Source organism: Salvia miltiorrhiza, chromosome 7, assembly GCF_028751815.1.
Source record: "Salvia miltiorrhiza cultivar Shanhuang (shh) chromosome 7, IMPLAD_Smil_shh, whole genome shotgun sequence".
Classification (NCBI taxonomy): domain Eukaryota; kingdom Viridiplantae; phylum Streptophyta; class Magnoliopsida; order Lamiales; family Lamiaceae; genus Salvia; species Salvia miltiorrhiza.
In genome coordinates, this window is record NC_080393.1 from 8,294,417 (window position 1) to 8,438,595 (window position 144,179).

At 36.0% G+C, this 144,179-nt stretch overlaps 6 protein-coding genes across 8 annotated transcripts; 2 read left to right on the plus strand and 4 right to left on the minus strand.

Annotated features, from left to right (window-relative positions):
- Window positions 1-34,788: 34,788 nt before the first annotated feature.
- On the minus strand, window positions 34,789-35,638 carry LOC130992293 (EPIDERMAL PATTERNING FACTOR-like protein 6). Its single transcript, XM_057916860.1, has 2 exons — window positions 35,311-35,638; window positions 34,789-35,203 (listed from the first exon to the last, which is right to left on the minus strand). The coding sequence occupies exons 1-2, from the start codon at window positions 35,393-35,395 to the stop codon at window positions 34,971-34,973; spliced, it is 318 nt and encodes a 105-aa protein (XP_057772843.1). The 5' UTR covers window positions 35,396-35,638; the 3' UTR covers window positions 34,789-34,970.
- Window positions 35,639-42,402: 6,764 nt separating this feature from the next.
- Window positions 42,403-45,243, minus strand: LOC130992294 (uncharacterized). Of its 2 annotated transcripts, none has more exons than XM_057916862.1 (6): window positions 44,982-45,243; window positions 44,749-44,853; window positions 43,659-43,892; window positions 43,072-43,162; window positions 42,733-42,823; window positions 42,403-42,654 (listed from the first exon to the last, which is right to left on the minus strand). In XM_057916862.1, the coding sequence occupies exons 3-6, from the start codon at window positions 43,774-43,776 to the stop codon at window positions 42,595-42,597; spliced, it is 360 nt and encodes a 119-aa protein (XP_057772845.1). In that variant the 5' UTR covers window positions 43,777-43,892; window positions 44,749-44,853; window positions 44,982-45,243; the 3' UTR covers window positions 42,403-42,594. The 2 variants fall into 2 exon arrangements, with proteins under 2 accessions (XP_057772845.1, XP_057772844.1); XM_057916861.1 differs by having other exon boundaries at window positions 42,733-42,844; window positions 44,982-45,160.
- Window positions 45,244-54,356: 9,113 nt separating this feature from the next.
- LOC130992296 (uncharacterized) lies at window positions 54,357-107,526 on the minus strand. The gene is made up of 3 exons (XM_057916865.1): window positions 107,523-107,526; window positions 54,813-54,997; window positions 54,357-54,728 (listed from the first exon to the last, which is right to left on the minus strand). Exons 2-3 carry the CDS (start codon window positions 54,985-54,987, stop codon window positions 54,508-54,510), a joined length of 396 nt encoding a protein of 131 aa, XP_057772848.1. The 5' UTR covers window positions 54,988-54,997; window positions 107,523-107,526; the 3' UTR covers window positions 54,357-54,507.
- On the minus strand, window positions 63,407-67,730 carry LOC130992295 (phospholipase D alpha 1). Of its 2 annotated transcripts, XM_057916864.1 has the most exons (4): window positions 67,569-67,730; window positions 67,292-67,394; window positions 64,194-66,093; window positions 63,407-64,097 (listed from the first exon to the last, which is right to left on the minus strand). In XM_057916864.1, the coding sequence occupies exons 2-4, from the start codon at window positions 67,382-67,384 to the stop codon at window positions 63,664-63,666; spliced, it is 2,427 nt and encodes an 808-aa protein (XP_057772847.1). In that variant the 5' UTR covers window positions 67,385-67,394; window positions 67,569-67,730; the 3' UTR covers window positions 63,407-63,663. The 2 variants fall into 2 exon arrangements, with proteins under 2 accessions (XP_057772847.1, XP_057772846.1); XM_057916863.1 differs by having other exon boundaries at window positions 63,407-66,093; window positions 67,569-67,725.
- On the plus strand, window positions 90,590-91,458 carry LOC130993778 (uncharacterized). The gene is made up of 2 exons (XM_057918816.1): window positions 90,590-91,204; window positions 91,345-91,458. Exons 1-2 carry the CDS (start codon window positions 90,590-90,592, stop codon window positions 91,456-91,458), a joined length of 729 nt encoding a protein of 242 aa, XP_057774799.1.
- A 34,184-nt stretch (window positions 107,527-141,710) lies between the features above and the next one.
- LOC130992297 (ethylene-responsive transcription factor WIN1) lies at window positions 141,711-143,076 on the plus strand. Its single transcript, XM_057916866.1, has 2 exons — window positions 141,711-141,918; window positions 142,079-143,076. The coding sequence occupies exons 1-2, from the start codon at window positions 141,839-141,841 to the stop codon at window positions 142,590-142,592; spliced, it is 594 nt and encodes a 197-aa protein (XP_057772849.1). The 5' UTR covers window positions 141,711-141,838; the 3' UTR covers window positions 142,593-143,076.
- The last annotated feature ends 1,103 nt before the right edge of the window (window positions 143,077-144,179 follow it).

Sequence of the window (144,179 nt, forward strand, 5' to 3'; positions counted from 1 at the left end):
ATAAAATTTTGAAAGCACAAGGACTGATTTACCATAATTAATAATTAAGATATATGTGAATTATTTCATATATTGGCTATAAGTTGAATTAACAGATCATAGTTAAAACCAAGACGCGGCAAAGTTCAACAAATAATCAGTATTGAAAGATAAAAAAATACATGTAACTATGTAAGTCAAACTATATCATCTGAACCAAGAATTTTTTTTTCTTTATTGATATTTTCTCATTGGTTTTCACCAAAAAAGTTTTAATAAATTAAGTTTGAGCAAAGGCCTACTTTCTAATTAATGGGCCTTGGTTAGGCCTTTCTAATTAATGAGCCTTGGTTTAGGTTTAGTTTTTAACCTGTAAATATAAGCTTTATGAACGTCCATAAGATATTCAACCTATAAATACAAGCTTTATAAGTTTGCCTTGGTTTAACTCGATTTTGTTGAGATTAAAATTCAACTCAACAGACACGATAACTATATTAAATATAATTCATTTCGCATTTTATAATATAATAATTTCGTGTCATATTCTTATTTATGTCGGATCGTGTTATGTTCTTATACCACAATAACATATATACATATGTATATATGTTATTAAATTTATTATTAATTTTTCTATTTATATTATATTATTGACGTGTTCTCTAATTAGAATTTTAAATTTATCGTATCATGTAAATACCAACAAAATCGTGTTACGTTTATGTTTGTACAAGCTGTGTCGTGTTCGTTTTGTGTTATGTCAAGCACATCCTTAATTATTATGCATGCATGTTTTCGTTTGGTATAATCACTCAAATCAGTATAATATTTTTGAAATTTTGATTTATGAAAGATCGTATATTTTGTATTATTTTTTATTAAATAAAATATTAAAATATTATAAATATATTATATACCCGTACCAAACGAGTCGGTACAATCTTACGTGAGTTTATCTCACAGGAGAGCATATAAAAATACTTGTATAGAAAGTAGAAAATATACTAATTCGTCGACTCACTTGATATATATTGAACCAAGAACCTTGAAGCCTCAACGCAATGGTGTTTCAGTTTCTTTCTTCTTCTTCTTCTTCTTCTTCTTTATTTTATTTTATTTTTAACAAATTTATGTTGGATACTGTGAATTAGCTTTGTTAACATCTGATTTTTTTACGGAACAATTTCGTTTACAAAACTCCCTAAGTATTTATTTTGACGAGCCATTTTGTACATACTAGAAGTAGATATCTTTAATGTTAGGAAAATTTAAAGGTAAATTTATTATATCTCACAAAAGTATTTCTAAATTTATATACATAAAAGTGGACTCATGTATACAGATCAAACTTCAAGACTATATTTTGTCGTCCAACTAGCTCTATTCTTTTAAATAACCATAACATTACTGAACAAAATCGTAACATAATACTCAAAATATTCTATGAACTCATCAAATTCTTTTTTCTTTTCTTTTTTTAAAAATTGTTTTGTCGAAGTCCATATTTATGGAGCCATAGGTAAAACTGAAGTATCATACATTTTCGAAAGTCCACTTCATCAACAATATCAAATCAATAATTAAGAAACAACATCGATCCCATATTCAACCTTTCGGAATCCTGCACATGATAACAGCGATTTCGATATAATTATCATCCACTCATATTCTTAAACTCGAAAATAGGATTAAAGAAAATATATAAAAGGTGACAAGACGCGAAGGAAATTAATACGTAAAAATCGATATTTTAGCGAAGAGGGGCTCCACCATCTGGGTTTTTTTTTTTTCTGGAAAAGAATTATAGTAAACATGAATTAATGTGAGCAAAGTGATGTAGATTATTGGAAGCGTGACAAAGACAAGCAGCTAACCACACTCCACTTCTGTAGATATGGCGACATAAGTAATTCACGGTCATGCCCATGCGGATGAGAAACATTCAAAAGGGGAAATTGGACGTGCCCTTTTCACTTAACCAAATAACCAAGTGCCACGCCTTCATCTCTCTCGATCAATATTTCATAGTCCACCAATGGGGCCGAGCCACGCCTCCAGCTAGTAGACTTGACCTAAACATGTTGCTGATAAGGTATGGACATCCTATCTCCTCAATAATTCTGCAATACAACAAACAGATAACCTCACTTAACTGCATTCTCTTTTTACTCACACCATCAATAAAGTGTAAAATTTAAGGCATGTGAGCGAACATGGCGGTTGTTGGGGTTTGGATATGGTTAGGGAGTTACTTCAATCTGATTATGAGACAGACAATCAGTTGGCTAGAGGTGATCTATTTCAATTTCAAGGATACAGATTAAGTGTTCGTTTGGTTCAAGTAGAGGAATGAAAAACGAATGGAATCAAATAAAGAAGTGAAATGGTAACAATATTACTTTTATTAACAATGGAAATGAATCACTAATAAGGAATTCTCTTTCTTTTGTTTCCCCTCTATTTTGAATTTTGATGAGTGACAAATTGGGTGATTGGATTACCCTCAAGTAAGGGTAATGGTTAACTCATTACTCAAATCAAACAACAAGTAATGGATTCAATTAATTGAATTTTTTTCCAACCTTCAAAAACACTCAACCAAACATGGGCTAAGCGCTAGAACGAGGCACAGTTTGACACTCGAACTTTAAAAAGTGAAAAAGTTTTGCATTTGCTGAAACCAAAAGAGAGTGATGCTGTTGATATTGAGGCCAGGAATTAATTCTATGCATAAGATCAGTTAAGAAAGCAAACAATTGTGGTGGCCTCAAATTCTACTTTCTAGAAAAAATATAATATACTGATGCTAATAATCGGAACGCCAAAATTATTTCCTAAATCGAGGTACAACTATATATTTCCCCCATCCCATATAGAAGACTAGAAGAAAATACTAGTAGAGATCTAAGGCTGATTAAAATAGAATAAGTGATGCCATTGAAGATTTCAGTGCAAAATTATATAATGGAGTAAGAGCACCCGCAGTGGTGATCCGATAGGAGGGACTCGAGTCACCCCGCCTATCGGATTGCCTATTGTAGCTAAGGAGGACTCGGTGTAGGCCTGATGGAACGGGCAGTCGCGATGGCGAAAATTTATGGCGCGTGTTTTACACGCGCCGTATTTAAAAAAAAAATTGGATTTTGAAAATTTTGATTTTAGCCGTTTGTTTCTCTCTCTCTCTTCCCAACGACTATTTTAGCCATTTTCTTACTCTTTTTTTTTCTCCTTTCTATAAGTACCTATCTATTCCTTCTTCAAACACACACACAAAAATTCTCTCTTCCACTCTTCATCTATTCCTCCTTCATTCACACACTAAAAAATGGAGCAATTCGATGATACTTCGTCATCTTCGTCTGACGGGATCATGGTAAAGATCATCAATGAGCTCCAGGAGCAGCAACAGTTGCTTGCTGCGATGTACTCCCAATCGGCGCCGAAACGTGTTATTCATCATCGTCAATACGTTCACCGTGATCGTGAGGGTGCCCATTTACGTCTTATGCAAAACTACTTCAACAACAATCCGACGTACAAGCCTACATTTTTCCGACGTCGTTTTCAGATGCAGAAGGAGTTGTTCTTCCAGATGAGTCATGATGCACGAGGTCGGGACTCTCTCACACCTTTGCAGAAATGCACGGCGGCTATCCGCCAATTAGCCATCGGCGTCAGTGCGGATACTTTCGACGAGTATCTCAAGGTTGCCGAGACGAAGGGGCGTCTATGCTGCAAGAAGTTCTGCACGGCTGTCATCCGGACTTTCGTAGCCTATTATCTTCGCCGTCCAACGCCGGCGGACATCCAACGCCTTACTCAGATGCACGAGGAATGGTGGACGTCGCAATACTATCAAGAATTAAGTGAGTATAATGATAAGCAAGGTCGAACCACAGAGAGCAGGTAAAATCATCCAATTCCCTAAAGACCTAATTTGGTGTAGCCACCACGCCTTAAATTTGAGAAAATAATTATATATCAACTAAAAAGCAAATTAAATCAAATAGAATACTCTAGAAAACAATCAATAAAAGGTAACTCAACTCGAATAAATCCACACTGGTGAGGAGCAATATATGCAGAGTAGGGAGAGAGTACAAATCAGAGGAACCACTCTCATCAGAGGAGCCGTATGGGTCAGAAGAACCATTTATACCAGAAGGATTTCATCCATCAGAGGAATGACTCTAGCCAGAGAAGTCATCCGCACCAGAGAAGTCATGCTTGACAGAGGAGCCCTCTCCTCCAGAGAAATCATCCGCGCCGGAAAAGTCACCATCGTCAGGGAGGTCATCGTCACCAGAAAAGTTAACTCCATCAGAGAAGTCACTACCGCCAGAGGAGACGCCCTTGCCAGAGAAGACGTGTTTACCAGAGAAGTCCCTCATGCCAGAGATGTCAATATCACCAGAGAAGACGCCTTCGCCAGAGAAGACATTTCCATCAGAGGAGCCAATAAACGCGCGGGAAGGTCTCCCGCGTATTATCGAAATTACCAACGTACCCTTCCACCACGCAGGACGCATGCACCGAAGATGTTTTTACTATTTTACCCCTCCGCTTGTAAATCTATAAATAGGGTCCGAGCTCGTGTATTATTTCTTACGCTATCTCATATTTTCGAATACTGCAGTTGTTTTCTCTCTTGAGCAAGGTTCCCGATCAACTCTTTTTACTCTTTCCAGCCTTCTCGACTAGGTAGAATTTTACATTTCCTTTCATAGATTTAGGTGTTGGTTCCGTAAACACCAACTGGCGCCGTCTGTGGGAAAAAATGGGCTAAGGCGTGAGAATTCCACCCCCTGCGTATGCAGATCCGGAATCGTCGCCGGATTTGCATGCGTAGGTCCCAATTACGCCATCATTCGGAGGTTTCAAGTTATTGTAGATCAGTTTTTATGTTTTCGTGCAAATTTACTTACAAGTTCGGGAGATCTACGTTCAATTGTGTTTTTGTGCATGGGGAAAAGGTGGCGACGGTTATAAATTATGAATTAGGGAAAATTTACGTTTCTTCACTGTAGATCGGGGTAATTATGAGCAAATGTGAGTTTCCTTTGGAGAATGGAGAGATTATTCGTAGATCTAACGGTTTTATCGGTGAATTATGGAATTTTAGCTCTGTTTTTGCTTAATGATTGGCTCTGTGTTGGGGATTTGTGGGTTTGCAGCGATAGAGTGTTAGTTAGCACTCCATTTTGGTTATGATTGGGCTTGTGTGGTTGATCTGTGAGTGTTTGTCGTTCGCGGATGGTGCTTATCAGTATTTTCCATGTTTTTATGGTTAATCCTCGTGTTTTATCGGTGGATCGGGGAATGGTGTTTTGTTTCCGTTATGATGAGGCTGATACTGTTAATTTACTGGTATTTTCATTTAAGAAGGATGTTTATCAGTGTTTCCATGGTTTCTATGGTTAGTCTTCGTTGTGCTTGGGCTCGTGTGGTTAAATCTGTGGGTCTTCTTCGTTTAAGGTTGATAATTACCGTTACTTCATTTGCCTGAATGACAAATCTTCGTTCTATACCGTTGGATCGGAGTTGCTGCCCTGTTTTTGTTATGTTGGCTTTGTGCTGGGGGTTTATAGATGCTTTTCGTTTAAGGGAGGGGGTTTATGGGCGTTTTCCATGATTTTCGTGGTTAATCTTCGATTTCGGTGATTGAATTGGGAGGTTATGCTTTGATCCTGATGTATTGGAGTTCTTTGTTGTGGATTTATGGGTTTTTGTGGTTAATCGTCGATGTCGAGAGTGTTTATTGTCGTTGACACAAGAGTTTTACCTCAATAATATGATGATTAAACACTTTGTCTTAATTATGGTGAGATCCATATTGTTGTTTTGTGAATGATCTTCACTTATGGGAAACGATTATTCATGCTTCTCCATGTTTTCCTTGACTAATCTTCGAAATTATTAGCTTCGTCTCTTACATAATTCCTTTTCTTATTATGTTTAATGCAATCGTGCTAACATATCTTCTGGTGGTAGCTCTGCTTGTATTTATCCCTGGGTATTTTGCGTCTGTGGAAGTTTTATTGAGGGCCCCGTTTTCTCAATCTATACTCTGGGTTTATTTCCCCGAGTGTAGAATTACTTGGAAGGGAATTTTTTAACGGTCTCTGCACCGGAAGCCGGGATTTCTTATTGGATTTCTTACATTGGGACTCCAATCGGTAAATAGGGGTTTATTCTTTCGTCGTTAGAATGGTTTCTCACTCTGTTTATGTGTAGGTACCATGGGATCATCAGATGCACACCGCAACCTAGAAAGGGAGTTCGACTCCGCTGCTCTCACCACTGAGATGCCACCTTCATTGTTCCCGGGCCTCCAGGGCAATGCTACCTTCACTGCCCCACCAGGGTTTCAGGCTATCCCCGCCACTCCGTTGACTGGGTTGAATGCAAGCCTCCAGAGATCTGCTCTGGTGACTCCAGGATCTGACATGCCATGCTTAACTCCCGCGTCTGGAGCGGGACAAATCACGTTTGGATCGATGGAACAGATGATGGCGCTGCTTCACTACTCCGCTGTGCGTCAGGCACTAGGAACTCCCATGTTGTCCGCTGTTCCCACTGTAGCTCCACTGGGGGGAGCGGCTACTCTGCAGGGCGTTGAGGCCCCACCTCCCGCTGCTCAGGAGGTAAACACTTTAGCAATCAACAAACAAGCTGCGATGCCTCTGGAAGTGCAAGGGGACCCTGCTGACAGGGAAGTGGAAAGAAGACCAGAGGGGAGTCGGGTCAGACTTAACAGTGTGGTGAGAAATGAGAGGGTTGACGAGTCTGATAGTCAATCCGTCTCTTTGGTGTTCGAGGAAGAGAGACCGAGGGAGAAAGCTCGGCTAAAAAACCAAGTGTCTCAGCTAAAACATCAACTCCAGGATCTGGAGGAATCACTGAGGGAGAAATCCCGAAGGGAGGACAGGGAACAAAGGTCAGGAAAATCGCACCGGATGGAGAAGTCCCATCGATCGGAAAAATCGCGCTACACAGAGAGATCAGAGGAAAGAGAGCCGGAGTATTCCTCTGGTAGACATGAATATAGAGTCCACAAGCGCCACGCTCATGAAGTACCCAGGGACAGAAGGGAACAGGGGAGGCATAAGGGGGACAAGAGAGCTAAGACATCGAGGTTCCACCCGATCCACAACCGCAGTCCTTTCTCGGACGATATTTTGGCAGATGCCTTACCTAGAAGCTACAAGCCCATCTCACTGGATTACGATGGTACTACCGATCCGGAGGTACACCTCAATCGGTTTGAAGGGTTGGTTACGTTGCACATGTACACGGAGGGCATCAAGTGCCGGATCTTCTCCACTACCCTTACTGGACCAGCCCAGTTATGGTTTGGGACGCTGCCCCCAAATTCCATTCACTCTTTCGAAGAATTACAGACTCGTTTTTTGCGTCAGTTCGCGAGCTCACGGAGGGTAGGGAAATCAGCCCTTTCGCTGATGGATATTAAGCAGGAGCAAGGAGAAACGCTTCGGGAGTACACAGCAAGGTTTAATCTTGCTGCTCTGGAGGTGCCAGAGGCAGAATCGCAAATTAAAAACTGCGCCTATGTCAGAGGACTCAGGCCAGGAATCTTTTTTGACGAATTACAAATTCGACCAGCAAGGGATTTTGATGACATCATGGCAAGGCTGCCGGGGTATCTACAGTTGGAGGATGCCAAAATGGCGAGGAAGGTGGAAAATGAGAAACACAGAGTCAAGAAAACTGAGGAAGCACCCGAACGACAAAGACAGCAGGATAGGGCCCCATTCAGAGGGTTGCCTCCTAGGGTACTCCCACCCCAGGGAGGAATGCCATCTAATCAACAGCGCACAGTGAATGAAGTAACACGGTTTACCGAATACACGCCCCTGATTAAACCACAAGAAGAAATTTTTCATCTAATAAAGGATCAGCCGTTCTTTAGGGCACCGGGGACTTACCGGACTGGGCCGCCGCAGGAAGGGCCTAACAATAAGTTGTGTGAATATCACAACTCCTTCGGGCATTACACGAAATATTGTGGACATCTTAAGCACCAATTGGAGTTATTGGTGCGCCAGGGATGTCTCGACCACTTCATTGACAGGGGAAACGAAGGTCAGAGGAGGACTGATCAGAGGGATCAGCGGGATCAGAGAGATCAGCGAGATCAGAGGGATCAAAGAAATAACCGGGATCAGCGACGAGAGCAAGGGAACAACAACAGAGATCGCAGGCCCGATGATAACCAGGATAATCGCAGAGAAGGGGCAGATAGACAAAATCTTCCTCCCCCCCCATATAGGAGGGAAGTTCACATGATTTGTGGGGAAAACGGGATGCCCACATCAAATAGGGCTAAAAAGCAAGTCGTCAGAGCAGTCAAAGCAGGGTATTATCCTAAAAGGGTCATGGAAGTCACCAGCGCGGCAGAGGAGCCGGCAATCACTTTTGGATCAGAGGATATACGCACATTAATGTATCCACATGATGATGCGTTGGTCATCACGGCAGACATTGCTGGTTGCATTATTCACCGTATTTTCGTGGATTCGGGCAGCGCTGTAAACATCTTGTACAAGGAATGTCTCCAAAATATGGGAATTAACGCTCATGTTGAGCCGACAAATGCTCCTCTGTTTGGGTTTGGAGGAGAGATGGTCATGCCCTTGGGGTATGTAGAGCTGCCGTTGATTCTTGGCAGTACAGCGGCGGGCAACAAAACAAGGATGGTACGTTTCTTAGTGGTGGATATGCCTAAACCTTCGTACAATGTCATACTCGGCCGGCCCGCCTTGACGGCGTTCAAGGCGGTTATCTCTTTGTTTCACCTAAAAATGAAGTTTCCAATCGAGGGTGGAAGAGTGGGAGAAGTTTGTGGCGATCAGACGACATCAAAAGCATGCCACGTGCAAATGCTCACACAGTCAGCGGGGCAGAAAAGGGAAAGATGGACAGAGGGGTCGAACGCCCGGAAGAGGGGGAAAGTGGGCGAGGTGCATGCCCCAGCAGAAGAACGCCAAGAGTTGGCGGATTTATTAAAAGACAGAGACTCCACAGAGAAAACCGCGCTGGTGTCCACTAGCGATGTTTGCAATATGATAGAGTTATTTCCAGGGAAAGAGGGCTTCCAGACTAAGATTGGATCGGCCATGAGTGATCAAGTCAGAGAAGAGCTCATTGGTTGTCTCCGGCGAAATGCGGATGTGTTCGCTTTCAGCACCGCAGATTTGAAGGGAATCGATAGAGGGTTGGCGGAGCATTGCCTCAACGTGGACCCTAAGGTCAAGCCAGTAAAACAACGGACAAGGAATTTTGGGGCTGAAAAGGACGCTGCCATCAGAGAGCAGGTCTATGAACTATTGAAAGCTGGGCATATTGTGGAAGTGCAATACCCAGAGTGGATCTCAAACGCAGTGATGGTACCCAAGAAAACAAACACCTGGAGGATGTGTGTGGACTTCCGAGATTTAAACGCTGCTTGTCCGAAGGACCACTATCCTCTGCCGAGGATTGACCAATTGGTGGACTCCACTTCAGGATGTGCCTTATTATCCATGATGGATGCGTACCAAGGGTATCATCAGGTAAAGATGAACAGGGGAGACATAGCCAAAACGGCCTTTGCCGTCTGTTGCGGAGTATATGGGTGGAAGAGTATGCCGTTCGGTCTGAAGAATGCAGGAGCCACATATCAGCGGATGATGGAGAAAATTTTCAAAGAACAGCTTGCTAAGAATATCTCAGTATACGTAGACGATATGCTCGTACGGAGTAACAGGGCAGAGGACCATGTGGCGGATCTGGAAGAAATCTTCACGGTAGTCAGAGATCACAGACTCATGTTGAACCCAGCCAAGTGCACTTTTGGGGTCACAACAGGGAAATTCTTGGGGTATAAAGTCACGCCAGCAGGGATTGAGGTCAACGCCGACAAGGTCAAAGCTATTTTAGAAATGACACCGCCTAGAGGAATCAAGGAGGTGCAGACTCTGAACGGGCGTGTCACTGCCCTAAGCAGGTTTATATCGAGATCGGCAGAACGGAGCATGCCGTTTTTTAAAGTGTTGAGGAAGGGAGCCAAGTTTTTGTGGACAGAGGAATGCCGCGCAGCATTTGAGGATCTTAAAGTATACCTAGCAAAACTCCCAACTCTGACCAAGCCAGTTCCGGGAGAAACGTTGTATTTATACATAGCTATGGGGGAGGAGTCAATCAGCTCTGTGCTAATCAGAGAGGAAGGAAGTCATCAGAGACCTATTTATTTTGTCAGCAGAATTATTCAGGGCCCTGAGCTCAACTACACAGAGATCGAGAAGGCGGCTCTGGCGGTCATGATCACGGCAAGAAAGCTGAGGCCTTATTTCCTTTCACATCGAGTGGTGGTACGCACGTCTTTACCTTTTAAACAAGTTTTGGGGCGCGCGGATTTGTCGGGAAGAATGGTCAAATGGGCTGTGGAACTAGGGGAATATGATGTAGAGTACGAGCCACGAACGGCGATCAAGGCGCAGGCATTGGCAGACTTCATACAAGAAACAACTCGTCGTCCCGTACCAGAGTTCTGGGTGGCTTATGTGGATGGGTCAGTGACAAAAGAGGGGTGCGGAATCGGGGTTTATATTACTTCGCCAGGTTATGGGACATACCAGTTCGCCATCAAATTCACCTGTCGGTTATCTAACAATGAGGCGGAGTATGAGGCCGTGGTCAGAGGGGCTCATATCCTATCAGAGCTTAAAGCTGAGTGCGTTATTATAAAGACAGACTCCCAGCTGGTTGCACAACAGTTTTCGGGAGGTTACAGTGTCAAGGATCAGAGGATGAAGGCGTACCATACCAAAATTAGCGAAATGAAAGAAAAATTCATGGAGTTCAAGCTCGAACAGATTTCTCGGGAAGAAAACACGAAGGCCGACCTACTGGCGCGCATGGCTAGCGCAGTTGAGCAAACTTGGAGCGACGAGATCATTCTACTTTGTGACACCAGAGAGATGGAAACTTCGCAGGTATTCTCGGTAGAGATCAGAGATGATTGGCGGGCTCCGATTATACACTTTCTGAAGACAGGGGAACGACTAAGCAGAGAGTCCAACCAGAGGGCTCGCTATGAAAATTACTGCCTAATCAATGATCAACTCTTCAAAAGATCTTTTACTCAACCTCTGCTAAAATGTTTATCGCCAGAGGAAGCTAACTTTGCTCTGAAAGAGATTCATGCAGGTTGCTGCGGCGGGCATACCGGATTTCGAGACCTTGTACGCAAGATAATTCGGGCAGGTTTTTATTGGCCTCACATCAACCAGGAAGCCAGAGAGTTTGTCCGCAAGTGTGAAGCTTGCCAGCGGCATGCCGGGAAAATCAACATACCAGGGGAGCCCATGGGTGTAATGTACGCTGCTTGTCCGTTCGATAAATGGGGCATTGATATAGTCGGGAAGCTACCTACAGCACCTGGAGGGAAATGCTTTCTCATTGTGGCAGTGGACTATTTTTCCAAATGGGTCGAAGCTGAGGCCGTGAACAAGATCGATGAAGTTACAGTGGAACGTTTTATCTGGAGGAATATCTGTTGCAGATTCGGAGTGCCACGCATTATCGTGTCTGATAACGGGACTCAGTTCACGGGGCAAAGGATCGCGGATTTCTGCGACCGAATGGATATCACACAGCGTTTTGTCTCGGTGGCTCATCCACAGGCAAATGGACAAGTAGAATTGGCTAATAGGACCATATGTGAGGGAATCAAGAAGAGGCTAACTCAGAGCAGAGGGAAGTGGGTAGAAGAGCTGGACACCGTCCTCTGGGCTCATCGAACCAGTCCAAAAACGGCGACAGGGGAGGCACCATTCACGCTGGTGTATGGATCCAATGCGGTGATACCAGCAGAGGCACGACTAGAATCATACCGGATTACCACGTATGACACTGAGCACAATGAGGAGCTCCGCCGAGCAGAGCTGGACTTGGTGGAAGCACAGAGGGAGGAAGCCCGTATCAGAGCGGCCAAGTACAAAGGCATCATCAAGGCGGGATATGACAAACGGGTCAGAGTGAGGAAATTGTCGAAGGGAGATTTGGTTCTCAAGCGAGCTGATGCATTAAAGGCGGTGGGTAAGTTCGAAGCCAATTGGGAAGGGCTATACATCGTCACAGAGGTTTTGGGAGGCGGTGCGTACATATTGTCGGATTCAGACGGCAGAGCTCTACCCAGACCATGGAATATAAACACACTCAAAAAGTTCTATGTATAACTGCTTCTTAGCAGGAGTAATCACTTGTAGACCGGATACTCTTTTTCCCCACAGGGGTTTTAACGAGGTCCGGGGCCATAATATCAATAAAACAGATATGTGGTTCTAGGGAATTCCCTGGTGTTGTGTTTGTTTATTTCAATTTTTGTTTTCTTACATTACATATGCTACCTAACATGTTCGTGCAGAGCACTGCACATGTCACCAGAGGGGGGAGTAGGGTGTATACCCATAATCCTCAATTTTTAAATTCAAAATGCAAACTGCTTCTTAGCAGGACAAGGGAGAAATAAATACAAAAACTGCTTCTTAGCAGGCCAAAGGGAAAACAAGCATCAGGGATGGACGTCTCTCTTTCCACGATCCAACACTACGAGTTCTTCTTCGTGGCTGGGACACGCTCACCTCTTAGATCTACTTCAACTTCACTTTGTGTCTGCAGAATACCAAGAAAAACAACAAGTCAGAATGCCAAAAAAAAAAAAGAAATACAGAAGAGGAACAAACCAAGGGTCAGATCTGAGGAACCAACGCTCAAATCTGAGGAATCAACGCTGAAATCAGGGAAGTCAACGTCTAGATCTGGGAAGCCTGGTTATAAAACACTCAAGCAAGGGAACTCCACTCGTTACAACCACGAAGTTAGAGATCTACACCAGAAGCACAGGGGAAAAGGCGGAGACTTCAGGGATGTGAGTGTTTAGAGGGGAAATTCCCTTACCTGAGTGCCTTACAACCGATCTAGGGAGGCAAAACACCAACAGAATCCAGGGTTGGAAGGATCGGAAGAGGATATATATAGAGGCGATACCGGGCTTAAGAAATGGGCTAAGGGGTAATGGGCCCGCATGAGCTTATGGGCCGGAGAAGGGAGTAAGAAATAATTGGGCCAACATGTTCATAACAGAGTATTGCACATGTCACCAGAGGGGGGAGTAGGGTGTATACCCGTAGGTCCCAATTTTTAAATTCAAAAATTGCTTCTCAGCAGGATTAGGGCAAACCAGAGGAATTACGCTCCACCAGAGCAGAGGGGTCATGCTCAACCAGAACAGAGGTTGCTGACAATCGTAAGCCGCGAAAGTTGGTTGTGCCGCCCGGGCCCTCCATGCTCCGCGCAGAGATAGCACTTAATCATAAGCCGCGAAAGTTGGTTGCACCCCCCGGGTTTTCCATGCTCCGCGCAGAGGTTGCTTTAACCGTAAGCCACGAAAGTTGGTGGCACCCCCCGGGTCCTCCATGCTCTGTGCAGGGTGTTCTTTCAATCGTAAGCCGCGAAAGTTGGTCGTGCCAACCGGGCCTTCCATGCTCCGCGCAGAGGTGGCACATAATCGTAAGCCGCGAAAGTTGGTTACACCCCCCGGGTCCTCCATGCTCCGCGCAGAGGTTGTCCTTAACCGTAAGTCACGAGAGGTGGTGTGCACCCCCCGGGTCTGCCAAGCCTCGTGCAGGGTGTCCACTTAACCGTAAGCCATGGAAGGTGGTGTGCATCCCCCGGGTCTGCCAAACTCCGTGCAGGGTGGACCTTTAACCGTAAGCCACGAAAGTTGGTCGCACCCTCCGGGTCTTCCATGCTCCGTGCAGGGGGTTACTATTCAATCGTAAGCCGCGAAAGTTGGTCGCGCCATCCGGGCCTTCCATGCTCCGCGCAGAGGTGGCACATAATCATAAGCCGCGAAAGTTGGTTACACCCCCCGGGTCCTCCATGCTCCGCGCAGAGGTTGTCCTTAACCGTAAGTCACGAGAGGTGGTGTGCACCCCCCGGGTCTGCCAAGCCTCGTGCAGGGTGTCCACTTAACCGTAAGCCATGGAAGGTGGTGTGCATCCCCCGGGTCTGCCAAACTCCGTGCAGGGTGGACCTTTAACCGTAAGCCACGAAAGTTGGTCGCACCCTCCGGGTCTTCCATGCTCCGTGCAGGGGGTTACTATTCAATCGTAAGCCGCGAAAGTTGGTCGCGCCATCCGGGCCTTCCATGCTCCGCGCAGAGGTGGCACATAATCATAAGCCGCGAAAGTTGGTTACACCCCCCGGGTCCTCCATGCTCCGCGCAGAGGTTGTCCTTAACCGTAAGTCACGAGAGGTGGTGTGCACCCCCCGGGTCTGCCAAGCCTCGTGCAGGGTGTTCATTTAATCGTAAGCCGTGAAAGTTGGTCGTGCCAGCCGGGCCTTCCATGCTCCACGCAGAGGGTTACTATTTAATCGTAAGCCGTGAAAGTTGGTCGTGCCAGCCGGGCCTTCCATGCTCCACGCAGAGGGTTACTATTTAATCGTAAGCCGTGAAAGTTGGTCGTGCCAGCCGGGCCTTCCATGCTCCACGCAGAGGGTTACTATTTAATCGTAAGCCGTGAAAGTTGGTCGTGCCAGCCGGGCCTTCCATGCTCCACGCAGAGGGTTACTATTTAATCGTAAGCCGTGAAAGTTGGTCGTGCCAGCCGGGCCTTCCATGCTCCACGCAGAGGGTTACTATTTAATCGTAAGCCGCGAAAGTTGGTTGCACCCTCCGGGTCTTCCATGCTCCGCGCAGAGTGTGCAAACTTGAATGGGAGGCAGCTTGGATGGGAAGCAGCGCGGATGGGAAGCAGCTTGGAAGGGAAGCACGAAATCGCCAGCAAAGAAATCAACCAAATCCTCGTCAGAGGAGGCGGTGAAATCCTTTTCAGAGAAGTCAACCAAATCCTCGTCAGAGGAGGCGGTGAAATCCTTTCCAGAGGAATCAACCAAATCCTCGTCAGAGGAGGCGGTGAAATCCTTCCTAGAAGAATTAACCAAATCCTCGCCAGAGGAGTCGTCACAATCCTCGCCAGAGGAGTCATCACAATCCTCGCCAAAGGAGTCATCTCAATCCTCGCCAGAGGAGTCATCTCAATCCTCGCCAGAGGAGTCGTCACAATCCTCGCCCGAGGAGTCATCTCAATCCTCGCCAGAGGAGTCATCTCAATCCTCGCCAGAGGAGTCGTCACAATCCTCGCCAGAGGAGTCATCACAATCCTCGCCAGAGGAGTCATCTCAATCCTCGCCAGAGGAGTCATCTCAATCCTCGCCAGAGGAGTCGTCACAATCCTCGCCCGAGGAGTCATCACAATCCTCGCCAGAGGAGTCATCTCAATCCGCAGAAAAGGAGTCATCACAAGAAATTAAAGCAATTCCAAGGGAGGGGATTAGAGAAGCATCAACAACAATCATAATAAACCAATTCAAATCAACGGGGGAAAGACGGAAATATAAGCCCCACCTCAACAGGCAGCGAAAACAACACAAATAACAGAGATAAAAGAAGCAAGGAGGGGAACGAAATTTCACTAAAGCACGCGCAAGAAGCAAAGCTGTACATCAAAAACCGGCGGTAAGTGTTTAATTGGTACAAATTAAAGAGTTACAAAATTCTCTTTTGGTAAAGTCAGGAGAGAAAGGGGAAACATCAAGAGGGAGGAACAGGGGCAGCTTGGGTAACAGCAGAGGAGACGGGAGCAGAGGCAGAGGGAGCCCTGGAAGGAACACCACTTGCAGAAGCATGACCCGAAATGATTTTCTCTGAGAACACGGGCAACAGGCCAGTCTCCTTCGCTTGGGGAAGACGAACTCCCAAATCCAACAACGGTGCAGCCTCCTGCACATACAGATCCTCATTCTGATACAGGTTGAACAGCTGTTCCACCGCGGCAGAGGAAGAGGCAGAGTCGATGAACGCAGAAGCCGCTAAGTCAGAGGGCAGGGGAGGCTCCAGGCCGAACTGAGAAAATGTTCGAGAACTCTCGCCAGAGGGATCCCGCAGCCGGTTCACAAAGCGCGCCAGGGTAGCAGAGAACGCAGGCGCATATATGGGAGCAGAAGGTAGCAGGTCAGATCCAATCCCAAGAGAAAAATAGGGAATGGCTTTCTCTAGCACCGGGTACCACCACTCTGGCTTCTCTGGAGAATGCTCAGGGATCCCCATCCGCTTATTTATCTCCTCATCCTGGAGATTATCCATCAGGGCTTTGAAATTCAAAGTGGCAAGTTGCTCCGGGGTGGCCCCCGCCATCTCCAATGCCTTGGAAGCTGTTTGCTCTATCACATAAGCAAAGAGGGGTCCAAAATCCGCCAAGTACTCGGGAGTCTTTTTGAAAGCCTCCAGAGTACCTTCCAGCATCAACCCCAGGAAGTGTTGACCCCGCGGAGACAAGAAATACTCCAGGCGTTGATCTCGAGCCCCCAGAACGAACGCGCGGTTCTGAGCTTCCACAAGTATCCTCTTCCAACCCCGCCTGGCTTCCCTGTAGTCTCTTTCATAACCAGCTTTGAACCTGGCTAAGCTTTCGTGGCTCTCCTTTGTGGCTCTCGACAACTCGGAGGCCAAGGACGCTCTCTCCACCTCCACCTGAGCTAATTTATCTTTCAAATCAGCGATCTCCGCTTCAGCTTTACTCAGACGCTCTACTACCCCGGCGACATCATCATCACGCTTGGCGATGTCCGCCTGTTCCTTCTCCCGTTCTTTCTCAGCCATCTCGTAGTCATGGAGGCACTTAATAGCCCCCCACATCCCCGACTCCACCTGCAAGAAGATAAAAGGGGTTCCGACAAAACCGTAAAAAGGTTAGTAATTTAAAAAAAATTCTTAATAAGGAGCATAAGATGCAGGATACCTGAAGAGCCAACCGGCAGAGCTGAGTAGCTAAAGCCGGTCGGGTCAGCTTCACCATTTTCTCTTGGTCCTTCGAGTGGACACGAGCTATCAAGGCGTCAATCAATTCCTGCCCCGATAAACTCGAAATCGGCCCAGGAACAAGATCCTCTGGTTCGTCAGTCGAGGGCACCACAGCTTTGCCCTTACCCTTTCCACCGGCAGAGGGGAGAGCCTTGGAACTACCAGCTGACTTCTTCGCTGGCCCTTTGCCTTTGTCCCCAGCAGGAGTGAGAATCTTCACACCACCAGCAGACCTCCTCGCTGGCTCTGAGGACTTGCCAGCCTTTTTTAGGCCCTCCTGTCTCTCCTTCTCACCCACAGAGATCAGGGAACCTCTCTTCCTCTTCTTCGTAAGATCAGCAAGGGTGGCATCGGGAGCCGAATCAGGTGAAGGAATCTCATCGGTGATATCCACGACTTGGACATCTTCTTCACGGGTGCCAGCGGCATCACCAGCACTGGAGTGCCTCCCCCTGTGAACAAGAGCACCCGCATCAACTTCCTCCGCATCAAAGGGGCGCGAGGCTTCCACATTCCCCTCTGGGATCTCAACTACAGGGGGAATAGGGATCAGTTCGGACCCAGCAGGTCGCTCTGAGGGACTTGTTCCGGAAGCAGAACCGCCCGAGCCATGTGCTCCGCGGCCAGCAAGAGAAGGGGTGTCAGGCAAATTGTCCCCACATTTCGATCTCCAAGACATATCTGCAAACCAAAATTTTACACCATTAAAAGCAGGGTAACAAGAGCTAATGTATTTTCTAATGTATATTTTTTACCTATTGATCTCTCTGGATACAGGGGAAACAGACCATTATATGCCAGAGAGGAATTGTTCTCGGCCAGGTACCTACAGTCTAGAGGGTGGGCCTTATTCATAGCATTAAGGTGAGCTATAATATTCTGGTCACGAGTAGAAGGGACTTCGGAAGAGGCTGGTTTATAAGTAGTGCGATTTGTATGCCATTCCAGCTCCGAAGCACCATAATCGCGCCAGTTGCCGAAAGGGGTGCGCACATAACAATAATATTTCAGGAAACCCTTATCGAAAGAATTCAGAGAGGAAAGGAAGGTGGTAGGATATTTCGGGTGAGCAGCAAAGCTATACAGGGGATTGCCCTGCATGCGGAGAGTCTGGGTCTGACAGAACAATTTAGCGGTGTCCCCAACACCGTGAGCTCGGCACAAAACGTGAAAGGCATATAATCTCCGAATGGCAGAAGGAGCGACTTGAAAAAAGGGGATGTGAAAATAGTTACAAACATCAACCAGCAGAATAGGAGGAGGGAGTCTCAAACCAGCATCTATTTGAGCTTTCCAAACAACTATCACCTTGGGATGACGAAGGCTTTCAGGAGGCGTTGAATCCTTACAAAAGGCCTCGAATTTTAAACCATCAGGACGCCTACATTTGCTTTTCAATTTTTCCACCTCCGCGACACTAAGGCGGGATGGAGGAATACGTTTGGGGGGTAGGCGGGGCTTTTTCCCTTTTCTCCTAGGTGGAGAAGGAGGAGGTGCAGTTTGAGATTCGTCAGAAGTAGAGGGGGAAGGAAGATTTTCAGGATCTGTCCGCGTCGGGGAGGAAGATGAAGGGTCTTGGGCAGAAGGAGAGGGCGAGCGAGAGGGTTGAGGGGCGGAGGTGCAGGCCATGATGGGAGATGCCAACCCTAGGGTTTCTAGCACGCTCAATCAGAGCACCAACAGTTGTACCACTACACTACGATTAAATACAAAATTGCAGTGAAGAGGATACGCGAGTTACCTAGACCGGAAAAAGATGGACGGTAAAACCTGGAGCAGAAGGGTCGTGGGAGAATGCCGGAACAGTGAGGAAATCGCCGAAAAATGCAGAAAATTCGCTCGGAAAACTTGGAGAAGAAGAATAGTGAAAAAAGGGGAGTTCGAATCGGCTAAGTAAGATTGTACGCGGGTAACCACCAGCACGCGGGATGAACGGCACGTGGCATAAGGAAGAAATCAACGGATGGGAATTTATACGGAAAGGCGAAAGGACGCAAAAGTTTAAAAAGTAACCTCGGGTACGGGGAAAATACTGTAGACTGGGCAGACATTTAATGCGGATGACGTCATCCACGCGGGCGAATCCTCTGACTAGTTGCACCTCTCCAGAGTGAACTAGCCAGACCAGGGAGCGGGAGTAACAAAAATGCCAGAGAACAATTTACAGGGTCTCTTTTTACTCTCATAATGTCAAAATGTCAAAATGCTTATGTCTTTATGATTTACAGGGGCCAAGGAAAATAACAAAGCTTTGATGCTGATAACACACCACTGGTTGAACGCGAAGAATACCCGGTTCAACCAGACTAGAGGGGGGAGTGGTTGGTGAGGAGCAATATATGCAGAGTAGGGAGAGAGTACAAATCAGAGGAACCACTCTCATCAGAGGAGCCGTATGGGTCAGAAGAACCATTTATACCAGAAGGATTTCATCCATCAGAGGAATGACTCTAGCCAGAGAAGTCATCCGCACCAGAGAAGTCATGCTTGACAGAGGAGCCCTCTCCTCCAGAGAAATCATCCGCGCCGGAAAAGTCACCATCGTCAGGGAGGTCATCGTCACCAGAAAAGTTAACTCCATCAGAGAAGTCACTACCGCCAGAGGAGACGCCCTTGCCAGAGAAGACGTGTTTACCAGAGAAGTCCCTCATGCCAGAGATGTCAATATCACCAGAGAAGACGCCTTCGCCAGAGAAGACATTTCCATCAGAGGAGCCAATAAACGCGCGGGAAGGTCTCCCGCGTATTATCGAAATTACCAACGTACCCTTCCACCACGCAGGACGCATGCACCGAAGATGTTTTTACTATTTTACCCCTCCGCTTGTAAATCTATAAATAGGGTCCGAGCTCGTGTATTATTTCTTACGCTATCTCATATTTTCGAATACTGCAGTTGTTTTCTCTCTTGAGCAAGGTTCCCGATCAACTCTTTTTACTCTTTCCAGCCTTCTCGACTAGGTAGAATTTTACATTTCCTTTCATAGATTTAGGTGTTGGTTCCGTAAACACCACACACTAACTCAATTATCTGATCATCGACGCAAAGATGAATTAATCCCTATCAACCAACCAGTTAAAGGATACTGTGATATGCACTGACATACCTCAATTCCTACTTACTGTGTCGATAAACAGCTGGAGACGCCAGACCTAGATTTAATATTCTAATAGCATTAAGAGAAAGGAACCCAGTTTAGACCAATTATCCTAGATACGCTAGTAATAATCAATCCACCAATATATTCCTACTACGAACACGGTAGTTTTATCACTAATCAGTCATATTCCAACAACTACGGATTGGAGGTGCTAATTGACTGTAATCCAATTAAACCTAAGTTAGTCAGACTTAAATAAAATTAGAATTATCGTGAAACACAAGGAATTAATCAGAATCAATAGGAACCAATTTTAAAACCAATTAGGTCCCACAGATTAATAAATTAGTGTTTCATTATTCTCGTCGAATTAAAAGGTTTAGCTACTCCTAATTAAACTAAGAACAATAAAATAAACAGAGATGAACATAAAAACAATAGAAATAAGTAAATAAAGGTCACCACTTTTGAATTAAAGAAAACTGTCTGTCTCAATTCTCCAATACAGTCGCAATCTCCAAGGTCAAGCAAGAATAATTAACCAAAATATCAAAAAATAATCTTGAAGGAAACGAAGCAATACTCTAAAAACTCCTTAATTGTCTTAAACAAAAGTCAACTTAAAATACCTAACACACTACTAACTTGCGGCTGTCCAAGTTCAAGAGAAAACAAAATTAAAACCTAACTCCAAAAGCAATAATCATCTCTCCTCATTAATCTCCTAATCCCCTATATACTAGGAATAAGTGACGGCTAGGAGAATTAAAAACTAAGGGAATCAATCCCTAAGGTGGCCGCACCCTCTCCTAATCATGGGCTTCGGCCCTTACAAAATAAGGACCAAAAGATTAAAGTAAGAGTTTTGGACTTAATTAAGTGTAAAATAATTAACTACAAGTCCTATCTCTAAACTCCTCCATCTTTTATGCAATTCTTCTTCAAAACCACGACTTCCACTATCTTCTTCCATCCACGAGTTTCCTCCGAACTTCATGCAATTTCTGTGTCAAAAGCCAACAATTTGGGTAATATCAAGGAAAAATCAACGGCAAACAACACGAAAATAGATAACTAAATCATACACATCAAGGAATACGTGCAAAGAGATGCAATTCTCCGAGATAGGCAGATGCATGCTGTGCTCCAACATGATTTGATGGAGCACGTTTGGGCACGTTTCGGACCTCTAGAGCCGGAATAGTTATTTTAGGATATGTCTTTAAATTTTTAAAATTTATGTAATTTTTAGGATTTTAAAATTAATGCAATTCAAATTTGAAGTAAATTGTGTTATTTAAATTTGTGCAATTAAAATTAAATAAAAAATACAAAAATCAAAACTAAAAAGATCAGGTCAGCTATCATGTTATCTCAGTACTGTAGCCTCCTTGACCCAATGTGGTCCCCCTCTATCAGGTCATCCCTACTGCTCATGCTCTAAGTGTGCTCAGAAATACATAGAGATATTGATAGATTTATTATCAGGTCATCCCTACCGCTCATGCTCTAAGTATTGGTCTAGTTTGCTTCATTTACTTCAAGTATAAGCAAGAGATAAGCTTCATTTATTATCTTTTTGTTTTGACATAATAAAAAAATTAGGCAAATCATATAAAATTTGGATAATGCATTTTCCTTTGGCAAGATATAATTTTATATACTCCTGTGTCTCATAAGAATGAATCGTTTTTTTCATTTCGGTCTATCCATAAAAATACACTTCATCCGTCTCATAAAAATATGAACATTTTACTATTTTGGGGCGTCTCACAAAAATATGGACATTTTTATTTTGGTAGATTATCCCATCACAATCGTTTTACTTTTCATCTATATTGTTCATAAAGCGAGACCCATTTTTCACTACAATACAATACTTTTATCTAATATTTCTTAAAATTCGTGTCTGATGAGGATAAAAATGTGTATTCCTTACTTGTAGGATGCTAGTAATTGAAACAGGCTTGATTTCGGTTTGAACAGGGTTGATTTGGTCCTTGCAGGGCTGATTCGACCTGAAAGGCAGAATTCAGCCCGGAACAGGCCTACTTACCCTGTAATCAGCCCTGATGCATAGAAATTACCTTATCCTATCGGAATATGAAGAAGATCTCAATCTGAGAAGACCTCAAGTTAGAGATAAGGATGATTATTACGCGGATAAGCATGAGGAAGTCTATCTCGAGTAGAATTAGGTCAAAGAATCCTTCTCCTATTAGATCTTCTATTGGTTTGCCTATAAATATGGATGTATCTTCTCCTATTAGATCATCTAGCAAACAATATTCTCTGTAAATCGTTATTTTCCTCGCATACATAGTGAAAACATCTCCCGAAAGCCCCGTGAACGTAGATCTTTACGATCGAACCACGTAAATCTCGCATTCTTTATTGTTTTCTGTTATAGATATTATTTTTTGGCACAATAGTACATTAATAAATGTTCATGTTTTTTTGAAATAGAGAGAATATCACTTTCATTTTAAGACATTACTCCATGCAACTCTTTACATTTAGAAAAAAGAAAAAAAGAAAAAAGGAATACCGATATGAAGAAGTTGCAGAAGGAAGATAACACAAGAAGAGGAAAAGCAACACAGGAATAAGAAAACAAAAATAATTAGGGCCCCACGATTTTGTCCTTTTATAATGTCTGTATAATTACTAATTAGAAAGAAGAAAGGAGTATTCTTTTTCTATTAATTTTTTATTAGTAATTTTTAGTTTCACTGTTCACTTGAATTATTGGTTTAAAATCTGTGCTTTTAGTTTTGGGCTAACTTTAACATTAATAAAATTTGAACTTTTTAGAGCTCAAAACTTCGAATAATAACTTTTTATTTTAATTATTTTAATTTTAAAATTTAAATGTAATAAAATTTTCATTTTTAAAATTTAATGTTTATTTGATTTAAAATTTAATTTTAAAAAATTGAATGAAAAAAATCATAAAACCTCTTGTGGATGGGGTGGCTTTATCTGCTCTCGACTCTTGAGTCTTCATTTAAATGGTTCCTAGTCTTTGGGCAAAAATAAAAGGGTTAATAGCCAAAAAATAAACGAAGTTTCACCAAATTTGCATTTTGCACATGACCTTCAAAAATAGCCCCAGAATACATGAGCTATTGATTTTGTTGTAATTTGCACACGGCGAGAACTCCGGCCATAATTAAAGTTGACCGGAAATGACGTGGACTATACGCGTGGCATTTTTATTGTATGTGGCAATACGCGTGGCAATTTAATTGATTTGGCAATACACATGTCATTTTTATTAAAAAAAATTAAAAAAAAAAAAACAAAAATTCATCTCTCTCTCTCTCAAATCACAGCGTCGTTCCTCTCCTTCCTCAAGCTTTCCACCACCGCTGGCCAGCTCTTCCACCAAAATCAGGCCCTCGACCTCCTAGATCCCCAAATCGCAGCCCTCGGCCTTCATCCTCTCCAACAACGCCGCCGCCTTCATCCTCCTCGCGAGTCTTTCCACCGCCAATACCAAACCCCCTCCGACCCACACACACCACGCAACAACAAACACCAAACCCCAGCTCCTCTTCTTCCTCGCCGCAGCCGCCGCCAGATCTGGGGATTTCCCCCTTTTTACCCCACCGCCACCTATAACTTTCTCCGACCTACACACACCACACAAAGAGAGGGAAGAACGGCGCCGGAAGGCAGGACGATGACTTCTCCCACGAACAGAGCGTCTCCCTTCGCCTCATGCGAACCACGGCGAGGACCAGAGCAACGGCGGCGACCAGCGAGTTTCCCACTCGCGAACGAAGATGAAGACAGACTCAGTAGAGCGGAGACCTCTGGCCAAGAAAGGCGAGGCGGCCTTGAACCAGGGCATCGATTTCACCAGAGCCGAGAGGGCTAGGGCTCGACTCATGCCTCAAAGTGTGAGTGGCGTCGGAGGCGAGGCGCAACCTCACCGGGATTGCGGTGGTTGATTTTGGTTTGCACAGATCTAGGGTTTTGTTGGGCTGATTTTCGTTTGAATTCCTTGTCTTTTTGGGTTGTGCGTGTGTTACAGAGGGAGGGTGAGAGGCGAGAGAAGGGAGAGGCGACGACGCCGGTGAGGAAGAAGGAGAGTGGCATCTCTGTGTGGAGAGAGAGAGAGAGAGAGCAGAAAGGAGGCGGGGCGCAGCAACGTTTTTTTTTCTTTTTATTTTTATTTTTATTTTTTTTTATTTAGAAAAACTTGATAAAACGACGTCGTTTTACATGCCCGGCGGTTAGTCCACGTCTGCAATTTCCGGCTGCCATGTCAACAACGTTTAAGATGATGGTCAACGCATGTGCAAATTACAATTAAATCGAAAGGTGGTGTATTCTGGGACTAATATTAAAGATCGTGTGCAATTTGCAAATTTGATGATAGTTCATGTATTTTTTTGCTATTAACCCAAAATAAAATATTATGTTCACATATGAAGATATATATGCATAATAATATAAAAACTCGTGTCTCTCTTGCTAGTATGAATGGATAAAATCATAGAAGTATTTCAAACAGTGTAAATTGTCTAAAGTATTGAGTTTCTAGATTCGTTGCCTACATAATTATATGATCGTGTTTGTGTACGGTAATCAAATCAATGGTCATATCGAGTCCACTCATGATCATCATATCATATCAATAGGCTAAAATAGCGTGGAGCCACTCTTCTGAATTGATAAATAAAAGTAAATGGAAAAGTATCACTCTTCATTTCTCTCATTTTTTTTTAGGATACTCTTCATTTCTCTCATTAAAACTATATTTATCAATTAGTACAAATTTAAAATGCTCACTTCCTTATCTTTTTTTGTAAAAATGTTCTCTTTTATTATACAAAACATTTTATGCCATATTCTTTAAATACCCTTTGATTTGATGGGTTAGCTTGATTTTCTTAGAGTAAAAATTTAAAATGCCCACTTCCTTATCTTTTTTTGTAAAAATGCCCTCTCGTATTATACAAAGCATTCTATGTCATATTCTTTAAATATCATTTGATTTGATGGGTTTGCTTGGTTTTCTGTGAAAGTCTTACACATTTGACCGATTTGACAACTATCAATCATAAAAGTCAATGATTTGACAACTATCAGTCAAGAATACATAAGAACGATGGATGGCTAGATCATGTGTCCGTCCGAGCGAACACATAATTTCACCGGGCGGACACATTATTTTATCGGTCGGACACATGATCTGGATGGTAGATCATGTGTCCGACCGATAAAATAATGTGTCCGCCCGGTAAAATCATGTGTCCGGCCAGGCGAACACATGATCTAGCCACCCACCGGTCATATGTACTCTTGATTGATAGCTATCAAATCGTTGACTTTTATGACTGATAGCTGTCAAATCGATCAAATGTGTAAGACTTTCACAAAAAACCAAACACACCCATCAACATCAAAGGATAAAATAGGTACTTCACATAATTAGGCATAAAATGCTTTGTATGATAACTTAGGGCATTTTTACAAAAAAAACTTAAGGAAGTGGACATTTTTGCCTATTAACACTTTATCAATTAACTATATCAACACAACTTATTAATAAAAAATTATTTTTCTTTCTTCCACATACACAAATTATAATTCTATAACTTTTATACTTTATCATATGACCCACTCCAACCTAAACATATACTCCATCCATCTCGCTATTAACGGCACGTTTCTTTTCAGCACGGGTATTCAGGAGCTTTGTATTAGGAGAAAAGTTGTAGGGATCACATGTTTAATGTTATTGTTAATTAATTTTAAATATTGTTAATAAAATAACTCTCTTCTTCATCAACACCGGCGAGGCCGCCGCCGCCGCTACCTTCCCTTCGCCTTGTCAGATCTCAACCCAAGCCTCGCCGGCATTCTACTAGGTGTGGCTGACACAGAGAAGCCCACACCAACCCTCCCCTTTACAGAACTCCGGCGACACAAACCCAAACCAAACCCTTCCTCCGTCGAAAACCCAAATCCCACCTTTCCTCCGTCGACCGCCACCGCCACCTACCATCCAAACCATCTCCCACCGCTTGTACAAACTCAACACAAATAATAGGAAACCCAAATCGCTCCACGCAAGCCGACTCAACACAAACAATAGGAAATCCAAATTCCTCCACCGGAACCGAATCTCCAAGAATCAGCGAGGATTTAAACCCCTCCCCCCTAAAATGTCATCTTTGGGTGCAGAGAAAGAAAATGGTGGGTGGAGAATAGAGGCGGTGTGCAGATCTCACAACCGATCACGGAGGAGGTGGGAGCGCGGAGGCGGCACACCAGTGGAAGAGAGAGGGAGCAGAGGCGGCGGTGACCGCTGGCTCTGCATGCGCCGCTGCAGCTCGCAGCGGCCGCCGCGAACAATAGAGAAAATGAGATCGAGAGTGAGCGCCGAGAGAGGGCAGTGGAGGAGGGTGGGCTGACACGGAAGCGCCTCGCCGTCGCCGTGGAGGAGGAGAGATGGCAAGGGTGTAGCAGCTGTGAGAGATAGAGAGAGAGAGAGAGAGAGAGAGAGTAATTATCAGGACGTAGGGAGGGAGTAGTTATTAAAATTAGGCTTTTAATTAGGGATTTTAATTAACGTTAGTCACTCCCTTATTTTTTCTAAAATAGGAAACGTGCCATCAATAGCGGGACGACCCAAAAAGGAAAATATGCTATTATTAATAGGACGGAGGGAGTATATTTTTCATTAATTATTATTATATTTTTTAATAGGAAAATGCCAAGTTTCACTTTTTTATTTGATATATGTGGTTGTGAAATGGGTTGGTCTGCACCCTATTTTAATAACCGGTTATTTCAATCAAATCATTTCATCTATTTTTTATTATTTAATTTTTTTTTATCTTATATGATGACCACATATAACCGATTGTTTGGGTCATGGATAAAAGTGGTCTAAGAGCATGTCGAGGGAGAAGAAGCGCATAAAGAGGTACTATACGGTAATTCTTATCACAACGGCTTCCATCTTTAATGCATCGACTTTATAAAAAAGTGTTGTAATCATCATTTTCATTTTATCCTATTTTTACTCTTCTATTTTAAAATTCAATATTTTATTAATTTATACATTACATTAATTAAAATAAAATAAAATATCTAAAATAAAATAATTAAAATTATCATTATAATAATTTTTTATGACTCAATCGAATTAAAACGAGACCAAATAATATGTGAAATAAAGTAGAAATATGTGGTATTTATAGAAGAAAGTAAAAGAATAATAAAAAATCGGGTAGAGAGAGCCATTCGTTCAACGATAAAAAAAAAAAGGGTTGAACAATCATAATTCAAAATTTTAAAACTTTTATTTTTTTAAATTAGTCAGACAAGCCGGCACGACGCATGAGACTGGGCACGATGCGGGGATGCACACCGCTGCGCATGCTTTAATAATGATTTATTTATTTTTTTAGTGTGTCGTATTAATAATAGTTCATTTTAAAAAAATGAAACCAATTTTTCTTATAAAAAATTATGAATACGTTACTTTCTATCATTTTTATTTTTTTAATCACTCTTTCTTTTCGTAATCGTGCCAAATTAAGGTATTACGAAGGCAGTATTAAGCTAATAAACTTTGAGTGCGTCAATCTCATGCAAAATTTCAAATGACGAAATTTCGATTATATGTAGAAATAGAAAGTGAGGGGGGCCATACAAAATATGTCTAAAATATAGTACTAGTAGTAAAAGTAATAAATTTAGTTAGACGACTATCGAGGCATACCAGGGCTTGACCCCTGCAAACATCTATTGCATTATTGCGGAACATCTCATGCTGCATTTACGAACCATCGTCATGTGCCAAGGAAAATTTAATTAAAAATCTATGAACATCGCTTATAAGAATTCTTAATCATATCTATACATGCAAATCTAGCTTAATTACTAGCTTGTGAATTTTCAGAATAAAAGAAATAACAGACTTTATAATTCTCTTGACATGTGGTGATTATGCATGCACAATAACGTACAAGGATCTAGCAATATGTAAAGATTATGCAATATGTATAAGGACCAGACTAGATGTGTAGACCACTTATTTTTTAGGCAAATTAAGATGTATAGACCACTTTACAAAGGGTAAAGATAGGAGTTTTATGCCAAAATTTAATGATAATTACGGTTACAAATATTAAAATTTGAAACTCGTTCAGTTGTAATAACCAATGTTTAATTATTACTCTCTCCATCTAAAAAAAATATATGCGATAATTTGGATGCTAAAAATTTTAATAGTTACTCCATCTATCTCACTAATAATAGTTAATGACTGTACGACACAATTATTATGAAGAACTACTCTATCACCCACGCAATATGCGTGGGGATCATTTTATTTTCATGATGTTAATTAAACAAGTCTGTAGATATAAATTATAATAATATACGTATAAATTTATATAAGAGCATGATTAAATTATAATAATATACATATAAAAACATAAACATTTTTGGCAGTCAATCATTTCATAAACATTTCATTTCATTTCATGAACATTTCATTTTCATTTCATAAGAGTCATTTATCATTTGGGCATAATAATAAACTGAAATTAACAGTTAAAATCATCTCATGCATATATTCGTATAAGAGGCCTACGACACGCAGGGGATCTCTAAATACGTATAGTAAAAGTAATGCCCACCTGGATAGGCAAAGCCTGAAGATCATAATCACATAACCTGTCTTGGGAAAACAGTGCTAATCCCCTTGGTCCACAAAGCCTACAAGAAATTCTATTCTTAATAGGTCTCCTTGAATCTAATCTTAAGTCATGGTGTAGTGCTTAACATTCTATGATTCACTTAGCCGGGTTTTTAATGAATAAATAATTAAAAACATTTCTCTTGAGTTAAGAACACCAACAATATTCTTACTCATCTTTCTTTAATAATTGGAATTATAAATAAAATCAATTAAATCATAAATACTTTTTATTTCATGATGCAAATGAAATGTCATGTCATGCTTAGCATATGATAAGTAATTTCATGATGGGGTTGTGATTTTAAACGAAGTGTTAGCTGAGGCAAAGAGAAAGAAAAAACCAACTGTGCTTTTTAAAGCCGACTTTGCAAAAGCCTACGACACAGTGGATTGGGATTTTCTGAACTTAATGATGGAGAGAATGAACTTCAGCGGAAGATGGCGAAGGTGGATAGTCGGGTGTCTCAGGTCAGCTTCGATCAATGTTCTTGTTAATGGCAGTCCGTCAGGTGATTTTCAGATGGGAAGAGGTTTAAGACAGGGGGATCCACTCTCCCCATTCCTCTTTTTGATTGTGGCTGAAGGACTTAATATCCTTGTGGAGAGAGCAGTTCGGTTGAATCTCTTGGAGCCATACAAAATTGGGAGGGAGGCTCTATTAATCTCACACCTTCAATATGCAGATGACACCATGTTCGTCACAGCAGGGAAAACTGAAAATGTGTTTGCTATCAAGTGTATTCTCAAGATCTTCGAACTTCTGGCAGGTCTCGAGGTGAATTTCGAAAAAAGTTGCCTCATTGGGATTGGCCTTCCTGATAATTCAAGTGCACAGATGGCGGAACTGTTGAATTGTAAGACTGGGAGTCTCCCCACCAAATATCTCGGGATTAAAATAGGGGGATGTCTTTCTAGATCGATAGAGTGGACATTTCTGGTCGATAAGATTAAAAGCAAGATCAACGGGTGGAAGAAGCGGAAAATCTCCTTCGCTGGTAGAGCCACCCTTATCCGGTCAGTTTTGCTCTCTATTCCGATCTTTCATCTTTCCTTCTCCAAAATCCCTAAGCGTGTTGTTGATGAAATTCATACTTGTTTTGGTAAATTCCTTTGGGCCGGGGGATTGGAGGAAAGGAAGATTCATTGGGTGAAGTGGGATGATTTGTGCGTGGATTTCGGTCGTGGGGGCTTAAACTTTAAAAATTTCAAGTGGTTTAATTTGGCCCTCATGACCAAGTGGATTTGGAGATTCTTGGTGGAAAAAAATTTACTTTGGGCTAAGGTGGTGAGAGCAAGCCATGGCGAGTTTGTGTGGGAAAACAGTGGGTTGAGCAAAGTTGATGGTAAGAGAATGCAACCTGGTTGGTGGAAAAATGTTGTGAGTATTTGCAGGGGGGACGAGGGTAAGTGGATGCGCGATAATGTGGAGGTGGTGTTGGGAGATGGAGAACTATTTAGTTTTTGGAATGACTGGTGGAGTGGGGAGGGAAAGTTGTCCGAGCTGTTTCCTAGACTCTTTCGGATCTCCGACAACAGAGCCGGAAGAATCAAGAGTATGGGGAATTGGGTTGAAGGTAGTTGGACCTGGAATCTTGGGTGGAGTCGAGAGCCAAGGGGACGGGAATTACAGCAAGTTCAGTCCCTCTTATCCATTATCAATAGACGAGATTTGAGGGTTAACAACCGTGATGGGTGGTGTTGGAAAGCTGCTACAAACGGTGTTTTTTCAGTCAAGTCGGCTTATGAGACTTTAAGCAGGGAGCGAAGACAGAGGAATTATCAAATAAAAGAAGACGAATTGACGCAGATTTCGAAAATCAAAGCCCCCGCAAAAGTCACCCTGACGGCATGGAAGGTCATCAAAGGACGTTTACCAACCATCGACAATCTTATTCGCCGGCAGGTGGCAATTCAGGGGCCGAACCTCTGTGTGATCTGCAACGAGTGGGAAGAGTCAGTCGAGCATCTATTTTTCTCCTGCGCAAAAATAGAAGAAGTCTGGAAGGAGGTGATCCTTTGGATGGGCAAGCAAGCTGTTTTCCACCTTAAAGCGAAGCCTCACTTTAATGCCTTCGCCAACCTTGGGAAAAAGGAAGATGTCAAGTTCTTAACCGCGGTTTGGTGTTGTGTAGTCTGGTGCATCTGGAAGAAGAGAAACGAATGCATTTTCAAACAAGGTTCTTGGTCTAAGGAAAGAATGGTTGCTGAAATAAAGACTAGAATTTGGGGTTGGAGTTCGGCTTTTAATCTGAATCAGCCCAACGCAGACTTCCGCAGATGGAACGCAGCTGCTCAACTTCAGGGTTAATCTCGGTCTGTGGCTTCTTTGGGATGCCCCGATGCCCAGGTGTTGTAATCCTTGATCTTTTTGTTTTCTCGCGGGATGACCCGTGCTCGGTACTCCTTGTACCATCTTTTAAATAAAAATCTTTTTTCCCTTATCAAAAAAAAAAAAAAAAATGAAAAAAAAATTATATATGCATTAAAGTTATACAAAGAAGGTAAAAAATATAGCTTCATTAAAAAAAGTTTAGAATGTTTTCTTATCAACATAAAATTTGTGAATACACATTTCAAATTCATATCAATCTAATCAGAAATTTATGGATTGTTCTGGATAGATCATGAACAAATAAGTGGTTAGGAAAAATTTAAATTTGAATGACATAACCAAATAGTTTGACAATCCAATTTTTTATGAGAGAATGCACATGTTTTTTTTTAAACATGTCATTATCAATGAGACAGACGAAAAACAAAAGTGAGTCATTATCAATAGGATGGATGGAGTATTAGATTTAGTATTTTTGTGAGTGGACAAGGAGTCCCACTTTACATAGTGTTATGTTACTTTAACAAAAAATAATGGTGGGTCATGATGATTTTTTGTGAATAAGTGTAATATTTTTGAAAGACAATCAAAATGACAAAATATGCATATTTTTAAGAAATGGATTAAATATGTGATATGATTGAGAAACATCTTATTTCTATAGTAGTAATTTTATGTTCCTTCAACAATATTCAAACGTCGATAATTTCATGTGTTAACAGTATTTAGGGTTCAAATTCTATTGATCTCGAGTAGAAAATAAAAACAATATATAGTAATATTAAGCGTTGATCATTACAAAGTACTCCGTTCCATCTAACGTGACCATTTTTTATTTTAAGTTGTCCCATTACAAATGGTCACTTCACAAAAACGAAATATCTTTATCTCATAAAAAGTTGTGCTCCGCCACTTTCTATCACTCTAACACTTTAATAATTCTTCTTCTTAATAACCTTGCCAAAAAAATAAGTGGCCATCCTTTAATGGGACGGAGGGAGTATTAAAAAGAAACTAAAAAAATTTCAAAAAAGAATTTGGCGTAAAAAATACTTCCTCCGTTCTTTATATGATTTCCTTTTTTTTTTGGACCGTCCTTCAAATAATTTCTATTTCTATTTTTGAACATTATCCCGCCACTAATAATACTCTATTTGCTCTTATTTATTTATTTTTAAGTTTCAACACTTTCAATACTAGCTAGTTATAACATATTTTCATAATTTTTATTATTAATTATAATATTTTTCATTATTTTTAATATACTCAATAATTTTATATTAACCTCATACTTCTCGTTATTGTGAAGTTATTTGGAGAAGGTAAGAAATATATGGTCAAACCTGAGTAGGGGTGTAAGTGAGTCGAGCTAGCTCGCGAGCTACTCGGGATCGACTCGAAAACTACTCGAAATCGACTCGGTATAAGTCGAGCTCGAGCTCGAGCTCGAGCTACTCGATTAGGTATCGAGCCCGAGTTCGAGTTTCATCATACTCGGCTCGTTAGGCTCGCGAGCCTAATCGAGCTTTCAAAAAAATTATGATTTTATCCCTATACTATAGCTTAATTACTAATATAGCTCATAATATATAAAATTTGTTGAAACATATATGAGACGAGCTTAAACGAGCTCGAGCTCACCGAGCCTAAACGAGCTCAAGTTTGATTAAGATTCAATAATCGAGCCGAACCGAGTCGAGCTCGAGCTCATCGAATATGCAATCGAGTCGAGCTCGAGCTCAAAAATCTCAAACTCGAGCGAGTCGATCGAGCTCGAGCTCGAGCTTGATACATATAGACCGAGCTCGAGCTCGAGTATGTCGATACTCGACTCGACTCGGCTCATTTACACCCCTAAACCTGAGTCAGTGGAGCGCACGTGTCTTCGACAATGTCCCCTTAGCTTCAACTAAAATTTGATTTACATCACTGTCAATTTTCGCATACTAATTTAATTTAGCTAGTTGCCTTTTTGGGTTGCGTGGATTTCTCATGCACTGATCACAAATTATAAATTAATAATACTCCATCAAATATATTAATTTCATTGAAATTCTCATCAAGACATAAATTCTTAACCTACAAACAATTGATTATCTACTAGTTGAAACACCGATTAAATTTTAGTGAAAACCAAATCAAAGAAATTGGAACCTCGAATATTTAAATAATTTGGCAAATGGGAATCGCATGATAGAGTGAGTATTTATGTAATTAAAGGTCTCATATTTAAATTTCACCAACATCTCACACTTAGTTTTATAAACTAAATATAAATAAAAAAATCAAACAGAAATTTAGAAAGGGTCGCTCGCACTGAAGCCTGGTCTGGTACCTTTTTATTTATGTTTACTTAATTAATTAAATTAATTTTGAATTCTAATTATAATTAATAAATATTAATTAAAAAATAATATAGCTCAATTATGATTAATAAAGTAACTCTAATTAAAAATTAAAAAATTTTAATTGAATTTTATTAAAACAAAATACACCGCGTGTATCTAAATACACAAATTTTTTTGACATAAAATATGGGCAGAGTTCTTTCTATTTTCTTGGTCAACATTTGAGACCTAAACAATACTCCCTCATTCTCCAAAATAAGTTCATCTTTGGTGACGGCACGAATTTTAAGAAAAAGTGGTAAAGTGTATTAATAGTAGAAAAAAATATGTTATAATTTGTATTAAAAGTGGTGAAAAAGTGTTATAATTAATATTGAGAGTGGTGAAAAAGTGAAAAATAAGAATAAATAAAGTATTATTAGTGGTGGGGTAATTGTCCAAAAATGGAAAAAAAAAAAAAAGATGAATTTTTTTAGGGGACGTCCCAAAAAGAAAAAAGAGAAACTTATTTCAGAGAGTTGAGGGAGTATCAAGTGGTACTATATTATTTCGATACCTAAGTACAATTAACCTAAATCTTGCAGTATATATGTCTCTTTTTTATTATGCTTAAAGGGTTGAAGTGAAAGGACACCACTATGTTTGGTTCCAATTTATGATGCATTTCTGACCCTTCTTCTTTGATTTTAGACCTATCATAATGTAAAATATAAAAGTGATTTGGTGAATGGTGAAATGTCCAATCAAACCAAAAATGGTGCATGCCGAGCCCCCACCTGACCTCAGATTTATAAAGAATAGGCCAAAAGCAACAAACCAACAAAATGATAAATACATACATATATACCTATGGCATCATTCCAATATTGTAATTAAATTCACCACATATATGAAGAAACTGGTGGAGTTAAAATAATTAATTAAAAATTCTTCAAACATGTATTATTAAGTAATATTTTTTTTAATCTCAGGGTTAAAACATATACTCTCTTGGTCCCACGAATCTTGAGTCAATTTCCTTTTTCGGCCGTCCCACGAATCTTGAGTCGTTTCCTTATATGACAAAAAAATTCATTTTTATTCACTTTTTCACTTTTTCACCTACCACACTTAACACATTAAATACTAGTATTTTTTTAATTTTCGTGTCCAAAATAATTGACTCAAGATTCGTGGGACGAAGGGAGTATATGTTTCTCCTTATCCCAATATTTACTATGTAGGAGTATAAAATAGGTTTGTATATATTCATCAAATCTGAAGGATAAATATATTATCTATCCAAAAATTTAAATAAATATATGTCTCTGCATTTGGTGACACTCGCTTGCAAAACAAAAAAAGATTATACGCGAGAGAGAGAGAGAGAGTTTATTAAGATAGAGACGATTAAACCTCAATTAATCTCTTCAGACAACACACAAGATCCATCCATACGAAAATTGCCAAAAAAAAAATCCTAAAAATTACAGCACATATATTAATTATTGTTGATAACTTACGTTATAAGTAATAAACTAAAAAATGAAAAAGAAATAGAAAATGGTAGAGTTTAAGGTTGGTAAAGCTTATTCCCACACCTGCATTTCCAGGATAGAAGATAGTAGCTGTCATCTTCTCTGTGAGATGATTTTTCCCATTTGATGGTGGTCCGGTGGGGCGGAATTACCAAAGTAGCCTCGCACGGCCTGCAACTCATGCACCTGTTGACGCAAGCAGGCGGCCTTGATCCCAACACCATCTTCCTCAACTCCTCCTCATCTGGCGATGCCCTAATCATCCCACCTGATCATATATCATCATCATCATACATGGAATATATATGTATCAATATTCATTTATATATATATAGAGAGAGATATGCATAGTAGGTATGTAGGTGTAGCATCTACCTGATGAAGGTGCGAGAGAGGAAAGGAAGATGGATGTGAGTGCAAAAGTGAGGAAGAGGTGGTTGTGGTTTCTTGATAGAGCCATGAGGAAAAGTGTTATGTGATTGTGCAAGTGTGGAAAAATGAATGGGGCTGCCTGTGTTTATGCATTTGAAGACAAAGTTGAGCACTGTGTGGAGAATGAGGGACAGGACAGTTTACAGTAGTGTTAGAGAAATGATATTCATGTCATGCCCCTCTTCCAATTTTAATTGCCATCTCACACAGAAAACAATGTTTAATTTCTCTTTCTCCTTTCGGAAAAATGTTGTTTTTCCATCACTCTGCGGTCATTAAAGTTTTACTCATTTTTCATTTTTTTATCTGCGGATTTACTATTCAGAGCTGCTACTAGTGCTTTTTTGTTATTTCTGCATCCTAGCTATCAAGATTTGGGGAAGCGCGTGCATGTGTATATATGTTTTATTTAATTAGTCACATTAATTTAATTTTGTGGTTCCTTGACTTGAGAAACCTCTTGTTAATTATATTTCCGTGTTACATGCGCTAGCTATTGATGTGAATCATATTTGTGGTCTTTTTATTGAGCTAAGGTCCAATAGGTTGAACTCGAGGTTAAAAAGTGTAGAAACTTAAATAAATACTACTACAAGATTCCTTAATTAACTTATTCATGAATGAGTATAGCTTGCATGGAGACTTCTTTAAAATTGCAGGGCTGATGTGAGGAAGCAACGCGATCGACGAAGAAGATGATGGGAGCCGAAGATAGTTGGAAAGGTTAAAGAAGAAGCAATCATAAAGAAAAGTAGTTACCATTAGAGGCAACTAAATGATCAGCTGTGATTAAATTGAGTAAATTTGCATGTCCGAAGTTAAACGAGTGAGGTCAAGTCATGACTCATGAGCTTTATGAAGCCTAAACTAGGATTGTTAGCCCTGAGCTTATACTAAAGACAAATGAATTTGTTAACTTAAAGATATAATTTTGGCGAGATACATAAAGAAAAGTAGTTACTAAAGATTCCTTAATTAACTTATTCATGAATTGTGTATTGATGAACTGAAACACGAGATTACATATGAATATGTAATGAAGAAACGAGATAGTGGATAAAAAAATGTAACAGAGAGAACTTAGATGGTTGAATCAAGTTACCTATGTATGTAATCAAATCACTTATATATACTGAGTATATTAATTATTGTTACTTTGAGATGAATTAATTAGGATTATATTTCAGATATGTGATGTATTGACATAAGGTAGGGTGTGGGTAAGGACAATTGCCACGACTACTTTTGTAGTTGTTCAGAGTTGAGATATTGAAGGCTTTGTTGGGTGAGTTGACAAGTGTTTGAGCGATAAGACTTTGTGTGATATCCTATATCGAATCATTAATTAATGTGTAATTAGGTTATATGTATAAGCTTAATGAAATCATCATCTTAATTTTAATAATTTGGTACAGGCTTGATATATATTACCCCACACCCATTAATCATTAATAAATAGTTGAGCTTCATGCATTCTCTTCCATATAATTCATTTGCATGGTAAAACTGAAAAATAATAGGTCCACAATTGAATTAATTAATGTTACGAAAAAAAAATATTGACTTTTGAGGCGTATCTTTATCTTTAGACCATAGCTGGTTGTTGAATATTTCAAACTTTTGTCCCCAACAACTTCTTGGAAAATTAACCAACTTTATTGGAAATGCTTATCGCCTTATCGGTATGGAGTTTGCAGCATTGCTCAACAAACCTGTTCCTATCCAAATTATTTGTGTTCCATTGCAACATCTATAATATATTTATATACATAAATTTTAAGTATATATATGTAAGTGAATTGAAAAAGTAATAAAAAAAGGAATTCGTATATGCAGAACTATGGATTGAATTCAAGGTTAATTTCCTTTTATTTAGTGCCTCTAATTAAATAACGATAGAAATTCAATGCATGTGCATGGATTCAAGGAGATCAAGTAGTAGTACTACTACATTTACTTTTTTGTTTTAATTTTAAATTTTACTTTTTCTGAAATAATTAGTAAATATCTTTTGTTTTTCTAAGCACTTTTTGGAAATAATGATTGGTAACCTGTAAAAATGGTAGCATCAGAATGTTGGACTGTTGGTAGTGGTGGATGTAACTGCTTGACTGGCCTAACTGTTTACCCACAATGCCCATATATATTCTCAACAGTCAGTCTAGAATATAACAATAATTATTTATTTGAAAGGAATATATTAAAAATCATTGATATATATATTATTAAATCTCTTCGTCAAGTATATTTAGATCTTCGTATTTTCGTTTTAATTTAAATTATATTGTTCCTTATGCACTTTCAAAACGTAAAAGCTTTTGCTTATTATTCGCATTAATCAGCTGTCTTCGTGTGTGTGTGTATTTTGTGTCAAAATGTAGCGTAAAGTTTACTAACCTTTTTTCTTTAAGTAAACGAACTAGGGCTAAAATAAATATACTTTTTAAGATATAAAATAAGAATCATTAGTCCTTAGATCATCTAGATCTACAATTGATTCGTCATTCTGTTGGATGAATTCATGGTCCTGAGTTCGAATTCCAAAGGTAGTAAAAATTTATTTTTCGCAATTCAAACATTTATACAGCGAATTCATACGTGTTCTACATAAAATTCATACATTTTTTTCTAGTTCTTATTTCTTATTTTAAAAGGTGCTCTCACGGTAACCGTCCCCACGAACCACATATTATTAAGAACACGAAAATTATGTGAATATACCCATATGCGCGACACACGTAAACATTGCATCAATAATGCTCCCTCCGTCCCATTGATAATGACACATTACTTTTTGGCACGATTATTAAGAAAAAGAGTGATTTAAGGGTAAAATTGATAAAAAGTTGTGGAGTCCACAACTTTTTGTGAGAGGAGGTGTTTCCTTTTATGGAACATGCCATAATCAATGAGACAGATTAAAAAGGAAAGTGAGTCATTATCAAGTGAGACGGATATAGTAGTATTTTATCATAACTTCAAAGAGTTTTAGTGAAAAATAAATCTTATATTATACTCCCTCCGTCTCATGAAGCATGACCTGGTTCTTTTCGGCACGAGAATTATAAAATTGTTATTTTGGGTGTTAAGTGTGGTAGATGAAAAAGTGAAGGTGAATAAAGGGTAAAGTTTTTGTCATTTTTAGAAACATGGCAAGCTTCGTGGGACAAACCAAAAAGAAAACTAGATCATGTTTCGTGGGACGGGGAGAGTATCAAAATAGATTAAATTAAAACATAACACTATATATATATATATAAACTATTTTTAGAAATTAAAATAATTAAGAATGTTAATGGACATATCACACATATGTATATCAGAATAGATTAATACTAGTAGGTTATGGCTTAAATTTTTGTTTTTGTTTAAGTTAAGACTTCAAATTTAATTTATTTTGCTAAACATCAGAGGTCGAATATATATCTTACTAGTCTTACATGTAAAACACATTTTACGCATCATAATTCATTCTTTTGATATCCCAACTCGAGAAACATGTTTTCATCCTCAGAAAAATCTTCAAAATTAGGATTAAGTAATTGATGTCATCATAAAGATAAAGTTAAATAAAAAATACTAAAATTGAAATTATATACTACTCCTTCCGTCCACGAATTAAAGCTAAAAACTAAGAAAGCTAATAAAGGTATTATGGTGAAACAAAATAGTACTCCCTCCGTCCCACTGTATCTAAAACTCTTTTTATTTAAGGCGTCCTATTGTAAGTGAGACTCTTTCATTTTTTAGTAAAGATATTACCCTTTAAACACATTTTCACTTTTTCACTTACAAACAAAATACATTTTTCTTAATTTTCGTGTAAAAAAAAAGGTCTCACATAGAGTGGGACGGATGGAGTAGTTGATTAAAATAATAAAGGTGTTGTGAGATGAATTCATTAGTGGTAAATGGTACTCCCTCCATCCCACAAGAGTGCGCATCACTTTCGATGGACATGTTCAATAAAATGGTAGATGAGTGTATTAGGAGTGGAGAAAGTGACCCATTATAAAGTAAGAAATATAAAGTTAGTGGTAGTGTCCAAAAATGGCAACTGCACACTCTTATGGGACGGAGGGAGTAGTAAATATTGAATATAAAAGTGATAAATGTGTTGTGAGGTGAGTAATGGTAGTAAAAAAAAAAGGAGAGTAAAAAAGTACAAAAAGTACCATAAGACTTTATTTGATGGACAAAAAATTAAGAGTAAGTAGGATTTTAATTTGTGAATGAAGGGAGTACTATAAGCCCTATAAAAATGAATAAGAATACACCCTACTAATAATAAAAACAACAAATGCGCCACACAAAATAATAAAAACAACAATAATAAAAATGATATATGCAATTTATTTTCAGATGTACTAATACAAAAACAAAGTAGGAAAGTTACTGCTCTTGTAAACCGTAATTATTAAGTTGAACTGGGGTGCAGCAGGTGGCGACCCCCCAGCCCAGTAGGGCAGTTTTTTGCAATACATGGTGATGTGAAATTCAACAGTTAAAAACAGTAATTTAAAGTGAAAGGTTCACCTAATTTACCACTGGGGAAAAATAAAAAACGATATCATCAAAGTACAAGATTGGGTAGCCTGGGAGAATCCAATGGGAAATCCAGTTATACTCTGCATATTGATGGCTCACTCATTAATGTTTTTATTTTATTTTCTGATCATATATATATATGTAACGTGCGCACACCACTCACATAAAGTATAAATGGAAATCTAAGATTCAATACGAAAATGCCCGAATTAGAAAGTCTAAATTCTTTATACACCATTTTATTCTTTGTGTTCCACATTACCAACACCAACTATACTCACCGACACTATCAAAATTTCCACGTTCAACTATTAATCCTACATAATTAATCTCTCCATTTTGTATGAGTTCCCTATACAAAATTCTAAATTTTGTTCATAGAGGTCCAATTAAACATAGTATAAAAATGAAAACAATGTGCCTAATTCCATTTTTAATTCGAGTTACAACTGATCAAACACATGTTACACTAGATCACTCAATCCTTCGATTTATTTGTTAAAAGCGTACAAATCAATCAAAGTTTTGATCAAATCAGTATCGTCGTTAAACTCAATAACATTTTTAAAGGTTACCACTAAGAATGCTTCACGCCCTCAAATCAATCCACTCTTTTCTTTTGGAGTTGACAATCATATCAAATTCGCATTTTTTATTTATTAGGGTAAAACATAATTGTTTTCGAAGTGCATACTGAATGAATTACCTCTCTATGTTCTTATATGATAAGATAATATCCTGCCGTAAATTACGTAGAAAAAGTAATATCCACTATATTTAATTTCTTAATGCGACATATTGTTAGGTCTTGTATTCTTCGTGAATTACGTTGATGTTGCTTACTAGTTTGTTCATTTGCATGTTTATTTCATCAATGAAGTTGGACATCTGTCGAATTAATAAGGTGGTATATAAGTTTTTTATTGTTTAAATGTAGTACGTCCAAATAAAATAATAATTTATAAGCAAGTATACAAATTAAATGTGTGATATGATAATGATATAAAGGAGTGGTGCGATACGACTTTAGGTTTCTGTAGAAACACCACTTTTGACGTCATTTATCAGTTTCCATTTCGGACTAAACTCACGCTCCTAACCTCTAAAGTTTTATTCACCCCATATCTTCTTTCATAAATAATACTTGCTCGGTCTCACTATTTGTGGTTGTGGCTCACTTATTTTTATCACAAAAATTAAAAAATTATATATAAATTGAATAAAAATGATGTACTTTACATCTTTCCAAAAGTTAATTGTTGTTTTGCATGGAAATAAGTCAATTTTAACAAGAAAGAATAAAATAAGTCAATTTTAACAAGAAAGAATAAAATAAAAAACGAGCCACTTTTAATAGGACGAAAAGAGTACTCCTCCATCCCCATAAATATACACATATGATAATAAAAAGTTGTTTAGAGTATAGTGAATAAATAATCTTACATTAAAAATATTATTAAGTAAATTGAGGGTAATTAAGAGCGTTCAACCCAAGAGCTCCTTAACGTGCTCTGGTTCCCATTCCTAAAGAGTCTCTCGTAAATTGGAATCTCAAATTTTTATTTCTATTTTATCTTTAATTTAAATATATTTGTAGATAAAAATTAAATACTTAATTTAACTACTAAAATTTCATTAAAAAATGAAGCTACATCGAAAAGTGTAGGCTTATCTATAATGTGTAATACACTATAAAAGTGAATTAATTATAATTATAATTATAATCTTAAAATTTAGATAATTTTTATATAAAACTCGATTTTTTTTTTTATTCGGGCGTGCTTTGCACGCGCTTCTCTCTCTCTCTCTCCCTCTCCCTCTCCCGAGCCCCCCTCCCCCGACAGCATTGTGCGGCTCGCACGAGCCAGGTTCACGTCTGCTCCGCGAGCCGCGATACGAATGCTCTAAGTGCAAGTTAAAAGGGTAAAATTGTTGAAATTATGTGTTGAATAATATTCAAAAATAGGGTGTGCATAAATTTGGGGGAACGTACCAAAAAAGAAAGGTATGCAAAAATAAAAGGGACTGAGGGAGTAGTAGTAGTAGTAATAATAATAATAATAATAATAATAATAATAATAATAATAACAATAATATATTGAAATGGACTCCTAAACGAAAATATAATTTTTGAGAATATATTTCTCACATAATTTTACAAAATAAATCAAAATATCCAAGTTGCATTCAAGTGTTCCACGTCAAAATTTGCAATCTTAAAATATAGGCTAAAACCATATTTACGACTCGCATATGAAGGTCAAGCTATTTTCAATATTTCAAAAGTAAGAATATTTTTGCAAGTTGACCTAAAGGTGAGGCCATAGACTATAACTATGCTTATACTAATTATTAATTTGCATGTAACCAAATATTGCATGGTTTAATTTGTTTCACAAGGGTTTTATTATCAACTTATGGCCTGAACTTTGGTGCGTTTTGTAAAAATGTTTCACAGTAGAAGCACGTAATAATCACAACTCCAAGTTGCAGAAAAATGTATGTAAAAATGATAAAAAGAGGATGAAGTTTGAATAGTACCAACAAAAATGGCACAACAACTTTACATTATTCCTACATCTTATCTACAGCCAAAAAAGAAAATTTGCTGTTCAATAAATCAAACATTTTGAACGTGTTAGTGATCACTACTTACGAAAGAAGCCTCTGTCTCCCTGCTTAGACCATCTCATACATTCCTTCAGCATCCCATACATTGACCAGAAAATCCACCATTTCCTGTAAAGTTTTTCATCAAAAATAGTCAGTCACGCCGACTTTAGGCCTCTACTTGCATATACAAGCGAACAAACATACCCCAAGCGGGACAGGGCTGGGAAACGGCTTGCTGCTGTTAAGCAGCTTATGCTTGCTCTTGCTCGAATTCAAACAGCAAAGCTGGAGCTTTCTGTCCATACAGAGATGCGATCTTGTGAGAAAAAAAGAATCCGTATCATCAAATAATTATTTACCTAATCAAATAGGACTAGAATTCAATCTTCATCTGGTATTATTGTCACACACATTAAGATTTGTCAGTTGTCACATTTGGGACTGTTTCTGAATCAACAAGGACAAGTTTTTTATCTATCGCGTGATTCATCTGTTCGCATCAGTAATCTGTTACATGATATATAGTGAAGGAGAGATCGTTACCTTAATTTGAGCGCACGCAACAATTGAGATTGACTGCTTCTCTTCTTATCCCCTACCCATTCCTGTCTGCTCTGGTTCCAGAGAATAAGACCTATACTAATAAGAATCCATTTATCATTGAAATGGCAGAAAAAGAGATGAATGACAGAAATAAGGAAAGAATAAAGTTCGTAAGGGGAATAGAGCAAGATACAATTAAGTCTATTAAGTTGTCGAAATGGTTATGAAGGTATGATTTGAAGATAATACATTTTCTTTCTTCCGTATTAACATATGCACATGAAACAATGGGAGAGAAGTAAAGAGATGGATCCATCTTCTTATAGTTGATGGGAAGAATATTTGATGTGCCAGCAACAAGGGCAATTGAGCATCAAGAAATCAAAATGTTTTCGTCTCTCGCATTCAGCAGCGAAAATGGGATTTGAGGGTATAGCAGTCTAGGCCACAAGTCGACAAAAGTGCCAAAAAATCAGCCATTACAGTGGCAAAGGAACTTAACCAGAATCATAAACAAAGTAATACAACTGTGACATATTCCTTTAAACAAGTACAACAATTTAAGCAACTGCCAATAATGAACTGACCATGATTTACAAATTCAGTTGTCTCTTTTGAACAGCCAGAACCTTGAGCTGCATGCTCCTTGGTCGGCATATTTCTTGCTGATATGCGCTTTCCCAAACACGTTCTTGTAGATGTCATTTGTCAGGTGCAGGCTGACCAAAAGCTACTGATATGGTAGCTTTTGGATCTCTTATTCTGCTTTTTCAGTTGCTCGTTTTCAATTCACAACACCGACTGCAGAAAATTAACTTAATCTGGCATAGACAACCATAACACACATCAACTATCTAGTAACTAGAAAGGAGAAAAGCAATGAATAGATTGCATCTAATATTAGTCAAGTAGAAACTCTTAGTTTCAGAGAAAATGTTAAACTTTAGCTCATTTGGTAGAGGAATTATCTACTCTTATACATAATGAGTCACAGTTATACAGGGGCTCTTAACATTTAAAACAAGATAGCGATCTGCAAAAGAATTCGTCTTAAATGAATTGCATAGCTCTTAGGTGTTTCTACAAGATGAGAACAAAATCAAAAATGTTGAAAAAAATTGAATATGTAAGTAAGAAGATTATGCATAATGGCTGAAAATATTTCCAAGAATTACTATTGATTAGTAATTATCAATTTGTCCTGTGCAAAGCAACAGCAATAAAAAGCATCCAAAACCTGAACTGTAGTCAATTCATATTGGAAAAAAAAAATTAACTTTATGTAACTTCAATCAACAATACTGAAACACCCAATTCGTATTTTCTTCTTTGAAAAAAAAAATTATGTAATTTTGAGAAACAGAACACAAAAATTTAACAAATACGCATGTACTTTAACTGAATAACGAAAATGTATACTAAAAAGCATCAAGAATCCAAGATGCTCATTTATTACTAAATTCTAATCTTTACTCAAATTAACTTAAACGAACACAACGAACCCAAAACTCATTGATTGAAACCAAACATTAACTTAAATTGTCAAATAACTACAAGATACATACGAAATTTGTCGAATTGCCAAAAAGAAGACATAAAATAGGGAAAATAAATGAACAAAAGAATGCAAACCCAGAACTAAAAATGCAATTTATTTTGCTAGTAAAAAATGCCTACCCAATGCGAGCAGCGGCATCAAAAATCAAAGCAGCGACCAATCAGAACCGCAGAAAAGGTTCTCACTATAAGCGTCGATGACAGGAAGGATGTGCTGATTAGCTTCTGCCATAAATTTTAAAAAAAAAAAATCATGCTATCATTTACATAAATTCGACAATAAATTGAGTTTTCCGAAACACAATGCACGAATAATTAATGTATATAAAATTGGAGCTGGCAGAGAAATTTACATTGTAATGGTCTCCTTCCTGAAATCGATCGCTTCTCAGCGATATGCCTTGCGGTTCTGAATTAGCTGTTTTCTTAGTTTTCTTCTTCTCCGACAAAGGAGAAATTTCATAGCTTACCTATTATGTATGTAGCTGGATGTCTGGTAGTTGCTATATTTAGCCATCTGTATTTTACAAAAAATATAACTGCACACCACAACTCAAAAAATATAAGAATTTTTTTCTTTGAAAAACAGACAGAAAAAGATAGGTACTGAATAAGTATTACTATATCCAATGTATTTTTATACCCCCCTAAATATACACATATCATTTTTATATGAATTTCAATAAAAAAAATTATGTAGAATATTGATACCACATAAAGAATTCCACGTTAAAAGTATATTGTGATTAAATAGTATTCCCTCCATCCCACTTTCCTTTTTATTTTATCTCATTTATAATGACAATTTTTAAAAATAATATATGGTCCATACCTTCTCTATACACATCAAATAAGTAGTTTCTACTCACTTTTACACTCTTAACACCTAATTCTTAATTTCCGTGTCCAAAGTAAATGTGTCAAACTAAGTGAAACAGAGAAAGTAGTATATAAGTTACAATGATAAGATTGTGAAAATTATGTGGAATAGTTTCCAAAAATAAGATATGCATAAATTTAAAGAACATACTAAAAAAAGATGTACTTAAATATGAGGACGATCGAAGGAGTATAATTTTTGTTAATTAATTCTGTAGAAAAAAAGAAAAGAAAAGTTTTTTAGGAGTATAATTTTTGCTAGAGGTGGTATACACCCGAGTGTACCGTACACTCGAGTTATATCCGATCCGAATCTTGATCCAATTGGACTATCATGGCTCATTTTTTCTTGAAATGACACTAACACTAACACTAACACTAACACGATCTTGGAATGACACTAACACTATTTTATTTTACAAATAACACTATTTCAAAAACAACACTAACACTATTTTGTTTTACAAATGACACTAACACTATATCGAAATGACACTAACACTAGGTGTAAAATGACACTAACATCATATTGATTGGACGCTAACGCTACATGTAAATGACATCACTACTAGAAAAACGCTCATAGATAACGGATTTTATCCGTTATCTATGAGCAAAAAAACCGTTGTGTATAGTGGTGTTATCTATTCTATACGTCATACACAACGGTTTCAAAACCGTTATCTATAGTAGCATAGATAACGGTACGATGCGTCATACATAACAGTACGCATCCGTTATCTATAAAGGTTATACCTAACGGTTTTTCACCGTTATGTATTAAGATTTTTCCATTATGTATTAATTTTTTTTTAATTTTTTTTATCATAGTTAACAGTTTTTTGCACTTTTTATAACGGTTTTAACCGTTATCTTTTATAGAATACATAACGGTTTTTCACCGTTATGTATTAAGATTTTTCCGTTATGTATTAGAATTTTTTTTATTTTTTTTAATCATAGTTAACAGTTTTTTGCACTTTTTATAACGGTTTTAACCGTTATCTTTGATAGAATACATAACGGTTTTTTGCACTTTTTATAACGATTTTTGCACTTTTTATAACGATTTTTACAGTTTTTATAACGATTTTAACCGTTATCTTTAATTAGAATACATAACGATTTTTTGAACCTTTTATAACAGTTTTTTGCACTTTATATAATTGTAGTATATTTTTAAATTTTGCAATTTTTATAAAACGACAAAATGATAAAATCAACAATAACAATTTTATATATCATCCAAAATATTCATACATTACCATCCAAATGAACCAAGTATCAAGTATACATCATCATTGCATATTCGATTCAAAATTGAAAGTACCAACTATCTTATAGCTAAAACAAAATTCTATCATACTATGTATTCTAGCACTAAGTCCTCAAGAACTAGTTGCTCTTTCCTGAAATCCTTCTTCCTCATGAAAGTAATCTGCAATAGAGATTTAGTGAAAAATGAAGAATGACCGCTACCTTCAGAATTATTAAAGTGACAAACTAAAAAAATAGGCACCAAATAGGCAATCGTCTGAGGTAGCTTAAAGTGCACGTGAGCCCTTCTTTTCTCTTCCATCTCTTCCTTGAGGGCTTCGTTACTGCACCTTCCCAAGAAGTCGAACATAAGATCCGACATAACAGCAAGAGCAACTAGCAGAGCCTACAAATGTCCAAGAATCCCGCTCAAGAATCCCCCAGAAGTAAAGATAATGAATGTAATTCCTGACAAATAGTATGACATGTCAAACCAAATTAATAAACACACCTGATATTGTAAAAGATTTCCATTTTTATTCTCACGTCACTACTAGAATAAAGAGAACTTAAGAAAGAGAGTTTTCACTTTATTTATGCAGATGTAAGGGAACGAAAATAAAGAGAACTTAAGCACTTGATTTATTAAACGCATAGATAGTGTCCAGAAATTACTTAGCTTTTTTATCCATTATATTGGGGGTGTGGAGTGGAAGCTTGAAGCTTGAATAAGCAATGTTAGAGGAGTTCATGAGTGGTAATGGTAGTCTCTACAGATGTAAGAAAAGAGCCCCAATCTCAGGATTAGAAATGATATTCTAGATTTTTGGAAAAGAAGAATCATGAGATTCAAGGAACAATAAAGTCAGTTTAAAAAAAAGGGGGGGGGGGGAGCAATAAAGTCAAATACAAAATCAGAAGACCAAATCAGTTATCCAATAACTAGATATAATCATTAACAAAAATAACTCACCAGATCCATAGCCAATTATCAACCAAAGAAAATATCCATTTGCTCCACTCTTCCTATGGGCTTTATCGAATCTGATGACAAAAGGGTTCCTAAGTCAAATGCAACATTGCAAAGCCACAAAAATATAGCATATGTACTTGGTGTATCTATATCTTTCTCGGTATGAAGTCTTTCCATTAAGTGTTTTTCAGTATCGTTAAACAAGCAAAAAATACTAGCATGCTCCCGCAAATGGCTTTAAGATATATGTATAAGTTAATTGAATCTTGGATCAGCAGTGGCAGTACATTGCAAGTACAATTTCATATTGTGAATAAAAGTACGCTAAATGTACCTGTGTGAGAAGGAAACCAACAAACCAGGGAATATAATGTCCCCGAAGCCTATCATGTTATAACCATAATAAGGATCGGAAAGTTTAGGAAATCTCAGAAGCATGGGGATTGATTCTCCACCGCTATTATTGCCTCGAGCAACCTAAAGAAAAAAAAAGAATAAAGCAGGATGACAAACTGATATAAGTGAAAAAGAATTAAAAATGCAATTACTGTACAAAAGGGATCAACCCTTGTGTACAGTTTTCAGTTTATTTAGTTCTCTGTTTAAGATATTAGATTTATTTTCTGATTATGAGTAAGTTATTGTAATTTATTCAAAAGGCCAGACAGAGGCAATGAAAAACTCATAAAAGACAACGAAATGCACACATTTTGGACGCGCTATAGATGACTCATAAAGAGTTTAAACATGCATAATTCAATCATAGAATAATGGTGGAATCAATCCTTGAAACAATCCAAGACATCCCATTGAAATTGGTTCAATCCACGATTGAAGAACTCAACATCATATACATTTCTCTTGCATCATTCCTGATGTCTTTTGCAGCCAAACCAAAACAAAGAATCCAATACACATTATATAAAGAGTATCCGAATTAAGCCAAAGGCATCACACCAATGTACACAATCGACATCGAATAATATTTCACTAAAAATATTGAGTGAAGAAATAATTGATAACAAAACAGGGCCTTTCTAACGCAATAAACACCCACTGACCCTCACAACATCCACCGGGAAAGATCGAGACAATATCTGAAACAATTTCGTAACGCAGCTAAAGAAGCAATTTTGATCACTGGGGTTTCCCAGTTAACTGCGTTGACATATCATGAGCATCAAAATGCGGATTACAGTCTTTGGAATAAAAGTCATTTTTCTCAATAAGAGCTCTCAACTCATCAAAAGCAAACTCCGAACTGTTAGGATCACTGGTAGGCGACTCACCGGAAGAATCGAGAGTCTTGGGCTGGCGCAGGCACAAGCAACACCATCCACCACCGCCGCCGTTGGCCCTTCTGCCCCAACCCCGTGAACTTACACAAATGCCACTCTGCTTCCGTTTCTGGTGATCAATTCATTGAGTTCAAAACTAGCAACCAGCTCAATCAGAAAACTATGCATAGTAATCCGCTAAAAGTTTGAGCAAAAATTCATCCAAGCGCTATAGTTAGAAAACTATGCTCAAAATAGAAAAATCAATAAGTTCATATGTACCTGTATATATCAAAGCTTAGCTCTCGGTAGAAAAGCTCCGGAAACTCCTCTCGGATAGTCTGAATCGCGTAACCCATATTCATATAATAATCCTGCTTTACAAAAAATAAAGAGAGTGTCGGCAGTGACCCTTAGCCGCCGTCTGACTCGGGATCGAGGAAGTCCAGGCACGGCGGCGAGGAGCTGCTATTGATGCCGGAGGTCGGAGAGGGTTGAGTCTAGATCTGGGGCCCTAAGATTTCAGACGGAGGAATTAGGGATCTAGGGTTTGGAGGAGAGAGTGGCGCCGCCGCTTGAGATACAGGCGGTAGTGGCGGCTGGAACCTTTTCAAATTGAGGCGGTGGTTAGGTGAGATTTTGAGGGAGAGTGGCGGCGGCTTCTCACTACAGTTCGCCGGAGATTGAGAAGTCGGGCGATGGTGTGAGTTTGTGAATGCACGAATTGAGTCAAAAGAAAGAGAGATAAGGCGGGCGAGGCCGGCTCTCCTCGCCGGAACTTCAGCGGCCGCGACGGCGGAGCCCTTGCTGGTCCGCTCAGCTTGAAAGAGAAGGGGGAAAGAATTTTCTGTGTAAATTTTTAGGAGAGCTCGATTGGGAGGGATTTGAGAGAAACATGAGTTTCAAATGATTTAATATAATATAAGTTAAAAAAAAATTAAAAATAATTAAAAAAATTATACATAACAGTTTTCAAAGTGCTGATACATAACGGTTTAATAAACCGTTGTAAAATATGCTCATAGATAACGGTCGGCGTAACGGTTTTGCAGTACCGTTATGTATGCAACTAATAGATAACGCACAAACATAACGGATTAACATAAACCGTTATCTAAACCTAAGGATAACACTACATAGATAACGGTTTTTTGTCAAACCGTTATCTATCCCTAAAAGTGCGCTCATACATAACGGTTTTTGAAAAAAACCGTTATCTATTCACTGTTATGTATGTAAAATTTTGTAGTAGTGCATTAACACTATATCGAAATAACACTAACACTTAACATTCGGGTAGGATAATTCAGTTGAATTGGATCCGGGTCAGGTACGATCCGGGTGTACCGTACACCCGAGTGTACAGGAAATTTTGTATTTTTTGCTAATTCTGTTATAAAAAAAAAAAAAAAATTCGTATTTCTACAATGTCAAGGGGTAAGCATTTTGATTGTAATTTTCAGATTGGAGTATTATTATTTGGATAGGTTTTAGTTTGGTGAGCAAATTCAATCTAACTCTTTCGATCACAATGTGTTCAACCAGGAATGATTGACTTATATAAAACTTTAGAAGATGATGATATGGCGATTCACATAGATAAATACCTTCTTTGTTACATTATTTAGTACTTTTATTTTGAATTATTCCACGTAACATGACCTATTTTATTTTGGATAAAAATTAGAACTTCATTAACAATTAATTAATTACACAAATTCTCCTATCAGACTGTATGTATAAATGAGACGGATCGTGTCGGATTGAACACGGAGCGAGACGAATCTAGACGCGGATTGCGGGTCTGGACCGGATAATTCAAAGTAATTATTATTGTGATGAAAAAAAAAATAATCAACATGAAGAAAAATAATGTTTTTGAAACATTACCTTTCTTTATATCAATAATTACTTTTTGTTACAATAATAATTATTTGAGCAAAATGAGTATACTGATGTCACACCCTTTGCTCCACGCTCGTACCCTCCGCTGCTCTGCCAGTCAGGATTGATTGAAAAATATGAATTATTCGAAGTGATTATTATTGTGATGAAAAGTAATAATCGATATGAAGAAAAGTAATAAAACATTATCTTTCTTTGTATCAAATTTTTTTTCTTTTCTTATAAGAATAACTAATTTTATGCCTCGCCCATACAAAGCAACCCACAGTCTGCCTTAGCTCCGACCCAACCCATCTTTTCCATACACTTGATCTGACACGAACCCAATTCAATTAATTAAAGCTCATCATATATAAACCTAATTTATACCCTAACCCACTCACCCCTCAGCCTTCATTCTCTCTTATCTGTCGCCGTCTTATTTTTCTTGGTGACACCCTAATTCAAGCCGAATCTTTATCTACACTAATCTCTCTCGTTAAGGAGCCTCCCCTCAACTCAATCGGCCAAATTGAATTTGATATAGCTAAATTAAATTTGGCAAGGCTTTGACGTAACATCACTTCAATTAAAACAATGTTGTTTTGATTTAATTTCGATTAAGTTATTTCACAATGAAAATGATGTTGTTTTAATTGGAGTGGTGTCACATCAAAGCCACACCAAATTTAATTTAGTTATATTAGATTCAATTTGAGCGAAAATTTAAATAATGAAAAAATTAAAATAATATCTAAAAATTGATATAGTTCATCCGTCCTTAAAACTTGTAATTCAATGAACATGACACAGATTTTAAGAAAAAGTATTTGAATAAAGATGGATTTTATACCTTTTTATATATAATGAGATGTGAAGTTTGTAGGGTCATTTTCAAGTAAGAAAATGTTACAATTTTCAAGGATGCAACAATATAATAAGATCATAATTTTTAGGGACGGAGAGAGTATTTACACTTTTCAAAGTTTGTGTACAAAACTAAAAGGGGTGAAATTTTTTATGCCCACTTTGTTAAGTCAAAAATTAAAAATGTCCACTTGTTATAAAAACTTGATCATATACTCAAAATACCTAAATTACCCTTCATGTCTTAATCAGTGTACTTGCAAGATAAAAAATAGTCAGTTGTTGGAAAAGTAGGTTGCGGCGACAACCTACTTTTCCAGTAGGCAACCTCCTTTTTCTTGTAGCAAATTAAAAATTTCACTAAAAAAAGTACCTTCACTACAAGAAAACTGGTCGAACACTGACGGATGTCACCGACGGACTATTTTCCGTCGGTAGATACCGACGGATCACCGACGGACCGTCCTCCGGCAACATTGCCGGAGCCGGCATCTATTTCCGATGAAAATACCGACGGACTACCGACGGAATCGCTACCGACGGACAATATCCGTCGGTAAATTCGGTAATTTCGATTTTAATAATTATTTTTGATTTTTACCGACGGAATACCGACGGAATCTCTACCGACGGATTTAACTCCGTCGGAAAATTGGGTAATTTCGAATTTAATAATTATTTTTATGTTTTACCGACGGAATATTCCGTCGGTAATTTCAATAAATATTATTATTTGTATTTTTATTTGTTTTTTTATTTTTTTTATTTATTTTACTTATTTTAAAATTAGTACCGACGGATAAAGTCCGTCGGTAAATTATTTTTTTATTATTTTATTTTTTATTTTTATTATTTTCTATTATATTTTTATTTTAAATTATTTTTAATTAATTTTCTATATTATTATTATTTTTAAATTATTGAAAATAATTTAAAATTGATAGTTATTTTTAGCAATAATATTTTCTCTTTTTAATAAACGATAATATTAATTTTTTTTATTATTTTAAATTCGATCATATATTTACCGTCATTCTTTCGCCGGCACCACAAGTCTTAGATATCATCTTGACATATTCTAAGGTTATGAATAAATGATATTGTATATTGAAATAGAGTTTAAATGAATTAATAGGTGCTAGTTATATCAATAATACGCGTGTTCTCTTCTGGCGACCACTCGAAAAAAACTTCAAGGTTATGCGTGCTTGACTCAGAGCACTAGTAAGATGGGTGACCCACTGGGATGTTGGCCAAATCATATGCAATTAAGTTCAAAATACATTAGAAATACGAAATACTTGTAGAATACGAAGATAGGTTGATATATATATATATAAAAAATGAAAATTAATAATTAAAAATAATAATTAATTTACCGACGGAAAATTCCGTCGGTAAACGCGCCACCTACCACGGCCAACGCCGGCGTCGGAGACTTACCGACGGCGATGTCCGTCGGTACCCACCGACGGACAACAAAAATCCATTTACCGACGAGCGTTTCAACGACGGGTGAAATCCGTCGGTATCTCCATTTACCGACGAAATTTTGATGCTTACCGACGGAATATTTCGTCGGTGTTCGGCCAGATTCTGGTTGTGCTTGCCGGCCAAAAAATAGTTTGCCACCTGAACGGCAACCTCATTAAGTAGGTTGCCGCTCAGGTGGCAACCTGCTTTTCCAACAACATACTACTTTTTCTTACATTTTTGTTACACTTTTGTATTATGTCAAAAAAGTATAAGGCTTTACACAAAATTGATGCAAAGCCATCAACATCTAAGAGCAATTTCGACTCTTCAATTTAGTTTGAATATAGGATCAAGTTTTTATAAGAAATGTGCATTTTTAATTTTAAACTTAACAAAATGGGCATTTTTACCTATTCACCCAAACTAAAATTCACTTAAAAACTAGTGTATTTAAACATCAATAACTTTTTAAAAATTTATTTGGAATGTCATCAATAGTTGTATGAAAGTAAGGAGAAGTGTAACCTATGAGCAAAATCAAACTTAAATCTACTAATCTGGATTCTGGTCTGTAGTATTCAGAAAAATTCAATTCGGAGTGAAATATTCTGGAATCATAATAGTATGCGAGGAAAAAAAAATGTGAATTGGCTTGGTAGTGGGTGTCAAGTGGGTTTGTTTATCAAAACATGAGAAGAAACGAGATACCGAATCAGGCACCCTTTAAACGAATTGCAACTGAAAAAAAGATTCCGTTTCCATTTAAGCCAAGATCTAGTTTACTGAACCTGGTCATATCTCATACGCCACAAAATAATTTCAATTATTGATTAATATATTAATATATGTCAATATTTTCAAAAAAAAAAGAGATTAATATATGTCAATCCTGTTTGTTTTATTATACTTTTATTTTTATAATATAACTCAATCATTTTTCTCTTTCAAGTGGTCGGATTCAATCACAAAGCCATGAAATTAACAGCTGATATTTTCGATTTAATTTATTATTCCGATCAGCTGTTGATGTTGAACCTGATCCATTTTCTTGCCAATTTTGACAGAACCAAGATTCTCTGTAATTTTATACTCCATCAAAATAAAACACAAGAAGATTTCTTGAAACTTGAAGGGCTATTATGCAAGTATTATGATTTTAGGCCAGAATTGCAGAAACAATAAATCGAAGATTCTAAATATTTACAATGATTTAAGATTTACAAAGTGAAAGTAAAAAGAAAAAAATGAAGCGCGATGAATAATTATTCAATAGGAATACCCCATTCCGTGCGCACGACCCTTCAAAATCCCATTGTAGAGCGCAGCATGATTCGCAGGGAGCTCATTTCCACAGCAGCTTTTCTTCAAAATCTCTGTTTTTTTTCTCCCTGCTTTTCTGTACAATTCGCCATTCCCCTTGGGTTCCTTCACATCCTCTGCAAATTTCACTTTCTTCTTCTTCGCTTCTTTCTCACTTTTCCTGCTGCCTGAGAACCATCAATACCAAAATATTAATAAGTATAATTCAAGAAAGAAGATGTGTGTGTGAGCGCTTTATAGATTAAATATACCTGAAGAGATACAAGACTTGAGGAGTTGTTGTTGATGGATTTGATGATTGGGAAGAATTAGGGAGGTCGAAGGAAAATACTTTTCTCGGAGAAGATCGAAGAGGACGGCGGTGGCGGCGGAGACGGCCATGGCGGTGGCCAAGACTAGACCTTGAGAAGTCAACGTCGGAGACATGACGAAAAGTATGCAGCAAAGCAAATTGCACAGATTAAATATATACCAAATATTGTGGTGGGGGTATGGGAGTTGGTTTGAGGTATTTATTTGGAAACGATTATAATAATCGGATTATAAAAATAGTGTAATAATGTGGAATAATCTGGGGTGGGGTGTTGGATTTGTTTATACATGGAGATACAGTTTGAAATTGAATGGAGAAAAAGGGAAAGTGAGGGAAAGAAACTCACTTAATTTTGATTTGTCGGAGTGAACCGCACGGCATGACCACGTCGAGATCTGGTCAACAAAATATCACTATCTTTAATTTGTTTCGTCCTACAATACATACAACTACAATTGCGATTTCTCTAAATTTAATTAATCAACCAACATTAATATTTTTCTATGTCCAGATATTCTATTCTATGCACACGGATATCTCTACAAACAATTTTAAAAATAAAAGATCGAGTAGAAGCTTGATGGAAGAAAAGGGATAAAGCGCTGAAATAAATATGTTTGTTTAATATAATCTACTCCCTCCGTCCCACCATTTTAGTCTCTTATTCCATTTTGAGATGTCCCAAAAAGATAGTCAACTTTTCTAATTAATACTATATAAAAATAATGTTTTCACTAAATTAACCTTATTTAATGCTTCACTTTAATGTGAAAAGTATGTGTGAAAATAATAAATAAGGGTATAAAAGATAAAAATATAAAAATTAAATGCATTTTCTTAATATGTGTGAAAAGTGGAAGAGGACTAAAATGGTGGGACGGAGGGAGTAATATGTTTATGTTAATTTTTTTGAAACCATATATTATACCCTCCGTCTATTATATCATTTTCATTTTTGCTATTTTGATCCGTTGACAATATTATTTTCACTTCCATTTATAACAATAGGGTCCATAAACTCTACTCACAACAATAATGAGACTCAAACTCCATTCACAATAAATGTTCACTACTATTAAATAAATTTCTTAAAACTCGTGTCGTCCACAAAATTGAAATGATATCGTTGAGTAAATTAATATCATTAAGCAAATGACTATGTATTTTTTACGTAGACTACTGTTACTGAACAAAGATCTGCAATGGTGTAATTCATAGTTCAATAAATAAAATAAACTATAATTTTATTTAAAAATAGAAATTATATCAAACTATTACTTATTTATTTTTCTTGCTCAAAAGTTTGGTACGGTGTATGAAATCATGTTGAGTAAATCCAAATATGGTTATATTAGTTAGACGTTTTTTCTATAATTTTTACTTATTTATATAGGTTTGTCATGGAAATTAATGCTAAATAATAAAAAATATATATATATACCATTCAGATAAATTAGCAAAAGTGTACGTCATCTCGGCAATATTCACTGCCTTTATTTACTTAAATTTGACCACACAAAAGATATTACTCAACTTACAAGATATGAAAAATAAATTAATACAATTACATTCGAATTTTACTTTGTGGGCATATCCATAATGAAAATATAATTCCATTTGTAAATTTGTTTAATTTACACGTATGTAGTCTCCGCGACTAGTGATAATTAATTTTTTTTATATAAGTAAATAAAAAAAATTTAAAGATTGTACGACGAAAAATTTGAACTTAAAACTTTAAATTTTGGGCATTAATCTCCTATCGCTAGACGAACGCACGCACCATATAACAATCCATTTTAAGTCCTATAATTGTGGAGTATCCATATAAATATAGTAGTATGAGGCCAATTTCAATTTGCAGAATGGGAATAAAGTTTTGGGAGGTAATGAAATGAAATGCATGTGCTATGCATAAAAATCCTGTGAGTCTGTGACTTGTCCCATCTTATCGCGTGTTACGTACGTAGTAGTCAAGACAATCGACATGTTGCTTACTGAAAATTATTGTTGTAATATGAATTCTCATATTATAAATATAATAGTAGTAATATATAAAGCTACATAATTATCTAGAACTGTCTAAAAAAAACTCATTTTTCAAAATACCTACATATTATATCCATTTGATTTATTAAATGATTTTTGAGAACCACGCGTGTGACAAACAAGTACAAAATATATTAGTATATGTTTTTTTTGATTTAATGTATTTATTCAACAAACGATCATTTTTTTAGAGGCTCAACAACCGATTACCGATCATTGAAGTCATACCATAATTATTGCTTCCTCTCTCATTTTTACTTGGCGCATAAATCTTCCTCTCTCAGGCGGCGCATAAATTTCCCAACGCATAAAATGTATTTATGCGCATAGCTTAATTCCGATGGATTGAGCTTTACAAATATGCGATAGTATTTACGCGGCTAACTCATGGGTCTTAATAATGTTAATTATGTGTCTAACTCATATGTCTTAATAATGTTTTTTTTATAAATAAATTCACAGAAAATTCGAACTCAAAACCTTTGATCTTAAGCAGTAACCACTTATCACTTGGCCAACACACGCACACATATGTCTTAATAATATTAATTATGCAAAATGAGCGCATAAAACGAATGAAAGCTTAAAAATGAAAAGGGCAACGCAAAAATGAAAAGGGTGCATAAATATAAAGAAAAGGGCGCAAAAATTAAAAGATAGGGGTGCAAAAACTAAAAATGAGACGCATAAACTTAAAAAGTGGTGCATAAATAAGAAAGAAAAAAAGGAGCGCATAAATTGAAAAAATAAAATAAGTGTTATAATCTAGAGAGAAACAAGAGAATATAAAAGAGAAACAAGAATACGAATTGAGTGTATTCAATATGAGGGTCAAAGACCTCTATTTGCACTTAGATATGGTACTTCAAGACCAAGTATCATTTCGCTCTTTTCAATTGGTCGAAATGGATATATTTCTTAGTATCAAGAGATCTAACGATCATTGGTGATGCTAATAGATGTGCATTATCCATGTAAAAGCTTTTTAACACTTTTTCTGTATATGTGGATTGATGGATAAACGTTCCTCCACAGATACGTTCAATTTGCAAACTAAGACAAAACTTTGTCTTTCCCAATTCTTTCTTTAAATATTCAGTTCAGCAGTTTTATTGAGCTATTCGGGAGTCCTAATTAGATTTAAATTATCAACATAAACTGCTATGATTGCAAATCAAATTTTGGTTTTCTTAATGAAAACACAAGGGCAAATATCTTTATTCTTGTATCATTCTTTCAAAAGATACTCGCTCGGTATATTGTACCACATACGATCAAACTGTTTCAATCCATACAACGATTTTTACAGTTTAATTGACTACATGCTTTTGAGTTTTGACTGCAATCCTTCATGCATTTTAAATCCTTCGAGAATTTTCATATATATGTAATTATTTAATGACTCATATAGATAAGCAGTTACTACATTCATAAGGCGCATATCAAGTCTTTGTGACATAACCAGACTAATTAAAAATATGAAAGTAATAACGTCCATTATTAATATGTTTCCTCAATTCTTGTGTTCACTTTGATGGATAAATTAGTCCATAACAAAGACTGGATAACAAAAAATTATACTCCATCCGTCCGCCAAAATTATGTAAAATTGCTTGGGCACGAGATTTAATAAAATTGATGATGATTTTGATGTAGTGGAGAAAGGGTCCCACCACTTTATGAGATGTGTGGTTGAGATTGAATTTTGAGTGGGTTTTTTGTAAATAAAGAGTGTTAGTAAGGATAAAATATTAAAGAGGAAGGTGGGCCCATTGCCATAAAAGGAAAGTGACATAATCTTGGCGGACGCCAAATATAGTATTTTTTACATAATCTTGGCGGACGGAGGGAGTATATGCCTTTAAATGTCTCATTTCTTATCCCACATTTTACACTTATTTTCACCTCAATGATGGATAATATTATCACGCCAAAAATGGAGGGATAATATTATTCATCCTTGAAGTGAAAATAAAGAAGGAAAAATAGTAAATTTCTCTTTTATGTAAAAGGAAAAAAAACATTTAAAACTATAAATTTTTATTATCCATTATTTTTCATCAATAAATTTATCGACGCGGCCTTAATCAAATGCAAGTTGAATAAATTTTTAGTATGGCCGGTGTGGAATTGAGTTAATTATGGAAATCGTCGGCCAAAAGGTGTGGTAATAATGGACTTCATGTGTGTCGCATTGTGATTCTTGAGCTTCTTCATCTTTACTTCTCGTATTAAGAGAGAGAGAGAGAGAGAAAGAAATTGCCTACTTTAATGTGTGATGCTATGAACCATGTGTGTGAGTGTGTGTGAATCTTGAGCTTTCCAAGCAAAAGTTGTAGTCGAAGATGGTAGCTGTCATGCTCAAATCATTTTTTTGGAAAACCATACTTATCTGCTCTAAGTTTCTAACACTTGTCAAATTATTCAACTTCGCAATTTGGTCAAAGACTTGGAAATTGGAACAGTAGTACCACTTGTACACGCCAACCACTTTCTACAACTTACATGAATTGTTTCATTAACTAGGATACTAAATTAATTTGTACTTGTTTAAAAAAGGAAATTGCTAATCCACTGAAATTATTTAGGTAAATCATTTTAATAATTGAATTGAATGGAATTTTTTTTTGCTTGAGTGACGTGGAATTTGTTAATTACGTACGGAAACAAAGGAATATTCAATATTTTAGACTAGGTTCTAATTATTAATTAAGTTTGACAATAAGAATGAATGGACATTAGTACATTACCTAATCATGTGAGTTGAGAAATGATTTTGAAACAGGTCCATATCAAATAGACTCGCCAAATTATTTTCAGAGATAATTTAAATGATGTATTACATTCTTTATTTAGAGAATGATGTAGGAGTATTTTTTTTTTTAACTCATGAGCCGAGTGACTAACTGCGCATTAGGATAGTAACTATCGACTGCCTCGTCATAAAAAGGGGAGGTGAAAAGTCTAGAAGGATAAAGAAAAATTGAATTATTCGTTTCTAGGTGTTTTGGACTTACTTGCTCAATTGTTTGATTTTTTTAATTTTAGGGTTCAATTATTTGATTTTTTAGCGCAATTATTTGATTATTGATATAGTTACGTTTGGCATTCCTGATTCTAATCTTTGGAAACCTTTGCATAATTGCATGCATTCATCTCTCTCCCCCGGTTCCCTGCGCATAGCCAAACTAATTGCATTTATATTCTCTTTCTTTTTGAAAAGGCATTAATATTGTAATTATGGAGTATTTATTTTCTGGGTAAATATCATATTAAACCTTAAATTATTCCCGCTTTATCAAAAATACCCTGAAAGTATCGAAATGCTCTCTAAACCCTCAAAGTATCAGGATTTTATCAAATATATCCCACATCTATTTTTCGGTCACCAGAAATGTGACGTGGCTCGTCGGATGCCACGGTGTAACTTATATTTTATTTTTTTTAATCCATATCATTTTATATTCTATTTTTTTAATCCATATTATTTTAAAAATAAAAATCACCATTAAATCTATTCCATTGGTGGTTCCAATTAGAAACCCATCTCTGCAAATCTTCGCCTCACAACAGAGGCATGCTCTGCCTCACCAAAGCCATCAACCCCTCAAGCAGCCGCAGCCTCACTTTTAGATACGGTATAAACCCTCTCTCACTCATCGCCACCACAAACTTCCCGGCCAACACAAACCGCTTCTCATCCAAGCACCCCTCCAGCGCCGCCTCATACGCACCATCTCCGCTATCACCTCCGCCGCCTCATCCACCATCCTCGCCTCGCCTCGCTCAGTTCAGATTAAACCGCTGAAGCTGTCGGAATCGGGAGCGCAGCCAGCTCTCCCTATCCCTCGAAAACCTCAATCGCTTCCGCGAATTGATCGATTTTGCAGAGCGAGAGAATGAGATAGTTGCGGCAGCCAGCGGCGCCGATCGAGCTTATTACTGGGAAGGGTAGATTTTTAATGGGAAGGGTGAGATTTTTATTTTTTAAATGACATGGACTAGAAAGTAGAATATAAAATGACATGGATTAAAATATATATATATATATATATATATATAAATTACACTGTGGCATTCGACGAGCCACGTCACATTTCTGGTGACCGGATAATAGATGTAGGATATATTTGATAAAACCCTGATACTTTGAGGGTTTAGAGAGCATTTCGGTACTTCCAGGGTATTTTTGATAAAGCGAGAATAATTCAAGGTTTAATATGATATTTACCCTTATTTTCTAGACTACGCGGTTCTTATTCCTTTAGTTAGGTCAATCCAATCCTTAACTTTCTATCTCATCCCAAATTTAATAGATTTAGTAACTATCTACTAAATCATTGTGTAATGCTAACGGTCACTCTTGCATAGGCCCAAATTCAAAATTTGCCATATTTCACTAATCCCAAAATGTGTCATATTTCACTAACCGTTTTCGAACCGTTTTAGATGATTGATTACCCAATAACTGATTCGGTTATTTGGGTATCCGAACATCCATTTAAAAAATTAAAATTCACAATTATTTGTTAGTTATTATAGGATTCGAACCCTAGTCTCCAAGAAATATAAAGAACAACTTATCCACTTAACAAAAGCTCATTCTTGTACTTTAAATATAACATAATTTTATTTTAGTTAAAATTCGATTTTTTTAATTTTTAAATAATTATATATTAGAATTGAAATATATATGATAAATAGGGCTGTCGATCGGTTCGGGTTCGGTTACCCGTATCCGAATTTTCGATTACCTGAATCCGAAATTGTCATATTTCACTAACCGTTCCCGAACCGTGTTAGGTGTTCGGTTACCCAATAACCGCTTCGGTTATTTGGGTATCCGAAATACCCATTTAAAAAATTAAAATTCAAATAATTTGCTAGATAAAAGATTTGAACCCTAGTCTGCAGAAAATACACAAAACAACTTATCCATTAGACTAAAATTCATTATTATACTTTAAATATATCATAATTTTATTTTACCTAAGAATCGATTTTTTTATTTAAAAATAAATAAATTAATGAATTAATAATTAAAATGTATATAAAATATATATTAAATAATTTATTAAATAATTTTCGGTTATTTTGGTTAACCCGTTTCGGTTATTGGGTTAACCGATACTCGAAATTTTTCTAAAAATGATACCCGAAATCGAACCGATAATCAAAAAATTCGGTTATTGGATACCCAAACCCGAGAATTTCGGTTCGGTTAACGGATTATCCTAAATTCGATAACCAATTAGACAACCCTAATGATAAATTATTAATTAAATATTTTTCGGTTATTTGGTTAACCCGAATAACCGATCGGATTAACCGATACCCAAAATTTCTAAAATAATTGATAACTGAACCCGAACCAACACCTGAAATTTTCGATTATGAGATATCCAAACCCGAAATTTTCGATTTCCGAAATTTTCGATTTGTTAATGAATTATCCAAAATCCGATAACTAATTAGACAATCCTACTCTTGCATGACTATTATGCCATAAAAGAAGATTTTATTCAAAGATGAATTATAAACAAATATCTAGTGCCGCAGCTTGTAACATCTATTTTTATGAAGAAAATATTACAAAGTTGTATGAATAACTTTATAAATTGTCCAAATCAAAAAAAAAAAAAAATTGTCATAAATCTTACAAAACCGTACATTTCAAATTGACAAAATCATTGAAAGCAAGAAATGAAGTGGATGAATGAATAAGATAGGGCGACAGATGTCATATAATTAGAGGGTTTAGGCGAAATGACTAGGTTGTATAAAATGACAATAAACAATTAACGACACATAAGTTGAACTAATTAATTGAAATGTGTTATGGGTGATGGCCATCCATACCTTCATTAATGGCTGTGTGAATTGGAGAGGGACACTTCAATCAATTCAACCATTTTTCTCAAGGATAACCCACTTGCTTTCTGTTTCAATGAGGACCTCAATTTTGATTTTCTTTATCTTAAATTTATATGTATCATATATCTAGATATAAGTGGAATCTATTGTTCAACCAACTTTAAAGAGAGAGATCGTTGTTCATGAGTTGAGCTTTTTCTTTTTCTTTTTCTTTTTCTTTTTTGAGAGCCATGAGTTGCGCTGTTAGTTTTAAAACTAGCAGTCCATACTCATCATAACATTTGGAGCACTTCGATTTAAAAGACATTGGCTAGATTCAAACATTAATAATCACAATTCATGATTTAAAATCATAAGATGATGACAATAATATTCTTGCGATAAGGTTAAGTCTCTGACTGAGAAGAAAAGTAAGACTACACCAAAGATAGCATTTAGAGGTCTCACGAAAACAAGAATTAAAAAACCAAGATAGCATGCAATCTCTTTCTACTCAAAACATTTGAGAAGAATTCTACTCTAAGATGCCCTCTCAAAAAAACAAAAAAAAAATCTACTCTAAGATGTATGCAACAAAGTTTGATATTTTACATGAGTAGAGTTGGTATATAAGTCATGGAAAATGAAGCCACTTTTTGATAAACTGTGGAATTCTGATACAACTGAAATAAGCAACATATTACCATAATAGCAAATATAACTTAAGCAAACAGTCGACAAATACAAGTCCAACAGTGAGAAAGCAAAGAAGTTAGAAGTAAAATCTAAATCCAACACCAGCAACATCGACTGAGTATGCACACAACTCTGCAGATCATAACAGGAAAACATCTTCTTATTAGCAGCAAACGAGATCCAGATAGCCCTTAGGTGGTAAGGATGGGAGGGAGGTAGTCAGATTTAGCACCAAGAATGCGAGCTTTGGTGTCCGGGAAGAACTCAGCTCCCGGCAGTTCTGTAATCTCACCTTCACTGGCAATCCCGACAGGGTATCGGAGCAAGTGGCCTAGCAGGTCCCCTTCCAACTCTTCACTGGAGTAGAGATCCCAGTACCTGTCGGCCATCTCATTCACCTTGGTTGCACATTCCTCGCTCTCAGGGTGGAGGAAAGCTTCGTCGATCATGCCAAGGTGTTCGTACCATAACGCCATCCTGAAACCGTGGATCTGACCCCTTGCTGGCTGTCTGTTTGCTAGATGATATGGTTGGTAGGCTCCCATGGCGATCTCCGAATCCCTTGCACCATCCATTGATCTTTGGTTGATATTTGCTGATCCAATTATAATATATTCATCATCAACTGCAACATAAAAGACCAAAATCAGATCACAGCGATTCAGAAAAGGTGCAAACTTGTCAGTAAATACTAAATACAATACGAAGACAAAAGATTTACCTATCATCATCTTGGCATGAACATAGATCATAAAACGTCGAGCTTCCTGAGCTTTTAGATAGTCTGAATCGGGTTCAGGCTGTTCGGAAGGCTCATACTCTCCACTCTTCTTCGCTTCTCTATTACCAAGGCAGAAGAATGTCAAGTAATTTCTTGGGTCCTCGTGGATGCCATTAGCTTTAAGAGCCTGTATGATATCTTTGTACATCATCTCCATCGTTCTCCTCTGCCAATCTAATATAGCCTGTACCGATGCACTCTCCGGAATCCCCTCGGGCCACATAGGAACCACAATGTACACGGTGAACCTTTCTCCAGCTTCAATCTTGCTAACAATCTTCAATGATAGTTCCTTTGGGATGAGATGTAGAGCTCCAATGTCTTCGACTTTAATATCGTTACAGTCCCAGCCAAAGCAGCCACCTAGGAAATACTGGTTCTCGATATAAATAAAATTTTTGGCCCGGCGTATAGCATGAATATATGCATCTTGAATGCTTCGGTCAATAATATTGTCCTTTCCACTAACAAGACCTGCTTGGGCAGCCTCATCAGGTTTGTCAGGGAAACCAAAGGCTGCCCCACCATCAATCGATCTGAATAACTGCACATTCCATGTGTCGTGGTCATCGGGGAACGTGACTGGAGAAGGGGGGATGACAACATCAGAGAGCTCTCTAAAGTCAACTAATACATTCTTTCCACCTTGCTTCTTCCATCTCTGCTCAAAATTAAACAGAACATCCCAAGCAATTGGCCCTTCCAGCCGGGAATGAATGTCGTGCCACGGCTCTCGGGGTCCGCCTTTGGTGATTGCAGCTCCAGTATAATTAGGTTGATGAAAATCATCATGATGTGCCGTATCCAATGTTCTGAAAAGTGAATGGAATTGAGTATCGTATCTCCCATCACAAAGATCAATGCCTCCAATGAAACTCACAACTCTCTTTCTATCTGGTTCTCCATTTGGCAAATCACTGTCTACCACCACAATCTTTTGATGATGAGTAAACATGGTGGATATTTGCAAGTTCTGAACAAAGCTTCCACCATCATCCGGATTGCGGGGACACAGCACACAGTGCACCTCCGTATCCTTGAAGTACTCTTCAGTTTCTTCATCATGGGTAGCCATCAAACCATCCTTCTTCAGTAAATCCACCGAGGTTCTATCATCCCAGACAAGCATAAGAACCCTAACACCCTCACTTGCTTTCTGCTTAAGGAGCTCACCGAGAGTAGTGTCTCCACCTGGCTTTGGTCTCCGGGAGTCCCTTATCATCGTGATTTCGGTGTAAACAGACCAACCAGTGATGTAAATAAAGTGCTTTGCATTTGTGATTGCATCAAACATATCTTCCCAACATCTCTGGGGCTCATAATACTGCCCTCCGGATAAGGGGATCTTTGGAATAAATCCGTCCGGCACATGAGCATCCTGGTACAGAGAAACCCGGCATCCTCTTCTCTGGGGAAAGAAGGTATAAGGAACTCCAGGATACTTGGGGCTTTTAATTCCACGAGCCCAGTTGCGATCTCTTTTAACCTCAAAGAACTGCAGGCTCACATGGATCTTAGATTCTTCATTTATAGGATTCTTGTCTTCATCAAGTATCTCAACCCACCTGTCTATTTCCTCCCCATCCAGTAATTCGTGAACCGGTACATAAGCTCTTCCAATTAAAGTGGCACCAATGGGATTATCGTCTTTGACTGTGAATATGACATTTGAGGCCATATGTGCACAGTAAATGTGAAAAGACTCATTCCACTCAGGATTGTTGGGGTTCTCTTCAATCATTCTTGTTCTCCCAACTCTAGCCTTTTCTAAATCAATAGATGCATAGATTTTGGGAGTTCCTTCGCCGAACCCAACTTTCTCCTGAATGTTCTCCACAAACTACAAAGACGTTCCAACAATGAGAAAATAAAAGAAAACCAATATACAGTTAAAATACGTCAACCAAAAGTAGATCCACGGTTCATGATACTAGAATAAGAGTTCATTGTGTGCGTGTGTTGGCCTAGCGGTGGGTGGTTAATGCCCAATGTCTGAGGTCCTGGGTTCGAGTCCACCATCGTTCGGTCTTTAACTTTCTTTATTTACTTGTATAATTTATCAAAAACAAAGAATAAGAGTTCCCTGAGTAAAAAAGAATGGCATATAAATGTGTGCAACAAAATGCTACTTTGTAAACTTCCGCATTGGTTGCTGCAGTTACTACATCATGCATATACCTAAGTGCAAATAGTTTAGAATCAAGTAGTATCATAATAAATTTATAGTAGTATCCAACGTTCCAATATAAAATTCCATTTTTTATACCAATTAACCTGATTGATGCTCTGAAGTTTCCCCAACATCCATTACAAGTTTCCCAAAAAATGCAGACACTAGATATTACTCGTATGACATCTCAGACAAAACCTAGAAGTTTGTATCAGAGTTCCTCAAGGGTGCCATAAGTACCACCACAGACTCATGCACTAACACACACAAGGCTGATGAGATGCCACGCACTTGAACACTAAGCGATTGATGTACTGGACCAACATATATAGTGAAGAAAGTATCGATCGTTTTATTACGTCAGAAATACATATAGCAACAAGCTATAATTCTAAGCATTAAGCAGTGCCCAAAAGGGTGATATTTTCCCCTAAAATATTTCCAATTTGATTTCACTTTCTTATATACTTAACGCATGTGAATATGACACTAACCAGCAGAAAACCAATTAAAACATCATATACGCAGAAATTTCATGATGCAAAAACACCAATTAAGGAATAGAGGCAAAACTTGGAGCAATCAAACCGCATAGATTTAATAACTAGGAATCAAGACCAAACAAGTGAATAACATAAGATAAATCATGAGAAATTTATGTTAAAAACAAAGATTCTGGATCAGCACAAAAATTACTCCAACCTCACTTCCACAGAAATAAGGATAATATAGTCATCTAATCACACTAACAGGATAGTAAGTCGAGATCGTAACTGAACAAGATCTGGCCAATTAAACGTAGTGGAGAAGTATAAAAAGTTAGATTCAACAAATCAATCAAAAGTAGACATCGCGATCAGAATTATACCTTGCTGAAGAGATTCCCACCCCCTCCAACTTTCAGTTTGTCCACTTTATAGATCTTGACATGGAGAGTTCCATGAAGCAAGAGCTGCGCCATTGATTTTCACCTGCGACAACATCAGAAGATCAAAACCCCACAATCACATTACCAACTCCATAGTTAACCAAATGAAGTTGAAAAAAATAAAGAGCCGAACTTTGAACATCAGCCACATCGTTTAGGACAAAATTATGAAACTTTAACCAAAAAATCAGGGATGGGACGGATCATGAAAGCTTACAAAGTGAGAAAGATTTCTGAAGTTTTCAAGAAATGTGATCCGATCTTCAAAGTGTCAAGAATGGTAAATGGAAGAGGGGAGAGAGAGTGAGTGAGAAGAGCGAGAAAATCGCCTTTATGTAATGAACGCGGTGGACTGATTAAATATAAGAGAAAAGGAGTGATACTGTGAATTTGCAAATAAAATAAGGAATTATTTTGCCGTGAATTTTGGATTTATTTAATTATGAAATACCATTATCCATATGCTCCCATTTCCCACTTTACTCATTTGACTTGGTGAAAAGGACAAGGTCCCACGTCGTTCTACTAACTTTTATTTTATCTTTACTTATTTTCATTTAATGTCTGTAGTGAGAAAATAATAACCTATAGCTAATTATAATACTCACATTTCAACGAATACTTTTTTTTTCCATCCCATTTTTCTGTTTACAATGTCTAGATCATAAATATACCTCTAGCTATGTCTAATTTGTGCCATTTTTGCTAATGCATTCAAGTCAATGTTAGATATTTCCACCTACAAGCTATAATCACATATGACCAAGTAACTGAAAACAACTTCTCAACAAAATTTGCGATACAGATAGTTAAGATCAATAGGAAAATTAATTGAAGAAAAACTAATGAATTAAAGTTTATGCTATTGAAATTTTCTCTCTTGAATATTATTTGAGGATACAAATTAGTAAATACTCCATAAAAGGAAGTTTATTTTTCAGTTGAGAGAGAAAAGAGAGTTTGTATTTGTACTATAAACAGAGAAACAGGATATGTTTTCGAAAGAAATATGTCAATCATTGAGATTCCCCAAATAATTAATTTAGTCTAGTAGCGTTCTTCGGATCCCCAATAAATATGGCAATTTGGTTACCCTAAAAAATTACCACTTTCACTTTGTATAAAAGGCAACTGTAATATTTACATGTCTAATCTATGATGGGCTTTTTTTTTTTTTGTTACTTAGGGAAGAGGAGTGATAGGATTTTGAGGCGTGGACACGTACATAAATTTCAATTATTCATTGTTGATTGGAGCTCTCACTTTCGAAGAATTAAACTTGTACGTGTTTCTTCAGTGTGCCTGTGGGGTTCAAGTTGGTCCTCTTTAGCTACATGTCTTCTTCTTCTTCATTTTTTTATTCTTGATGGAGTATTACTTATTTGATATTGAATCAGCTAATAAAGATTGGTTGATTTATGAAAACGCGGCAGAGATATTTATGATGAGGGTATTTTATTCCGATCATCACTATTCACTATCTTCCAAGTTCTAACATCTAAATTGATTGATATTTGGGAGGCATAACTACAGCCGACCTAGTTCGTCAAAGGAGTATTAGTTTACTAGTTTTTCATACAAAGGTAAAATATATTCAAATTTTAATTTTTGGATAGGTACTTTTTTTAATTATCAATTAATCCATAAATTTTTATTTTTTGGGAGAATCTGTCCGAATGAAAATTTCAATCATATTTAATCCTACGTGAACTTAGAACATTCACATCCATTGAGTAAGCTCCTTACTCAATGGAGTGGTGGACCACTTATGAGTAAGCACCCCACATTGGGCATACTCATTCTCACTAATTTTGATTTTTGTATTTTTCATTTAATTTAAATTGCATCAACTTAAATAACACAATTACTTCAAATTAAAATTGTATAAATTTAAAAAACATAAACACTACATAAAAAAAAAACTAAAGACATAATTAAAAATTACATAAAAAAACTAACTAGTTTCCACCACTCTTTTTCTGGCTAGAATCGCCGCCACCCGTTCCTTGTGGAGTTCTAGCTGCTCCGGTGTCATGTCAGAGGTCTTCATGAACAAGATCCGATCGTCGTGGATCTCCCTATTGAGGGCATTCTTCGTGGCATACTCATCGATTGTTCGATCGAGCTTGGCGTCGGTATTCGTCATGTACTCCTTGCATTCAGGTGGAGCCTTGCGACGCGGAGCCTTTCACCTTTCCTTTCCCCTTCGCCGCCTTGTTTCCAATAGGGCGGGAAGGCATGATTTCCTCGCCCGAAGCCGAGGTGGTGAACCCGCCGCTTTCACTAGTCTTTGTCCTCTTGGAGGAATGCACGTCCTTCTCGAGGTACAAAGATTTGAACTTTCGGTTCGCCCGGAGGATCTTCCACGTATTCCACCACTCGAAGGCACCGCTTTTGCTCCGCGTGGTGTAGAGAATTTGGGCCTTCTCCCGAATCATGTCGTCAGAATGGCCGGAAGGCCACTTGGCGTTGGTCTCGACCCAAATCACCTCCCACGACTTCACCTCCGAACTCACACAGGCCCAGTGAGATTTTATTTGCCGGTGGTTGAGGTTGACACTACTGACGGTGTTCACCCGGTCGATGACGCGTTGCCAATAGGCATCACCTTTTTGATCGACACTATAGATGGCGTCGTTCGTCTCCTCCACCCAAATTCTTGCGATGAGGTCCGTCTCCTCAAGGGTGTAGGTAAGACAGGAGGCCCTGCCCTCCTCCACTGCCAACGTCTTTTCCTTGACGGCCATCGCCTTCTGCCGCCCGCCACGCTTCGGCGCCACTGGCACGCCGCCCTCCTCCTCTGGCGCCTCGGTCGTTGGGGGCTCCTCTTCCAAGTTGAATCCCAATAAATCAGGATAGTAGTCACCAGTAAGATCGAGGATTCAATTTGAGGAGTAGTAGTCGGGATTATTCGGATCCATTTTGGAAGAGTTTGAAAGAGAGGATGAAGAGAAAATTGAAAGAATTTGAGAGAGTGAGAGAGAGAGGATGAAGAGAATTGTGAATTTTGGTGGAGGAAGAGAGGGTATTAATAGAAGAAAATTTAATTTTTTTTTATATATAAAGAGAGGAAATAGGCAACGATCAAATGGTAGAAAAAGAAGAAGAAAAAAAACCAACGGTCAAATAAGAAAATAAAAGAATGAAAAAGAAAAAAAAGGTAACGGTCAAATTAAGATTTCAAAAATCAGATTTGTTTTTTTAATAGGCGCGTGCGCCATTTATAAGGGAGAATGCGTCTTACTCGAATTTTCGAGTAAACCTCAAGTCACCAGTTGTCCACATTACTCGATAAAGGGCTTACTCGAGTAAGCCCCATCGAGTATAGCGATGTGGATGCTCTTATGGGTGTGGCAGCGGTAGGGCGGTGTGAATGATAGGGCTTGAGGCGGCGGTAAAAGTCCCACTATGTATATTTTTATACTCTATGAAAAACTCGTATTCGTAGTTTATGGGAGGTGTATTCAATTCAGAATTTAAAAGATTTTGACAGACTTTTGATATTCTATGGATTCTGCTAATTTCATGGATTGTATTAACTCTATATAGAGTTTAGCAGATTCTGTTAGATTGATTTATATCTAATTTCATAAACTTTATAAGTCTAGAGATTTTTTTTTCACTGATTCAACCCTAACACGTGACGTGAAACCATTTTAACATAAAGCTAACAATGAAAAGTCCTTGAAAACCTGAAAATTGAGAGTTCTCAACTAATATAGTTAGGCCAAAAGATATCTTGTGCACATCTCAAATTTCCCAGGGAATCCGACGCGGCGTCTTGAAGTACCACCCAAGCATTTTCCATGGAGTAGCGTAACCCTTTATCTTCAGCTGCATCGGTCTCCAAACCCGAATAAACCTTTGGTTATACTCGACGCAGTGATGGTGGTTGTCAGGTTCTCAGATTCTTCTGATATTTTCAACCTTTTGTATCTATTCACAAAAAAGGCCAAAATTCTCATTCACTGCACCATTCAAGAACGAAGGTCAATATTTGAGAGAAGAAAGCAAAAAGAATCGAAAGAAAAAGAAAGGAAAATAACTGGAAAAATTGGCATACCTGATATCAAAAAATCTCGTACGCAGAGGTGAGATTTGTGGAGAGGTGGGTTGTTTTGTATTTATAGTAGGACATTAAAATCCTATAGAGTCCATGACATATTAGAATCCTACAAATTTTCAACATCTTCAAATTTGAATGGATATTTAAGAGTCATAATTGAATACCAACAGATTTTTAAAGATCTGAATTGAATACCTATAAATTTTATATAATTTTTTTTTAATTTTAAATTGAATACATCCCCTAAATTTACCAAAAAAAAAAAAAAATCATTTAAATGGATTTACCCCTCAGCTCAATAAATAGATTTGTCATTCCAGTTTGCCACTAGATGGTTGGTAAATCCATTTTTGCCAACCTAGTCCTAGCTAGATCCATTGTGTGATAAATCATAGATTTGCTACTTAATGGATTTGCCGCTTTTTCAATTGAGGGATTTGCTTTAATACCCATTTTTGTAAAATTGGGTATTAAAAAATACTGATACACATTTCAACTGCGTTACATTGTATACTCATTTTTATTTTTAAAAGTTTGTTTATCAAAATTGAGAATTTGATGTCTACTTTTTTACTATAGATGATATGCATACAATCATTCAACCTTTCATTACTTTTATACTTTGTGCAACAAATGCCAATGAGACATTGTTCTAGTGGTAAAGTTGAGGCACTCAAAGACTTTTTTTTGTGAGAGATTTTGGATTCAATCCCGTCTATGTGTGGGTAGTTTTCCCACTTTTGCGTGGATAGTGTTCACACTCTTGTGTGGGTAGTGGTGTAGAGGTCTCGCCTGCGTGCGAGTTGATGATTTAATTATATATTAGATACCTCTTATAATTCTAAAAAAAAAAATACTTTGTGCAACAAATACTTTCTCTCTCTCCATTCTTTACGTTCAGCCAAGCGGAAACTTTCTCTAACCAAAAATTATACGTTTATTTTAATTTACAACTTTGTGAATTCTAATTATTTTAGTTAATTGGGATAGATATTACTCGCTCAGTTCCGTAAAAGAATATCTCGTATGAGATGATATAAGTTTTAAAAAAAAAATAATAAATAATGTGTTAAGTGATTGTGGTTGAATTAATCGTGGAAACATGGTCTGAAAATAAAGTGATACTCTTTATAAATACATTTAATACACTAAATATTAATTCTTTAAATCTGAGGCCTAAAAGAAACATCTCACTTATGACGGGATGGACGGAGTATTTTCTTATGAAACAGACGAAAAATGAAAAATGTGATACTTTCTTATGAGACGAAGGAAATATATAAAATGAATATTTTTAATAATTTATAATTAAAAATTGATAGAATGTTTTCACCCTTTAACATGGAGTATAACTTTATTTTTAACATGAGAAAACGTAGTTGAAGAATTTTACATGAGGATAGATTTATTCTTAATAAAATAGTTAGTTCATTAATGTGATCACATCGAAAGAAGAGAAAGTCGTTTGCCGACAGACTTGATGACGATTACAGTTGGGGGATCCAAGATCGTGTGGAATTATTTGTGTCAGATCTAATCTATTGCCCAACCATGCCCAACCACGTAGCTCCACGTCATACTTGCCCGAATCTATTTACGGGTACTTTTTTTTAAAAATAAATCTATGCAGTCACGTTGTGGCAACCGCAAATTAGTACTCCCTCCGTCCCAAAGAAAATGTCCTCCTTCTTTTGGGCACGGTTATTAAGGATGCATAATCTGCCTAATCTAGTAGAATATTAAGGAAATTTCAGTTTCTACTAGATTAGGCAGCATATAAGATTCAATGACAGATTATGCATCATTTCAGTTTCTACTAGATTAGGCAGATTATTCATCCTTAATAACCGTGCCCAAAAGAAGGAGGACATTTCCTTTGGGACGGAGGGAGTATAATAAGAAAAATAATTGATTTATTTAATTTATTTTTTATAAATAAAAATAAGATTTAATTATTTTATTATATTCTATACATTGTGCTTATTTTTTTAATTTTTTTTTTATATTTTGTATTTTTTAATTTATTTTTTAATAAAAATAAAAAAGCTACCAAAAAAATTGCAAAAAATAACTACAATGTAGAGAATATGATAAAATAACTAAATCTTATATTTATTTTAAAAAATAAGTTAAATAAATTAAATTATTTTCTATTTAGGTAAATTGTGGGGTGGCCACAATGTGACTGTTTAGCATTACTCTTTTTTTTTCTTGTAAAAATAAGTTTGTTTTCGATTGTAAAATTTTCATTAGAAATTGATGAATAATAAAAATGAAAAATATATATATTTTTATTTTTTATTATATGTTTACTAAAAATGAGAAGATGAGAAAATATTGAAAAACACTTTCACACCCTACGTACCCTAAGATAACATTATTCAACATTAGAGAGAAAATGAGCTGTCCGAAAAAATATTTCACCATGCCCGGAGAAAATTTTCCATCATAATAATCATGTGAAATGATGAAAAATGGGTGAAAATATATTTTTTCTCTCATTTTCTATCAAAGTAAACGCACCATAAAGAGATAAGAAGAGATTTAACCCGGTTCCTTGTTGGGTGCAAAAATACAACTAAATATACATTCTTTCATCAAGAATGTAACACAATTATTCGATTAGACGTCCATCTATAATGTATCACTTTTTAGTAAAAAAAAAAAAAACAAAAAAAACATGATTCATACTATCTTCCTTTAGTAACAATCACTCATTTTTATTTTTATTTTGAAGGGAAAGACTAACTTCTTATTAAGCCAAATCGGCACGAGCAATATTCGAAAGCCAGGTAGGAAAGCCTGACCTCCAAATCATTACATCAGAAGAAGACAAAGCAAAACTAGCAAGCTCATGAGCAGCTAGATTAGCCTCTCGACGAGCATGAAGAAAATCCAACACCACCGTATCACGAGCATAAGAAAAAGCCTCGTAAAGGTCGTCACAAAGCGAATCAGAACCTTGTTGTGAGTCATGGAGCAGGTGAATCGCTAAGAGCGAATCCGAGAAAAGGACGACAGGGCCCAAGTCGTGCTCCAAGCAGAAACCCACCGCAATAAGCATAGCGTGTAACTCATTTTTATATGACCTCAAATTCAATTCAATCATAATCACTCATTTCTATTTAACACATATTTACTAACTATTTTCTTAAAATTCATTTCCACCAAAAGTGATACACTTTTTATAGACGGGTGTGGTATATTTTTGTTGGCCAAATTTAATTGATTCATCACTATACAAATCTTCTCTCGTGATTTTTTTCTGCGTCTTCTTTTAATCATCTACTTCTTTACAAACACCTACATTTTCAAGTTTTAATTTATATTAATAAATTAATTAATAATACGTACATATAAAATAATAAATGTTAATATTAACGATGGCGCGGCCGTCGCCGCTAATTCGCCGGTATCATGTAAGAAATGCGTCGCCGATTTTGCCGCCGCCGTGCCGTCGCTAATTGCCGGTGGCAGAGCCGCCGCCGCTAATTGCCGCTGACAAATGCACGTTTTTTTGTAGTGGAGTATCTAGGTAATACCCAAAAATTCAAAATTAAGTGTGTGTGTGTGTGTGTGTGTTGGGGCTAGCGGTAGGAGATTAATGCCCAATACCTAAAGTTTTGGGTTCGAGTCATTCGACGCGCGATCGTCAAAATTTTTTTATTTACTTATATAATTTATCAAAAAATAAATAAATTCAAAGTTAAGAAACGACACAACCCTTCTTGATTTCTTCAATTCAAAAACCCAAATTTCATGGTGACACAATAGTTAATCGCTGTCATTAACTTTGTTATGATTATTAATAACTAAGAACTGTTGAACTCTACATGGAATGGATGTACACAAATTTTTGCAGTTTCATACAATTTCAAAATAGAACACTTATTGGAGAATGTAGTGAGCAAGACTTTATTATCTGCTCATATTATTAAAAGAAATACAAAATAATTCACACACACTAATCCTCAAACCCAACCTACTAATTGGAGATAAATGTCTTATCACTTGAAAATTTCTCAAATGAAGGGTAAAATCCAAGGACTTATATGATAATCATATATCATAATATGGGAATCAATTCAGAAATATCACCAAAGAATCCACGGGACTTATATGTGAAGTGATGCTCACCTATCCTCAAAAACAAAAAAATACCTCTCATCATGTTGGATAACAAATGTTTGAAGTTAATTTGAACCATTATTGTAGGCCCAATTTTTTCTTATCGCCAAATTGCAACAAAGTTGGGGTTTGGCCTTGGGCCCAGCCCATTCACGCACACACGCACTAATTCGATCTTCATAAAATTTTGTGGATTGTTCTATGTGCTTATATTGGTAGCATCTTCGGGGTCTTAATGTTAATTATTTTTCTTAATATTTATGAACGCATGTGTGTTTGCACGGTTTCTTCCCCTAAAAAAAGATGGGCTTTTACTTTTTTCTCGACCTATTCTTATCACATCACTTTACCGATAAAAAGTACATTGACCAAATCAAGGCCATTCATCTTACTCCAATCAACAATTTATATAATTTCCTAATTTGATTTTTCATGTAATTAAATGTTGTTTAATTACATTTATTTAATCCGAAAAGGGCAAATATGTCCACTCAAATTCACTGAAATATGGATCACATTGAACAAATCCCGAAAATTCCTCTCTTCCCATTCTAGAACTTGATCCGTCAATTAGAGATGTCCAAAAAAATCAAAATCGGGATCTGAAACGCCGAACCAGACCGTGGTCAACGGTTTCGGAACCGAAACCGTGGTCAACAGTTCCGAACCGAAATTGTAACCGTGGCTATACGGTTCGATTTCGGTTCCAATATTCCCGAACTGGCGGTTCACGGTTCCGAACCGTGGAACGGTCCAATATATATATATTTTTTTGAAGTGTTGTATGAAATTTAAATAATGTTAAACCATTTATTTAGGTTATACATGGTTGAAATTTAGATGAATTAGAAGGGACCGGGGGGTCGAAGTCAATTGCTTGGATTAAATGGAGTGATCTTTGCTCAAGCAATCGGGAGGGCGGGCTGGGTTTTAGGAATTTAGAATGGTTTAACTACGCTTTGGTGATGAAGTGGCTGTGGAGATATCTTGAGGGCGGTGGGACATTATGGGCTAAGATAGTTCGGTCGGTTTATGGTGAGGTGGAATGGGGGGAAGAAGGTATAAGGTGTTCGGGACTGAGAAGTTTGAGAGGGGGATGGTGGCCGAAACTGCTTGCAGTTGGAGGGGGCAGGGAGGAGAGGTGGTTTTTCGAGAATTTGTTTCGCAACTTGGGAAACGGCCGGGATACTAAATTTTGGATAGATAGATGGGTGGGGGAGAAACCGCTGAGATTTGTTTTTCCGAGGCTATTTCATCTGTGTGATAACAAAGATGTGTCAGTTGAGGAGTCCGGATTGTGGGTTGATGGGAATTGGGAATGGATGTTCAACTGGAGAAGGGAACTGTTAGAGAGGGAGAAGGGGAGCGTTGAAGCGTTAATGGGTTTCCTCTCTCATCACACTCCATGTGCAGAAAAAACAGATGGATGGACGTGGAAAGCATCTAAGGAGGGGGTCTACACAACAAAATCAGCGTATTCAGTCATGGCGGCAACTAAGAATGTCGTACCAGTTGCACAAGACGTCAATGAAGTGCTTGCAGCAGTTTGGGAAACACCAGCACCGTTCAAGGTGAGAGTGACTGCTTGGAGATGTTTAAGAAATAGGCTGGCAACGTGTGACAATTTAATTAAGAGAAATGTGGCGATCTCCACTGAGGAATCAGCTTGCAACGGCTGTGTTTCCGGAGTCGAGACGGTGGATCACCTTTTCCTGCTGTGCCCTAAAGTTCAACAGGTTTGGGATGGTATCCAGAAGTGGCTCGGTTTTTCTTCGGTGAGACCCCATAACATTTCTCACCATTTTTCTTCTTTTACTCACCTGGGAAGACGCAAGAGGAGTGAGAAGTTTCTTAAGGCAGTTTGGACGTGTACCATCTGGCTACTTTGGAAGCGAAGAAACGAAAGCAGGTTTGATGGAAAGGGCTGGGAGGTGCAAATGTTGATACAGGAAATCAAAGGAAGGTTGTGGAGTTGGAATGAAATCTTTAAACTGATTGAATTGAACTCGAGCTTTGCTGCTTGGTTTCATCTTGTATTACTCTTTAGGTACTTCTGGTACCAATGGTTTCGATTTATAAAATCTTTTTTCTTGACCAAAAAAAAAAAGATGTGAGAATGAGAAATGAGGATTGACTCTTTTATTTAGGTAGTAAATGATTGAAGTTTAGTAAAAATTCGATGTGGGAAACATGTGTATTGAAAAACCATAATTTCATGTGCATTCTTTATGTTTTTTACTTTTGTCTATCTCAAATTCTATTCCCACATCGAATTTATAGTAAACTTCAACCCTTTACAATCTAAAAAAATGGTGAACTCTCATTCCCACATCTAATTCATATTAAATGTCAACCATTTACATTCTAAATAAATAGTTCAACATTGTGTACATATTATAAATTTTAAGTTTGGGGGAGTGGATAAACACTCATTTTGCATGATTTTTATGGCTTATATCTTGTGATTGATGTCAAACTTGTGCCCATTATGTGATCGTTTAGAGTTTATTTCTTATCATTTCGTGATTTCACGTTTGGGTATAGTTTTGGCTACTTAGATGCAGGAATGAGTGTTTATTGGAGCATGTTGAATGAGGAAAGTGTCTAGATAAAGATGTGAGAAGAATTGAGCTGAAATTGAGAAGGCGAAGAAATCGGCGGTCAAAGCAGACCGCAGAATTTCGGCCGTTTGAAGAACAAAAACGGCGTCCATATCTCTGGAAAGATATTGTGCAGTGTTGTTGAAATTTGACGACCGCCGAATTTAGGGCCTTTTGAGAGTAAATTCGGCGACCAACTCGGCGACCGTCGAGTTGGCCGCCGTTTCTTCCGCATTTTTCAGTATTTTTCCATTTTTTAGTGTTCTTTTTCGAGTTCAAACTCTGTGTTTTACCCTGAGACTATAAACAAGTCTTCTTTTGACCTATCTAGGGTTCTCAGCTTTAGTTTTTCAATTTCATAGCTTTAGATTTTTATTGCTTTCCAATTTTTAGAGCTTGGATTGGATTTCCATAAGATTGAAGATTCAAGTCATTACAATTATTTTATTTTCGGTTTTATACAATTCAGTTTTTACAATTGCATTCTTTTTAATTATGTTTATGTCTTGTTTTAATATGTCTGGCTATGTTGTTCATCTGATTCTAGGGTTTGTAAATAGTTAATTGAATTCATGTGATTTATTTATTAGTACCTATTTACCTTTCAGTTTATAATTCATAATTCCTGGTGCTTGAATTCGTGTGAATTATCTGATCACTAGTTTGCATGTGTAGCTATTCGGTTTGAGACCTAGCGGAGATAACTGTTTAGCTGATTCAGGAATGTATGATATGATCTTAACCTTGAGACCTAGCGGAGATAGGTGGATCATAGAGAGCAATTCTTATGAGCTATTGGGAGTTAGTAGATTTACTTGAGACCTAACGGAGATAGAGAATTTACTAATCTACGATCGTTGCTGCTCTAGCGAGAGTAATTGATTAATTAAGTGATCTCTCATTATAGGATTAATAGATTTATTATGTGGATTTAGTTAATGAAATTACTACCATAGGATCAATTGTTTTTATAATTTGATTTTTCTCCGTGAAATTTATGTGTTGTTGATTGAATTTAGTTTTAATTAAATCTTCTTCATATTCTGTTTGCATGTCTATTGTGGAAGTTTGTTTAGGGAATAGATAAGGTTATTTTGGTTTTCAGTCCCTAAGGATACGATACTTGACTTGCTATTTATGCTATGATTACACCGTGTTAGTTGCGGTATTTTTATTGCTAGGAAAATAGTGACCAGTAGGATAGGGCTCATTTGAGCTCGTTGGACGCATTCGCGCAAGGTAGGGCTCATTCGAGCATGTTGAGCGCATTGGCGCAGGGCAGGGCTCATTCGAGCTCGTTGAGCGCATTCGCGTAGGGCAGGGCTCATTTGAGCTCGTTGAGCGCATTCCCGTAGGATAGGGCTCATTCGAGCTTGGTGAGCGCATTCGCACAGGGCAGGGCTCATTCAAGCTCGTTGAGCGCATTGGCGCAGGGCAGGGCTCATTCGAACTCGTTGAGTGCATTGGCGCAGGGCAGGGTTCATTCGGGCTTGTTGAGTGCATTCACGCAGGGTAGGGCTCATTCGAGCTTGTTGGTTGGGCTCATTCGAGCTGGTTAAGCGCAATCCCGTAGGGTAGGGCTCATTCGAGCTGGTTGAGCGCATTCGCGCAGAGCAGGGCTAATTCGAGCTCGTTGAGCGCTTTCACACAAGGCGGGGCTTATTCGAGCTTGTTGAGCACATTCGCGTAGGGCAGGACTCATTTGAGTTTGTTGAGTGCATTGGCGCAGGATAGGGCTCATTCGAGCTCGTTGAGCGCATTCGCGCAAGACAGGGCTCACTCGAGCTGGTTGGCACGACAGGGCTCATTCGAGCTCGTTGAGCGCATTCGTGCATGGCAGGGCTCATTTAAACTTGTTGAGCGCATTCGCGCAGGGCAGGGCTCATTCAAGCTCGTTGAGCGTGTTCGCGCATATTATTTATGACCTTAAATTTAAGTTATCTTCATAGCATCAATAATTTTACAAATTTGTTTAATTTTGTTCTGCATAAAAGATTTTGGTGTCAAATATCTGACTAGACTCGTCCATAAAACATTATCTCTTTTTATAATTTTACTTTTTGGATATCCCAACTCGAGAAATATATTTTACAGGTGAGACAAGTCATGCATCCGACGCCAAACTTTTTGATGCGGGACAAGATTAACAAATTTGCAAAGTTCAAGTTATTAAAAAACGTAAATTAAAGTTGAAATCATAAACCACTATTAGCTCCGAAACTTATACTAACTTTTTTAATTAAGAAAAAACAAAAATTAAACTTATAACTTTTCTGTAATGACGAGATGAGAGAAATCCGTAAGCATTAATCAAATACGAATAAGATAGAGTTGGCCGTGTTAAAGGCCATTTTCCCTTTGAATTTCTCCTTTGTGTTTGTGTAGCAAAGTAGCCCACAATTTCTATCAATCATTCTGTGGCAACATAGAAAATCTGGCAAATGCTTCCAGTTAATGGAGCAACTCCAGTTTCTAGCTAGCCACCCAACTCATTATTCAATTACAATTTTAGCTAATAATCATGAACTTTTTTTTAGCTCTTCTTTTATTTATCAAACTATACCTTACGGAACTTTAAATTTGGTGGACCTGATCTTCAAACCGACAAAAAATAAAAATAAATACCACAAGTACAAAAGTTATGAAGCAATTTTTTTTTTCTTTTTATGAAGCAAAAAATTAGTAGTCTCATTTTCCAGTCATTTTAGATTTACTAAAACTCATCCTTAATCTAAATCTTACTAATAAATTAATAGTACGTGTGTAACTCGTCTATAAAAGAATAGTATTAGTATTAATAAATTTATTAGATGCACATGCTAGTAGTATATTAAGGGCCGGGATGACTTCAATTTAATTTTCAAAATTGGGTTAAATGATGGGGTTGATGAAATTTCCTATCAAATTAAATCAATTGAACGAAGCAGTCAATTACGTAGAGACGTAAATGAATATAGTTGACGATAAATAACATTGAACGAGTTGGTGCGTAGTATATGCAACGCTTTCTCGCACTAACGCAATATAAATTATAACTACTTAATTGCAACTTTTGCATAAGTACCTTTTGTCACGACAATTAATATATTTCCCTAAAAGATAAAGTACGCAAACACCGTGGCAAGTCACAAATCACAAATCTCAATCTCATGAATATTAGCAATTGCGATATTCCACGTGAAACTCATATCATGATAACCTAGCTACCCCTTTGAAATTAAGATATCAATAGAAATTTTGTAAGCAAATTTTTTTCACAAAAATTTAGGTACAATCGAGTTGAACCGCACTTAAACCCTGATATACATCCTGATCCAAATTATGTAAATGATACTATTCGATTATACAAATGACACTGCATATAATTGACACTATTCGAATATAAATGACACTGTAACATTTTAAAATATTATAGTGTCATTTAAAATCTTATAATGTCAATTACAGAAAGTATCATTTATATTTTTGAATAGTGTCAATTATACACAGTGTTATTTACAATGTTATAGTCATTTATACGCAGTGTCATTTGTATAGCGGTGTCATTTGTCTAACTGAATAGTGTCATTTACACGATTTGAATTATAATGCGAATTCGAATCAGGATGCGAGTCAACCCGATTATATGGGTATACTCGATTGAACCCAATACCACCTCGAAATCTTTTAGGGGCGTCTCATTAACTTTTTATTGACATAGCTCTTATCGATTTGAGATAATACTAGTGGTAAACGGACACGAGAACAATGTGAGCTAAATCGGTTTGAAATTTCATTAATTAAGTTCTAAAGCACGGACTAATCTATGGCTATTGCGATTAAAATATTAAGAATAAATAAAAGAATTTATCATGCCACTTTCAAACGAGGGAGAGCTTCTATGGGTAGTGCTAGAAATTGAATCAACGCTGGTAGCCTAATTTACCATGTTGAGATGCTACATGTAGGCTGGTAAAACGGTTCCGGTTCGGTTCGGTTATCAGTTAGTGTGTTTATCACTAATCGGTTTAACCGGTTAAACCGATTAACCGGTTTATTTTATATTAAATCAATTAATTTATATTTTAATATTTTAATTTAAATAATACATTAATATTTCAAGTATCTATAATTTTTTTTTTGTTCTTAATTATCATAAGTTATGAATTGGTGCAATGGATAAGACCTTATTCTTTCTTTCAAAGGTCAAGAGTTCAAATCCTATTGCACACATTCTACAAATTTGAATTTTTTTAAATAAAAATCGGTTAATTCGGGTTAACCGATTAACCGAATTAACCGGTTAAATTCGGACAAATTGAGAAATCGTGGATTAATCGGTTTGACCAGTTAACCGATTAACTGGACCGGTTAAATCGATCCAACAACCGATTCAATTACCGGTTAGAGAAATGGCCTTTAACCGATTTCAGTTAATCGGTACCGAACCGGTTTACCAACCCTAGCTACATAATGTACTCTCAACCTTAAGTATTCTACTTCTATATTAGGCTATTAGCAAATCAAGAAATACACAATTAAGCTTCATGTATAAATCGACTTAAATCTAGAAAATTTGCCTTTCTCGCTCTCACAGGTTTTTAGGGTTTTTATTAATATTAAAAATGCAATTTAATAAATCGACTTAATAATCGTATACATTAATTATTTTTGAAATCCGAAAGTTCAATCAGTAAACAGATTTTAGCTTCATACCACTAAATCGTCCCACTAATTAAACTCGAATTTTAATTTTATCAAACGGAAATACTCCCTTCGTCCCACTAGGACTGAGCATCGGTTCATAACCGAACCAAACCGACCAATTTTTACAAAATCAAAACCGAACTGATCTTGCCAGAGGACGGACCGAACCGAACCGCTCAAAGTTCGAAAACCGACCAAAATCAAACTGGCTGAAACTGATCGGTTTCGGTCGGTAACCGAACCGTTCTTTTATTTTATTTTTTTCGAAAAAAACTGTAAAATCTCACCAAATCCACTAAAAACTGTTCTGTATTTTCGAAAATAGCAGTAAAAAAAAACTAAAATGCGAAGAGGTGGTCGCCACTATCGGGAGGAGGGGAGAACCGGAGGAGAAGGGTGCGTCGCGCATGCGCTGCTGCTGCGTTGCGCGGGCTGTGCTGCTGCGTCGCCGAGTGCTGGCCTGCTGCTGGTCGTTGAGCGGTCACCGGCCAAGGGGGGAGGTGGCGCTGGGGGTGGGGGGCGAAGAAGAATGAAGTGAGAAGAAGTGAGGTGCGGCGCAGATTCAATGTTTGAATTGTTAGGGTTTCACTTTGCACAACCCTATTTATATTATATACTAATATATTTAATAAATATATATATATATATATATATATATATATATAAATCGATTCGGTCGGGAACCGAATCTAACCATGGCTGAAAAATCAAAATCGAACCGAAAAATGATCTATTTTCTTCTGAACCGAACCGAAAATCGACCCAGAAATGTAAAAATCGAACATAACCAAAAATAGTCGGTTCGATCGATTTTTTCGGTTCGGTTCGGTTTATGCTCAGCCCTACGTCCCACTGTATCTGAGACCCTTTTTATTTTAGGCGTCCCACTGTAAGTGAGACTCTTTCCTTTTTTGGTAAAGATTTTACCCTTTAAACACATTTTCACTTGTCACGCCCCAATTTTCTTTAAAATAATAAAATGCACTTTGAATAAAAATAATAAGATTTCAATATTTAAAAAAAGTAACTAAAACTCAAATCCAACTGTGAAAAGTAAATAAACATTATAAACTGAGTAAGAAAATATAAAGTAAAACTTAAACACTAAAACACCCATAACATATATATTTATACGTAAAATGACTTCTACAATATATATATATAAATGTTAAAAAAAATTAAAAGAAACACTAATCCAACATATGGGTAAGTATAGAGACACGTAGAGCATTAATTCAAAGTGTATATATATGTTTACTTGTAAAAAGTTGACCAATGATGTGATAACCACAAAAGAATACTCCACTCTACATATATATATTTATATGTGTGTCAGACGTACACAAAGTAAAAGATCAACTAGACTGCACATATGTCTATGTACTGACATCCGAAAAGAGAAAAAGAAGCTTTTAAAACAGCAAGGCTTAAAGTTTTTAAAGAAACAGCTACCCTCGTCTTCAGCAACGGAAACACGAAAGAAAAAAATGGAACCAACTATAGAGCCACTGAGCAGAGAGAAAAATGAAGGAGAAGAGTAAGAGTGGAATACCTCTTCCAGAAGAGATGAGAGCTCGGTAATTTGAGTGAGTGCAGAAGAGGTAAAATGACTGCTATTTATACTAGAAAACAGAGACTTAATTTTGGAAGGAGGCATCAATCAAAATCAATCTTTCCATAATTTAGTGTTGCTAAGAAGGGAAAAACGAATTAGGGCAAATCTCATTGCTGAGCAAGATAGAAAATTCTGGAGAAATTGCTTTGGGCTCAAGGATTGGGCTCCAAGAAAGAATTGGGCTGCACTAAAAGAAATATAAATGTTTGGGCTTAAATATATGTAGTAACTTATAACAAAAGAGAAAATAATACCCTCATAATAATAATAATAAAATAATTGCTTAGAATTTATTATGGTTAAATGCTCATGCTCAATGCAATAACTAGGCGCGACTTATAAGACTTAAAATTTAATTATGGAAAAGAATTAAAGAAGATAATTTTTTTTTTTTTTTGGTTAAAAATATTTTGGGGCACTACATCACTTTTTCACCTACAAACAAAATATACTTTTCTTAATTTTCGTGTCCAAAAAAAAGGTCTCACATACAGTGAGACGGAGGGAGTATATATATATAAATTCTAGCTAGCAAGCTCCTTTGTTATGCCTGCCGACCTTAGTCCGAAAACAAGCCTAGTTGGCTAGGAGTATATCATTTCATTTAAGGATCGTATGAAATTCATCATTATTTTGTTAACTATAAACAATTCCAGTCCGTATATTTTGATTGATGAATAAGAATGATTTGATCTTCAAATAGAATAATGCTTCTTTTATAATTGGACTTTTATATAACAATTAACAATGATGTTTTATTCACAATTAACATAATAAAATTGACTTTCACCACTACCCAAGCCCTTTTATTGTAGAATCAACGAACGGTAAATTAAATAATAGCTAAAATTGATTTGGATATATAATTTATTAGATACATTTTTTTAATGTAGATACTGATTTTGAAATATGAGTTGAGATCCTAAAGTTGAAGATGACTAGAAATTAAAATAGAATTCATAGAAAAATAAATATTGCACATTCGAAATTACGAATTATGCATTGTAAAATAGTAGAAATGAAAAAGTTAGGGCTGTACCACAAGAATTGTCAACTATAACATAACTGTGATCATGTGGAACTTATGTTCGTGATGATTCTAATTCTTCATATACTTATTTTTTGGCACAAGTAATTTATTATGCGATGAAGCGACATAAATGAGCGATTGAGACTTTGATAGATGAAATGCACATTAGTATGATGTGGTCTCCAATCAATAATAACACAAGTACGAACCAGTTGTTAGCTTTTAATACTAATCAAGTCATCTTCCCATTCAATTGGACGTTATTATCTCTTTCTCAACTCTATATTATATCGTATGTCTTCCATTATTGAATTCGTTATTTTAAAATGAATCTATAGAATAGAAAAATTATTATTTTCTTCGTTCCATTTGAGTTGGCCTGTATTATTCTTTGAGTTTGAGTGTCGTATTTGACTTAGCATGTTTACTTTTTAAGTAAATACTTTACACTACATTAAATGTGTCAAGTCAAATAAGACGAAGAGTACTATAACAAATCCTAATTACATTTATTGTAAAAACTTAAAATTCTTAAAAAATTATATATATATATATATATATATATATAATTTTAGAATAATTAACCAAATATTCTTTTTTAACTAGAAAATGTAAATTAAATTTTTAAAATAATTTTAAACTCTCATTGAACTAATAAAATCCTAATTAATAATTGTCAAAACCAATATTTATTTGTTGAGTTAGAATTACAAGCGGAATCTAAATATAATCAAATAAGCAACTCGCACGCGCATGCAGAACCTCTACACCATGTAAAGGTGGAAAAATAACGTCAAGCAGGCGGAACCACTAGCCACACAAAAGTGAAAATACCACCCATACAAAAGTGGGAAAACTACCCGCACGCAGACAAAATTGAACCCAAAACTTTTTACAAAGAAAAGTCTTTAAATTCCTTAACTTTGCCACTTTAATTAGGTCTCACAATTATCAAAACCAGTGCTATCAGTACCAAATCCCTATTCCACCAACTCTCAAAACTCAAAAGGCTACGTTTATAGAGAGAAAATTTAAATTAATCTATATTGGAACAAATCTTCCAATACTATCATTCATAGCGTGTGATGTGGAAAAGTAGTTTTTTTTTAAGCAGAAGAAAATCTCATATGTGAAGAAACATCAGCATCAACAATATCCTTAAGCCAACTAGGGAAAACACTCGTCCAACAGAATGATCCATCACAATAACTCGAATATTGAGCTAACCTATGCGCCGCTTGATTAGCCTCTCTATACATATGTTTAATATCGAGTAAAAAAATTTCTCTCGCCACATGAAGTATGTCCCGCAAGTCATCCGGTAAACACCTCCCATCTTCATCTTCATTTTCCATGGCCCTCGCCACCAAAATAGAATCAGTGAACATCTCCACCGGGCACAAATCGTGTTCAACACAAACAACAATACCTTGAATAATGGCCATAATCTCAGCCATCATAACCATCGACGCAGGAGACATTTTCTTAGCAACAACAATTGATACTATGTACTATTTGATGGGTAATTATAGATATTTTCCGCTGCGTTTACTTTGATGGATAAATTTATCCATGAAAAAGGATGGATAACAAAAATTTATACCTTTCAATGTCTCTTTCTTTTTCAACATTTGACACAAAAGCATTTTTTCTTCCTTATTTTCACTTCAATGATGGATAATATTATCCACTCAAAAATGGAAGGATAATATTATCCATCTTTGAAGTGAAAATAAGGAAGGAAAAATGATGAACTTCTCTTTTGTGTCAAATGTTGGAAAAGAAAGGAGACATCTAAAGGCATAAGTTTTTGTTATCCATCATTTTCCATTGATAAATTTATCTATCAAAGTAAACGCAGCCTAAAGTGAAACGATGAGACGAACAAGATGTGCAACTATATGTTGTAATGCATATATGGGTTTCCGAGCCCAATTTTTATCATTTCAAATATTTTTCAGTTCTTTTAATTTTTATAAGCTATTTATTCATTTATTTATTTTCATTTTAAGATTTTAATTCATTTTTGAACTATAAATCAGTTTAGCCCTAGTTATAAATATACTTTTCATGTTTTAGGAGACACGTATCGATATTATTTTTAGAGTTTTCGATAATTTTTAATTATATATTGAAAAGCATTTATCTTGTATTAAAATCGTTGCTACTACCGTATCCTATTCCACCAACCCTCAAAACTTAAATGGCTATGTTTATAGAGAAATGTTAAAAGTAAAATAAAATTTATATACATATATATATGAAAGAATGATTTTAGTAGCTAGGTAAATACACACATTGATAATTAAATAGTGTAAATATATAAAAGTAGTAATTTCTTATTCGCCGGCGCTGAACAGGTTTAATACAGTGGAGAGCTGTTTCAATTAATCTGGCAATCTCTGGTATGTTGTCGGCAACTCTATATATGTATCCATTTGAATATTCTTTGTACGAGTTTGTTTAATTAAAGCATATTCAAATAAGTTATTTTGAAGATATAAGCAGTGAACATTAATTCTCAATGTTAACAAAAAGATTTATGGCTGAATCTCCATCAAGTCCTTTCCCCAATCCAAAAATAAAAATAGCATAATAAAATATAATATTGTACTAGCCATTAACCAAAAATTATAGTATTAAAATATAACGAGGGCATTAAATAAAAAGATTTTCAAATGTGTTAACATTTGGATTACAGATTTTTATATGATGTGCGAATATCATAAAAGGAAATATTAATGTAATGCATAAAAAATATTTATGCATATATAAAGTATTTTATGTAGGTGTGAGTGTATTTTTCCTTTCTTTTGAAAATATATATATATATATATATATATATATATATATATATATATATATATATATATATCCAAAACCAGCACAACCAAAATCCAATTCGAATAAACTTGAATAGGACTAATAGTCTCCTAAATGCATCGACATCAAATCACTAGTAATAATTGATTGATAACGAAATGTTAATTGATAATCAATACGTAACACTACATATATATGTTTATATATCAACGTGCATTTTATCACTAATAAAATTATAGTAATGTAGATATTCATATAGTCACAAGTTTATTGATGAAGTATTTCGTACATCCACATTTGTTAGTTGTAATTCTTAGATAAATTATTAAAATTAATGTTTGACATTTTTCAAATGATATGTTTCATAATAATGCAAAAGGAAAAATAAATATGAATATGATCAATAAATTAATGTCTGTGATAAAATGTAAAATATGGTTTGCCATTGGCATTTTGCAACGTGACATGTCACAACAATTCTCACTAGAAAAACCTGTGTAAATAAGATTATACTAATAAAAAATGCAGTTATTAGTTTCATATCCATTGCAAGTTGCAACCAATATGTAATAATACTAATAGTAATTGGCATAAATAAATATATACAGCTATGAAATTGCTTTATTATTGTCATAAATATGTGTTGGCTGCCGGGCAACACAGTTTAGGTACAATTAGTTTTTGGTTTGTGAACAACTCTTCATTGAGAAAGATACAGCCAAAAATCAGCAGTGACACATAATATATATACATATGCATAACCCTAGTTTCAATCTTAATTGATTAATAGAAAACCTTCTATGTAGCTGCCTATTTTACTTATAAATTCAATCACAGTGTGTAATTATTTAACACTAGTTAGGTCGTTGAAAATCCACGCAGCAAATACTGTGATCGTGCATATATTGTGCGCGACTCAACAGTAGTAAATTAAATCGAATTTTGATGACAGCAAATCTTGCAACTTCCTTTCAGTATTAATTAAGCTACCGCCTAGAAAAGGTTGATCTAAGAATGTTTTCGGTTGCATTTTAGTGAAAATAGTATCTATTCATTTTGAAATACAAAACATAAAAAGTATTACATTTTATAAAATATATAAATTATATATATATTTAATAATTATTTGATTATTATTTAATAATTTATTGAATTTTATCCTTAATATTTAAGTTGTGCAGTTTAGTCGCAAGTATATATAAAAGAACATTGTCTACAACAAGTAAACAAAGGGATCCCTTTTTTTCTTTTTGCCTAGGGCAGCTGAAATGTTAATTAGCGTCGACCCTGGTCTGGGGCGCCTCGCCCAAGAAAAACAATTCACTATATGAAGTTAAGATACAGATGGACTTACACAATAAAATTTCCTCTTACTACGCCTCTATACCTTCCGAAAACTTCACCAACGGTGGACAATTGAAAGCTAGACAACGACTAACTTCCTAAGCGTGAACACCAACGTTTGCCACCTAATCAATCCCTTGATAAACAAGAACCAAATAAAGAAGAGTTTATAACTATTTTACAATGTACATTATGTATACCTCACAAACACTCTTTTGCTAGAACAAAGAAAGGTACAGTATTAGGAACTGACACTTGGCAGAAACATAATAATTCTCGATTACATGGAGAGATCAGTTTGGCACGAAATTCTCCCACCATCTTGAACGAAAATATGGTCTCCTTATATAGTCTTCACGCCCCCAATCTTATCTTGTAGCCAAGTTAATCATTTTCAACTCGTGAATGAAACAAGAGTTCTAATTGATGAGGACTTAATCGATGAAGGCTGCAGAGTCAATCTGTAATTATGCTCCGATAAGACTTCATAAAATCAGTAGTAGACAAGAAGTCGTACAAATCTTCAAGATTCGCTAAGAGATAATGCTTAAAATAGCTGCTAAAAATCTACATACAGATAAGCTTCTCGTTATCTTAGACACAACTAGTACAATGAATGATACTGTACTAACATCAGAAAGTACACCGACTAATACATGTGGATTGTTTACATAATGACAATATCATAGAGTATAGCATACTCTAACAATCTCCACTAATGCTCGACTGCTCGACTTGCAGTAGTCGAATATATCGTGCATTAGTGCATTTTTTAGGAATGCTCGACCATTGATGTTTGATTGCTTGGTTCGCAATGCTTAAATATGTCGAGCAATATTAGTGCATTTGCTACTAATGCTCGATATACTTGACTTGCATTCTTCAAGTATGTCTAACAAATTTTGCGATTTAAGTAATATAGAGAGGTCTTCGGCAGGGGGACCCAATGTCCCCGTTCCTTTTCCTGATCGTCGCCGAAGGTCTGAACTCGCTCATCGAAAAAGCTACAGAAAAACACCTCGTTTGTCCAGCAAGATTGGGAAGGGACAAAATTCCGATCTCTCATCTGCAATACGTAGATGATACAATTTTCATTCTCGATGAAGATGAGAGAAATGCGACGGTTATCAAGAATCTGCTCTTGCTTTTCCAGTTCTTGTCGGGGTTGGCGGTTAACTTCGACAAGAGTAGCATCATGGGGATTTCGGTGAACGAAGAAAAAGTGTTGAGATGGGCAAATATTCTTAAATGCAAGGTGGGTGCTTTCCCTTGCAACTACCTTGGAATTAAGATTGGAGGTCGATGTAATAGCATTGAAGATTGGAATTTTCTGGTAGACAAAGTTGAAAAGAAAATCAAAGGATGGAAGAGTAGAACTTTGTCGCTTGCAGGACGAATTACCTTGATCAAATCGATTTTGCAAGCCATACCGGTGTTTCAACTGTCTTTCTCCTTTATCCCAAAAGCTGTGCTTAGCAGGATTGACTCTATTTGCTGTAACTTCCTGTGGGGGGAAATGGGGAGTCGAGTCACATTGCGTGGGTCAAATGGAGGGTCCTTTGTAATAAAAAGCAAGTGGGGGGGCTGGGTTTTAGGAATCTCGAGTGGTTCAACAAGGCGTTGGTGTTTAAATGGCTGTGGAGATATCTGTCGGAGGGCGGTTCTATTTGGGCTAGGGTGGTTAATTCTTTGTATGGGCAGATGAGCTGGGGGGAAGAGGGAGAATGTAGGCTGGAGAATAGGGGCAGTAGGAAGGGGTGGTGGTCGAGAATTGTCGAGAAGGGGGGAGGTGGAGGAGAGATGGTTTTCGAGTAATATTTGTCGTCGGGTGGGTGATGGCATGAGGGTGAGGTTTTGGGAGGAGGTTTGGGCTGGGGGCAAACCTCTGAAATTCGTCTTTCAGAGATTATACAATCTATGTCTGGACAAAAGAGGTTTGGTGGGGGAATCGGGCTACTGGGAGAATGGCGAGTGGAAATGGGAGATTGGATGGAGAAGAGAGTTGAGAGAGAGGGATAGAGAGATGTGGGAGGCTTTGAGGACGTTTATTTCTCAAGTTTTTCCTTGTGCAGGTAAGGAAGATGAATGGAGCTGGAAATCTGGTAAAGATGACGTTTTTACAACAAAGGCGGCATACGATATCATCGCGGCCTCCAATAATGGGCAGTTCCCGGAGGAGGAAGTCGAGGTAGCAAAAGTTTGGAAGGCTAAGGCACCCCATAAGGCAATAGTTACGGCTTGGAGAGGCTTGATCAATAGATTGCCTACATGCGATAATTTGCTTAGAAGGAATGTCTCCATTGGTTACGAAGAGAGATGGTGTAATTCGTGCGTGATGCAAGAGGAAACAACGGAGCACATCTTCCTTCACTGTCCCAAAGTCGAGATGGTGTGGGATCAAATTCATCAATGGATCGACTTAAAAACAGCCAAGCCAAAAGGTATCTTACAACACTTTAAATCCTTTGTTCTTGGAGTTAAAAGGAAAGAAGGGAGAAAACTGCTCCTTGCACTGTGGGTTGGAATTATTTGGCTGATTTGGAAATACAGAAACGAGAGTAGGTTCGAAGGTAGGGTGTGGGATGCCAGTCAACTTGTTTTGGAGATGAAGGGTAGATTATGGAGTTGGAACAAGATTTTCCACCTTGTTGATGAGAATGTTTCCTTCTCTTCATGGTGTTCAAGTGAACACAAACTCTCCTTTTTGTAATTTTCTTGGTACCTCTGGTACCTTGTTTTCTTTCCTCTTTCAATAAAGTTCTTTTACTGATCAAAAATAGAACAATGAGATGATAAGCTTCAAATTTATTAAGGATAAGTTTGTCCTTTCATACTAAAATTTTTTAGTTTTTACAATTTTCTTTTTTAATAAGTATTTTTTGTCTTATAATTTTGAAAGTAGGTAAAAACCTACCAATATACACACTAATATTATTAATAGTATTAGTATTTTTTTGAGAGGGTCCATATATACACACTACATATATGTAGTTGATTTTCTCATTGATGTTGTATACATGATTTATGGATGATTTAATTAGATTAATTACTGTGGTCTTCTTCAACGCAACTTCTACATTACTAATTAATTGAAATAACTAACGTAATAAGAAGTGAACTCTACCAAAGAGTACCCTTAACGCAATTTAATTGTATTTTCTACGTGATTTTTATCCTATAATGAATTATATGTAAGCGAGATTAACCCCAAATCATCTATGGATAGGGATATATATGGGTTCTTCTAAAAATTAATTAGTGAATACCGTGAATAGTAAATATTGTTATATTTTAACAAATCCAACTTTTTTTTCCAAGGCTTAACACAAATCCAACTTTAACTAATCTTCTTCAATTCTTTCCTTCCCTTATGGAGTAGTATTAAATATTTAATTATAGTAAGAACAACAAGTACACTAAACTATATATTTTTACAATGCATAGAGTTCTATTTATGTAGAGTAAATACCTATAAATATAATGAATGAGTTGGTGAGAGTTTTTTTTAGGGAAAAAGTGCAGATACACCCTTGTAGTGGTAGCCCCTATAGCGTATAGCTCATCTTACTCACTGTGTGTGCAAATAAGCCCCCAAAGTCCGAAAAATCGATCAATTAAACCCTTTTGACTAACAGTTGTTAGTCAAACGTTAGTCAATTTTTTTTAACCCCCAATTTCTTTCTTTTTTCAATTTCTACCCCCAATTTCTATCCCCAATTCCAATTAAGCCCTCGCCGACATCTCCATCGGCGTCGCCGATAGCCTCTTCCTCAATCTGATGCCGCCATCGCCGCCGCCACCACCGAGGTGCAAGAAGCACGCCGCCGACCTCAGCGACACCACCCCGAGGTTTTTCGCATTTCAATTATCATTCCCTGCAATCTTTCTTCCCCTAAAATAACGGCGATTAGATTTGTGTGAATTTTGACGCAATTGCTCGCAACTGGTTGCTAGAAACCACTGCCATGCACGACGGCGACCCCCGCCACGGCGGCGAGCGAATGCTTGTGCTCAACTTGAAGAATCTATGAAGGTGATATCGCTGCTCGGTAGGGGAGCTAAAGGCGTCGTGTTCCTCGTTCAGACGGAGAGTGGAGAATTGCTCGTGCTCAAAGCAATCCTACGATCTTCCGTCGAGAAGAAGAAGAAGAAGATTTCAAGCGTCGGAGACGGCGGCGAGTACCGGAGAATCTGCTTCGAACGAGAAGTGTTGGCGTCGTTTCACCATCCTCTGATGCCGAGACTCCACGGAGTTTTGGTTACTGATAAGATCGTCGGATATGTGATCGATTACTGCTCCGGCTGTGATCTGCATTGCTTGAGAAAGAAACAAACTGAGAAAATGTTCTTCGATACTCCAACACAATCATCTCCTCGTGGGCAATGCGAGATGCGACGAAGCGTCTACCCACCTCGGTGGTGGCGGCGGCGATGGCGGCGCCGGATTGAGGAAGAGGCTACTGGCGGAGCCGATGGAGATGTCGGCGAGGGCTTAATTGGAAGCGGGGATACAAATTGGGGGTAGAAATTGAAAGAAGAAAGAAATTGGGGGTTAAAAAAAAAATTGACTAATGTTTGACTAACAACTGTTAGTCAAAGGGGTTTAATTGATCGATTTTTCGAACTTTGAGGGCCTATTTGCACATACAATGAGTAAGGAGAGCTATACGCTATAGGGGCTACCACTACAAGGGTGTATTTGCACATTTTTCCTTTTTTTATTACCATATGAGGCTTCCCATGTGGTTTGGCAAGTAAACCTAATTCTTTGTTTGGAATATTATGTGTGTGTTTGTATGTTTTAACTTGTCAAGAATTCCCACTTTGCTGCCCTAAAGTTTCAATCTTAATGGCATTCTTCTTTAGGAAAACTATATAACTAATTATCACTGCTGCATTATGTCATCACCAATATTCTAGGAAATTATTTCAGCAGGAATTTCAACATTGTTTCAATCATCATGCAATTTATAGAAATTTTTGCCAAGCCAACCAATTATATATAAATTGTTAGAAAAAGACTTTACTAGTTGCGTGTATAAGTTTTATTTTAAGAATAAGTTATTGAAGTGAATTTTTTTTAGATAAGCTATTGAACTGTTTATACAATAAAATCTTTGATGATGTCAGTAACGATCAAAAGCTTTTATATTAAAACGACTATACATATGAAAGACATTTTATTCTTGAAATAGCTGGGGTCCTCTTTTTCTTACAAAAGAATTTAAGTCATTTTCTTCGAGATCATTTAAGAGATCGATTATATATATATATATTCTTTTATGTAAAAATTAAAAGAAATATTAATTAAGGTTACATCTGCATTGCCTTTGCCAATCCTACGTACCTCCTCCTCAGTAAAAAGAAAACAAAACAAAATTAAATTTACCCTACTTTTAATTTGGAGATATATATATAAAATCTTTTAACAAGAAATCTACCAAAACAGCACGTACCCACCACGAAGAGTTTACGAGCTATGTTGAACAAAATTTAACAGATTATATATATATATAATACATACACGTGTATATATATAGAGAGAGAGAAGGATCAAATAGAAACTTTCCTCACATGGTAACTAAAAGTTAATCTGCACTATTGATCTTGGTATGATCCATGGTTGTTATTCAAAGAAGTATAATTGTAACATATTAATTCGAGTGAGAAAATCAATCGCGATCACTTGATTTAATTTAACGGTGCAGATTAATTTTAGTTTTTTTAGGGAGGCAGATTAATTTTGAGTTACTAGAAGGAATATTAATTCCTTCCACGCATGGATGCACAAATTCCAATGAGGCACTTTTCCGTGCAACTGGTTTCTAAATGACATTACTTCAACATACAAATGACACTTGAAGTAGTGTCATTCGAAAATATTCAAGTGTCATTTCACGAATGAAGTAGTGTCATTCTGGAAACCAGTTGCACGGTGCAACTAATTGCACATGAGTATTTGTGAATTCGAATATGGACTATCTATAGTGTTGATATAGGTGCGTTTATGGACCCTAGCTCAAATATAATACAAACATATCTATCTATTTCATAATACCCAAAGTGACTACATATAATTTATAGTATATTCAATTTATACGTGTATAGAAATTGATATTCATAGTATTACAAGTAAAGGATGGTCTTTTTCAATTGGGACTGCCCAATACCATAGAAAGACAACTTTTTACATGCTGCATATATTATTAAGTCTCGTGGATTATTACACATGTGGATTCATTGAAATCAAATAATTCAATACATCCAAAAAGATAGTCTCCAACCGCTTCAAAATTCAATTACTCACAGCTTGCCGTTTTTGTGAAACCGGACAAAACAAACTCACTTTCATAACCTTAATTCTTTATCCAAATTAGCGCCTGCACACACACACACACCCCTTTATCACACTTTACCCTTTCAATGAAACACAAGGTATAATGAATAAATCCCTCATTCATAATCTCTATAATGAGTAGGGATGCATTACTATACATCGTGTGACAAAATACATCACAAAATCTTCACTTACGAATCTCATCTAAAACTTTAGAAATATCTCCTTCAAAATGTAAATTATTTTGAGGTAAACACAGTAATAAATTGCAGCGTTCGAGAATGCATTATACATATAGAGAGAGAGTTATTGTGAAAGCTACATTTTCTGTGAAAACTTGAGAACAATAATGCACTAAACGTATGAAGTTAATGCATTCGTTGTTAAACACAAGTGATGTATTCATTCAACAAGATGACGCATTTATGTTAGATCTTCACGATCGAAAAGATGGAAATGGTTATATGTTCTCATTTGAGCGCTTTGCTATATATATGTAGATCCTCTCTCTCTCTATATTTTTGTTTAAGTACTAGGAATATGTGGTATATTTTTAATGTCTAGAGATTTCTATTTCTGCAAGTTACGGCTGCTGAGGACAATTAAAGCTTTATAATTTCAGTATGGTAAAAACTTGAGTACATTTGAATATGTAGCGTATAGTCATCCCTTCATCAATCCTCAGTTATGATAAATTAATTATAATTATATTTTAATTAAAGTAGATGTACACTACATTAAGATGTCCCTGTTTGGGTAAACCTTTTGTGGGGAAGGAGGTAGTTTCAAGAACTAAATTGCATCTTTATTGTGCTTCGAGACGATATTTAGGCCCTGATCATTTTCAATTTACATCTTATTTTGTTTGGTTTGAACTAATCGATCGGTATAATATTATTAATTCATTGAAGTAAATTAGTGAATTTGAGAAAAAAAATAAAGTAAAATGATTCAAACGATTGGATTTCGCTCGGAGAACACTTTAAACATATACTTGAATGAAATAACAGTGTACTATAAGGTGTAATCGAACCGAGCCGAACCGAATAGTGGTGTGCTCAAGTTTGGTTTGTTAAGTATCGAATCGAATCTCGAACTTTATTTACCGAATACTTTGAGGCTCACGAGCCTAATCGAGCCTATACGAACTTTCTAAATTTATATTTATATTCAAAATATTGATTATTTTATTTTAAAAATAAATTATTTTATTTAAAATAATAAATATATTAATTATTTTCTTATAACAAATAAAATTAATTAGAGATTTAATATAATTATTATTAATTTTAGTGGATAAATATAAGTTATGTCTACTAATAATTTATATTTTTCAAGCTGAATCACTTGACGAACATGTTCACGAGCTAACGAGCCGAATACTATTAAGCTCAAGTTTGATTTGTTTATTTTACGAGCTTCTCTAAACGAACTTGAACGAGCTTTTTTCGAGTCGAGCTCCGAATAGTTCGCGAGCGGCTTGGTTTGTTTACAGTAATAAAACGCGATATGCCAATAAGAAAATGAACTGCTCTAGTGAAAATAAAGAAGTCGAAATAATTATTCTTTAAAAAATAAAGTTTTATTAATTCATTGCAATAAATTAGTGAATTTGAGAAAAAAAAATAAAGTAAAATGATTCAAACGATTGGATTTCGCTCGGAAAACACTTTTAACACATATACTTGATTGAAATAACAATGTATTATAATAAAGTATTAATTAAACAGGATATGCCAATAACAAAATGATATGCTCTGGTGTAAATAAAGAAGTCGAAATAATTATTCTTTAAAAAATAAAATTTTATTAATTCATTGAAGTAAATTAGTGAATTTGAGATAAAAATAAAGTAAAATGATTCAAACAATTGGATTTCGCTCGGAGAACTAAATATGAACTATACTCGAAGACAATAACAATGTATTACAATAAAGTACTAAACACGACATGCCAATAAGAAAATGAACTGCTCTAGAGTAAATAACGAAGTCGAAATAATTTTTCGTTAAAAAATAAATTTTTATTAATTATTTGAGTTAAATTAGTGAATCTGAGAAAAAAATAAAGTAAAATGATTCAAACGATTGGATTTCGCTCGGAGAACTAAATACGAACTATACTCGAAGACAATAACAATGTATTACAATAAAGTACTAAACGTGACATGCCAATAAGAAAATGAACTACTCTAGTGTAAATAACGAAAGCGAAATAATTTTTCGTTCAAAAATAATTTTTTTTATTAATTATTTGAGTTAAATTAGTGAATTTGAGAAAAAAATAAAGTAAAATGATTCAAACGATTGAATTTCGCTCGGAAAATTAAATACGAACTATACTCGAAGACAATAACAATGTATTACAATAAAGTACTAAACACGACATGCCAATAAGAAAATGAATTGCTCTAGTGTCAATAACGAAGTCGAAATAATTTTTTGTTAAAACATAAATTTTTATTAATTATTTGAGTTAAATATAATTAGTGAATTTGAGAAAAAAAATGATTCAAACGATTGGATTTCGCTCGGAGAACTAAATACGAACTATACTCGAAGACAATGTATTATAATAAAGTATTGTAATCGAAATAATTAAACTCAATGTTCATCAAGTTTAATTATATAATTGAAATAAATTAGTGAAGTTGAAAACCAAAATAAAGTATCCTAAATGATATGATGAGATTTTACTCGGAAACTATATAACATATACTTGAAGACAATGTATTATAATAAAGCATTGTAATCGAAATAATTAAAACAAAATGAACTACTATAGAGTAAATAACGTAGTTGAAATAAATTATACTCAAGGAAATAAAGTTGACTGATGTAATTGAAAATTTATTAAAGTAGTTCAAATATAATAAAAATAAAATGAATCATATTATGGGACATCAATCGAAAAACTAAATAACAAATATTTTATGTCAATGTATTATAATAAAGTGTTAATACAAAATTCGTTCATTTAACAAACAGTTGGCGTGCGTTAAATCTCTTTTAGTTAATAATCTTATTTAATAATTTAAATTTTAGGTAATTCAAAAATATATTACTTAATTATTTACAAGTATTAATCTTAGTAAAACAATAAAAAAATAGAATTTTCGAAACAAATAATGTGTGTAGAAACGAATCTAAGATTATTTTTAGGAGAATCCCTAAACATGTGGAAACAAATAAATAAAACATAATTTTTGAAAAAAAAAAGAAATAATTTAAACTTCGATAAAAAAATATTAATTTCGAAAAAAAATAGCTGGAAACAAATCTAGGATAATTTTAAGAAGAAACCCTAAATTATTGGTAACAAATCAATTTAAAACAAATAAATCAAACAATTTTCGGAATAAAAAAACATATTGAGTAATTTTCGAAACTAAAAAACCGAAAAATAAGGAAACAAAAAAACGAAATAAAAAGAAAACAAAAAAATGAAATAAAAAAAAGGAAACATAAAACTCAAATTTAGGATATTATCAAATCTAAAAAGACAAAACAATCAATGGCATATAATTAGGAAGGATATTTGAGTAAAAACACAAAATACTCAAAAACCGGTCCGCTCTACAAACCATGAAAAACTCGGGTTTTCACCGAGTGTCTTGGACACTCGGTGTCTAAATATCATTGCCCTTTCGAGAATGCCGTTGTCTGAACATGGCACGAGTATCACGTCGTGTGTCACATGTGTGCGTGAATTGAGGCTGACAACGATGGTCCATATGCATGGACGTGGTTCGTCAAATTCGATTTCCCATCTCTCATTTCTATTACTCTCTTCCTCCCTCAAAAATAATTTTTTTTATTATTTTAATATATTTATTTATAAAAAAAATAATTTCTTTTATTTATATACATTATCCCACTACATATTAACATCAATATATCAATTTATTTACATATTCTGTCACATGGGTTATTCTGCACTCACAAATCACAAACCACAATTTATTCAACCACTTTTATTAATATACATATCGTCATCTTTTATACTCCATTTGTCTCAATAATCTCGGTTTGTTTCTTTTCGAAACAAATATTAAGAAGAGTTAAATTAGAGGAATAAATGCGATGGTCCACATGTTAAGGACTTTATTAGAAAAAGTAAATGCTATCTTATGATCATCGATTAAAAGAGTCTTACTTTAAGTGGGCCGCTAGTTTTTGGCTACATTTACCAAAAAAATGATTAACACAAATTAAAAGTTGTCAATGAGAACAAGGAGTTCAAATTTCATTCAAATTTATGGCAGAATCCAAAATTTCCTCTTAAAATTCATAAAAATACTACACAACCTTCTATAAAAGATGGACATAATTCAGTATTTTTACAATCACAAGAGCAACCTCTAAAATTCTTCTAAAGCAAAAAATATGAGGTGAAATGATTTAACAACTGTTGAAAGGAATTCTATAAAAATACAGAAAATAAGGCGCAAGAGAGTACAAATTGACTTGGAGTTAATTTCAAGCTTGGACTTAAGCAAGAGATCCACAATTAGAATGATTGCAAGTGGAATAAGTTGTAGCAAGAGCACATTTAGGCGATGGATTAGCAAAGGCTTGATCAAAGTTCATACAAGTGCTATTAAGCCCGACATATATAACATCTCCTAACAAGTTGTTACGTTCAAGATTTTCACTAGAAGCCATAGAATATGACAAAATTTAAAAGCATGCACACCACTATCCATATTGATGAGAATTAGTTTTACATAACTAAGACTTCCCACAAGTTCTACTTGACACCCAGAGAGGCTGAACCACATTAGACATGCAAATCAAAAAAAGTGTATGATGAAAGTAACGTTCATGTGTGCAGTGTACAGACCTATATTTACACAAGATGGGAGTATCTAGTTTGATGAAAAAATAAGAATTTTTCCTTTCACAGAATTTGTACTAGCCCAAAGGTCAAGCAAGAACATGGAGGCTAGCACACTAGAACATAAGCATATTCATTCTATCACAAAAGAAGTCATCGAAGACTGCTTTATCAAGAAGGTATGGTCTTGTGATTTATGTGAAATGTGTAACACTAGAATGATCATAAGAGTTCATATTAAAATTTAATTTGTACCTTAGTTTAATTATTGTATTTTTACAATGTATCGAATGCATTATGTATTTTATCCACAAATAATTCCAGCTATAAAGCTTAAATATCCAATATTTGCAAGTAAGGTGATAGTCATTCAACAAGAGAATGCTCGGCCTCATATCAAAGACAATGAACATGAATTGAGAGAGGCTGCCAGTGCAGATGGCTTTGATATAAAGATAGGTCATCAACCACCAAATTCTCATGACACAAGCATCAATGATTTAGGATGGTTTAGAGCAATTCAAAGCTTACAAACTGAGTTAGTTAATTTGTAACAATAATTGTTAGGTCCCTTGGGGTCTCGAATAGGTGTATGGGGGGAATACACCTATAGGTTATTTTTCAAACGAAAACAAACTGACACAACCTTTTTCAGTTAAAAGAGATTAGTGAAACTTTGGTTGGCGACTGATACTGAACACTCTTCAGTAAAGAGATATCAGTTAAGTCAAAGACTTTAACTGATCCACGTTAGGCTTCAATCGAGTTTGTAAAACAGAGAAGTACTATGAATCTTACTGACTATCAGGAAATTTATCAGTTAGATTGATATTACTGGCAGCGAAAAACTTTTCTTTCGAAATAGCCTTTGTGATAAAGCAAGTTGTCAAGATTTGAGTTTCACTTTGCTATTAATCAGTTTCAGTTGATAAAACGTTTGTGCACAGATAAAGAAAGTAAATACTGAAAGCGATAAACAACAAAGGGATTTTTACGTGGTTCGGAAAACACTTCCTACATCCACGGTCAGTTAATCAGACTGACAACTTCACTGGGCTTGTGCTTATGGGTGCACAACAAACCTAAACGACCGAAGATCCCATCTTCAATACCAACACACTGGGTTGAATTTCTCAATCTTAGCTTCACTGAGACAAAACTATGCCTCTTCGCAAAGACTAAGATCTCTTGGAGTCAGAACACTAGTCTGAACTCCTCTCAGCTCAAACTCTCGATTCGGTCAGTTGAAAAGAGGTTCGAAGACTTTCCAACTAGATTACAAAGAACAAGTTCTCTGTAATCAGTTATACCTAGACTATTCGTTCGAATTAAAAGTGTATTTTAGGTAATAATTGTGGGATTTCACACGTAAACGTAATACTAATAAAAAGAGTTAATTATCGGAAATAACAGAGAGTTTACTTGAATTTAAAAATGGGGTTTTTGCAAATAAAATCACGAACAATTTCAAATTTGCAATTTTAACGTAACTTTTGAAGTGTTGCGAATTAAATCATAACCTTTTCAATTTTTGCATTTTTTTCCGGCCACCGGAATGATGAGTTGGAGCTTATGTGGAATATTTTGCCACGTAATTAATTGTTGAGTAAAATTAAAATGCTGACTAAGATTAAAATAATTTATGGTGTATGGCAAATTTAAGGCAACATCACATTCCGACAGAAGGAAACTGTGAGTTGTGCTACAGTCATTGGGGTACTACTGAACATATACTTCTATTTTGTTCAAGAATAGCAGGTGTTTGGAAGGGGACTCCATTCTGGGATGTTTTGAAAAAGGCGAAACGCGTGAAGCTGATTGATATTGCTGAAATTGTGGTGGAGGTAGTGGAGAAAGATGATTACTCCCTCCGTCCCAGCTTTTAGTATCCAACTTTCATTTTTTGGTCGTCCCACATTTTAGTATCCATTTCTATTTTTGGTAAAAGTAGGTGGGGCCCTTACTCCATTTTAATTATTTTAACTCTCACGTAAAATGTGGGATCCTTATTCCACTCACAACACATCAATCACTTTATTAAAACCCGTGTCGTTCTCAACTGGATACCAAAAGCTGGGACGGAGGGAGTATAATTTATGGTGTATGGTGTTATGGAAAATTTGGGGTTATGTGTGTAAGTTGCGCCATAAGGCAGATGAGCATAACCATATGCCTGCTGTAGAAGAATGTCGGGCTGCGCTGGAAGCATTTGAGGCTTCTAAACCGATAGCAGGTTTGATCGTTGGCTGGGGATGAAGCTTGGGAAGAGAGAATGGGTGAAACCGAGGAGAGGTCGGTTTAGAGTGGACGTTGATGCTCGGTATAATTTGGAAAAAAGGGAGTTTGGAGCAGGAATCATTGTGCGTGATTTTGAAGGCAGAATTCTGGTTGCAACTGCGAAGAAAACTTCGGCGACGACGAGCTCTATGATGGCGGAGGTGATGGCCGTCGTTCATGGCATTATTTTGTGCGCTGAAAAGGAGATAGCGCCAGTTGAGATCTTCACGGATTCTGTTCTTGCGGCGAGAGCAATGATGGATGAGGAGGAGTCAGCCCGATGTTTACCGGAAGATATTCAAGATACTATTAAGGTGGCTCGACAAAATATGTTGATTGATGTTTACCATGTTTTCCGTGAAGCAAATGCAGCTGCACATTCCCTTGCTATTTTTGCTGGTAGATCACAAATTTTTCAGTGTTGGTCTTGTAATTCCCGGTGTGGCTTTGCGACATTGCCGCTGCTGATATTTCTTAATACAAGTTTGTTTCTTTTCCCTAAAAAAAGGAACCTACATTTTATAAGCTTTTTAAAATAAACTTAGCCAAACACCCTCTAAGTCTATGTTAAGTTTAGCGTTTTTGGAGTTTGGAAAGAGATTCAATTAATTGAATCAATTACTTGTTGTTTGATTTGAGTAATGAGTTAATCATTATCCTTACTTTAGGGTAACCCAATCACCTATTTTGTTATCCCTCAAAATAGAGGAGAAACAAAAAAAAAACAGGAATATGATTTCTTTTTATTGTTGAACCAAACACTCAAATAATAATTATTATCACCATTTCTCCTTTTTAATTATTTCATCCCTCCACTTAAATCAAACAAGTAGTAATTGTTAAGGGATAGGGTAGGTGGCAGGCTTGGGTAAGCCAAGGACTAGAACCGTGGCTCCGATCATTTATGAATTTTGGGACGATACAAGGCCTTACCCACACTGGAACCGTGGCTCCATGAATTACCTAACGATTATAAATATTTTGGGATGTAACAAAGGCATTTAATATGGTCCCAAAGCAAATTATCTATATTGATGCAAGGGAGAATATAGAAGATGGGTTGACTGCTTTCTCCATTCTAGAGATGAATAAACCCAAGTCTAGCTAAACAACGGATTCAATGCACTAAAGTTTCCACTGTTGCGAAATACAATACAAATATCATATCTTCAATTCACAATATATACTACTACAACTTTTATAAATAATTTGCATAATGAACAAGCTACCATATTCGAATAAATTAAAAGGAACCTACATTTGAATGAGAGAATCGAACTAAAGATCCCCTATCCCCTCCAAAAAAAAAAACAGAGGGCTTTTCATTTTGTATCTATTAAGTCAATGGGGTCCCTAGTCACTATATATATTCTTAATTTTATTGTCCCTACACAACAAAATGACTAGCCACGAGGCACTATGTCACGTGAACTAGTGACGCGACGTTTTGGCGATGACTATAGGGTTAAAACTAAGTACTACATATACTATCCCGCTATTGTGATTTATATTTTCTGTATCATTAATTAAAAGGTTCTAGCGATACATATATTAAGGACATAAATTTACATAAAAAAAATGGATAATTTGATCATGATCTAGAAGAATCTCATGATATGTAAAATGATTCTTATCTATATCATTATCAAAACATATTAAAACAAATAATATATATATATATATATATATATAACTATTAGACAATTCGTTCGAATTAAAAGTGTATTTTAGGTAATAATTGTGGGATTTCTCACGTAAACGTAATACTAATAAGGGTTAATTACGTGAAAAATCATGAACCTTGGGTCCATTTTCAAGTTTGCCATGAACTTTTTTTTTTTTTATCAAATTTTCCCTAAACTTAAGGGGCTGATCAATTTTGCCACGGTTTTTACCTCCGGTGAAGGTCCGATCTTAGCTGGCGCTTACGTGGCAATACCGAGCTGACATGGCGCCTACGTGGTAATACCGAGCTGATGTGGCGCCTACTTGGAAAAGAAAAATAAACAAAAAATAGTAAAATCGGCGTCTCCTCCTCAACCATGAGTTCCGCCGCACGCCACCACCGATCTCCGGCCTAGGGCGGCAATGTTGAGCCGCCGCTCCCTTTGACTCCCTCATCTCTCACCGCCTCTGTCTCCCTCTCGAATTCAGGCTCGCCGAGCCCTTGCTTGACTTACTACCTTCGGAGTCTCTCTTCTCTTCCGGCGACTGCACCGCCGCCGCTCTGCCCCCCTTTCTCTCGCCCTCTGCCTCACTGAACTCGGTGGAAACCACCTCCATGCCGCCTCCATCTTCCTCCTCCTTGACGACGGCGAGGCGCCGCCGCCTCCCCCTCTATCTATCTCCCTCCAATTGACAACAACCAGCCGCCACCGGAGCCCTAGATCCCCAATTCCATTCGCTCAAAATCCTCTCTGAAAACTCTCTCCCTCGGCTCCTTTCTCAGGTTGACGGCAGCAAGGCAGCAGCCGTCGCCCTTCAGCCACTTTCGCGTGGAAAAAACTCGAGGGAGCTGGAGAAGACTCGAGGGAGGGAGGTGGAGGAAAGGCGGTGGATCTGTGATGGTGGTCGGGGAAGGCGGTGGAGGAAGAGGTGTGATGGTGGGAAAGGGCAGCGGAGGGAGCTGGAGAAGACGCAGGGGCGGACGGTGGAGGAAAGGCGGCGGATCTGTGATGGTGGTTGGGGAAGGCGATGGAGGAAGAGGTATGGTGGTGGCCGGTGGGGGAGGGCAGGAGCGGCGAAGGTGTATCTATGCTGGGTGTGTGTGTGTGTGTGTGTGTGTGTGTGAGAGAGAGAGAGAGAGAGAGAGAGAGAGAGAGAGAGAGAGAGAGAGAGACAACACACATGACAAAACGACGTCGTTTTATTAATCGTCCGGCAATTCCACATCATTTTTCCGGTAACTTAAAATGTGCCATGTCAGCTTTGAATTTGGGGATTTTCGAAAATCATGGCAAAATTGATCAGCCCCTTAAGTTTAGGGAAAATTTGATAAAAAAAAAAAAATTCATGGCAAACTTGGAAATGGGCCCAAAGTTCATGATTTTTCGCATAATTAACCCTACTAATAAAAAGAGTTAATTATCGGAAATAACATAGAGTTTACTTGAATTTAAAAATGAGGTTTTTGCAAATAAAATCACGAACAAATTCAAATTTGCAATTTTAACGTGACTTTTGAAGTGTGACGAATTAAATCATAACCTTTTCAATTTTTGCAATTTTGTCCCCCCAATTTTTTCCGGCCACCGGAATAATGAATTGGAGCTTATGTGGAATATTTTGCCACGTAATTAATTGTTGAGTAAAATTAAAATGCTGACTAAGATTAAAATAAAATTAAAACCTAACTCTTTTATTTTACTTCTTTCCCGTCAAACCCGTTTTAATATACCCCAATTTTCCCTATGTTGCCGTCAAAAGCCAAACAGCCATAAACCTAGATGGAATTAAAAAACCAAACACCCCATCCAAAAGCTTTCTTTTGGTATACAATCTTTAGAAGATTTTCTATTATTTTCGACCTTGTTAAGCCACACCAACTCTGGGGTTCAAATAAATGTCATCACGATTGTTTAATACTCACAATAAGTTGAAATGACTTGGGACATGAAATGACAAAAGAAGCGATAGGAGTACTCACTATAGAAGAAAAGAGACCATATGTCAAACCAAAGGAAAGTGCAATTCTATTATCTTTAACCTCTCACAATTAATTGGGACAACTTCGCTGTTGCCATAGATAAGTTCTTAGCACATGGCGATTATTGAAAATAAGTAGGTGAGATAGTGTGTAGATATAGATTGCATTACCTACACAATCAAGTTCAGAAAAATGGGTGGGGTGTTTGGTTTTTGACGGTAAAATGGGTGTTTGGTTTTTTAATTAATTCCATGTAAATTTATGGGTGTTTGGCTTTTGACGGCAATATAGGGAAAATGAGGGATATTGAAATGGGTTTGACGGGAAAGAAGTAAAATAAAAGAATTAGGTTTTAATTTTATTTTAATCTTAGTCAGCATTTTAATTTTACTCAACAATTAATTACGTGGCAAAATATTCCACATAAGCTCCAACTCATCACTCCGGTGGCCGGAAAAAAATTGGGGGATGAAATTGCAAAAATGGAAAAGGTTATGATTTAATTCGTCACACTTCAAAAGTCACGTTAAAATTGCAAATTCTAAATTGTTCGTGATTTTATTTGCAAATTTCCTACAACTTTTGAAATGTTGCAATTACAACAGTACTACGTTTTGTTTTTTACAATCACAATCCCTAATTATTTCAGTAAGTTTTCTCACATCAATCAAACAACATTGTTTTAGGGTACTCATAAAACAAACTTTACTTAAAAAAAATTTAATATATTGTAATCGCAAAAAAAATTAAAAATGTACTAATTCTTTTATAAATGCAATAATCGTGTTGAAATTGCATGTCCTTGAACGACTACTTGTATGGATGTAATGTGAGAGCTAGCGTTGTTGCTGAATTCGACCTAAGTGTTAAAATGAATGTCCTACCTAATGAATATGGTAGGGCGAAGCCGCTTAGTTTTGGTAATGGTCTATGCAAACTTGAAATAGTTGAATACTCAAGAAATAAAAAAGTAAGAAAAGTTGAGTATATATTATGATTGATGTTGTAAATATATCTTCTAGATATATCTTATGTGTGTTGACCAATAAACCTAGAGGGAGAATAACACTTGACATCTTCAAGCCACCGGAGTTGACTGTCCTCCGTTCACACCGGACGTGTGTGAACGTTCACACCGGACGTTCACACTTGGTTTAACACCTATAAATATGGATGTATTGTGAACTTCATCAGAACGACATTTTGTATTCTCTAATCTATTCTCTCGCTTCTCTCTAGTTTATAACACGTTATCAGCACGATAGTTCTAGTTCTCTCATCATCTCCCTTCGATCGTAAAAGTACTGAACTTGTGACGACGAAGAAGAGGCCCCAGGAACCTATGTAGTCAGAATATGGGGTAAGTCGAATGATTACTAATCTACAATTCATTTTCAGTGAGTAAACTGAAATATTCTGCTCTGTTCGATCCTTTGTTCCACCAAGGAAGGGAGGGATGTCTTTTTCTAGCTTTTAGAATTTGAATCTTCATTTTGCATGTTGCGCTACAAGTGCCTTGTTGGAATTGAAGGCATGATTTTACTTTTGTCATGAATAACAATGTACTCCTAATTTCATCATTCCATCTTCCATTCTGCAATTGATAGTCATTTCAAATTTAATCCATCTCCTTATATGCTAATGTTATGTATGAAGAAGCATGTAGTCCACCGCCACTTTCACCTAATAACTAAAATCTGATGCATGAGAAATATGTTTGCAGCTATTTGATAAATGAAGTTGAGAACTTGTTGTGCAGAAGCTTTGAAAAATGTGCATGATGTTCTCCGCATGCATTAGCTTGTGTATTAAGCTAGATTGCATAGGTGCGGGGGGCGGGTGCGGGAGCGATACGATTCCAGTGCGGGGATACGGATTTTTCAAAAATGGTAGGGTGCGATTCGTAAAGGATACGTCTGTGTTATATATATATATATATATATATATATATATATATTGTTATTATATATGACCATTTAAAGAATTAAAATTTGTTAAAGGCCCAAAGCAATTAATTAATTAGAAGCCCATGTTCATCATTTAATAAAATTAAGCCCATTAACCTAAGTGAAGCCCAAAGCCCATTTTCCTTTTTACCCTAATTTAAAACTCACTCACACCACAACACACACACACAACTCACGCTGCTCACTCTCCTTCTCTCTTCCTCCCTCGGCCCTCTCCCTCTCGGCCTCTGGCCGCCGCGCCACCGGACGGCAGCACCGTCGGCGGAGACCGGCAGCTCCGCCTCCTCTCCCTCTTGCTCCATCGACTTCTCCCTCTTCCCCCTTATCTCTCCTCACCATCCTCTCCGTCCTTTCCTCCCAGTCGCGGCCTCCTCCCTTTTCCGGCGACAATCGCCGCCCCTGCTTCCACAGAGGCGCGCCCAGCCGCCTCCCCTCCTTTCCAGATCTAGCACCGCCCATCCGTCTCCTCCCTTTGCAGCCGAAGCCACCGCACCACCGTCCCAGCCGCCTCCCCTCCTTTCCAGATCTACCACCGCCCAGCCGCCTCCCCTCCTTTCCAGATCTAGCCGGAACAGCACAACAGCGGCCGAAGCCACCGCACCACCGTCCCTCGCAGCCGGATTCGTGAGATTGGCGCACCCGATTCGCGAATCCGAATTTTTTTTTTGATTTTTGGGGGATTCGCCAGGTGGCGAATCCCGTGCGAATCCCACGCGAATCGCGCCCGCACCCGCCCCCCGCGCGAATCGGATACTGCACGGGGGTGATTTCCGGCGAATCCGTGCATCCTTGGTATTAAGTATTATTGATTATCTCCAGTAGATTATTATCAATTTTCATGTCAATTTCCATTTTTTTTTGTGCTTTTATTATATTATGAAATATATTATATATATTATATTTTTTTTTCAAAATAATCTTGAAAAACTCATTGATGCTATTAAAATAGCACAAGTAGTATTCCTGAAGAATATTACATTCAAGATCTTAAATTGATGCTATTAAAGTAGCACAAGTAATATTCCTGAAGAATATTACATGCTCTAAGAGCAAGTAAATTAAATATTTGGATAACATATCCTTGAATCTTTATCTATTTGATTCATATTGTTGCTCCCGATGTAGCACAATCAATATTCCATGAAGAATATTACATACTCTTCAAGAGCAATCCATATTACATGCTCTTGAAAATTAGACCTTGAAGGTCAAACGGCCCTAAAGGTCGAATGGTTGTACTCTTTTTCCCTTACTGAGTTTTTTCCTACGAGGTTTTCTTAGTTAAGGTTTTTAACGAGACAACTAGTGTAATATATGAGTAAATATATATATCTTGTACTATTTTCCTCTACCGAATTTTTCCCATAGGGTTTTTGCGGAGAGGTTTTTAACAAGGCATGAATATATATACATTAATATCATATGAAATATTGTTATATTTGTCTTGGTAAATAAATACACATATTATTCTTCAAAAGAAGAAGTATTTCCTTGAGTTGACATTAGATGAAAATAATGTTAACACAATATCAGGTGCATCAAACATCATTGAAGGCTCCGGAAGAGCTTGTATCATTATGCTAAATGATACTAAATTAGATATTGAAAATGCCCTGTACTCTAATAAGTCTAAAAGGAACTTACTAAATTTCAATAATGTCCGTAATAATGGATACCACATCGAGACAATTGTGTGAAAGGTAGAAATGAATATCTTTGCATAAATTCTTTTGTTTCAGGCTATAAGCTGACAAAAGAAAAATTAGCAACACTACCTTCTGGAATGTATTACACATTCATAAAAGCAATTGAGACAAACCATGTCATGAACATAAAGTTCAATGATACAAAAAGCTTTAAGCTTTGGCATGATAGGTTTGGACATCCTGGAGCGACTATGATGCGCCGAATAATCAATAATTCATATGGGCACAACATAAAGAATCAAAAGATTCTTTCTACAAAGGAATTCCCATGTGATGCTTGTGCGCAAGGCAAGTTAGTTATTAGATCTTCATATACGAAGGTTAATACTGAATCTCCATCTTTCCTAGAAAGAATTCAAGGAGACATTTGTGGACCTATACATCCACCTTGTGGACCTTTTCGATACTTTATGGTATTGATTGATGCTTCTTCTAGATGGTCACATGTATGCTTGCTTTCTACTAGAAATGCAGCATTTGCTAGACTACTTGCTCAAATCATAAAATTAAGAGCTCAATTCCCAGACAATTCAATTAAAAGAATTCGTCTTGATAATGCTGGTGAGTTTACATCTCAAGCATTTGATAACTATTGTATGGCTATTGGAATTGAGATTGAACATCCAGTAGCTCATGTCCATACTCAAAATGGTTTAGCGGAATCATTTATTAAACGTCTTCAAATTAGTGCTAGACCATTACTTATGAAATCAAAACTACCAACTACTGTTTGGGGTCATGCCATATTACATGCTGCAACATTAGTTCGACTAAGGCCATCAACAAATCATGAATACTCCCCAATGCAAATTATCTTTGGCCGAGAACCTGATGTTTCTCACTTACGAACTTTTGGTTGCGCGGTTCAAGTCCCAATTGCAACCCCCACAACGAACAAAAATGGGTCCCCAACGAAGACTTGGGATATATGTTGGATTTGATTCACCATCGATTATAAGGTATATAGAACCTTTAACAGGTGATTTATTTACTGCACGTTTTGCAGATTGTCATTTTGATGAAATGACATTTCCAACATTAGGAGGAATAAATCTACATCCAGAAAAGCACAAGGAAATCTCTTGGAATGAGAAAAACTTATCACATTTTGATTCTAGAACAAATCAATGTGAACAAGAAATTGAAAAGATCATTCATTTGCAAAAGATTGCAAATCAAATTCCTGATGCTTTTGTAGATACAAGAAAAGTGACACAATCTCACATACATGCTGCAAATACTCCAGCTAAAATTGATGTCCTTGAAGGACAAATAGCTTTGGCAGCAAATGAGTCCAAAATTCGTCAAAAACGTGGTCGACCAGTTGGTTCCAAAGATTCTATGCCTAGAAAAAGAAAGGGGCAAGATGGAAACCAAACAATGACGAAAACGACTAATCAATCAAATGAAAGTGATGTAATTCCTGAAGAATTACAAGTATCTGAAAATCATGAGATCTCAATAAATTATTTACATCAGATACTAGAGAGAGAAAATATCATTGTTGATGATATATTTGCCTTTCATATAGCTCTTCATGTTTTAAATGAGGATCCTCAACTAAAGTCTGTTGCAGAATGCAAACATAGACTTGATTGGCCAAAGTGGAAAGAAGCTATAGAAAGGGAATTAAATTCCTGTGATAACCGGAAAGTATTTGGGCCTATAGCCTTAACTCCGGAATCTAAAATCCCTGTTGGATATAGATGGATTTTTGTTAGAAAGAGAAACGAGAAAAATGAAGTTACGAGATATAGAGCAAGACTCGTAGCACAAGGTTTCTCACAAAAACCAGGAATTGATTATGAGGAAACATACTCTCCAGTAATGGACGCTATTACTTTTAGATTTTTGATTAGTCTGGCTGTGTCACAAAGGCTTGATATGCGCCTTATGGATGTAATGACTGCTTATCTATATGGGTCATTAGATAATGACATATTTATGAAAATTCCCGAAGGATTTAAAATGCCTGAAGGATTGCAGTCAAAACCCAAAAGCATGTATTCAAGTAAACTGCAAAAATCGTTGTATAGGTTGAAACAGTCTGATCGTATGTGGTACAATAGACTGAGCGAGTATCTTTTGAAAGAATGATACAAGAATGATGATATCTGCCCTTGTGTTTTCATTAAGAAAACCGAAAGTGGATTTGCAATCATAGCAGTTTATGTTGATGATTTAAATTTAATTGGGACTCCTGAAGAGCTCAATAAAACTGCTGAATATTTGCAGAAAGAATTTGAGATGAAAGATTTGGGAAAGACAAAGTTTTGTCTTGGTTTGCAAATGGAACGTATCCGTGGAGGAACGTTTATCCATCAATCCACATATACAGAAAAAGTGTTAAAACGCTTCTATATGGATAATGCACATCCATTAGCATCACCAATGGTCGTTAGATCTCTTGATACTAAGAAAGATCCATTTCGACCAATTGAAGAAGGTGAAATGATACTTGGTCCTGAAGTACCATATCTAAGTGCAATTGGAGCATTGACTTATCTGGCTAATAATACTAGACCAGATATAGCTTTTTCTGTTAATCTTCTAGCAAGATTTAGCTCTACACCCACTTTGAGACATTGGAATGGTGTTAAGCACATTCTACGTTATCTAAAGGGTACCATTGACCTTGGATTATATTATCAAGAAAATTCTGATAATACTCTAGTGGGGTATTCGGATGCAGGATTTTTATCCGATCCACATGAAGCTAAGTCACAAACTGGATATATTTTCACATATGGTGGAACTGCTATATCATGGAAGTCTGTGAAACAAACCTTGACTGCAACATCCTCAAATCATTCTGAAATCATTGCAATCCACGAAACAAGTCGAGAATGTGTATGGTTGAGAAATGTGACGAGTCATATCCAAGAGTCATGCGGGTTAGCTTTATCAAAGGCCAAACCAACTGTTTTATATGAAGATAATGCTGCTTGCATCGCGCAACTCAAGGAAGGATACATCAAAGGAGATAGGACGAAGCATATTTCTCCCAAATTCTTCTACACACACGACCTTCAAAAGGGTGGCGATATCGACGTGCAACAAATTCGCTCAAGTGAAAATCTGGCGGACTTATTCACCAAGGCATTACCAGCATCGACATTCAGAAAGTTGGTACACGAGATCGGCATGCGTCGACTCAAAGATATTCAATGATTTCAAGTTCAGGGGAAGCAGTTGTACTCTTTTTCCTTCGACTAGGTTTTGTCCCATTGGGTTTTCCTAGCAAGGTTTTAATGAGGCAACATCTTTTATTTTAGGGATTGGTCAATCAAGGGGAAGTGTTGTAAATATATCTTCTAGATATATCTTATGTGTGTTGACCAATAAACCTAGAGGGAGAATAACACTTGACATCTTCAAGCCACCGGAGTTGACTGTCCTCCGTTCACACCGGACGTGTGTGAACGTTCACACCGGACGTGTGTGAACGTTCACACCGGACGTTCACACTTGGTTTAACACCTATAAATATGGATGTATTGTGAACTTCATCAGAACGACATTTTGTATTCTCTAATCTATTCTCTCGCTTCTCTCTAGTTTATAACAATTGATACATTTTTAAAATTTGCATGTTCTAACCATATGTTTGTATTCTAGTAGTATTTCTGATTTTCTTCTATATGTAATAGTAAAACAGCGTATATCTTTCAATTAGAAAAGTTACTCCATTCATCTTTAAAAATGATCGTATTTTCATTTTGCTACATTTTTTTCTTATATTTTAAGTAACATTCATCTTTGAAAATTGTACGTTACGGTAAGAGCACGAAGTTAAGGTGGACTTAAAAAATTTTGCTTTTTGAGAATGATAATAATTATGATACCACTACAACAAATATTGTATAGGGAAGTTTTCAAAATGTGTAACTTATGTGTTTTTTTTAAAAAGAAAAACTTAATTTGATTACTTACATATAATGTCTTATTTTTATATTTACTTAATCGAAATATTATTTAAGAATAACGTTCGCCGTGCAACGCACGGGTGAATGTACTAGTTTATAAAAAAATCTAACGAAAATATACTCCCTCCGTCCCCCAAATAATTTCCTATATTTCATTTTTGTGACGTCCCCCAAATAACTTCCTATCTATTTTGGGACATTAACCCACTACTAATAATACTTTATTTATTCTTACTTTTCAACCTTTCACCATTCTCAATACTAATTATAACAAATTTTCATCACTTCCAATAATAATTATAACATTTTTTCACCATTGCCAATACAATTAACAATTTTTTCTTAAAATTCGTGTTGTCCCCTATTAGGAAGTTATTTAGGGGATGGAGGGAGTATCAATTTTCGTGAGTCTAATGATTAAGTCAGTATATAGTGATGAATAAGACAATATATAATATTGAATAAACGATATTCAAAAAAATAGTAAATTTTTTGCTCCCTACAGAATTCGAATCCAGGTAAAAAATTTCTCCTTCCAAATAAATATCAGTCATATAATATATTAAATCAACACCTACAAATCAATCTAATATCTCACCATATATTAAGGATCTCATTGGAACCATTCCATATATATATATATATATATATATATATATATATATATATATATATATATATATATATTCGCATTGCCATTTTGAAGAATGAAACACAATATTTGGCCACTAATTGAAAAACACAAAATCTGGCCATTTTTTACGTTTTAGGACTGTTTTGCCCTTAATTAGGACGGACCAGATTCGGGTCGAATTCGAGTTTGCGCGCGGGTTAGCCACACATGGCACTATTAAGGCCATATACTCAGTGCTGCACGAATGATACTTATGGCCATATTAGTGTATATATATATATATATATATATATATATATATATATATATATATATTCGCATTGCCATTTTGAAGAATGAAACACAATATTTGGCCACTAATTGAAAAACACAAAATCTGGCCATTTTTTACGTTTTAGGACTGTTTTGCCCTTAATTAGGACGGACCAGATTCGGGTCGAATTCGAGTTTGCGCGCGGGTTAGCCACACATGGCACTATTAAGGCCATATACTCAGTGCTGCACGAATGATACTTATGGCCATATTAGTGTCATTAGTGCCGTATACGTGTGTGATGATATTATTTAGATAGGTACAATTATATGACCATTTTTAACACTTCCCCGTAGGGTTTAGATTATCCATTTAGGGTGCTGCACAAATGGTACTTATGGCCATATATATTAGTGTCATATACTCTCCGTTATGTAGTGTTGCACGACTGACACTTATGATCATATTAGTGTTATTAGTGCCATATACTCTCTTTTATGGTCACTAGTACCATTCGTGAATGACACTATTGACACTAATAGTGCCAAAAGTACCAATTTACTTAGATTTTTTTTTGGTTGGTACTTTTGGCACTTATAGTGCCATATGTGTCTAACCCGCGTGCAAACCCAAATCCAGTCCGCCCTAATTAAGGTAAAAAACAATCTTAACACGTAATAAATGACCAGATTTTGTGTTTTTTCAATTAGTGGTCAAATATTGTGTTTCCTTCTTCAAAATGGCTGTTTCAAAAGCGTTCTCTATATATATATATATATATATGTGTGTGTGTGTGTGTGTGTGTGTGTGTGTGTGTGTGTGTGTGTGTTTTGGTGAGATCATAGATTGATTTGTAGGTGTTGATTTAATGTATCCTACAATTTATATTTATTTGGAAGGAATTTTTTTTTACCTGAGTTCGAATACTGGATGGAGCAATATTCTCTATATACTATCTTATTCAAAATTGTCTTATTCATCACTATATACTAGTTTATTCATTTGTCACATATCTCACGAAAAATAGCAATCTCGCTAGAACCATTTATTTGATATAATTATACTAAAATAAAAAATCAATATCATAAACCAATTTTTATAAGGGGTAATAGCCTGTAAATTCCCAAACTTTACCCACTTTCTCATTTTGCACCCATACTTCAATTTCAGCCTATAAATACCTAAACTTTGTTAGTTTTTTGATTTTGCACCCATACCTAAATTTCATCCCGCTCAAAACACTCTTGACTTGGAGAAGATATATTCTGGTCTGAAAAGTTCTTCGCCAAATTCATGAAACTTTTCAACGAATCTAGGTAACGATGTGGACATGAGAACAAATGATATCAAGTTGTGCAAGCATGAAATCTCTCTCGTTAACGAGATAACGAGAGAGTGACTTAATTAATTTTTGAGATAGAAGAAATGAAAATATATTAAATAATTGACTTGGCTCATTATCTTTACAAAACGAGGTCATTTAATTATTTCTAAGACACGTGTGTGTGACACGTCAAAAATAATATTGCCACATCAAATGTATTTTGGGGGTAATTCATTGTCGGGTGCAAAATCAAAAAACTAACAAAGTTTAGGTATTTATAGGCCGAAATTGAAGTATGAGTGCAAAATGAGAAAGTGGGTAAAGTTTGGGAATTTTATAGGTCATTACCCCTTTTTATAATAATAATAATAATAATAATAATAATAATAATAATAATAATAATAATAATAATAATAATAATAATAATAATAATAATAATAATAAGTGGGTTAGTTGCCTATAAACACATGCAGTATGTTTAAATTTACATTTTTAATTAATAGTATTATTATTTTTTTGTAAAAAAAATACATGAAATTCTAATTTTTTGGAATTTGCCCAGATTAGAATTCCAACAACACTCAACTTCTTGCTAAAAATGCAGGTCTTTATTTTGATTCTTTTGTAATTGAATTTTCATATGAGCTAGAGTTTGATAAGTCTCTTTTTTTCTATGTTTTTACTGTTCTTCATATATTGATTTTGTGCAAAATTGAGTGATTATTAATTGTTTTGCATTTGAATTATTTTATCTTGTGAAATGTGATATTTATTCATATTTTGATTAAATTTTCAAAAATATTGATGCTAAATTAGGGAATAATCTGAATGAAAGTTGAATTTCATCTCAATACGAATTTTTTGGCGCAAACGAATCAAAAATCACAATTCAAACAAAAAAGATATGATCGAAACAAAAAAACGCACACAATAGTAAAATCTTGGCGATCGCTGAGTTACTCGCCAAATTCTCTGCCCTTTCTAAGTCAGCTTGGCAACCCCTTCGGTGAGTACCAAGTTTGTGAAGCAGAGCAGTATAATTATAATGAGATGCCCGTCAGATAGCCGTTTTGGTTCGATTTTATTTTCAATGATTTTGAACTTGTTCAAAGTGATTTGTACCACCAAAAACTATAAATAGAACCTGAGTCCTTTAAAAACACACAATCCATTACTTAAATTTAGTTTTATATTTTATTGTTCTTCAGTTTTTATAGTTTAAATTTATTTTTTGCAAAGATTCTTTTTTTATTCGAATTTTTCATTGTGGTTTCACCTATGAGTTTTTTTTTGTTCATTATGTTTTCTTTAGTTTTATTTTGTTCTTCTTTAATCATGTCTATCTAGTTTAGTAGCTAATTTTAAGGTTTATATGCTTAATAAATTTATGTTTTTAATATATTAACACAAATTTATCTTTCAATTTGTGATTTATGGTGATTGTCATATGGAATATTTGATTTATATTTCGCATGTATAGTTGTTTGATTTAAGACTCTACTGTGATAATTGTTTAGTCAATTCAAGAATGCATGATATAATTTTATGTTGAGTCTTAAAAGAAGATAGGTGGGTTAGGAAGCAATTGTGCGCCTTTTGGAGTTAGCATATTTTATTGAGATCTTAATAGAATATAGAGAATTTACTAATCAACTTTCATAAAGTTTTAATAGGCAAAAATGGCTCATTCCTTGGAGTACATTTTTGAGATCTTAATAGAATATAGAGAATTTTTGATTTACTAATCAACTTTCATGAAGTTTCATAAAGTTTTGGAGTACAACATAAGGAATGAGCCATTTTTGCCTATTAAAACTTTATGAAACTTTATGATCTACCCACCCACCGGTCAGATGAGTTCTTGACTGATAACTGTCAAATCGGTTAAATATGCAAGACTTTCACAAAAAACCAAGCAAACTCATCAAATCAAATGGTATTTAAAGAATAGGCATATAATGCTTATGTTTATAAAAAATGACATTTTTCATATATAACTTAATGAATATGGCATTTTAAATTTTCACTCTTTCATAAATTGCTCGAGATGTGGGGTTATGAATAATTGAGTGATCCTTCATTATAGCGGGATTAAATTATTAATTGGCTTGATAGGTTAACTACATCAAATATATTTGATGTAATTACATTCCCTAGATTAAAGAGGTTTTAACAAGGCTCGGCTCTTAATCTGCGTTTTCTGTGCTTTCAAGGGTTTTTTTATACCTTATATTTTTTCTCTTTTTTTATTAAATCACAATTTAATATTTACAATTTTTAGAGTCAGTATTTTCTACCTAAACTTATCTAAGTTTTTTTTTGCTTTCACTTTTCATTTGTCTAGATAATAGAAAATCATATCGTTTGTTAGTTTGGCCTGAATATTAATTTAGTGTTTACGACTTGTAACTAATTACTACTCCCTCCGCCTCACAAAAAAATAAATATTTTGTCATTTTGGGGCGTCTCACAAAAACATGAACTTTTCTATTTTGGTACACTACCCTACCACAATCCCTTTACTTTTAATCTCTACTTTTCATAAAGTGGAACCATTTTTCCACTCACAATACATTTTTCTCTAACATTTCTTAAAACATGTGCAACTTACAAATGTTCATGTTTTTGTGAGACGGAGGGAGTATATCTTCATCATTCCAATTTCACTTTTTGTGGGACTCGTTCTCCACTTTCACTCTTATAATTTCACTTTTTGTGGGACTCATTCTCCACTTATCAAATACGTAACTAACTTTTATTAAAATCCGTGTCATCCTCTCTTAGGAAGATGTTTGGGGGACGGGGGGAATATTAAGTTTGCTCAAATTCTTTAAATTTGACGGATAAGAAATAATTCAATTAAACATATGTCATCTGAGTATCATCTCATATGGACCTAATAAGACCAAATAATCACACGAAACTCTAAAGACCACATATGACATTTGAACGTCAAAATTTTGAAAACCATATTCTTTGGAGTTTGAAATACTACATCTGAATTTTGAGCATCATCTTGTATGGAGCTTGAAGATTATAACTTGTGAATATCATTTTGTCTAGAATTTGTGAAACTATAATTAAGTTATGCGAATAATCTCGTCTCACACTGTAAACAACATCGTCAAATTTGAAATCATATTCAATCATATATATATATATATATATATAGTTAATTATTTAAGTAAATACGTCTATATATATAAACGTATTATATATATACATATTAATTTGTGGTGATAAACTTAAACTAATATTATAGAATAAAATAAAATACAAATATAAATCTTTTTTAGATATTGAAATTGATTAAAAATTTAGAAAAAAAAAAGAATGAATGAAAATTGAAGAAAATTAATAGAGTGATTATACGGCGCCACGTAGGATAGGATTTATTTTGCTATTATATATATATATATATATATATATATATATATATAGGGAGAGGTTCAGGAAAGAACCATAAATAAAAAAAGAACGGAGAACCATTTTTAGCCATTCGATCATCAAGATCTACGGTGGATTTATCATCTTGTTGGATGAATGCAGATCCTGGGTTCGAATCCTGAAGGGAGCAATTATTTATTTATTTTTTTGAGTGCATTAATTTTAACAGCGAATGCATTAATTTTTACAGTGAATGCATTAGATTTGATGGTTCTCCCGTTCTCACAAATAATGTAGTTCTCTCCAGAACCACACCATATATATATATATATATATATATATATATAGATTGGGCATAGACATGTATTTTATTTATTTATAACATTTAGTTGAAGAATATCTTTTCTAAAAAATGAATTGACATTTGAATTGATTGCTTTTCGTGGATTAATTTATTGGTATACTTTATTTACAATCTCAATTAATTGGGTATAAGGATTCCTATTCTGGATGCCATCATTTTAATAAGTTAAATTTTTCGGGTGAAAAAAATGTGGATTGTGAGGTATGATAAGTTCTTGTTGGTCATTGAGTTTATATATATAAGAAAAGTTGGTATGAGGTTGTGAGGGATTTCAGGCGTTTGAAAACAGACGAATGGACCCTCGAAGTGCTAATGTGTTTTAAAATTTGGCTGGATTCCGATAATCAAATGGATATGTAGGATTTATAATTAAATGGATATGTTGGATTTATCTAATAGTTTTATACAATTATTTAATAGTACAGACTTTATCTAATAGTTTTATACGATTATTTAATAGTATAGAATTTATCTATAAATTTATATGATTATTTAATAGTTTTTAAATGTAAAAATTGATTAGAAATGTATAAATAAATAAGAATGAATGAGAATTGAGGAAATTTAGAATGAAGTGATTATACGATGTCACGTAGGATATGATTTATTTTGCTATAATGTAAAAATTGATTAGAAATATATAAATAAATAAGAATGAATGAGAATTGAAGAAAATTATAATGGAATGCTTATACGATGTCACGTATGATAAGATTTATTTTGCTATAATATGTAGGATTCAATTCTTAATTATGTAAACATATCAAACAACTTTGATGGGTGAGCTTCACGCACTGTTGCTGGGTATTCGTTACTACATTTAGAATGATCTTGGTCTGATTGTGGTGTACTCAAACTCCCTTCTCGATGTGCACGTTGTGAATAATGAATGCATATGAATAGACTCGTTGTGCGATGAGATGTTCGATGCTTTTGTTCATGCATGCTAAAGAGAATTGTGTCCTTGATTTTCGTCATGTTCGTCGTAATGCTAATAGAGTTACTCATTGTTTGGCGAATTTCACTACATGGTCTGATGGTGTAATAATTTGAAAGTCGAATTTTTCAATATTCTGGCTGACAGATATTGTGCATGATGATTTAATATAAAATTTCATAATTCCCTCGCTTGCACCATCTCCGCAATGGCCTCCACACGCACCAGAGCCAACCTGGCTCTGATACCAAATTGTCACGGGGTTTTTCCTTGGCTAGAATTTTTCGCCCCGTGCAGCGTCGGATTCCCACAACCCGACCAACTTTTTCCCTCACCAACACTCGTTTTGACACTTAGAATGTATGAGGCTCTCGAGTGTAATGTGCACGAATCAAAGTTCACATGCAGCGGACATCAACATGAACAATCCTTAAGTAACACACAACAATTTACGGGGACACCACGCCCCAACCTTTATTGTGGGAATAAAATTACAAGGACCTATCTATGCTCAAGGCTCGTGCACCACTCTCTCGTCTGTACATTCACAGCCAAATTACAATATAAATGTGATGGACATCCCCCATCACTAGGAAAAACCGGCACAAGGCTCTTGGATGTAACCGCCGGGCAGTTTTTCGCCTCACTACTCAAACTGCCGATCATGGCATGGGCTGTTGGCGCCCAGCAACCGCCCCACGCTGCTCCCAACTGATCCCATGTTCGAGTCCTAGCAAGGACATTTTCTGTCTTCATCCATTCGCCTTAGCCAAGACACGTCTTCCTCGTGTCAACTGCTCGGGCGCGCATTGCCCGTGCGCCAATCCTCGGAACCGCTCGCTCACCCGCCTCGGCACTCCTCGGCACGCATCGGCAGATACCCGTGCCCTGACGCCTCGCACACCCGACACGCAGCGCCCGGCATCACCCGACGCGCTGGTTCGGCAGTGTGCATGCATCCGACACACGACACCCACCCGACGCCCATACTCGGTGCCCCGCACTCCCGATGTGAGACGCTCGGAATCACCCGATGCGCCCACTCGGCAGCGTGCGTGCCCGACGCACGACGCCCGGTATCCAACGACCAACTTTCACCTGATGCCACTCAACATCGGCCATCCGTGTCGCCTGGTACTCACCCGCACGATGTGTTGCTCCGCATCAACACTTGGCTCCGTTGCCCCGCTTCTCGACAACCTTGCGCCAATCTGCCGAGGCACGTCGCACGGACTCGACGTGTCCTGGACCTCACTTCTCAAGGGTCTAACAAACCACCACCACCAAAACCCGACGACGTCCTCGTCGTTGATGGAATTAAACCCCCTTCTCTGAGCTCCTTTTCACGAATGCTCCCGAACCAAATTATGGCCGGATCCATCATCTCTTCCGCACCACCATTTGATCCGCCCTCGTTTTTGGACTCAAGTTGAATTGCAGACACAACCTGCAATGGATTCATCCTTGGGCCCACGACCTCGCTGTCCTCAGCCCTCTCAACAACAATCGCATTCACCCGCTTTGGACAATCCCTCATTCGATGCCCCATTTCCCCACAAATGAAACACCCACGGTTTCTCTTTGTCGTTGCCATCTCCGGCTCCTTGGCCACTTCCTCACCGGACTTCTCCTTTTTCTTCCCTTTCTTCGAGTCTTTCTTCCTTCTCTCGAACTCGTGGGAATCACCAACCGGCCTGAAATCAACCAATCCTTCAGCAACAGTAATGGCCGACTGCACATCTTTGACTCCTTGCCGTCTCACTTCGGCCTGAGCCCACGGCTGCAATCCCGCCATAAAATTGAACAACTTATCCGCCTCCGACATGTCATTCACGTCCAGCATCAACGAACTGAACTTTTTCACATAGTCACGGACAGATTCGGTGTGTTTCAACTTTCTCAATGCATCCCTCGCCACCCACAAGGAATTTCCCGGAAGGAACTGCTCCTTCAACTCATGCTTCAACGCCTCCCACGTTAAAGACTCCAACTGATCGCCACTAGCACCAACACTTGGTCTCGAACGCGACCAAAGCTTCGCATCACCCGTCAAGTACATGCTAGTGATCGACACCTTCTCATCATCCGGCACATGAGACGCCTTGAAATACGTCTCCATATCCCACAGAAAATTCTCTAACTCCTTCGAACTCCTGGTGCCCTCAAAAGGTTTGGGCTCCGGGACACGGACCTTCGGGACCGGTCTGCCTTGCTCCACCGTTCTTAGCACTCGCTTCACGAGTCGCAACTCGTCCAACAACTCCTCGATCTTGATGTCGACCGCCTACGTCAAGGTAGACACCTCTTCTTCGCACGACACGATCCGACCTTCAACAAATCCAGGAGTGTCTTCCACCGATTTGTGCATCATTTCAACCGACTCTTTGATCGCAGCAATTTGACCAAAGACGGTCTCAAGTCCAGCCGACGTTGAGACCTCCGGGTAGTGGTGCCAAGGGTTAACCGGAACCGGCGGTTCGGCCCTGAACCGGCCCGCCGGTCAACGGTCCGGGCCCAGACTGTTGACCGGCGGGCCGGTTCAGGGCCGAACCGCCAGTAGTGCCGGTCCGGTTTAGGTTCAAGAGAAAGGAGGCCCGCGGACCGCCGGGCCGGACCGCCGGTTCGGCCCTGAACCCGGTCCGGCGCAGCAGGCGAGGCGGCAGCAGCCAGCTGGGCACTGGGCAGCAGGGGGGGCAGGGCGCAGGGTGGGGGTAGGCGCGCAGGGGGCTAGGGGGTAGGGTGATTGAATTTTTGACCGGATCCCTTCTCTTTTGCTTTCAAATTTCAATTCAAACATTTCAATTTTCTTTTTTATTTTATTTTTTCAAATTTTCAAAATTATAATTATATTTTTCCCCACACAATTTTATCTAATTCACATGTTCCCCCACCCAATTTTATCTATAAATACCCCCCTTCTTCCACCTTCAAAATCACTCCATTGTATTAACAATTCTACACTCTCCTCTCTTCTACTTCTAATTCTCCTTCATTCTTTATGTGCTATTGCTCTTGTTAAATTGCTCTTGCTCTATAATTCTTTAGCTATTCTCTTGCTTATTCAATTGCTTTACTTTATTGTTCTTGCTTTACATTATATTACTACTAGTACTAACTACTACGAAGTACTAAATATTATACTATACTATATATTTCAATTACACTATCACTACACACACTTGCTCATTTACTTTATTGTTCTTGCTTTACATTATATTACTACTAGTACTACACTAAGTACTAAATACTATACTATACTATATATTTCAATTACACTATCACTACACTCACTTGCTCATTTACTTTATTGTTCTTGCTTTACATTATATTACTACTAGTACTACTACTAAGTACTAAATACTATACTATACTATATATTTCAATTACACTATCACTACACTCACTTGCTCATTTTCTTTATTGTTCTTGCTTATTATTCTCTAACCTCTATTATCTATATTATCTTCTCTACTTGTTTATTTGTTATCATGTCTCATGGTCGTGGTAACCGTGGCAAGTCTATCAATGTCGACCCCGAAGAAGATATTGATAGCACTCCCACTTCTCACGAGTTTACTCAAAATGTTCAAGTTCCATCATCATCCTCTAGGAGAAGGGTGAAAATGCCAGTTGAACGAGGACCTTTTGGCGCACGCCGGGAGGCTGCCGATTTGGCGGGTGAAGCATATGCTAGACAACTTCAAGAAGCGGAGGATGAAGAATATGCACGTACTTTGCATAACAAAGAGGCGGAGGAGGAAGCCGAGCAAGCACGTCACAACGTTGAGGAGGAAATCCCTCCCACTAGAGGTAAGGGTAAGGGTAAGAGTAAATTACTTTCTTCTAATATTTTCACTAAACATTTTAGGAGGGAACCCGCTCCTAAAAATCCAAATGATGGTCCAAATGCTCCCGAGAGGTTCATTGCCTATTGCAACGCTACTTATCAATGGAAAGCGGGAGGGGGTTATGGCACCCTCGCAAGGCACATGGAGAGACAACACACTGTCGAGTATGGAATTCATACAACTCAAACTCAACTACATCCTGAAGCTTTCCAACGCCAAGGTAATGAACAAGGTAATGTTTTATGGAAATTTGATCAACTAAATGCTCGAGATTACATGGCTCGTTATGTTTCAATGGAGCATTTGCCTTTTAGACATGCCGATAAATTTACTTTTGAACATACTATGAAAAATGCTTATAATCCGGCCACCAAAAAAATTGGTCGAACTTCTATGTGCAAAAATATTCGGCGACAAGCCGAAGAAAGAAAACGTGATTTACGAAAACATTTTAAGAATTTAAATCAAAATTTTTCTATATGTTCCGACATATGGAGTGATTCTTTCCAAAGATATTCTTATATGGGTATTACTTGTCATTGGGTTGACGAATGTTGGTTAATTCAAAAACATTTAATTGCATTTAGAGATTTTAATGAAATACATAATGCTACTAATATTGCTCAATTGATTATTTCTGTTTTAAATGAGTATCGCATTTTAAACAAGATATTTTCTGTTGGATTTGATAATGCATCCGCCAACACCGCCTCCATTCCTGAGTTAGTTGCCGCGTGCGCACCCTCATTTGAAGGTAGGTATTTTCATGCTCGTTGTATTTGTCATATTTTAAATAGATGTGTACAAGATGCTTATTCTCTTATTAATAATGCTGTTGATCCCATTAGACAAGCCGTTAATATGTTGCATAGAAAAGCCGCTATTGGCAAAAAATGGCAAAAATATTGTCGTCACAAAAAAATTCGATATACAAATTTTGTTAAAGATGTTTCTACACGTTGGAATTCAACATTTGGCATGCTTGCATCTACCATGGAACATGTTGAGCATTTATGTGATTTTTTTAGAGCAACTCCCGATGCTAACTTGCTTTTATTGCCCTCTTATTGGAAACAATGTGGTAGTTTATTTCAACTTTTAAAGGTTTTTCAAAATGCTACTACGGATTTATCCGGTGTTTATTATTGTACTAGTATTAAAGTTTTAGAACATTGCATGTTTATTGGTATTGCTTTAAATGATTGTTATAAAAAAAATAATTTGAAGGATGTATCATATCAAATGATCATTAAGTGGCTTAAATATTTTCTTGAAATTCCTGATGTTTTTTTAATTGCTAAGATTTTAGATCCTACAATGAAAATTAGCGGTGTTTATCGTCTGTTAGAAATTTATTATGGTACCTTTAGAGATATTTATGAGTCAAGATTAAGAAATAATGAAATGCTAGAATGGTACCTTCCGAACTTAGATGATATTAAACATAGAATAGATAACACACTTAGAGCTTTGTTTAATGACTATGAACAAAAATATATGCTTGCAAACCCCTCATACTCTTCAAGTGGCACGACTAGTTCACAAGGTCAATATGGCTCCTCCACCTTAGGAAGTAGTTTTGATCAAAACGAATGGGCTCAAGCCGCTTATTTATTTATGAATACACAAAGGAGCTATACTACTAACGAGCTAGATATATATTTGTCTAGTACATTTGCTTTCAAAAATGTAGGTGGTATACAATTTGACGTCTTGAGATGGTGGTCCACGCACGAGAGGGAATATCCCATACTCGCCACCATGGCCAAGGAGTTATTCGCGGTCCCGGCCTCCACGGTCTCCGTCGAGCAAGCATTTAGCGTTGGTGGGCGTGTCTTGGACGAAAGAAGAAGCAACATGGATCCTCGAAACATGGAGGCCACCATGTTGCTTGATGATTGGTCCAAAGCCGAGTTGCGACAACAAGAGAATGAATGGGATCAAACCGACGAGAGCCCAAACGATGAATTCACCGAGTCCGAACGATCCGAGCCCGGCGAGGACTACGATTAGGTAAGTTAAGGTAAAAGAACTACGTGGGCTTTGATTCTTCATTATTCAATGAAGATACGTAGGCCACTCAATTTTAATATTTATATTAAAATTGAGCTCAAGCCCTTAATTTTTTTTTCCCCTGTTAGACAACTCTCTTTCGGAATTTATTGTAAACTTGTAATGAATTAGTTATTTAGTTAGTGTTAGTTTGTTTACTTATTCAATTTTGAAGATTGTAATTTGTATCCTTATAATATTTTTTGTATACATAGAATAAATTCAATTTTTATGCATTATTTTGATTGTCAATGTGTTAGAATTATTGTACTTTTATTGTATTTCAATTTTCAACACAAGTCATTTAATAATAAAAAAAAAAACACAAGCATTACTTAAGAATTAAGATGACATAACAAAATATTATGTTAAAAATATATTAATTGTCATGTTTATAAAATATAAATTTTCAACAAGTCATTTAATTTAAAAATATGACATAAAAGATATTACATGTTTATATTTTCGATTTCAACACATGTTTATATTTTATATTGTAAGTTGAATTAAAATTTTGAAATTTCATCGCAAATCATTTAATTTCATAAAATATACATTTTCAACACAAGTCATTTAATTTAAAAATATGACATAAAAACTATTACTCCCTCCGTCCCACTCCAATAGGCTCGCTTTCCTTTTTGGGACGTCCCACTCCAATAGGCCCAGTCTAAAATTGGAAATAATTAGGGCTTTAATAAAATTCAATAGTTACTTAATTAAAGGAGATATACCCCTTAATTTACTCATTCAAAATAATTTCACTTCAATTTTTCTCCTCTCTCTCCGGGAACCTTCCCCTTCCCCCTTCCCCCTTGCCCTTTCCGTCAACTTCCCCACCGCCGCCGTTCTCCGTCACCGCCGCCCCCTCTCCCTTCTCTCTCTCAACCGCCGACTCTCCAGAGCTCCTCTGCTTTGCCGTCGTCTTCCTCCTCCTCATCCTCCAGCGGCTCCTCCTCCGCGGCATCTTCTTCGTCCTCCTCCTCGGCTAGCAGCAGCGCCGACGAAGATGAAGAAAACGACGCCAATCGCGGCGAAGTGAGGTCCGGCCACACAGATCCGCCGCCGCCTCAAGACTACAACCCCTGCTGTGCCGCCGCCGCCTCTCCTTCGTCGGTGGACTGTTCGGAGCCCCCACCGCCGCCGTTCTCCGTCTCCGCCGCCGCCTATAAGGGTTCTTCATTTGCAGATCTTGATTTAGGGTTTTCATTCTCAGATCTTGATTTAGGGTTTTCAAGTCTCAAGTCTACAACCTCTGTTGCTTAATTTGTTGCTTAATTTTTGTTGCTTAATTCCGGCCACACAGATCCGGCCCCTTTTCTCATGAATTTTGTTGCTTAATTTTTGTTGCTTAATTCCGGCCACACAGATCCGGCCCTTTTTCTCATGAATTTTTGTTGCTGAATTTTTGTTGCTTAATTTGTTGCTTAATTCGTGCAATAAGATCTTGATAATGAAGCAAATATGATTAAGAAAAAATAAGGGAACACTTAAAACCTTAATTATTGGTGGACCACACAATTTACCTACAAAAAAATGAGTTTCTTAATCTCCGTGCCGAAAGGAACTGGGCCTATTGGCCTGGGACGGAGGGAGTACATGTTTATATTTTTTTTCGATTTCAACACATGTTTATAATTTATATTTAAAGTTGAATTAAAATTTGGAAATTTCATCACAAATTCACAATCATTTAATTTCATAAAATATAAATTTTCAACACAAGTCATTTAATTTTAAAATATGACATAAAACATTTAATTGCATAAAAGGAAAAAAAAATATGACATAAATCATTTAATTTCATCACAATCATTAAATTTTCTACACAAGTCATTTATATTATATATTTTAAGATTTAAGTTGAATTGGAATTTTGAAATTTCATCACAAATCATTTAATTTTATAAAAAAGAATACAAAAAAAAAATTGAAAAAAAAAGGAAAAGGAAAAAGCCCGGAACCGCCGGTTCAGGGTCAGAAAACCGGCCCTTTACATTTCATCCGGGCCGGTTCAGGTTCGCCGGATTCTCGACCCTGAACCGCCGGTTCGGGTCCGGAACCGGCGGTTCCTGAACCGGCGGCAACACTACCTCCGGGGTCCTCCCAAGCACCGTCCTCCTGGGATCGATCAAAATGAAATCAAGCCCATGTTTTGATGTTGTTTTCATCTTCCAATTGAAATCTGCCACCTTACGATCACCACCACTATCTTCACTCCGATATCATATACTACATAGTTTATACTATATAATATAATAAAGAATTTTATTTAATAAATTCTTTTTAAATTAAATAAAAGGTGAGTGAAAGATTGATGAGAGGTGATACTATTGAATTAATCCTGAAAAATATATGAAATCTGCATTTTGCAACTTAGAAGTTTCATTATTTTGTGGTACGTCGATATCATATCAATACTCGAACTCTTACTCATTATTGCACGTTGTTTGATTTACCCCATTCTTTTCTTAAGGATGAAGTTTTGTCATTGGTAATTATATCCCTCAAGAATGAAAACAAGAAAATTAACAATTATGGTTAGTACATTATTCAATTGTTGACGAAGACTAGAAAGTCATGAAACTAGGTGGGAAAGTGATTATTTAGAGGTACATCAAAATGATTATATTAGCTTATAGTAATAGTATGGTGAAGGAATCGTAGGCATGAGTTTTATTACAATTACAACCAATTAAGCAGTAGAGGCTTAGCAGCTACACATAATCAAACTTCCCCCAATTATGGAAGCAATAATACAGCCAGTAAACACTTCATTATTAATCTAGATAGGCATTTAATTCTCTGTGACCACTTTTTTTTTTTTTTTTGCTTTTTATTTAATTTGCGAGTACTTCTGGTGCAACAAGCACACATGTGACTTTTCTTCTAATCCTCTGGCCCATTACTTATGACAAGAAATTTATTTTTGTTTCATTAATATAGCATCATTAATTAATTTTCTTTATATTGGTGGATGGTTTTGGACTTTTTGTTTTGTTTAAATAGCATTTTTGGGATCATAAAAGTTGTGACGTATCAGTTTTAGTTTTAGCAATTTCTTTTGTTTAACAATGAGAATATTCAATTCCTTGGGAAATGTATCGACTCATGATGTTGCTTTATTATTGATATTATTACTCCATCAATCCGTCCTTATAAAATGGACAATAAATCTATACAGCCACGTTGCCCATAATCTAATTGAATATATTGTGAGTGGAGTAAAGATTTATTGTGAGTGAAAAATTTACTAAAAATAAATTAAATATATTTTATGAGAATATATGAAAATAACAAATTGAATATTTTTTATGAAAACGAAAGAAGTATTATTTTCAAATTGTGGGAGCCAGAGAATTGCGTTTTGTTTCAAAAATTTTAATAAAATATTCTTATTAGTTTTTAAATATAGTATAAATATTTACCAAGTCCAGCACTTCTCTTTACCAATTGTTCCTATTTTCCTGAATAAGAAATGTTCGAAGAAAATATGGAAAATTCCCTGTAACAATTGTGAGGGTAGTAAAACTGATGTGCTAATTCATCCATGTGACAATTTTAATTCAGTATATAATACTAATACCGTGCAATTTCATGCTAAATTGAAGTGAAATTCGTAATCTGGCTGTATACTTTTTTATTTATGAATTTCTATTTAGATTTATCAATTTGGTTTTTTTAAATAAACTTGACGTTGAGAGATATATTTATTTAAACTAGTGTATATCCCACGCGATGCGCGGTGGTTATGATTCTAAACTTGCGTGAGCTACACATACAATATACTTCCTCAATTCACCAAAAATATGGCACTATTGGTGAACACATTTTTTCATAAAATGAGTGGTGATTTTTATGTAGTGAAAAAAGGTTCTACCATTATAAGAAATGAGCACTTGAGATTAAATTAAGGATGAGATTAAATTAATCACTTTTCATTTTTAGAAATTTTTTATCACATGATGGGCCCCTTTCTCCACTCACAATTTAATTAATAATCATTATTAACACTACTTTTAAGTGGGATCCTTTCTTCACTTATAATAAACTCAACTATTTTTATTAAAATTTGTGTTGTTCCCTTTTAGGCCTACTCATTTTTTATGGCCGGAGGGAGTAATATTATCTTCTTATAATAGTAACATTGTGTCATATTAACAAATTTTCAATGTAAAATAAATAGGACTATTTAATACGGAAAATCGAAATGTCATAAATAAAAAAATAATGATGAGAAAAAATTACAAAACGTTAAAAAGATGTTGTAACACATGGGGACATTAAAATTAATTAAAAACTAATATATATATATATATATATATATATATATATATATATTATCCTTTCGAATGTAATAATTTTATAATTTTCTTCATAGAATAAATTATAATAATTTGATGTATTTTGATAGTAACATTATTTTATTCTATCAATAATTTTTTTACATAAATAAAAGAGTCAATTAAATTTTTAAACACAAATAAAAGTTCAACTATTTTACATTATTTTTTAAAAGATTCAATTATATTAATATTGTTAATACTCCTATTAAATTTGTTGAGTTTGTTTAGAGATATAATAATCAATTTTCTAATAAAAAAAATAGCGTCCCTGAAAACAAAATTTGATTAAAAAAACTTATATTTTAATTAAATAAAAACAATAAGTTATATCATTAAGAAAAAAACGCAAATAAAATAATGATACGGTTTTTTTGGAAAATGGAATCAAAAGTTGGTTTATAAATTTGTTTCTCATATTTCGGGTTGGTTAGATAATTAGGAGTAATGGGTATATTTTTTCAATTTCAAAATTACCATGCAAATTAAATTTATTGATATTTACTTTGCTTTTTATATATATAAAGATTGACTCTTTATGTGTGTATATATATATGTGTGTGTGTTTGTTTTTTCTATTTTAGACACATCAAATAAGGAGTCTTTGTAACGGCTTCAATCCTTCAAGATTTTCACCCGAGTCTGAAATCATGAAATTTAAAATTACATGTACATCAAAGCTAGTGACAGTGTGTCCAATTATGGTATGGCAAATATCATCTTTAAATCTTAAATTATTCACATTTTATCAAATTATATATTTTGAATTATAAAAAAGTCTATTAAATAATGAACTATTGAAGATGTAATTAAAAATGTCTCAGGTTTATTTTCAGTTTCAGAGTATTGGTGTGTGGCTTATTTCAGTTTCAGAGTATCGGTGTGGCTTATCGAATGTCACTGGGACTTATAGTGATAAATATTTTGATAAAATGGGAATAATACTTTAGGATCTTAAACAATATTTACTATAATTACAATTCAACCATGACATTCGGCAAACTAGGTTATTAACATCCTAGCGGCGAAAAATTAACTCAAGACACTTTTTTGATAATTTTTTTTTTTTTTAATAGACATTTTTTTATAATTAAATATATCTTTAATAGATTAAAAAAAAAAACTTTAAATGTGAAATCAATTTCAAAATTGAGTGGCGATTTTTAGTTATAACAAAATTGAAAGTTTATTTGTAAACTATATTTTTTCTTTTTATTTCTTTTTCTTTATATTCTTATTTTTTATTTTATTTCTTTTTAAAATTGTGAAATTCACTAATTATAAAATATTTAATATGCATATCAAACTACAGATCATGATAAGAGCTTTAATTTAATATATTCTATATAAATATTTGATTTAAAATGTTAAAATCAGAGTATTTATTTAAAGATCAATTTTTTTAAAAAAAAAACTCTCCCCTCTCTCATGTTTTTGAATAAATCAATTTATTAATTATTTTTATTTTTATGTTAATTTTCAATTTTTTAACTTTTTTTTTGCCTTTTCATAATATCAATTTTTATTATTGTGAATTCCTCTTTATTTTTTTAATATTCAACTCAAATATATATATTTAATTAAAATATTTTTTATTATATTTATAAATATGATAATTGAATTAATATAAATTTTATATAAATATAAATATAAAAATAAAAAATATTTCTTATGCATTATTATGCAAGGGGTAAATGCTAGTTTTCAATAAAATATGAATAATTTGAAATTTCGAAATTAGTTGTTCATGTGCTCCAGGATACCCACCATGGTTCAGAGTCGCTCTGTGACGATCTTTGGGAGGCTTTCTCTCATGCTAGACAGTATGTGGTGGTGGATTTCATGCATATGCGTCGGGATGCAAACAAAGCAGCTCATGAGCTTGCTAATTTCTCTTGTTTTGTTTCTGATGTTGTCTGGAAGTCTGATTTTTCAAATTGGCTTCTAGATATTGTTTATTCTGATTCTGATTAATATATTTCGTCGTTTCCCTAAAAAAAATAAAATAAAAAAAAATCTCGAACATAGATTTGATATGACAGTTATTTGAGATTTTATAGAGATTAATTTACAAACCTTACACAACTTCTCTTGAAATATAATATACATACGTGGACTGGCCAAAATTACCAAATGGTTAAATTATTGAACTAATTATCTTGCAATCAACCAATGAGGTCTAACTCAAGTGATAAAGTTGAAGCATTCAAAAAAAAATTCATAAGGGATTTTGGGTTCAATCTCGTCTGCATGTGGTGTAGTGTTCCCATCTTTATGTGGATAGTAGTTCCGCATGCGTGCGGTTATTTTTCCACCTTTGTGTGATATATAGATCTAAATACATCTTTTAATTCTAATTCCAAAAAAAAAAAAAAAAAACAATCTTGCACTCAAAAGTTAAGGACTAGTTTTATATTTTTGCCAAAACTCTCACTTCTTCTAAGTCTAACAAATGAGAAGCAGGACATGAGGATTTATTATTTTATTTTGAAGCATCAAATTCTCTTCAATATAAGTAAAGTGTCAATTATGTCAAACACCTAAGGTTGTCCTTAGTAACAAGTGACCTCAAAGTCAAAAAAATTGTCCAGAATAATAAATGATAGTTAATTAAGGTTAGTTAGAATGTTAGTTAAGATTTATTAATTCATATTTAGGTTTTATTAATTTACAATAGAAATTTAATTTAATTCTAAATTTTTAATTATCAAATAATTAGGTGGCACATCACAACAAAATGTTCTAATACTGGCATAATTTTTGAAGAATTGTCCCTATGTAATGTTACTAGATATAATTATTACATTTTGTGATGGGCACTATTATGTGTCACAAAAATTAGTGACATTTGACTATTTGAGGGTGTAACTAATTTAAGGGGTAATTGCACATCAATACAATAATTTTTACCAAGTTTTAATTTTTGCACATGAGCAACAGGGTTGGCCTCCAAATACATGAACATTCAATTGTTATGATATTTCTCAAGATTGTCAATTTTTCGTGAATCAATACTATCGTGCCTAATTGAAGTGGCAAGTTAATGTCATTGTACCTAGCTGAAGTGGTGTAGACGTCCAATTACGTCGTTTAGTACGTACATCGGTTGTCTAAGTCATTTAAACATAATTTTAAGCGTTCACCTCAACATTAATTTGGAGACAATTGTAAAAAATCGAAATAATTAAAAGTACTTATATTTAAAATAAATTTTTTAATTAATATAAAAAATTAAAATTCGATCAAATTTTATGTAATTTAACTAAATTTTGTTACATTTCAAGACATCATAAATTTTAGAAAACTCCCTTCATATTATGCCACTACCACTGAACTATTTTATTATAGTATGGCTACTTGGTACAGCTGTCTGCACCAGAGTGCCTCTCAAAACTGTGAGGGATGGCCTCAAGTTCAAGTGAACTTGCAAAAAGAACTCATCTCTAATTGGAGAATTAATTAATCATCAAGCTCTAAGCCTCTAAAAATTTCCTAATAGCATGTAAATTGCTCATTGTCGAATGTCGATTAAATGGTGATTGTAAATTAAGCTAGTAGGCCCATAAGTTATTTTATTAGTACAAATTAATTATACTTCTTTATTTATTAGTGTGAGTTCAATGTTATTTAATAACTTGAAGATGTATGAAAAAGACATAATCCATATAAGAAAATCTTTTTTGAGATACCAATAAGATCATCTTTAATAAAATCCAAAACCATATACGTGCGCACGCGGATTTGATTGCTTAACCAAATACTCGCTCCCATTCAAATTATAAGTCTTCCTAAGCTTTGGCACACATATTTTTTTTAAAAACGGTTATATATAGAAAGAAAAAAGAGAAACAAGAACCCTTGAAAGCACAAAAACACAAACTAAGAGTCGAGCCTCGTTAAAACTTATATAGGAAAACCCTATATAGGAAAAAGAGTGCTCGTCAACAAGGACTAAAAGAAGCAGAAACATAAAAAACAAGAGCGGAGGACAGCTGCGGGAGCTCCGGCCTAACCATCGCCCCCCAGCCACCGGGCTCAACCAAGAAGAACTTTGGCACACATATTAATAAATACAAAAGTTATCCAATTTAACCATAATTAATTATCATTTAATTAAGTCCAAAATACAAGTTCCCACCCTTGTGAAAAAAGGAAATGGTGGATTCAGAAATGGACCGTGTTATTATTGAGCTATATCTCATTATATTCAATCAATGTTTCTTTAATAAATGAGGTTAATTATGGTATATAAAATTAAAACGACTTACAATATAATTAAAATAGGAGGGAGTATTAAGTTTCGATTTTTGTAATAAAACAAATTTGATTGATTGATTGATTGATTGATTGATTATTATTATTATTATTATTATTATTATTATTATTATTATTATTATTATTATTATTATTATTATTATTATTATTATTATGTAAAACTTTACATGGAAAGTTGGATTAATGGCCTAATTTCTGTTGGTATAGATTGTTATAGAAAGAAAGGTAGAATGATCTATATAGCTAATCTTTTTAATGGTATTGACTGGTGTAGGTGGTACGGTACAGATGAGAAGAGTTGGTATATATCAATATCCTCCTTGTAGCCAGAAAGGATTCAACTCATTATTAATTTACTAATTATTTTAATAAATTGAATGTTCTACAACTCACAAATCAATTTATAAGCTTATAAGAACACAATTTACACACTATAAGAACATTTAATATAATCTTCAAGGGACATTCAAGCCGTACAAACTTCAATTTGTAAGCAATGAATTTTAGCTTAGGTTAAATCTCCACCGCTTCCCCTGATCTCTAAATAAAAATAAGAAAATTCGATATATTATAAAAAGATGGAGATTTTTTTAAAGAAAAGAAAATCACAAAATTGGTGATAAAGATGTACGTTTAAAAAAATCCATTATTTATAACTTATATAGGATTCATAAAACTCAATTATAAGTATACTCCCTCCGTCCCGTATATATATATATATATATAGGTTGATGGAATTTACACAAATATCAAGAAAAATATTGAAAATGCAAATATATAAGTAAACTTTCTAAAATGCACATATTTATTAATGACAAATTAAAGTTGGAGTAAATTAAAAAAATTAAATAAAGATATGATAGTAAATGAGTAAAAAAACATCACTACTTTCTATGAAAATAAGTCCATATAATTGGGACATCTGAAAAAGGAAAACAAGCTTACATGTACGGACATAGGAAGTATAAATTATTGGAATAATGTCTGAATTTCTTAAAAGTGTTAATAGTTATAAGAAAAATATCGAATATATAATAATGTTAATCATAGTATAGTAATAAATTTCAGACGGTATTTGATTATATAAGATAAATTTCATTCGATTTTACATTTGATTATTAATTAGTATCATTTTTACATACCAGGTATCACTTATATTTCATTTTATAGCTTCGAAAGCTTGAATATTTTATTTTTATTGCATCAACATTAAATTATATATGTTGTCCCTTTTTGAAAAGTTTGGCATTTTTTTTGTCTGTTGCATGTAATTCGCATATCCATGTATAGTTTCTTTAATCTCCACTGCGTTTATATAGGCGAAGGATCATGTGAGAATCGCATTTTTTTTTCGTAAAAATAAAGAATCATGAATAAATAAACAAAATATACTCCCCCTTGTCTCTGAAATAAGTTCTTCTTTAGGGATGACACGAGTTTTAAGAAAAAATGGTAAAGTGTATTGATAGTGAAGAAAAAAATATTATAATTAGTATTGAGAATTGTGAAAATGTGAAAAAAATATTATAATTAGTATCGGGAGTGATGAAAAAATTAAAAGATGAACTTATTTCAAGGGACGGGGGAGTATAAACAATAGATAGTAATAAATACATAAAATATATAAACAATAGATAGTAAAATTACCCCTAAATAAGTGAAATTACCCCTTATTTAAGGGTAATTTCCCCTAAAAGAAAGAAAGATGAACTTATTTGGGGGACGTCCCAAAAAGAAGAAAGAGGAACTTATTTCAGGGACGGAGGGAATATAAACAATTGATAGTAATAAATACATAAAATATGGAGTATAAACAATAGATAGTAAAGTCGTGAACAATTATAATATATAAAATACATGAACAAGAGATGATTGAATCTTGTATACATATTATATTTGACGGTTCACGATATTACTCTCTCTTATTCATGTATTTTATGTATTTATTAATGGTTCTTCATTCTCACAAAAAGATGCGGTTCTCATCTGATCTTTTATTGTCAATTAATGCACGAACTTTCATTCATCTTATAATTTTAATATAAAAGGTGGTCTTGGGTAAATTCGAGTGTACCGTACACCCGGGTTGACCCGTACCCAAATCCTGACCTACATCATGATCCAAACCTGCATCCTGACTCAAATCGTGTAAATAATTATATAAATGACACTACCTGTAATTGACATTATTCTGTTATACAAATGACATTGCGTATAAATGACACTATAACATTGTAAATGACACTGTGTATAATTGACATTATTCAGAAATATAAATGACAGTTTCTATAATTGACATTATAATATTTTAAATAGAGTGAATTTTTAAAATGGCCACTTTCATATTGTAAAGATAAAAAATGTCCACTAAAATAAAAAACTTAAAAAATGTCCACTGTTACCAAAATACCATTCACATTAAAAATTAAAAAAATGTCCACTTTACATCACCCCTTCAAAAAATCCCGCAATTCACAACCAGTGTGAATTCACAACCAAAATTTTTTGGTTGTGAATTCACACTGGTTGTGAATTGAGAATTCACAACCAGAATTTTTTATTTGTGAATTCACAACTAGTCGAATTCACAGCCAAAATTTAATTCACAAAACCAGTCGAATTCACAACTAGAATTTTTTGGTTGTGAATTCACAACAAACGAATTCACAACCAAAATTTAATTCACAACCAGATTTATGTTGGTTGTGAATTCACAATCAGTCGAATTCACAACCTGAATTTAATTCACAACTATAGAATTTATTTTGGTTGTGAATTCAAATAGTTGTGAATTGAGTTTTTAAAGTTTGGATTCACAACTAAAACTAGAATTTATTTTGGTTGTGAATTCATAGATCTCGTTGTGAATTCAAGAATATTAAATTGTGAATTCATCGAGTTGGTTGTGAATTCAAGAACATTAAGTTGTGAATTCATAGATCTGAGCGTGAATTCAAGAATATTATGTTGTGAATTCATAAATTTGATTGTGAATTCAAGAACATTAATCAATTATCCAAAATATGTTTCTCTTTCAATCGATCAAATCTCTTTAATAAAATCCACAAATCATCACTAAAAAAAATATTATTCATTTTATTTCTTACAATAACTAAAAATATTCATTTCAACCAAGCACATGTAATATAAATTTCCAATCACCAACACAAGAAAAAAAAAATTGAATCTCTGCTGCTGCCATGGATTCATCGAGTGGAATATCGTCGAATTCATCGGGGCTGCAGACTCGGCATCGAAGGAGGATCTGCAGCAGACGATGGGTTTGAGGAAGAGGAAGTGGATTTGTTGACGTCCTCGATGCCGATTATGCCCTGGAGGAAGTAGAGAGCGGGGCGGAGCTGCCGCTCCACGCTGCAGGTGAGGAGGCGGAGGTCGGCGGCGTCCACGCGGGCCTCGCGGAGAAGGAAGGTGGAAGACAACAGCCGCCGACTCTCCAGATCTGGAGCAAGATGTCGAAGACAACACCCCACCCACCGCCGTCCGACCCCACGCCACCCACCGCCGTCTGACCCCATCCTCTATCGCCTGCGCCAGATCTGCCGTTCAGTGGGCAGCTCACGGCCGCGCCAGATCTGCCCAGCCACCATTGTCGAGCTCCAAAAGGTCCAGATCTGTCGATCATTGTCGACGAGATCTCGTTGTTGTTGGCGAAGCTCTCCAAGTCAGAATCGAGAGAGAGAGAGAGATAGAAAGAGGCGCCGCGGTGGTGGTGGCTGTGCGGCGCTGCGGAGATTGAGTGGCGGCGGAGCGGCGGGGGTGAAGCAGGAGATGGCGGAGGCGACAAGGCGGCTGATTTCCGACGCCGAGAGAGAGATGGAGCAGATCTCGACTCGCTGAGCGGAGGAGCTTCTGGTGGTGCGGATTTCCGACGCCGAGAGAGATTGTGGAGGCGGCGACGGCGGCGGCGGCGGAGGATGCTACGAGGAAGAGGTGGTGGCGGTAGTGAGATAGAGAGAGGGTGACGTGAAGGTGAAGAGAGAGAGAGGAGAGAGGGATAGAAGTGAGTGGATATTTTTTATTATTTTAAAGTGAGGGTTATTTCCGTCTTTTCAATCAAAAAGTGGACAGTTTTTATTATTTTTATCTTAGTGAACAATTTTTATCTTTACAATATGAAAGTGGATAGTTTTATATATTTACTCTTTTAAATAACACTATAAGATTGAAAATGACACTATAATATTTTAAAATGTTACAGTGTCATTTATATAATTAAACGAGAGATAATTAAAATTGTCCACTTGTTAAGTTTAAAATTAAAATTGTCCATTTCTTATAAAAACTTGATTCTATGCCCAAAATACCTAAATTACCCTTCATGCCTCAATTAGTGTACTTGCAAGATAAAAAAAGTCAATTGTCGAAAAGTAGCTTGCCGCCCGGCGGCAAGCTAAATTTTACGGGCGGCAAGCTACTTTTCGACCAAAAAAGTAGCTTGCCGCCTTGAAAAAGTAGCTTGCCGGCCGGAAAAGTAGTTTGTCGCCCGGACAGCAACCTCGGGTGGCAACCTACTTTTCCGACAGTAGACTATTTTTTCTTACATATTTGTACTTTCTAAGGGCAATTTCGACTCTTCACTTTAATTTGGGCATTAGATCAAGTTCTTATAAGAAGTGTGCATTTTTAATTTTACACTTAACAAAATGAGCAATTTTGCCTATATACACTAACAATGTCAATTATAAGCAGTGTCATTTGTATAACCGAATAATGTCATTTACACGATTTGAGTCAAGATGTAGATTTAGATTAACATACAAATCATGATTTGAATACGGATCAATTCGTATGTACATAAAAGTTTGTGTTAATATAATTATTAAAACATTCTAATAATATCATTATCTTTCAATTTGTTAGAAAGCTAACACCGTTAATTTTTTTGGTCATGCATCGAGAAGCTAGTTGATATACCAAACGTAATAATAACCAAAATAAAAAATACTAAAGAGAAAGTGCAATTACTCTTAAAGGATACCAAGTCCGGTGAGACATATCACATCAACTCTTCAACTACTCCAAAAAGATTAAGAATGTTAATTTTACGTTAAGTTACAAAATGTGTTAAAATTTTGTACATTAATAGATAATTAACACTACTTTTTATTTACTCTAGTTGAACTAATTATTCTCTCTTGAACCCCCTAAAGAAATAAAATAAAATATTCATTCTTGAAGTGTGCATAAGTTAGAAAATGAAATTTCCAAGACACGCATTAATATTTGAAGGTAGCATAACAATTAAAGGAGCTTGATCGAGGCAGAAAGGCAACTTACGTAACATCTCAGCGTGACAAAACTTACAAGTTGAAGCTGTAAATTAAATATAATCTCGTCCATGCTAAAAATTTGCCACAACTTTTTTTGTCCATGCATAAAAAAATTACTTAATTTTATATATAATAATAGAGGCCCTATATGTCATTCACATTTAAAGTGGACTCTTACTCCACTAATAAATCCACTCAAATTTTATTAAAACTTGTGCAATATGATATTTTTTGTTCTTTTTTTTTGTAGACCGAATGATTACTATTTTTTTTTTATAAATGTTTTATGGGAGTGACACATGTCGAAAATACAAGACTTAGTATGGTTAACAATTGTAAAATCCATGGGTGGCACTCCAAGTACAAATCTTTTACTGCTAGTGAGCAGTTTAACGTTTCTTTTTGATGTGCAATTCTACAATAGCTACGCATCTATTTTGACTATTCACGTGGATCAATTCTACCCCAAAATAGGGGCTCTCTACATATGTTGTCCTTACCCTACTAACATCATTATACAAGGATAATTATTTAATACTCCACTTTTGATAAAAAAAAATAACGAAAATTAAAAGAGAGAGAGTGAGAAAGAGACCCACGATTTTGGACCACCGCACCAGAAATTAGAAGAGGGCCTCTTTCCTTAATGTAACGATTTTGTTGATGTTATTTCTCTCTATAAATATATCATACTCTAATTGGGTGTGCTGCATTTCCAATTATTATTATGTATAAATAAGCACTCTTATATAAATCGTCGCCCAGAATTAGGAAAGCTGAGAGACAAAAATCATGGTACAAACTAAGAAATTTCGAGGTGTCAGACAACGCCACTGGGGCTCTTGGGTGTCAGAGATTCGCCACCCGCTGCTGTAAATATTTCTTCTCACACTCACTTCTCACTCCCACTCCCACTCCCACTCCCACTCAACTCTAGATTAATACACATATATATGTATAATGCCACTCTTGTTTCAAAACTCACAAGATTTCATCAATCACAAAACCTAGTTTTTTATGTGTTGTGATCAGGAAGCGGAGGGTGTGGCTGGGGACGTTCGAGACGGCGGAGGAGGCGGCGAGGGCGTACGACGAGGCGGCGATACTGATGAGCGGCCGGAACGCCAAGACCAACTTCCCCGTTCCAGCCAATCAGGACGCCAACGCCAACGACATCTCCCCCTCGTCGTCGTCCAATTCTCCGAATAGCTCACGAGCGGCTTCACTGTCGTCGATTCTGAGCGCGAAGCTGCGCAAATGCTGCAAATCACCGTCTCCGTCTCTGACGTGCCTGAGGCTCGACACCGAGAATTCTCACATTGGCGTGTGGCAGAAGCGGGCCGGGTCGCGCTCCGACTCCAGCTGGGTCATGACGGTCGAGCTCGGCAAGAAGAAGACCGCCGCCGATGTTCAGGATCCCGCCGCCGCGGATGCGGCTGCGGCGCTGCCGGCTACGGCCTTGCCGGCGGCGGAGGTGAGAGATGGGATCGATGAGGAAGAGAGGATCGCGCTGCAAATGATCGAGGAGCTTCTCAACAGGAATTGATCATTCAGATTAACGGTGTGCATGCAGATTCAGATTCCTTCCAAATATGCAGCTTTTTATTAATTAATTAATTATTACTAGTATTTTCTGATTTTAATTGCCATCAAAATTAATATTTCTCATTTGGATCGTGTCAAAAATATGATAAAGATAACAGTCATTTTAAAAAGGGATCAAGACTTTGTCCAATTTGAGTACAGTGATTTCATCTGAATTGTGAAGGTGGATATAAATGCTATTCGTATAGTTCATATATAGTATATGTTATGTAGGTTGGAATAATTCCGATCCATTGGGTTCTGAAGTGTACACATACCATGATTTGATTTTGTTTTGTTCATTTGTTGTGGTGAAAATTGTTTGCATTTTGTATTGCTTGAAAGTCCAACGAATCTTATGTATATTCATGGTTTTGAATATGTATGATGTATTTATGTGTTGGTGATTTGATTTCGCAGTTATATAGTTTTCTGTTTGTTATGAATTATATCTCTTTCTCATCTGCATGGGCTCCATTTATTTTACTAGAATTTTCTGTCTGGGAGAAGAGTTATAATACGTAGAGCGCAGATATACCACACATTTTTTGATGTTTAGTAGTACGTTTATTGCCACTTTCTTTTTCCTACGTTTTTACTGTCAACTAGCTGAATGATACATTCAATATATATCTATATATATAGAGGTCATGAATGTAATAAATAATATTGAGACATGTATATATCTTATGTGAATATTTTTTTATGTTTAATCCATGTTATATGCCAGCAATAGCATTATCTTTTTAATTTTATACATTTTTTTTATTTTAATACATCATAAATTGTTACTAAGATTATTTGTTTAATAAATTACATAAAAATTAAAGCTCGATTTGTTCTTTTTATTAATTATTTGAAGTTATATGGAAAATGAACAAATTGAGGATCAATTTTTATGTAGTAATTCATAAAATTAGTGATACAAATAACAATTTATGATGTATCAGGATCAAACTAAATGTATAAAACAAAAAAAGATAATGCAAACATGGGTTAAATATAAGCGGTGCTCACATAAGGTATGTGACATAACATTTCTCTCTCTCTCTCTATACCTTATATATATATATATATATATATATATATATGGAAGGGCTACCGTGAAAACACTTCTTAAAATAAAAATAAAAACGTTTTTCAATGTACGAATTTTATGTAGAACACGTATGAATTCATCCAACAGGGTTACGAATTGTGAAAAATAAATTTTTGTTACCTTTGGGATTCGAACTCAGGACCACGAATTCATCCAACAGGGTTACGAATCAACCGTAGATCTTGATGATCTAAGGGCTGAAAATTGTTTATATTTTATATTTTAAGAAGTGTTTTTTATTTTAACCCTCTCCTATATATATATATATATATATATATATATATATATATATATATATATATATATATATGGAAGAAATCAATAGAGAAGGCTAAATATTGAGAGAAGGAGAATGACGGTCTGAATAAGTCAATAAATTTACTGAATACGCCAGCAATTTTACTGAACAAAATAAATTTACTGAAGGCTGCCGAGGGTTCAAATCCTTAA

What these genes read in the sequence shown, in the direction of transcription:
- LOC130992293 (XM_057916860.1), bottom strand. Translation starts at nt 35,395, where the DNA reads ATGGCTCTATCAAGAAACCACAACCACCTCTTCCTCACTTTTGCACTC. An exon ending in CTCTCTCGCACCTTCATCAG is followed by an intron (nt 35,204 to 35,310) that starts GTAGATGCTACA and finishes ATATATGATCAG; the next exon opens with GTGGGATGATTAGGGCATCG.
- LOC130992294 (XM_057916861.1), bottom strand. Translation starts at nt 43,776, where the DNA reads ATGACATCTACAAGAACGTGTTTGGGAAAGCGCATATCAGCAAGAAAT. An exon ending in AACTGAATTTGTAAATCATG is followed by an intron (nt 43,163 to 43,658) that starts GTCAGTTCATTA and finishes TTATTAGTATAG; the next exon opens with GTCTTATTCTCTGGAACCAG. An exon ending in TTGCGTGCGCTCAAATTAAG is followed by an intron (nt 42,845 to 43,071) that starts GTAACGATCTCT and finishes TTTTCTCACAAG; the next exon opens with ATCGCATCTCTGTATGGACA.
- LOC130992296 (XM_057916865.1), bottom strand. Translation starts at nt 54,987, where the DNA reads ATGTCTCCGACGTTGACTTCTCAAGGTCTAGTCTTGGCCACCGCCATG. An exon ending in CAAGTCTTGTATCTCTTCAG is followed by an intron (nt 54,729 to 54,812) that starts GTATATTTAATC and finishes GATGGTTCTCAG; the next exon opens with GCAGCAGGAAAAGTGAGAAA.
- LOC130992295 (XM_057916863.1), bottom strand. Translation starts at nt 67,384, where the DNA reads ATGGCGCAGCTCTTGCTTCATGGAACTCTCCATGTCAAGATCTATAAA. An exon ending in GTGGGAATCTCTTCAGCAAG is followed by an intron (nt 66,094 to 67,291) that starts GTATAATTCTGA and finishes ACGTCTTTGTAG; the next exon opens with TTTGTGGAGAACATTCAGGA.
- LOC130993778 (XM_057918816.1), top strand. Translation starts at nt 90,590, where the DNA reads ATGTCCCCGTTCCTTTTCCTGATCGTCGCCGAAGGTCTGAACTCGCTC. An exon ending in GGTCAAATGGAGGGTCCTTT is followed by an intron (nt 91,205 to 91,344) that starts GTAATAAAAAGC and finishes TTGTATGGGCAG; the next exon opens with ATGAGCTGGGGGGAAGAGGG.
- LOC130992297 (XM_057916866.1), top strand. Translation starts at nt 141,839, where the DNA reads ATGGTACAAACTAAGAAATTTCGAGGTGTCAGACAACGCCACTGGGGC. An exon ending in GAGATTCGCCACCCGCTGCT is followed by an intron (nt 141,919 to 142,078) that starts GTAAATATTTCT and finishes TGTTGTGATCAG; the next exon opens with GAAGCGGAGGGTGTGGCTGG.